This window comes from Thrips palmi, unplaced genomic scaffold (assembly GCF_012932325.1).
Source record: "Thrips palmi isolate BJ-2018 unplaced genomic scaffold, TpBJ-2018v1 HiC_scaffold_10, whole genome shotgun sequence".
Classification (NCBI taxonomy): Eukaryota; Metazoa; Arthropoda; class Insecta; order Thysanoptera; family Thripidae; genus Thrips; species Thrips palmi.
In genome coordinates, this window is record NW_023144621.1 from 11536041 (window position 1) to 11673049 (window position 137009).

General features: G+C 52.1%; 9 protein-coding genes and 1 non-coding gene across 21 annotated transcripts; 4 read left to right on the forward strand and 6 right to left on the reverse strand.

The window, feature by feature from the left end:
- Positions 1–1215: 1215 nt before the first annotated feature.
- LOC117638964 (receptor-type guanylate cyclase Gyc76C) lies at positions 1216–34278 on the reverse strand. Its single transcript, XM_034374213.1, has 23 exons — positions 34030–34278; positions 15683–15888; positions 15408–15611; positions 12655–12777; positions 12371–12551; positions 10662–10739; positions 10272–10357; positions 7448–7538; positions 6781–7049; positions 6492–6677; positions 6317–6421; positions 6163–6234; positions 5858–6086; positions 5697–5743; positions 5428–5579; positions 5202–5336; positions 4734–4846; positions 3954–4204; positions 3536–3680; positions 3336–3434; positions 2973–3139; positions 2363–2566; positions 1216–1335 (listed from the first exon to the last, which is right to left on the reverse strand). The coding sequence occupies exons 2-23, from the start codon at positions 15863–15865 to the stop codon at positions 1216–1218; spliced, it is 3240 nt and encodes a 1079-aa protein (XP_034230104.1). The 5' UTR covers positions 15866–15888; positions 34030–34278.
- Positions 34279–35053: 775 nt separating this feature from the next.
- On the reverse strand, positions 35054–37486 carry LOC117650850 (5-methylcytosine rRNA methyltransferase NSUN4). Its single transcript, XM_034394464.1, has 9 exons — positions 37282–37486; positions 37002–37181; positions 36651–36907; positions 36197–36534; positions 35982–36113; positions 35754–35908; positions 35561–35685; positions 35345–35482; positions 35054–35262 (listed from the first exon to the last, which is right to left on the reverse strand). The coding sequence occupies exons 1-9, from the start codon at positions 37405–37407 to the stop codon at positions 35094–35096; spliced, it is 1620 nt and encodes a 539-aa protein (XP_034250355.1). The 5' UTR covers positions 37408–37486; the 3' UTR covers positions 35054–35093.
- Positions 37487–37679: 193 nt separating this feature from the next.
- On the forward strand, positions 37680–44444 carry LOC117650833. Its single transcript, XM_034394438.1, has 8 exons — positions 37680–37765; positions 38111–38168; positions 38269–39587; positions 39671–40078; positions 40196–40526; positions 40699–40917; positions 41019–41244; positions 41327–44444. Exons 3-8 carry the CDS (start codon positions 38409–38411, stop codon positions 41385–41387), a joined length of 2424 nt encoding a protein of 807 aa, XP_034250329.1. The 5' UTR covers positions 37680–37765; positions 38111–38168; positions 38269–38408; the 3' UTR covers positions 41388–44444.
- Positions 44435–47881, reverse strand: LOC117650842 (zinc finger protein 197-like). Its single transcript, XM_034394451.1, has 6 exons — positions 47841–47881; positions 47534–47613; positions 47198–47444; positions 46881–47063; positions 46754–46794; positions 44435–46586 (listed from the first exon to the last, which is right to left on the reverse strand). The coding sequence occupies exons 3-6, from the start codon at positions 47342–47344 to the stop codon at positions 44837–44839; spliced, it is 2121 nt and encodes a 706-aa protein (XP_034250342.1). The 5' UTR covers positions 47345–47444; positions 47534–47613; positions 47841–47881; the 3' UTR covers positions 44435–44836.
- A 93-nt stretch (positions 47882–47974) lies between these two features.
- Positions 47975–51250, forward strand: LOC117650867 (probable actin-related protein 2/3 complex subunit 2). The gene is made up of 7 exons (XM_034394486.1): positions 47975–48147; positions 48620–48713; positions 48804–48903; positions 49020–49206; positions 49285–49505; positions 49593–49794; positions 49907–51250. The coding sequence occupies exons 1-7, from the start codon at positions 48074–48076 to the stop codon at positions 49932–49934; spliced, it is 906 nt and encodes a 301-aa protein (XP_034250377.1). The 5' UTR covers positions 47975–48073; the 3' UTR covers positions 49935–51250.
- Positions 51251–51793: 543 nt separating this feature from the next.
- On the reverse strand, positions 51794–53927 carry LOC117650876 (pyrroline-5-carboxylate reductase 3). Of its 5 annotated transcripts, none has more exons than XM_034394498.1 (8): positions 53778–53927; positions 53522–53629; positions 53341–53436; positions 53112–53263; positions 52957–53038; positions 52728–52888; positions 52429–52640; positions 51794–52349 (listed from the first exon to the last, which is right to left on the reverse strand). In XM_034394498.1, exons 2-8 carry the CDS (start codon positions 53622–53624, stop codon positions 52283–52285), a joined length of 873 nt encoding a protein of 290 aa, XP_034250389.1. In that variant the 5' UTR covers positions 53625–53629; positions 53778–53927; the 3' UTR covers positions 51794–52282. The 5 variants fall into 5 exon arrangements, with proteins under 5 accessions (XP_034250389.1, XP_034250426.1, XP_034250417.1 ...); XM_034394535.1 differs by having other exon boundaries at positions 52728–52867; positions 53778–53925; XM_034394526.1 differs by having other exon boundaries at positions 53791–53907.
- A 135-nt stretch (positions 53928–54062) lies between these two features.
- Positions 54063–58795, reverse strand: LOC117638968 (trypsin-1). The gene is made up of 7 exons (XM_034374223.1): positions 58691–58795; positions 56508–56649; positions 56262–56424; positions 55579–55787; positions 55252–55448; positions 55099–55159; positions 54063–54960 (listed from the first exon to the last, which is right to left on the reverse strand). Exons 1-7 carry the CDS (start codon positions 58793–58795, stop codon positions 54839–54841), a joined length of 999 nt encoding a protein of 332 aa, XP_034230114.1. The 3' UTR covers positions 54063–54838.
- Positions 58796–61954: 3159 nt separating this feature from the next.
- Trnai-aau lies at positions 61955–62028 on the forward strand. Its single transcript has one exon. It is a non-coding gene; the product is annotated as a tRNA-Ile (tRNA).
- Positions 62029–62479: 451 nt separating this feature from the next.
- On the forward strand, positions 62480–81141 carry LOC117654354 (pericentrin). 5 transcript variants are annotated; one of them, XM_034400947.1, is made up of 36 exons: positions 62480–62702; positions 63220–63360; positions 63442–63577; positions 63671–63810; positions 63904–64086; positions 64207–64299; positions 64374–64504; positions 64593–64794; positions 64888–71824; positions 71913–72073; positions 72152–72319; positions 72742–72798; positions 73099–73203; positions 73295–73441; positions 73558–73695; positions 73786–74289; positions 74378–74530; positions 74643–74765; positions 75157–75297; positions 75386–75520; positions 75665–76027; positions 76119–76262; positions 76350–77400; positions 77490–77599; positions 77677–77716; positions 77803–77854; positions 77946–78090; positions 78172–78276; positions 78383–78445; positions 78529–78690; positions 78773–78913; positions 78988–79266; positions 79342–79526; positions 79655–79782; positions 79857–79989; positions 80121–81141. In XM_034400947.1, the coding sequence occupies exons 1-36, from the start codon at positions 62661–62663 to the stop codon at positions 80230–80232; spliced, it is 13050 nt and encodes a 4349-aa protein (XP_034256838.1). In that variant the 5' UTR covers positions 62480–62660; the 3' UTR covers positions 80233–81141. The 5 variants fall into 5 exon arrangements, with proteins under 5 accessions (XP_034256838.1, XP_034256839.1, XP_034256841.1 ...); XM_034400948.1 differs by having other exon boundaries at positions 78386–78445; XM_034400950.1 differs by lacking the exon at positions 74643–74765.
- A 234-nt stretch (positions 81142–81375) lies between these two features.
- Positions 81376–109676, reverse strand: LOC117654355 (TOX high mobility group box family member 4-like). 4 transcript variants are annotated; one of them, XM_034400954.1, is made up of 11 exons: positions 109138–109676; positions 99426–99565; positions 85982–86170; positions 85779–85873; positions 85454–85694; positions 85244–85353; positions 84971–85106; positions 84795–84875; positions 84462–84701; positions 83930–84348; positions 81376–83821 (listed from the first exon to the last, which is right to left on the reverse strand). In XM_034400954.1, the coding sequence occupies exons 2-11, from the start codon at positions 99447–99449 to the stop codon at positions 83752–83754; spliced, it is 1605 nt and encodes a 534-aa protein (XP_034256845.1). In that variant the 5' UTR covers positions 99450–99565; positions 109138–109676; the 3' UTR covers positions 81376–83751. The 4 variants fall into 4 exon arrangements, with proteins under 4 accessions (XP_034256845.1, XP_034256844.1, XP_034256843.1 ...); XM_034400953.1 differs by lacking the exon at positions 99426–99565 and having other exon boundaries at positions 85454–85691; XM_034400952.1 differs by lacking the exon at positions 99426–99565.
- Positions 109677–137009: the final 27333 nt, after the last annotated feature.

The window sequence follows — 137009 nt, forward strand, 5'->3', positions numbered from 1 at the left end:
CGGTGACAAATGTCGTCGCGTCGTCTGCTAACCGTCACCCTGGGATTTATGTATTGTACCAAGTGTAACACGGCAGGAAAGAAAAATGTTAGCGCACCGCCTGATAACCACACCTGCATCTCGGTATAGTAGTCCGCCTCACACATACTTACACTCAAACACACACACAGACGCGCGCCCAGCTCCGACGCTATTTGACTCTACATTAAGCCCTCCTTCCCCCAGTCTTAACACTCTCACACACGCGAGTACACACACACACACGCATACGAGCCCCACAGACGCCGAGGAAGTGTATATTTTCACAGCCTACTTCACTTGACGCCCGGGCGGCCTGGCGGCCTGGCGGGCTGCGCCGTGTAGGTGTTGGTGGTGGCGTTTCCTCTGCAAGCATCGCGCGAACCGACAACAGCCACCGCACTAGTTGCCTTGCCTACTTACAGGGGCAAAGTGCGACTTTTGCCTATCTTTTAAGGGGTGAGGCCCCTCCCCTGGATCCGCAGCTCGGCACCATGGGCCTATGGCGCGCGTTCTAGAAATTGCTTCACGGATAGTTACACCTGGCTCCAGCACGCAGGGTGCAGGGCGGGTCGCCAAACTGCGATACGAGAGTTGTTTTCGACGCTCTGTCTGTCTCGCACCTTTACGGGACGCCCCGTGAGTGCGAGGGAAACGACTCTCGGAATCAGTGTGCAGGCCGACTGCGGCGTGAGGTTAGACTTACTCGACGGACTCGGCGAGAGGTTCGCGGCGTTCGCGGTTCAGACGCAAGGGGCCGTGCCGCAGGTATTCGCGGTGCTGATTGGTGTCGCTGGCTGTTGTGCTGTTGTTTGTGGGGACCGCCGCGCCGCGCCGCCTCGGGCCGCCTCTGGCCGCCTCGGGCTTCAGGTAGGTGCACACTGTATCTTATCACCATGCACAGCCACAGCGCCGCTAAATATGGACGGCGAGGCGGGCGCGGCGGGCGAGCCCCGCAGAGCACACAGGCCAACGGCGCGACGCGGCGACGCGGCCTGGGTAACAAACATTCTCGCCCTGGTTTGAGTCTTGCCGGGATGGGGTTTGGGCCTGGGCCCCCGCTCTTCCTTGGGAATGATCATGACAAAACGACGGCCTATAAAAGGGTATATCGCCAAATTCGGACAGTATAATTTTGTGATGTGGTCAGCACTCTTTCAATCTCGTCGCCGCTGTGGATGCGGGGCGTGGTGATGCTCAGTTTTCACCACTGTCTGGACGAAATAAAACACGAGGGTAGTTCTCGCAGGGGAATGTAATTACAGGCTTCGACACATATTCATATGACAGTAATACAATCACCTCACGTACTACATTCTAAGGCATGACTAGGAAAATAGCATATAGAACTGCGATGGAATTGTACAACAAGTTATGCTGAGAAGCACAGAGAGATCAATCGATTTCTTACACGATACAAAAATACTGCAAGTATTGTCAGTACAGAAAATGAACGTCATTGAGGGCAGTGAACGCTGTTTCGAATTCTACAATCAATTTAAATCCTTTTCATTGACATTTTAGTGAATCGGTTTTCAGAGAGAGGGGTAATTGAGTCTCGCTTCGAAAAGTACTAATCTAAATGAGCCCCCGCGGGGTGATTCCAGAGTCACGAGAGCGAACGTGGCCGTGGAAATCCGCATTACGACTCGACAATCTCCGGGTAAGATTTCTATCGCTTTCCACTAGAGTAACGCACAACAACGAGACGTCATGCGTATTGCGTACAAAAATTGAGGTTCATACAAAATTCACACTATTTTTCTCGCGCCACTCAAGGCCGCTCTAAGTCTGAGCGGAGATGGCGGTCAGACGGCCGTCTCCGGCTCCTCGGCCAGCCGCCAGGCCGCCAGGTGCTGCCCCACCGGGGGCCCCAGGAGGGGCTGCCGCGCGGGGTCCAGCGGCGACCCCAAGGGTGACCCCAGCCCTGCCGCGGCCGTGCCCCTAGGGTGTTGGCACTGCTGGCGGTGGAAGCAGCGGTGCTCCGCGCCCGGCGACGCCCCCGGAGACGCTCCCGGTGAGGTGCCCGGCGAAGTGGGGGCCGAACTTGCCACCCCAAGCAGCGACCTGGCGCCGCCCCCCCTGGGAGAGCCGCCCTCGCGACCGCCGCCCCCGCCGCCCCCGCCGCCCCGCCGGCGCCGCCGGCGCCGCCGCAAGACACGCTGGGCGGTGGGAAGAGCGAGGGCACGGAGCGAGAGGCCACTACGGCGGCGGAGAGCAGCGCCGGAACGCGCACGCGACTCTGGAGGCAGACACAAAACGACTCTGTGAATCAGTCTGCTGGACCTGGAGGCTGGTTTCCACCGCACTGCTCGAAGTCCAGCCCAGTCCACGCCTGCCTTACCTGGAATAGTTCGTGCCGCTGCGCGCTGAGCTGCTGCTGGGGCGTCGGCGGGCAGAGGAGGGGCGCCGGCAGCTGCAGGTGGTCGATGGCGGGGCACGACGCGCTCAGGTGGCTGGGGTCCACGATGACGCTCAGCATGCCGCCGTCGCCGCCCTCGGCGCCACCCGGCGACCCGGCGCCCACGAAGACCCGGCCGGGGGAACCCTGCCAAGAGGGGAGCAGATCGTTTGAACCGAGTGCGTCAGTCGCAGCGTCGCAGCGTCGCAGCCATAGGTCACGCCGATTCACCCACCGCGTTGTCCGCGATCGAGTCTAGCTGGTGGAACTGGTGCAGCGTGCCGGAAGAGGCGAAGCGGAGCCTCTTGGGCGACTCGAGGCTGGAGCAGCGTGTGAGCCCCGCGCCCAGGGGGTGGTGCAGCGGCAGCCCGGCCAGCCCGGCCAGCCCCACCCCCAGCGGCAGTGGCGGCGGGCACACGCCGCAGTGGCCGGCCACCACGGGGACCTTCTTGAGGGAGCTGCGCGGCGCCGCCACCCCCGCCACGCTGCACGGGCTGGCCGCGGGCCGCGGCCCGGACGCCGAGCAGCCAGCGTGTTCGCCCAGCAAGGCCGCCTTCCTGCCCTGGCGCGCCGCCCTGCGCTCCTCCGACTCCCCCAGCAGCCAGTACGTGCGCACGTCACCCTTGCCCTTGATGCGCACCAGGCCGCGGTCGGCCAGCTCGTAGCCGCCGATGCGCTGCAGCAGCGCCGCGCACTCGGCCGAGCAGTGGATCCGCAGCGCTGGAACGGAACGGAAAGAAAAGGCATTGTCAAGTCCCCTCCTCAGCGCGCCTGACAGCCCGGGGTGCGCAGCCCGTTGGACTGGCATGCGCGGGGCGGCAGCCGGTTGCCTACTTGCAGGGCGCTCTCCACTCGCCACGCAGCGCAGCGCAGTGCCCGCGCGGCCGCGGCCGACGGGTCAACCACATTCACTTACGCAGCCCGTTGGACTCCATGCGCGAGGCGGTGTTGACCGTGTCGCCAAAGAGGCAGTACCGGGGCATCTTGAGGCCCACCACGCCGGCACACACCGGCCCTGGAACGCATCAGAAGTTTAATCACTTTTCGACCAGCTTTGCGAGACTACCACTCCTCGTTTGAAGTTTGAAGCACGCGACATGTCGTCCTGCCCCTCACCCGAGTGGATTCCAATGCGAAGCTGCAGCGCGTCGCCGGGCCGGTGGCGGATACGGAACGTCTTGACGGCCTCCAGGAGCTGCAGCGACATGGACGCCACCTCGGCGGCGTGGGCGTCGCCGTTGCGCACCGGCAGGCCGGATACCTGCGGGCCAAGGTTCAAATCCTATCACTGTCGGAAGATTTTTCGTTTTACCTGATTTGGATGGTCGTTTTGCTGACTTTGGGGGGCCACTGCTACCTATCTTGTAGCCCCGCCTTTGACCGCTACGATTTTCAGACCAGTAACCTCACAAAGTTGGTCAAAAAGTGATTGAATCTCCTAAAGTAGTCGTTTTGCTGACTTTGGGCGAGCTGGTTACGCCTTGGCTCTTGGAGTCAGTCTGCTGGTACTGCAGCTCCGGACTCGTGGACTCACCACCATGTAGGCGTCGCCGATGGTCTCCACCTTGTAGACGTCGAAGTGGCCGATGGTGGAGTCGAAGCAGGTGTACAGGTCGTTGAGGAAGTCCACCACCTGCAGCGGCGTGCTCTGCGCCGACATGGCCGTGAAACCCACGATGTCGCTGAAGTAAATGGTGACGCTGTCGAAGCTCTCGGCCTGAACCTTCTGGCCGCGCTTCAGCTGGTCGGCCACGCAGCGCGGCAGCATCTCGTACAGCAGGGCCTCTGCGAACACAAGGCGAAGGGGAGCACTGCGACGCTACCCCGCGCAGCAGGGCCCGCGGCGCGCGGGGCAGGGAGTATCTGCGGCTCTGCGTCGCCAATATGCCGCGTCCCGACGCCCCCGCCACCCCACCACCCCGCCACCCTAAAAGACCGGCTGGCGCCGCGCCAGACGCCAGGGCCGCCAGGGCTCCACCGGCACGACGAGCTGCAAAAAGGCGTCTGGGCATCGAGACATCGAGACGCGCAGAGCGATGTCTCTACCTCGCAGCGCGGTGGGGGGGTGAATGGGTGAATGGGGATGGAAAAGGGTGGGGGGCGGGGCGTTCTTCACCCCCGGGACCGGCTAATCCGGCGGGAGTTGAGCTGGCCTTTGTCTGGAGTCGTAACTTGCTCGATGGGGTCACCAGCCAGCAGGCCAGCCAACCCAAACATATTTATTGACGGTTTCCGGTCAGTGATCTGACCGCCGTGGCTGCCGTGGCTAGACGTACTGGGGGCTCAGAGACAACGGGGAGCATGGCTGGCTTACCCGTCTTCCTTTTCTCCTGCTGCAGCTGGTCTGTGCGCTCGTCCACCAGGACCTCCAGGTTGTTGGCGTACTTCTCCATCATGGCTATCATGTTGTCGAAAATGTTTGGCTTCCTGCGAGAGATAACAATAACAGCGTCGTTTGAGGCAAGGAGGGTGCAGGAGTGGGTGGCGTGGCGGCGGCGGGCCGCTGCAAGAGAGGCGCTCTCTCGTGCCGCCGTCACGCTCCCCGCCCACAACAACCCCCTCGAGATGGAGGCGCCCCTCTCGGCCCCTCTCCACACATCGCGGAAGCGCGGCAGGACCAGTTATCAGCTCAAGTCCGCGCGCCATAACACTCACTCACTCACATCGCACGTACCATTTGCCGCGTTTGTCTGCCGGCCCTGCCGCGGAGGCGGACTTGCGGCCTGGATTCGGATTCAGATTCGCATTCGCTTGCCGTTCCGCTTTACTCGTTCATACTCACATGCCCTTCCGCAGGGGCCGCAGCCGCGCGCGCACCGCCTTGAGGTCGGGCCGCAGCTCCGGGTCCTCGGCCCAGCACTCCTGCAGGCACTCCCGCACGAAGTCGAAGCTGTTCTCCAGGCTGTCCAGGGGCGGCCTGAGCGGGAAACAAACGACGACAACTTTAGTCTTGTTCTGCAGTGTTTGGCAGCTCGGCGCGGCCGGGCGCGGCAGGATGGTGACTGCACCTGTACGGCGGCTGGCCGGGCTCTGGGTGCAGCACGCGGCGCAGGACCTCATCGACGGCCAGGGCGCAGTCGCCGTACGGCCCGTGGCGGCCCTGGATCTCGTACAGCACCACGCCGAACGCGAAGACGTCGCCCTTCTGCGAGCCGCGGGGGTCCACGCCGGCGCCCCCGGCACCGCCGCGGCCGCGGCCGCCGCCCATCACGTCCTTGGCGGCCACGCTTAGCAGGCCCATCTTCTGCGTCGTCGGTGACCCCGGCGGCGCCCACATGGCGGCCAGGGCGGCGCGGAGTAGCTCCGGGGCGCGGTACAGCAGCCCTGGACAACGACTTGGGTTCAGGTTCTGATTGAGGCCGGAGTACGTAGTGCCGGGGCGAGGCACAGGAGTGGATTCGAATCGAGCGCCGCCAGCGCCACCGCTTTTGAACCTACCGTCGCACTTGCACGGCGTGTCCTGGTCGTGGTTGTTGTTGGCGCGGTGCAGGTGGTGCAACTGCAGCTGCTGCAGCAGCGTGGCGCCACCCGCGTCGTCCGCGCCGCGCTTCAGCTCGTGCAGGCCGAAGTCGGCCACCTTGACGACCCAGCGCGAGTCCACCAGGCAGTTGGACGACTTGAGGTTGCCGTGGAAGCGCAGCGGGGAGTCGTGCAGGAATATCATCCCCTGGAACACACACACCTCACAACAAACTGAGTGAACTATCTACAAATTCCAGATGTTTTGGTGTTGCGTGTCGTACCCGCAAGATGTCTCCTACGAGAGAGGCGATGAACATGTTGTCCAGCTTGACGTCCTCGTTCTCCAGGATGTCCTGCAACCCACCGCAATGCGTGCATGAGGGAACCGAGAGACGGTGTCGAGCTCCCCGCCAAGGGCATGTTCGGCGTCGTTACCTTGAGGCTGCCGCGGGTGCAGTACTCCGTCACGATGCACACGTTGGGCGGGTCCACACACGCGCCTATGAACGCGTTCAGGTTGTCGTGTCGGAGGTCTCGCATCTGGAGGCAGAGTTTCTATCAACGTGAACCAGGCCTTCACATCAGCAGTATTTTATTCAGATCAACTCACCAGCTTGAGCTCCTTCTTGACGGCGCGCGTAATGTCGATGGAGGTCTTGCCCAGCTTCTTGACGGCCAGCACCCTGCCCCGGTACACTCCCACCGTGGTGTAGATGCACGAGTAGCGGAAGTCGGCGTCCGGGTTAGAGCTCAGCGACACCTGCGACGTGCGGAGCGGCGGCTGCGGCGAGTGGTTCTGTGACCAGAGGTTCAAAGGTTGAAATCGGACTGCAGGAAACCACTTTACCCGAGAGGCTAGGGAGTCACCCGACGGCAAGTAGACGTTAAGTTCAAAGCACCTGGTGTCCGTCGGGGGCGTCGGCCTGCTTGTCCTTGACGCGCTCCGCCTGCCCGTTGAGCTGCACGTGCCCGTTGGCCACGCCGTTGGCCGCGCCATTGGCGCCCGGCGTCGAGGCGTCGGCCATCTTGATCTCGCGGAAGTCCACCTTCCACAGCAGCGAGTCCAGCTCCTGCTCGTAGCGCCAGTTGCGGTACACCACCAGCCCCGCGATGAGCGTCAGCAGCAGCAGGCTGCCGGCCACGCCGCCCGCGATCTCGCCGGTGTGCCCTGCGACAGACGTGAGGCGTGGGACGCGGGTTCGAGTACCGGCGGGGGCGCCTCTTTTTTTCTCCGCCCCGTGCCGTCCGTGCCATCCGGGCCATGAGGCGGCAGCTGTGGCGAGCACCAGGCGCGGCCGGCCAGGGCGGCCAGGGCGGCCAGGGCGGCTAGGGTGGGCAAGCCCGGACGCTGGCCGGGGTGGACTGGCATACCAATGAGTGGCCGGCCCGGCCCGCCCTGGCCGCACCTTCAGCACGCGCAAAAATCAGAGTGGCCACCGAAAAACAGAGCTTGGTGGCGATCGCCATGGTCGTCAGGAATAGGACATGGTTTGCGGTAAGAAAGGGTCGAAGCCACCCTCCAAAGCAAACAGAAGCGAAAGCAGCGAAAGGTTTGGCAACACTCACGGATGCAGCGCTCCCCTCGGAAACCGCACACGGGCTCGGCGACGGGGGGCTGTCCGGCCGGCCACCACAGCTCCTCCTGCAGCCGCACCGTCTGCAGAAACGAACCAACAGCGTGAAGCACGCCAACAAGGCCTCAGTGCTTCGTCGCTCTGTCTCCCTCGGACACACAGGGGAAGACCCCGAGAGTGCGAGAGAGACAGAGCGACTGGTTGGAATCAGGCTGCATCACCAGGGTCACGGTCAGGGATGAGGGGTGAGGGGTTGTAGTAGGGGTATGCCCGGCCGCCTCCGCACGTCCCTCAGGCATTGTTTAGTTTATTGGTCGGAGAGCAGGATCACCGGCACCCCTCCCCTCCCCAGCCCCGTCCGAGTCGGTCCGAGTCTCCCTGCGATGCGCCACTGGAAGCAGCAGACTGATTACGAGAGTCGATTCCGTCGCTCTGCCTCTCTCGCACATAACAGGACGCCCCACGAGTGCGAGGGAGACGGAGCGACGAAAGCCCTGTGCGGAACCAGCGTGGCATAGCTTGCCAAAATGTATCTCTGGCGGAGCAGGCGCGGCGCGGATCGGGCGGGATTTCTTTAAGGAAAAGGATGTGGCAATTGTGCCATCAATTGGATTGGAGTCCGTCCCGCGACAGCTCGACATCCCCTCCGCGCCGCGCGGGCCGCGGTTCCCCACAGCGGCCCATCCGCCCCCGCGGGCAAGCCGGAGCGAGAGGGAGAGAGGGATGAAATCTTTCAATGTGGTGTCAAGCGCGCCGAGTGGCCCAGCTCTCCCGGAGGCTCACCGCGTCGCCGCGTCAGCACTCCGCGCACGCCGTGAGGGGACCGCCTCGCGTCCCTCGCGTCGCACCGTCTCTCTCGCACCCCGTACGGGCCGGCGCGAGCGGGCGGGAGGCCCCATGAGTGCGAGAGAGATAGAGCGACAGAGCGAGCCCGGCCGGCGGGCGGGCCGCCGCATTCCACGCAGGGATGAGGGGATACAGAGCTGTCGTAAAGCCCGGCAGGGGGGGGGGGGCTGCTTTCCTCCTCCAACCCTCCGATCGAACATGATGAAGGTTGTTGTCGCAACCTTCTTTCTCGGTGCTCGAAAAAAAAAAGAGGAACCGCCACCGCCCCCACACACACACTAACACCCACGCGCACGCACACACACACAAACTGGCCAACCGACAGGGAAAGGCGGAGTGTCTCCCTACTTTCGTGCAAATGAAAAATTTGCAAGACGCTCGTGGGTGTGACATTTGGACGCTTCTCACGGTCTCGTTCGGTCTGAGCGGTCGGGGCGGATCGAGAGGGGGGGGGGAGGGGGAGGAGGTTGGAGGCGTTGATGAGACTCGACCGACGTGATCGGAATCACGGGCCTGTCGTGCGCTGTTAAGGCCGACAGGTGCGGCACGGTCATCACACCGGAAAAAATAAAAATCCACTTTTTTGGTTCAGAGGATTGACAGTTTTGCTAGTCTGCAGCGAGGGGCTGAGTACAGTGTTACGGCGTATGTGGTGTTGGACTGTTGGATCCAGTGAGATGGGGATAGGGGAGGGGGAGCGCGATGCCTCCAGTCGGACGATAAGTCAAAGTGTCTCCGGGCAGTGCGGGGCGGGGCGGGGCGGGGCGGGGCGGGGCGGGGCGCTGCAGCAGGACAACAGCACATGTAAATCATGCCGCCCTCGCGAGCTGCGTGGAGGAGAAGAATGCATTTGCCGAAGAAAATGGAAAAGATGAAAACAAAAATGCGAAAATGTGATAAGGGTGAACGGGCGCGCTGGGGGAAATCGTGAAGTAGAACAGGGGCAGAGAGGAAAGAGGAACGAGGAGCCCCCGAAATTGAAAGAGCTACTCGTCCAGAGAGAGCTTTCGGGAAAGCGAGAGGAGAGGAAGCGCGCTGCCCCGCCGCGCCCGCTCCGCGCGACAAGACAAATGCGCCTGTGTGTTGGCGACACCTGTCCACCCTGCTCAACGCCATCGAGACACTTGTTTTTCACACTTGGCGTTTCGCGTTCGCTTCGCTGGCGGCGTGCTGCGCGTGCTGCGGGTGCTGCGTCCTCACCGGGAAGGCGGCGTCGCCCAGGTACTGGAAGCCCCCCACGGGGAACAGGCCGAACGCCCCCGTCAGGGTGGGGTGGGGCCGGCGCGCCAGCAGCGTGTAGTTGCCCTCGGCGTCGGCGTTGGTGTCCATGTGCACCAGGTACCTGCGGGGCAGGGCGGCCAAAGTCAGTGCCGGGAGCCCGCGCACGGCTCGGCGCCGACCCTCCGACGGCAAGCCGACAACGTGCTCGACGACGACAGGCGCGGATCCAGAGGGGGCAAAAGGACAATAGCCGTGCGAAAGCCGCCAAAACCGCAACAAGTTTGCCCCCAGCCGGATGTAGTATGAAAAAGTGCTTCTTTCCCTCCCCTAAGGACCGGGCTGGACCCCACGAGGGGCGGCGGCGCCGACCCCCCACGGCGCCGAACGTACTGCACGCCGCGGCCAAGCCTAGCCGACGAAGGCGGAAGCCCGTTTTCCCCGGGTGCGGTTTGGGCTCTCCCCTCTAAGGCCAGGGGCGGCGGCGGCGGAGGTCCCAGGGCGTCGTACCCCCGGGCAGCCGGCCTCGGGCCGGGACGGTGCGGGGGGCCTTGGCCAGCCTGGGGGGTTTCCGCTGGGCCCCCGCCGCACCCAGCGCGCCGCTGCCCGCGCGCCGCAAGGCCCGGGGGCGGCGGCGCCGTCGCGGAGCCCAGGGCCGACACCCGCGCCTGGAACTTCTTGTAGTGCTCGGGCGGCGCGGAGGGCCGCACGCCCAGGAAGTGGCGGAACGCGCGGTCCGCGGCGGCGTCCGGGGCGTCGCGCAGCAGGCCGCGCAGGTAGCGCTCCGCGTGGTCCGACGAGTACTCCTCCGCGTCCACGCCGACCACCCAGTACTCGCCTGCAAAGGGAAAAGGCACTTTACAGACTGTCAAAAAAGTTGGGTCGGATTGGTTAAAATCTGGTTTATTTCCTTTGAAAATATCTTGTTTTAGAATGAACGTTTTGAGAGTGGAAAACAAAGGTTGCTCAGAGATGTGAAGTCCTCAGTGCGCATTGGAACGAGGAATTCCATTTGTTTACACGATTGTTCTTCATTGTGACAGCCGGAGCGGGGGCGCGAACCCAGAACTCGCAGCTCGTAAGACATGCACTCAACCGACTGCGCCACCGACCATGTTGAAGCACTAAGATGCCGGCCTTACCATTGTCAAACAGGTGGAGGGACTCCATGGCCGCGAGGAAGCCGATGTGGTCATCTTGCCCCCCAAGGATGATGTAGACTAGAACACCAGGACGGAAGAAGACAACTTTGTGAATATAGCCCATCGAGCGGACGGGGAAAAGACGACGACGGGCCGAGAGGGTCGGGAACACAATGCGGTGGCTGCGCGCCGGATTAGAATTAGAATTGCGGGAAAGTGGAGGGAGAGGAACCGCGGGAAAAAGGGGGGGGGCGCGACTTCTACCCAAAGCGGTTTACCTTCCATTCAAAAATCCAATTTGTCCCTGAGTGAGCTCTCTGCACTCATGAACGTTATCCCGCACCGGAAGTGATCAGGCCGGAAGTAAAAGGGGGAGGGGGCGACCTTCCCCGCCGCTACCCTGCGTTAATCGAAAACCGGGAGAGAAATTGTCTCCGTGGCCCTTGGACCTTGTGGCGGCCGCCGTGATGCCGTGACGCCGTGACGCCCCCGAGGCCGCGGCGGGGGCGGGGATGGGACGCGCGAGAGAGACAGAAAACACGATATCGGAACGCGGCGGAGTGTCTCCGTGTCTCCGCTCGGCGGGGAGCTCTGGAATGGGGATCTGGGACGCAAGCAATTAACTTCTGACCCCCCGCAGCCCCGGCTTGGCTTTCGCCACCTCACGCCGCCACGCCCCTCCACGCCACGCCCCTCCACGCCACGCCACGCCTCGGCTTGGCAATTTCGGGCCGGGCCTTATTTCCTTGCCATCAGTAAACAGCTCTTCTTCACCTCCCCTTCTATCTAAGGACCGCCGTTTTTCGCGTCGCCGTCGTCGAGAGAGGCTTTGGCTCTCCTCTGCGGCAACTCGCTCCGTCCCGTCCACCAGGTGAGGGTGAGGGTGGCTCCCTTCCTCTCCGTTGAGCGGCAGCGCGGCAGGTGTCAGCTCAAAGTCGCGTCCCCCCGCCGGCAGATCCACCATACGCCCCACTCCGCCTGAGAGGGCGCAAGGTCGCCCGGGTCACGTGACCAGCCCTCCGCGCGAAAAAAAATATGAAGAAATAGGTGGGGTGAAGCGTCATTATGTCGTAAAATGGCGGCGACCCGGGCGGCCCTGCGTTTCGTACCTCGTAGACCTCGTACAGCGCCACACCTCGAATAAGCCGAGCAGCGCGGCCGGGCGCGTGGGCGTGGGCGGAGGTGTGACCCCACTTTACAGTATACGCCCGGCGACGCCCGGCGACGCCCGGCGAGAAATATAAGTTGGGGAATTTCGGATTGGCGCGGTGAAAAAGAAGACCTTGTTCCCACTGAGTTAGACCGAGGTGAAATTGCACTTCCCTTTCCGCCTCCGATAGGCTAGGCACTACGCACATTTGCCGCGGGACCCAACTTTTACCTCCAGCGGTGTGCCGGAGAAAAGGAGGGGGGGGGGTACAGTACATCCATCCTGCGCGGGGCCCGGCGGGGCGGGGCGGTGGGGGCTCGGAACGTTCATGAACGGAAAGTTTGGTTCCCCATTGCATCTTGTTTTTCTGGGCACGCCGCGCGGCGCGCCATCCCGGCGCGCTGCCGCCACGCCACGCCACGCCCCAGGACCCAGGTTAGCGTTATCCGACTGCGGGGGCGGCATGCCGCGGCGCCGCGGAGCAGTATCGCGATGGAGATAAATCGTGCCGGCGAGCAATTACGGTGTAGTGGAAGGTGTAGGGGTGGCGGGGGCTCACTTCGCGTGTCGCGGTGCGTGTCGCGCACGATGTCCAGGAACGGGTTCTCCGAGTAGCCGTGGTGGTAGGCGTCCTGCCACGCCGACCGCGCCGCCACGTGCACGCCGGCCGCGGCCAGCGCGCGCAGAATGGCCTCGGCCACGTGGTCGGTCACGTGGTCCGCCTGCGACACGAACGACACCTGCAACACGGAGCAAAAGCTGGAATGTCTCCACTGTAAAAGTATCCATCTTCCCCTTTCTCCATTATACTAAAGAAATGGGCACACAGGACGAAGGGCTCACGTGGGTCCAGTTGAACTCCCTGCACACGGCCGCCACGGACTTGGAGATCTGCGTGTCGGCCGGCCTGGTGCGGGCGAACGTCGGGTACTCCTTCTTGTCGGACGTCTCGTAGTTGGTGCAGTACTGCAAGCAGCGCGAAGCAGGGCGCGGACGTTACGGTGCTGGCCCCATTCAAGGCGGAGCCTCGATGCTCTGTCTCTCTCGCGGCGCCACGCGAGTGCGACAGAGACAGGGCGCGGGTCGGCGGAGGGCAAATCGGCGGGGAGTGCCTGGTCCGCCTGGTCCGCCTGGCCGGGGTGCTCCGTCACGGCACTCATCGAGAGGCGCGGCGCTGGCGGCAAGCGGCACCCAGCGGCACCCGCCACCGGACTCGCTGCAAACTTCCCGCCAACTTCATACAAAGGCCACCGCCCGCCATATTTTAGGTGGCCGCGCGACAGACGGAACGGCACGGAGAGGGGCGACGGAGAAAAAAGGTGACGGTGGAAAAAAGTGAGGGGGCGGGGGGACAACGCGGCCGCCAAAATAAATTCCACACATGTCGCTGCCGCGGCAGTAGTCTCTCCCCCGGCGGGGCGGCGCGGCGGCGAGGCGACGGCGTGAGTGAAAAGTCCAACTTCCCGCGCCGCGCCGTCTCGCCGTCCATTGGCGGGCGCAGCGCGGCTCCGGCAAAGCTCCGGCAAAGCTCTCGCGACGCGACTCGGGCGGGATTTATGATTGGGAGCGAAGCGGGCGGGGCGGCCGACGGGGCGATCGCGGCGAACCGGGTCGTAAGAAGTAGCGGTTCGGGCTGTTTTTAAGGGGAGTGCTTTGGCTGTGGCCGGGCCGGGCCGGGCCCCACCGGTACTATCGGTCGCTGCCGCGCCACTGTGATCAGACAAGGCGCCCCGCCCAGCGCGGCCGCGGCCACGCCGAGGGGTCGACAACTACCTCGAGCCGTGTACGAGGTAGTATATATTACCGGTAATATAAGTAATATAGGGTAATATAAGGTAATATACGGAAATAAAACAACGGTAATATATGATAAAAGAAGATGAGAACGTGACACAGTATCCTTGACTAAGGCTAAAATCAAGAGTTCTGGCTAGAATTTTGGTATTATGCAGACCTTACCCTCGTTTCATGACAGCGCCCCCTGTCAGATAAAAGGTATGCAACCCGATGCAACCTATCTGACAAAAGTATGGCGCGTAGCTTCATGTCAGATTGAACACGGACATCAAATCCGAATTTCTTCCTGTCGCAAGGAGAAGCCTAATAGCTTTAACACCTTGATACCAAGGTTCAGTACGGCAAGTTTAACGTTAGTTTAGGTTAGAAACAAGCAAATCACAGAAATATGTGGTAATATAGTGGTAATATAGAGGTAATATACGGTAATATAGGGTAATATACGGTAATATACGGTAATATAAGGTAATATAGAGGTAATATAAGCTCTGCGTACGAGGTAATATGGGAGTTGTCGACCCCTCGGGCCACGCCCACGCCAGTGTCCCCGCAAGAAGGGCCAACGCCGCGGCCCGCGGCTGAAGGTCCAGTTAGGCCCGGCCGGCTATACATTACCGCCATAACTCGCGAGGCCCGGCCGGTGCCGGCCAGTCCCGGCCAGTCCCGGCCGGGCCGAGTAATGCAGACAAAGCGACACAGCGGGAGAGCGAGGGAGCGAGAGAGCGCGACCAGCGTGCTCGGAGTTCACCGGGGTAATCAGGCGGGATTAAAACAAATCTCGGACAGACAAAAAAAAGATGCTTCCGGAAGGTAGTTTACCTGAGTAGTCGGCTTGGCCAATGACGGCGCGAATGCTACGCGAACGACGACGCGTGGCTCGCGGCTCGGCGATGTACTTAGCTGCTGGCTTGCCGGTGCCTTGCCGTTGGCCGGGGTGAAAGATTGCACTTTCTCCCTCACCACTTTATCTTCGCCCCACGCCACCCCTCCCCTCCTCACTAGAGTCATGACACGCTCGGCTGCGGCCCGTCCCCCTCCCCGTCCCCCTCCCCCTCTGCCCGCCGCCGCGCCTACGCGGCAGAGATTTGCCAACGCTTTGCCACTCACTCAGACCCACCACATTCTCATACTCGCGTGGTGTGCATAATGCCTCCCGTCCCCGGCCGCGCGCCTCGTCCGAAAATGGCCTCCTGTCTCTCTCTCTCTTTCTGCGGGGTGCGGTGGCGGCTCTCTCTGCGACAAAGAGAGTCCAGTTTGCCGTCCGACTGGTCCCTAGGGGCGGTGTCGGCTGAGATTAAATCCGCAGCCCAGTGGTAAGGGCCATCAGGCAACAACTCGCGGCGACAGGAAAAGTCAAATTTCAGTTTTATGGCTGGCCCGGAATTTTAGTGTAGAGGCCGCAGCCGCGCCGGGGCAGCCCGGGCGGGCGGGTTAATGGCGAAGGGCACCGGCCGTCGTGTCTGCATGGCCGTGGCCCGCACGCGGCCTTTTATGAGGGTGTCTCTCTCGCACTGGAGCGCGTTCTGTTTCGGTGCGAGAGAGATAGAGTGCGATATGCAGAACCGCGCTGCTGAATCTCGAAAGTAATTCCGTGGGCGGAGGGAGGGAGGCGTCGCGACAGCGCCACCGTCTCGTCTTGGTCGCACCGTCGCAGCGTCGCAGCGCGGAGCATGGCGCCTGCGGACAGCGGGGTAGGCCGCCCGCCACGCACGCGCGCGCAACGGGACTGCCGGCCGCCGTTCGCAGGCGCTCGGCCAGCAGCGCCAGCAGCGCCAGCAGAGAATTAGGGGCGTACTCACGTAGGAGATCATGGGCAGGTTGAAGGCAGCCGCCAGCTTGGCCTCGTGCACACACGTCTCCTGCGGCCCGATGAAGGCGCTCACGTTGCGCGTCCACAGCGCGGCCGTCTCCAGGATGCTGGTCACCTCCTCGCCGTACGTCTCGGACACTAGGAAGTCCAGGCTGTGTCCGCGCGAGCCCAGCAGCCCGTCAGGCGCGACCAGCTGCGGAGGAAGGACAACGTTAAATGCGACATGATTTTACAGTGTTTCAGGGACGACGGTCATGTACTCACCTCGTCCCTGGCGAGGGCGATGGCCCCCGAGATGGCGAGACCCGGCCGGTGGTAGCGGTGGTCGTAGGGCCGGCGGTCCGAGCCGGTGAGGTAGCCGACGAGGAGGTGCTCGCCCACGGCCAGGATGCCGACGTGCACCAGGGCCAGCAGGGCCGACAGGGCCACGGCCCCGGGCCCCGTCATCGCGTCACCCACCCGCCATGGAGCTGCAACAGCGAAGCGGTGCGTCAGCGCGTCGTCGTCGAGGTTCCTCGCAGGGGTCATGAACGTTACGGCGAGCAGGCAGGTTTACACCACGGAGCACCCTTGGGGGCGAGAGCAAACCGCAGCGCTTGGAGTGCGTGGGCGTAGCGTGGGACGCGCAGGGTCATCGGCGAGCCTGGCTCGGCCTGGCCGCCGCGGGGCGCGGCACGGCGGCGGCAGGCCGGGGTGCGGGGTGAAGGGTGGGGCCTCCCTGGTGGCGCTCACCTGCCAAAGGGCACCTGTTGCGCGGGGCGCCGTCGCCACCCACTCCTCGACGTCGACGCGCGCGGTGCCCTTTGACCCTTCACCTCACCTACTGTCCGTCTAGCATCGCCACCTCGGGGAATCCCCGGTGCAACCCGCGGCCCGCGGCCCACGCAGAGCAAGCACACAAGCAGGCTTCCACATGGCTGCAAACTCGGTGCCTTGCTCGGTGTTACCCGGCGCTATCATGCCATCCGAAAGGGCGGCGCGGGAGGGGGGAGGGGGGGGTGGCGCGCACCCCCCGCCGGCCAGTGATAATGGACGAATCTGATCCGGCGAGAGAGAAAGAGAGAGCCAGAGAGGGAGAGGCTGACATAAAATAAATAAAAGCTGCTGTGGGAATGAGCTGCGAGCTCTTTGGGCAGAGCGACTGGCCGGCACGTAACCGTTAGCTAGTTATCGACCCCCCACCCCTCCGTTTCCGGCCGAACCCGCACCGCGCTCCCTCTCCCTCGCTCTGCCCTGCTGGGCCGGGCGGCCGGGTGGATCTGGGTGCCTTGTGAGCACCCCGAGCAGCCCAGTGCACACCCCGAGCACGGCAGCGCGGCAGCGCGGCACGGCAAGGCTCGTATTAGTGGCACGCCAACCCTTACTTAGTCCAGTCCCCCCCCCCCTCTCCGGCCCGGTTATTTTATCTTAGAGCAAAACGCGGTTCGGTGGGTAATCTTCGCGGTGCGGCCGGGCCGTTGACCGCCGCGGTCGTGGCGTGGCGTCTCATTCCGAGCAAGTGGTGCTTTCGTCGGTCTGTCTCGCCCTCTTGCGGGGCGCTTCACGGGTGTGAGGGAGACAGAGCGACCTAAGTGCGGTTCGAAATCGGCTTGCAGGGCGACGAGGAATTTGTGTGTGTTGGAGCGGAGGCACGCCTTTCGGCTCTGACTGAAGAGGAGCCCTCCCCTCCGGCCTGGCGCTGCTGGCGCTGCTGCCCCGTGGCCTGGTCCGCCTGGCCGGAGAGCGAGCGGCGGCAGCGGGGCGGCGTGCACTGGGGCGCGGGCAGGGCAAGCTGGCCGGGCCGGCGTGGTCGGCGGTCGGACGCAGACGGATGGGCTGGGATGGGATGGGCCAGCTTGCCCAGCCTAGGAGACTGGACAGCGCCGAAAGGCCGAAACCACGGCTGTAATCGAATAACAAACAAATCTGATCGGAGAAGGGGAGGGGGAAGGGGGGCGCAAGCTGGGGCCCTGCCGCCGGGTTCTCGACGAGGTGCCCTCCGGCCGCCGCCCCGGACCGCCAGTGCCACAGCACTGTCAGGAAACAGCCGCGCCGCGCCACGTTCAAGGGTCGGCAGAAAGGCAGAGACTGGCGGGGCGGCACAGTGGCAGAAAATCGCCTTGATTTAGGGGTAAGATTTATTGCACGGCCGCGATGCCGCGATGCCGCGATCCCCTAGAGATGGCTGAGCCGATCGCCGCCGCCCCTTCTTATGTCTTCCTCGCCCTCGCCGCCCCGCAGGCCCCGCAGGCCTCGCCTTCGAAGCGCCATTGAGGGCAACATGCCTCCCCTGCCCCGCCCTCGCCATGGAACCACTAATTGGCACTCGGACCACGGGACGGACATAAACAGGCTGCAGTCGGGGCACCAGCAGGGGGGGAACCCGAGAAAAAAAATCAGTTGTGCCAGGATTCGAACCCGCACCACGGTGAGTCATAATAGACTTGCCTGACACGAGGTCAGGCCGTTATTCACCCTGCTGCCTCCGCGGGAGAGTGCGTGTGTGTGGGGGTGAGAGAGAGGGGGCGGGGACTGGGCGGCGATTATGTGGATGTCAGCTTGGGCTGTCAGCCAGTGGTATTCAGTTGAGTAAGACCGCGCGCGGTTCCTTCTCTTTCGACTCTCCTCCCTCCCTACCACAGTCAGCATCATTTCTCAGTTTCCTTTGCGTCCGCCGCCACACTGCTCGCTCCAAGATACCCCCACAGTGCACCCGTAAGGGGGTTATCGGTGACCCCACCCTGTCTGGCGCTCTGGCGGCGCCCGTGAGGTGGCGAGGCCGAGCGAGGCAGACGGGGGGAACGGCCTTGCGGATTCGCCGAATGCGGGCGGGGAACACGACGACCCCGTTCCCCTGGATCAGAACCTGCCGCCACCTGCCCCCCCCCCCCCCTCCGGCCCTGGCCCACATCCGGCATGCGGCGGCACACTACGGCACACACGGCACCGCCAGGGCACCGCCGGCGTGGATTGAACGCGATGCGGGGCGGGACCTGGGCTGTTCGTCATGGACAAAAAAAATAATAACAATAATAAAAATGAAAGTAAATCTGGCGTACGTGGACTGCATCGGCGCGCTATCTCTGCTGCGCCCGCCCCGCCACAACTGCCCCCTTCCGCCCTTCGCCCTTCCGCCTCGTTCCGACGCACCCGGGCCATCCATCAGCCGGACCTACAGCATCATCAGCACGCGTGCGCGCCACGCGCCGTGCCGTGCCGAGCCGCAGGGCATACCGCGACGTTGCGACCGACCGGCCAGCAGCCTGTTCGCAGCCTTTCCATCTTTCGCCACTTCATCTGGCTGCTGGCGGATTGCACGCACAGTGCAACACGCACGCACACACACACACGCACTCGCGATACCAAGGGCGAGATTTTATTTCGGACATGAATGCAGTACATCACTTTTCGGGCGTAAATGGCGTATCTGATAAACAACAACTTGTTTCACTCCCCGCACGGATCCCTCCCCTTCGCCCACCCCCCTCCTTTCTCTCTCTCACACACGCGCGCTCGCTCCAGCAGAGCTGAATGAGTGTCTCCTGCTCCGCGAAGTTTGGTGGCTTAGTTGTTGTTGCTGTTGTTGTTGGCGGCCGTGGCATCGAAGCTGATTGGTGTTGTTTGTCCAGAGAGTTTGACCAGAGAGAGTAGCCTATTAGGGTCTTCAGTGCGGAAGCTCCCCGCCGCAGTTGGTTCGGGCTAGCGGACTCTTAGGTGCGTTCTTCCGGTTGCTCTGGCCGCGTTCAGTGCGCCCGACTGAGTCGCCGACACTCGCAACCTAAAAAAACCTCTCAATAAACCACTCGCAGCAGCGCTACACGAGCGCGAAGAAAATAAAAAACAAACCAAAAACAAAAAGACGAAACAAACACAAACAAAAGCGAGGTCGGCGAGGTAGGGTGGCCAGGCCAGGGCGGCGGAAGGCTCGGAGGAGTTCGCTGTGCGAAACCGCCGGGGCAGAAAATGAATGTGTCGCGACACATGAGAGGCGCGGCTAGGGCGGAGTGAGGCGGCTGGAAGACCTGGAAGACGGGGGTGAGGAGCAGGAGCGAGAAGGACACAACGATGCACCGAGGCGCCTCGCAAAACAAAGCCGGAGTCCCGACGTTTTCAACGTCCAACTCCGACCGAGTGGGGGCGGGGGTTGATTTTTTTTGGGGGGCCCTTTTTTGACCTTGCCACCATTTTGGCCGATGGTTGCCATGTTGCCTACACTGCCACCTGCGCGTTCTCGAAGCTTCTCTCCTCGCATAAGCAGCTGTCAAAGCCAATCTTGCTGTCTCCGAAAGACGCGGCAACAGTAGGCAGGGAGACGCCTGCAGACTGCCTCCGAGGCCCCTACGTCACTCCGTCCCTCTCGCACCGATGCGGGACGCTCCGTGAGTGCGAGAGAGACAGAATCGGTCTGCAGGAGAGCGGGGCGAGGATCGCAAGCATGGCGATAAGTTTGTTTCCTGTCATCTTCTTTTCGCTTCCAGAAGTTTGGAGGGCGGCTGGCTGCCGGTGGTGGTGCACGGGCACGCCGCCGTGCCGAACAGCGCGTCCCTCTGTCTCGCTCGCACTCGCTCGCACTCGTGAGGCGCCCCGTCGGGGCGCGAGAGAGACAGAGGAAGAGCCTGCTGCCTGGTCCCGGTGACAGCGGGCCGCCTCGCCTAGCTTCGCGTAGCTTCGCCTCGAAACACCACGAAATGGGAAAACGGCGCCGGCCTCCCCGTCGGCCGCTGCCCTCGAGTGTCAGGGGGGCAAGGGGCCGGGCAGGGGCAGGGCAGGGGCAGGGCAGGGGCAGGGCAGGGGCAGGGCAGGAGCAGGCCACCGCACCCCACCCCGCGCCCCGCGCCCCGCGCCCCGTCGCCGACCTTGAATTTCAATGTACCGGAAGAGGGAACGAAAGGGAAGCCAGTCCGAATGGAATGGCTGACTAGCCGGCGCCGCGACAACGCCGGCAACGCCGACAACGACACTGGCATGTATGAGCCGGAACGACCCGGACATGCCGCCACGCGCCCCGCGTCGCCGCCGTGCACTCCCCACCCCCCACCCCACCCCCTCCCCCGACGCGTGCCAAGGACCACGCACGACTTGGCCACGAATTTTCGTCACGCAACTCCATGAGATTTCCGCACAAATTTCCGGGCGAGTTCGACTGGCGCGCGAGCGGGCCGGGCCGGGCCGGACGGCGCACTGTGACTGTGGCCGGCCGGGCGTTGGCCCTGGAAGCCTGGAAGCGAGCTGGAAGCCAAGGAAAGGGAGTCTTTCGCTTGCCAGGCAGCAGGCAGCCCCCGCAATCATGTAGAGAAGAATATATCACTTGACCTTGCCCGGGATTGAACCCCGTCCAATTTGGCGAAAGCCAAAGCATGGCCTGCGTGTGTGCGGAGGACCGCCGCTCTGGCACTGCCCCCAGCTCGGCCCGGAGCCACAGGCCCCGGGCCGGCGGGGTGGGGTGGGGACGAGTGTGGGGGCGGACCCTGGCTGGACCAGCGCCATGGACATGTGCATGTGTTGAAGGTAGGGACCGCCCGATCCGAGGGGGCAGAGAACCTGCCAGAATTTTAACTACATGCTAACAGCTCCTGATTGCGAGGCCGAGTCTTTTGGAGGGAAAATAACGGGAGAGGAGAGCGCTTTATTATTCTTTAACAGAAAGAAAAGCCTCATTGGTCTGACGGACCCTCTCCGCCAGCCATGGCTTCCACAGTCGCGACCGCAGGAAAGTCGTGAAAACAATAAAAGTGAATCGTTGCCGTGCTCGCTGCTCGCCGAAAACGGTGACCTGCGCCGCCTCGGTGGCGCCCCGCTCCGCCCCGCCCCGCCCCGCCCCGCCCCGCACGGGCCGCACAGTCGGGGGCGGCTCGACATTGGCCTCCGACTCCGAACGTGCCGAATTCATTAGGATTGGCCGTTCAGGCGGGCAGACGGGCAGGCGGGGGCGACGACGGGCTCAGCGTCCAGCAGGCTGATTCCCGAGGGTCGTTTCATCGCCCTGCTGCCTCTGTCGCACTCACGGGGCATCCCGGGGAGGGTGCGAGAGGGACAGACCCACGAAACGGTGTTCGGAACCAGCCTTGAGACAAGGTCGCAGTGCCATGGCGACGACGCGGTAAACGCTTTAACGCCGTCGGGGCGGGGCGGGTCGGGGCCGGGCGGGTCGGGGCCGGGCGGGGCGGGGCGCTCCTCATTAGTCACGTCCTGACAAGTCCTTTCTGAATGGCTCATCCGGGGCCACGTCCGCTGCCGCCACCCGCGGCTTGGTTAGGCAGGCTTCCGGGGGCGGCCAGGGCGGCGGCCAGGGCAGGCAGACGGACAGACACGCGGACGCCGACGCGGCGCGTTTCAATTTATCTAACGCCAGCCATTTCTGCGTCTAGCCGGCGCGGCGGGGCGGGCGGCGGCCCGGTCCGTAATATAATGCGCGACTTTTCTCTCTCTATCGCGGCGATAGGCTGGATAGGGATGGCGTCCCGCAGGGCCGCAGGGCCGCAGGGGCAGGGCCGAAGGGCCGGAGGGGCGACCCCGGGGAGAGAATGGAGGCGAAGCAGTGCGAAGGACACGCGGGGGGAGGGGGGAGGGGGCGGTGATCGCGACCGCGAAGATGAGTGGTTCGCGAATATTCCGAAGGTTAATGGAATATTGCAACCCGACGACACAGCTCTTCCAGCCGCACGGGGCGGGTTGCGGGTGCGGGTGGGGGAGTGCTGCGGGGCACTCGACAGCCTAGGCCGTGGATGAGGCAGGCCAGGGCCAGGTCCGTCCTTCTTAACTTCCTTAAGTTTGGCACGGGTCTGCCTGCGGCCTGCGGGGACGTGGCAGCGACGGCCGCCGCTACAGTGCCATGGAGACGAGGGGGAAGGGGGCCTCCTTTTCGCTGGTGGCAGTGAGCTGCGAGCGCGGCCGCCGAGGAAGTCGATGGGGGTAACTTGGAGACACTAAAAAGGGCGGCGGCGCGCGGGAACCAAGGGTATAACCAAGGGGAACCAAGGGGAACCAAGGGGAACCAAGGGGAACCCTCTGGCAGGCCGATAGTCATCCCGGTGACGTCAGCACGGCAGCATGGCGTCGAAGAGACACCGGGAGGGAGCGTCGAGCGTCATGCAAAAAACGGGTAATAAAAGGGAAATCCTGCGGGCGAGAAGCACCGCACGAACGAGCTATGGGGTACTTGCACTTCTTACGGCGGCCGCGAGGCACCGCGAGGTGGCGTCGTCATCGGCGTCCCGGGGATCGCTCCCATTTTCTCCCCCGACGGCGAGGACGAGGACGACGCGACCCCGGGATGAATGCCTGCCAGGCTGCCCCGCGCTGCCAGGCCAACGACAGCGTGCAGCGTGCCCGGCCGCCCCAACTTTCCATCGGCAAAACTGTCCAAAACGGGATAGTTAGCGAGCTCGCGCCGCTGATGCTGTCAGCCTGGCTGGGCCTCGCCTCGCGTGGGCTGAGGCAGGCTGAGGGCTGCAGCGGGGATTCCGGAGGGGAGTGTCCCCCAGGAGCGGGCCTACCCAGGCCTGCCAGTCTGGCCCGGTCTGGGTGCCCCGCATGGCCCTGAAGGCCTCCCCACGGCCTCTCCACCGGACCCCTCTTTGAGGAGGCTGTCGGCCGGGATATTGGCAGCTAAGCGCCACGATGGGCCCAGGGCACAGGCCCAGGGCACGGGCCCCTGAGGCTGCAACATGAGGCGCCCAGGCCCAGGCGTCCCGGCGCGCCCTGCGCCGAGGGTGGCCGAGGGTCGCACGGCCTGCAGTCCGCCACTGCCGCGTTCCTCCACGCAGCCCTTCCCTCCCATTGGCTGTGAGTCACCGAAGATGCTAGTCACATCCAGCGAGGGGAACATGACATAATAGGAGTTGTTTGTCGAGTTGTGGGGCGTCCGGATTTAATAAATGTGGTTTGGTCACTGGCGCGCGCGTGGCAGGCCTTGGGGCTTTGGGGCTTGGGAGTTGGCCTGGCCCGGGGTGGCGGTGGCAGGCTCAGGCCGGCGGGTACGGCTGTGACAAGGTCGTCCTCCGCCGCCTTTTTTCACCACTCCGAGCCGTGTTGGATATTGGTGCTGATCCGGCCGCTACAGCTCTGACGTCACGTCCCCATCTCGGCCGCCCCGGCCAAGGCGTCGCGACGCATTTTTCTGGAGGCGTCGCCGCGTCGCCGAGACTGGAGGCCGTTTGATGAGTGGCGTCCCACCGGGGGGATTAGAGCCATTCAGGGAGGAGCAGGGAAAAAACTATGACAAGCGCGAAATGTCTTCTGCAGAGTTTGCCAGACTGGTCGGTCATTCACAGGTCCATCCAATAGCCCCGCCAAACTGCGGAGACTCGCTCGCTCCAGGACCGTCGCTTACGTCTCTCTCTCCGCTCTCTTTCCTACTTGGTCCTTCAAAAACAGCGGCTGAATTTTTTTCTCGCGCATGACGCGGTGGAAACGCAATAAAGTGGCCTCTGAATAACATTAGCGGGGACATTCATTGTCCGCGCGGAGTGAGCAGCATTCACACCAAATTTCAATACGGCTCGAGCAAGCAGGGGGGAGGGGGCAGAGGGGCTTTGCAAACACACGGGCTGCGGAGAGTCACAGGCTGCCAGGCTGCCGGGCTGCCGGGCCGGGCCGGCCGGTCCATGTATCCCCGCTGCATTTACATACTACCCCCGGCGGCGCGGGGACGCCAGCCTCGCCGCCTCGCCGCCTCGCCGCGACTGAGCTGGATTAAATCGGCTCAGCGGCTCCACGTTCGGCCGGGCCGTCCCGAGGCCCGTCCCCACACGCGTCTGCAGACTCACTCCGAGAGCCGTCTCCGACGATCTGTCTCTCTCGCACTCGTGGAGCGCCCCGAGAGAGAGAGAGAGAGAGAGAGAGAGAGAGAGAGAGAGAGAGAGAGAGAGAGAGAGAGGGAGAGAGAGGGAGCGCGACGGGGTGCGTCTGCTGGCTGTGGCGTGCCTAGCGGGTGTCACAAAACGTCCCCCGCTTCCGGTCCCGCTGAACAGCGGTGGTTCGTGGTTCCGTCGCTCCGTCTCTCTCGCACTCAGGGGGCGCCCCGTCGAAATAACACTGCGCCTAATTGTACGGCCGGCAGATTACAGGCATCAGCCATTCCCAGCATTTGAATAACGAATAACGAAACGAACAACGGTGAGGTAATGGTCACCAGCGGTCGGCCGCAGCGATATGCATAAGCTTGTCCTTGCTGTGGCCGCCATTCCGAAAGGGGTAACTTTTGTCGCTCTGTCCCTCTCGCACTCGTGTGCCGTACCGTAGGGGTGCGACAGAGACGGAGCGACGAAGCCGGCTGTCGTACCGGCCGGATTTCAACCCGGCGGCAGCACCCCATCAAGGGTCGCAATTCGACAAACGAAACGACCAACACCCGCCGCCACCAAACGAACCTCCGGCGGCGACGCGCGGCGCGTAGGACGCCGTGGCCGCGGGGGTTAACGCGCGCGCCGATCCTCTTCCCGGAGGGAGCTGGTTCGAATCCCCTCCGCATTATTGTCTTTTTACCGCCACAAAACGACGCGGATCTCCACGACGACCCCGTCGCAGCGGACGTACCCCTGACTGCCGGCCCCGCCCCGCCCCGCCCCACGGGGGCCACGACAACGACGCAGCTGTTGAGGAAGTGGGGCAGGCAGGCAGGCAGGCAGGCAGGCAGCCACTGCAGCCAGCCGAGCGATTCCGCCGCCCGTACTCCTCGCCCTTTCTCTCTCGCACTCACCGTTCTAGCCCTAAGGGTGCGAGAGAGACAGAGCGAGGAGGGCGCGTGGAACGGCGGCGGCCGACGCGTTACTCCGCCTTTACGATTGACTGGCTCTCGCCGCTGCAGCCGTTGGCGCCGTTGGGCAAGGTCCACGGGGTCCACGGGGTCCACGACGATAAAGGGCGGGGCTTGGCCAGTGCAGCCAACACCAACTTGCCCAACAAATTACTTAAACCGTCCACCGTCCCGCCAGCGGACGCCAAGTCGGGCGCGGTGCTTGTCCGGCAAACATCCCACCGAACGGAACGGCGAACGGCAGAGCGGAAAGGGCTCGCCGAACGGACAAACGGTCCCGGACGACTTCCGCTGCAGCGCGACTCCGGACTCCGGACTCCGGACTCCAGACTCCTGACCACAGACAAAGACCACAGACTCCAGACTCCGTACTCCAGACTCCAGCGCAGCACCAGAAGGCCGGGCCGGGGAGGACATTAGGCCAAGCGGCCCTGACTGATGACCGCTGGAACAAAACGTCCGGCTGCAGATGCACTGTAAAAATATCCATACTTGGGTACTGAAATTGCTCAGAAAATAGGGCGCGGAAAAGTTACGCAACTTTTGTTCAGGTTCTCCGTAGTCTCCATCAGTAAGTAACCCCTGTAAACCGGTAGGGAAACCATGAACGGATCTTCCGTATAATTGGTGAATTAGCGGACGCTCCGGGTAAATTACTCACCAGATATTTTCGGAACGTTTTCTGTACTTTCTACCAGTGTGTGCGCGGCCCAGGAGGGCCCAGCGGCACCGCGAGCAGGCGAGGCAGGCGAGCCCTTCGCCCTGGGCGAGCCGCCCCCGCCGCCACCCCCACCCCGAGGGTCCAGGGACGGCGTCCTAGGCTTATCGCCCTCATTACATCATTCCGCCAAGAAAGAAAAGAATGCAGAGTAGGAGGGGCGAGGGGGTCGAGGGTTCCCCGGCCATACACGCGTCGGCGCTTCCGCGTACAAAGCCCGCCGCTGTTTCGGGGCTTTTCCGAGCTTTTCCGAGCTTTTCCGGCTCCATGGAAAGGAGCAGCAAGCAGCGATGCGCCGCCCGGTGCGCACAGCGCGCAACAGGGTTTTTAGTCGCTTTTTGTTTCACCCTGGCGTCCTATTTTATTTATTTGTTTATCCCTACCGCTCTCTTTCTTTCGATACGTTACTTCCTCCCGATACCCCAGTCCGGCCAGTTCGGCCAGCGCGGCAGGTCACGAACGGCGAACAAGGGCGGAACCGATAGCCCCCCCCCCCTTTCCATTTTTCTCCTCCCGACTGGCGCCACTGTTCACCCACCGTAACCGTTATTTCCCAGGAATAAAGCAGGAAAAATCCCCACTTAGGTTGAAGAAAAACATCCCCAGAAAATGAGAGAATTTTTAGATAAATTTTTCAGGAAAATTAGGGGAAGATTCCGGAAAGTCAGAAGAAACTGTCCAGGGCTTAAGAAAAAAAGTTGTCGCCTCTCTGCTCGGCGCCACCAAGGCGGCCGTACAGCGCATCGCCTCGCGGCACGTCCCCGGCATTAGGACGGCTAACCGGGGGTTGGCTTTAATCCGGGCGCCGCGCTGCAACAAACATGTATTCCTGCTCCGCGAGCGGCACGCTTTGCTGTAGAATACACACCAGTGTGAGTGCACCGTGCCTGGGCGTTTCTTTCGCTGCCAGGCGGAGAGACCCAAGGGCCGTGAAGGGGTCCGGGGAGGAGGTTTACTTGCTCGTTAGCTCACATGTGACGCCGAGGTTGGCGAGCCCGTCGTCGTGGACCCAACACCCCAGGCCACGGAGCACTGTGAGCGAGGGCTGCCTCTCCGCGTGTGTGTATTTTCCAGAAAATTAGCGACGAATCCGTGGTAGCGAGAGTGTGCGTCTGCATACGCTAAGCCGCGGCCCGTCGTGCGCTTGACGTTCTTAGAGCGCCGCGCGCGCTTCAAGAGCTCCAGTCTCATTTCCTGATGGCACAAGCTGCCGCTGCTGCGGCGCGTCTCGGGGTCGTCAGCCCACACGAGGGATGCCCCCCCCCCCTCCCCTCTCCAGCCACCCCCCGCGTCCGTCCGGTCCGCCACTACGCGATGGTGCGGAGCGAGCGCCGTCAGCCCGGCGGGTAGGCAACACAAGCAACACAACGCACGCGCGTCGGCGCGCTGCCTACCTCGCAGGCTGACGGCTGAAGGCTGCGCTGCGCGGCGCTCCCGCATCTGTCCGCCGCCAAGGGAAAGTCGCCTCGGTGCGCGCGAAAAAAAGAGGAGACAAACGAGAGTCAGGAAGGGAGGGGAACAGGGGGAGGGGGTAATTCACTCGGGCCTCGATAAACAGCTCTGTTGTCACAGGCCCCTCGAGTTTGGCTCGTTTCGCGGGCCGCTGGGCAGGCGTGCGTAGGGCGTGCGGCGCGCGGCGTGTCCGGTCCTTCCCTTCCATCCCCTTCCCGGCCGCGGATTCGTTCTTTCTTTCTTTCCCCGCAACAAAGCAGTGCGAAGTGCGAACCAAGAGGCCAGCGCAAGGGCCAGCAGCCTGCCGCCAGCCGGCCCGCACCACCAAGCCTGCGGCCTGCGGTTCCGAACGGGTCCAGCCAGAGCCGCCCCCGGCCCGGCAGCGAGCACCCAGCACCCCTCTCCCTCTCCCCTTCCTGACGACGCCTTGAGTGCAGCCCAGGGCTTGGCCCAGGGCTTGGCCCAGGGCTTGGCCCAGGGCTTGGCCCAGGGCTTGGCCCAGGGCTTGGCCCAGGGCGCAACTCTACGCCTACACACGCTGGCCGAGGCAGCATCGGCAGCGGGCTCATTCCGAACAGTGACTGTCTCTCTCACACTCACGGGGCGTTCCTCGGGAGTGCGAGAGAGACAGAGCGACGAGGCCGTGTTCGGCAAGCAGGCAGGGGGACGGCGGGACGAGTCATGAGGAGGACAAAGGGGGCGTCAGTCTTGACTTGACGCGTTTGGCGGGGCGGGGAGGCAAGGGGGGCGCCGGCGGCTTTCTCGGAAAGCGGGAGGCGGACTGCGAACGGAAATGTGGCCGATGAGCGGGTTCATGTCCCTGGGCCCTGGGCGCTGGGCAGCGTCCCTATACTGGCAACGAACAAAGCAGACATCTCCCCTCCAAAAAAAGTCAACAAAGCGCAACGACAGTCACAAACAAGAATGGCCAGAAGGTAGACAACGAGTGCTCCCACAGCCTGCACTCCGCACTGCACCTCCCTCCCACACCCCTTCCGCCTGGCTTACCCTCCACACGAAGACGTTAAAACCACCCCGGCGACGCCGCCTGCCGGCCTGCCCGCACTGGCCGGCCAACACCGCCAACACAGCCCCCTACCGGCCCTGCCCCCAAAGTGGGCCACTCTGCTTGGTTTCGTTTCCTGCCCCCTCCCAACCCTTCCCCACTCCAGGCTGCAGGGCCCGCTCCAGGACCCCCGGCTGATTCCAGAGGGGTGGGGGCATGCACCCCGCAGCGACAAAAGCAAAAGGCGGTCATGTGAGTGTGGTGAGTGTTCGGGTGGCGTGGCGGAGCGTGGCGGGGCGCGGCGTCGGGACGGGTAGCCCTCCTGAGTGGTTGCGGGCGAAAAACCCGACCCGCGACGAATGGGGGGAGGGGGCCGTGAAGGGGTACTGACCCGCTACACCACGCATCACTTACCCCCGACAAGGGCGGCGATGAAGACCATGAAGACCGCCCCCCCCCCGCCCCGCCCGCCCGCCCCGCCACGCCTCGCCACGCCCAGCCAGCAAGAGCAAGCCGTCAGGAACAACCGTTAGAAAGCGACTTACAGCGTGTAGCACACAACGCACTCCGACTCGCGGGCCGCTGCGCCGGTGCTTCTTCTGGGCCACAAAGTAAGTCACCGCCAGGCAGGCGGGTGGCGTCCCGGCGCAGTAACTCCCCCGACAACAGGTGTAAACGGGCGGGTAAGTAAATCGCCGTGAGCGGCGGGGCCGGGCGGGGCGGGGCGGCCGAGCAGCGGGGCGCACTTTGCGCAGCCCCCAACGCCCCCACCCCCTCCCCTGGAGAAGGACCGCCGCTGCGCGCGTGCACTTCTTACAAAGCGCCGCCGCCCTCCGCCGCCCGGCTGCCGACGGTAAAAGGAGCTCGCCAAAAAGCAAAAAGGAGCAGACATTTCCATTTTTATGCGGGAAACGCTGGGAAACGTCCGCCGGCTGCCATACGGACCACGGACTCGGACGCCGCTTGTCCAGATTGCGCGCATTGGGCAACAATGTGCAGAGCGCTCGGCCCGGCCCAGCCCGGCCCTGCCCTGCCGGCGCCGCGGACTGCAGGACGGGAAGGGCCGGGAAGGGCGGCGAGGGAGGCGGAGAGGACGAAGGACTGCGCGCATTTGGGTCATGAGGAGTTTGCCCACGGAGCATTCCACTCAGCCAGCTGACCTTCTTTGCGAGGGAAGAGGAAGAGGAAGGGCCGGCGAGGCGAGGCGAAGGACCTCGCCATGGAAATATTCCCGCATTTGTCAATGTGCGCTGTGTGCGCTGTGTGCGCTGTGTGCGCTCGCTGGGCGCTCGCTGGGTGCTCGCTGGGCGCGGCCCTTCTGATTATTGCTTTTCTTATTGTCTCACGATGACTCTCCATTCCATCCATCGTGACTCCGGCGCCCGCAGCGCGCAGCGCGCAGGGCCCCGCCTCGGCGCGTCGTGGCACCCAGTCGCCGCCAGTGATTCGGCCATTCATTTCTTGAATGAGCGCGGCGTGGACTGGCGGGGCGGGGCGGGGCGGGGGGGTGGGGCGGGGTGGGGCGGGGTGGGGCGGGGTGGGGCGGGGTGGGGCGGGGTGGGGCGGGGTGGGGCGGGGGGGCGTGGGCGGGGCGGGGCGGCGGGGCGCGGCCCCCTGCAGTGCGAGGACCACGGAGGGGCACCACACGGCTGCACTTTGTCACGATGCCAATTCGTGCACTCATAAAGCCTCAGCAGCCCAGCCCCGGTACTGTGAGATACCGACGGGACCCGCGAGCAGGGAGGGCAGGTCTGGTTAGGTTAGGTGCCGCAACTTGGCCGCGCCGGAAACCGGAAGGAAGCGCAGCTGTAATGAGACTGGGTCAGGCAGGCAGGCAGGCAGGCAGGCAGGCGCGGCCTCAAACCCGCATGGCGGCGAGGCGGCGAGGCGCGGTAAACCGTGATGTGATACTGATAACGTTAGGTGACGAACGCGGACCGGGGCGGGGCCCGATTCAGAACGGTGCTTTCATCGCTCTGTCTCTCTCGCACTCGTAGGGCGTCCCGTTGGGGTGCGAGGGAGACAGATCGACGACAGGACTGTGCGGACGGCGAAATCGGAATGATTGGAGGGGGCCAGCTCCGGAGCCTGCAGCCCCCGGCAGCCCCCCGCTCCAGGCCAAGCCAGGCCAGGTCCAGCGGGGTGGAGTAACGTGAGACGCAGACTCCAGTAACACACAACACCGCGGCGGGCGTATCCCGTTCCAGGGCGGCGGCCGGCGGGGCGGCCGGCGGGACGGCAGGACGGCGGCGGCAAGTCGAGACAGGGCTCGCGCCGCTCGCGCCGGCCGCGCCAGCCGAGGCAGGCCCTGCCTGCACGGTCAAAACGGTTCCTGGTTTTCCCAGGAACCCCCTGGAAATCACCTATGTCTTCGCCATAGGGCTCCTGGGAAAACCAGGTACCGTTTTTACCGTGTGGCCCTGCCCGCTCGCTGACTATACCCTTCTAACTTCAACGGCTTAGAAATTACTGGGGGAAAAATTCTCCGGTTCGTTCCAGCATGGCGCACACCCTGCGTTTCTCCGACACATCCAGGACTCCGCTCTCCAGCGGAGCGACTCCTGGAGAAGTGAGGCGCCCAGCCGCGGCGATGAATGCCTCTTGTTTAGTTCGGGGTCGAAGCCCCAGTCACTCCCGCTCTGCGTACACCACCTCACCTTTTGCCCATGCAAATTTAATTAAAAAATCCCCCCCTCCCCTTTGGGAAAAGAAGAACCTGAGATGTGAATAAGGCTAAGGACCTCCACCCTCTTTCCTAACTCCGCGCGAGTTTTCTCGTTTAATTGCGCGTAAAAAAAAGGGGGAGAGCATGACTCCCGCCGCCCGCGGGAGGATTCGCAGGTTCGCCACTCCTCTGCCCCACTTTTCCCCCTTGCTTACATCCCCCTACAGACTTCGTTTGAAAACAAACTGGCGGTACAGTAATGTTGTTTGCGTCGTTTGTATACCCCAGCCTATTCAGACTGCGTGCCGGTCTGTCTGTCTGCCTGCCTTTCTGTCTGCCTCAGGTAACTCGACTTGCACGCCCCACCAGGTGGGATTGTTTCAGATCGCTGTGAGCGGGGCGCGGAGCAAGGCCGGAATCGAGGAACTGTGTAACGAGTTTGCATTGTGGTGCCTTTCACGCCCTCCCCCTCTCCCCCATTCTGCCCCAAGGCCTCCTCGACACGACCAACACGACACACGGGACAGGTAAGCCCTTCGGCCCGTCGCCAACTGTTCGCCAAGTTGCGGGTTAATGGGGCAGTGGCCCTCGAGTGCCGCCCCGCCCCGCCCAGCCCCGGGCCCTGTGCGGTGCCTCCACTGCGACACGGCCGACTAGCGTGGCTTGACGAACAGATGCCGGAAACGGCACTCGGAACAACTCAATTCGCGACACCACCGCGAAAAACAGAAACTCAACACCCCTTACCCCTTGGCGCTAAGCGAGCCGCCTGAAAGGTAGGCAGAAAGACACACTTTGGACGACCCTGCATCCGCCAACGGAGCCAGCCGCCAGCCACAGTCGTGTGTTTGGACGAATGTGTACTGACCGGGGCACCCAGGCCCCAGGGCCCTCGCAGGCGGGGGAAGGAGCGGCGTGCGTCCTTTCCCCCTTCCACGCCCGCCCCGCCCCGCCATTGCCCGCTCTAGCCGGAGGCGATAAAGGCTCGGCACGGACTGTTTGGGTGTCGCTTTCGTTTGGCACACTCTCCCGGCGTGGCGCCCAGTGCCGCCCAGTGCCGCCCTGCCACTGCCAAGCCCCCCGGCGTGCCCCCTCCCCCTCCCCCCTGGGACTGTCTCTTCCGAAACGCCTCTCGAGTACTGCTACGTAATCCCCACCAGTCTCGCGGCACCTGGACACTCGCACTCACGCGCACGTCGCACACTCACACTCTCACAGACAGAGACATCATAACAGGCCGCCGGTTCGAATCCCGGCAAAGTGGCCCCAAAGACTTTCCAAAGCGACGGTTTGTTTTTTCCGCAAGGCTCTATTATAGGCCTCCAGTGACCCATACTTCGGGCGCCAGACTCCGAGCAGAGCCTAGGCGCCCGGCCCGGAGTCGGGTCAGCGTGGCGCGCTTCCAAGCGTCCGAGCCAGTCCTGCAAACTGATTCCGAGAGTCTCTGTCTCTCTCGCACTCAGGGGCGTCCCGCATAGGTGCGAGAGAGACGAAGCGACGAAAACGAAAGGCGTTTCCAGGGACATGTCGGCAGCGCTCCGCTTCCTTTTATGGGTCTGCACTGTAAAAATTCGTTGTTGCTTTATGACAAAACAAAGGATGACTGTCAGCCACACTTTTCGCAGTGTGGGCGTAACGCTGCGCCAAAAACGCACTCGGCCCCGCCATTTCGCAGTTCGGCAAAAGGGGAGAGGGGAAGCAAGAAAAGAAACCGCTTGTTGCAAACTCTAAACGAATTGTGGCGGCGCGTGCCGTCGTGTCCGATCTCGTTTAAGATATTGGACGTCTGGCGAGTCGAGTGGCGTGGCGTGGCGTGGCCTGCCAAGGCGGCCGGTCCTGAGTCCTGGCCTCAAAGTCGTTGTTATTATTGTGCGGCTGCAGGCTTTGCTTGCCTGGCTTGCCTTTGGCCTGACTGGACCTCGGGCTGGACCTCGGGCTGGACCGCCACCGGACCGGCCCTCTTCGCGTGTTGGCAAAAACTAAAAACTAAAAGCAAAAGCAAGAGCGACGCCGGAAAAGGAGGTTGGCGTGGCTGCCGTCCGGGGATTGCTCCAAGAGCAAGCGAGGTCCTGGCTGTCTCATCGTCTCATCGTCGGTAGTATGTCGAGGGCCACATTTCCGAAATGCCTACCAACAATGCCATGCCGACGGGCGGCAACAGTCGGCAGGAACTCCCCGGCAGGGCGGTCGCAAGCGTCACTGTTTTGACTTGCCCGCCGTGGACAGCGCGACGGGCCGCGGAAACGAATCCGACCGATAGGCAGGGAAGGCAAAGAGCCTCGGCCGGCCTAGGCGCCTAGGCGAGCGTAAAGCCTGCGCAGCCTGCGCCTTCGCAATCACCACCGACAGAGATAGCCGGGCGGGCACTGCTTTCGTCGTTGTCTCTCTCGCTCGCTTTCGGGACACCCCATGAGTGCATGAAAGACAGAGCGATGAGAGCGGTGCTCGGCACCAACCTGCAGGCCGCGCGGTGCGGGCCTGTCCCGTCCCGGCCCGTCCGAAACTCCAGAACGGGCGGCAACGCGGCGCCGTGTCCCACATGCCGAATCGTCTTGCTTGTTTCTCCAAGACGAGGACGAGGACGAGGCCGGAAGGTGGACATGAAGCACCTCGTCGACGGCCCGCGCCCCGCCCGCGCCCCGCCCGCGCCCCGCCCGTCGCAGTTTTCTCGCTCATTGACCCCACCAGGTGTCGCTCCGTCCCTTCGGGCCCTGTTCGGGCCCATCGCGCTGCCCCAACGCCCCACAGCCCCAAGGCGCAGGGCAGCAGGACCCGCGCGATTCATTACACTTACATCAGTTGCAAATGGACCGGACTGGGGCTCGGGGCTCTGGGGTGGACGGTGGACGAGCGGCACGGCGTTTGGTACACTCAGGGAGATAAAAAAAAGTCCAAATGATGTAAATATGACCGCAAAATGAATGATTTTTGTGAAAATTTAATCCGTTTTGTATCAAGATGACATTATTTGAAGTCGCTCCTGATCGTGTGCTGTTGGATGCCGCTATGCTCGGCTTATGCTGCTGCTACTCACCTCAGGTGACGGGGTAAAGATGCCTTCCAGCTCCGCGCTCCGTCGCGGTGGCCCGGTGGGGCTTCCCCGGTGAGACACGCCCTCACTCAGACCGGCGTCGCGACACCCCTTCAGCGCACCTCATCCACCGCACGCTGCACGCTGTACGCACAGGGCACGGCAGGCTCGAGACGATGAAGCAAGTGAACAAGTGCGCGGCGTGCGGCTCTGCTCCGGCCACGGCGCCGGCCACAGTGTGGTGGGGGTGGCGCTAGGTGGCGCCCACCGCCCCTGGCCGCCCTAGCCTCCCCGGCCTCCGAGCTCCAAGCCGGCTGTTGCTGCAGGGCCTGCAGGGCTGGGGGAGCGTGAGAGCGCGCGTAGCGTCCGCGTCCCCGTGCGTCGTGAGGCAGGCTGGCAGGCAGGCTGGCTGGCTTCGCAGATCTAACCCCCCCGGCGCCTCGACGCCGACTGGCCGGCCGGCTGCGGTGCGGCGGCGCGCCTCGCGGTGGAGCCCCCCGATGCCTCGATGCCGACGTGACGCGGAGCAGTGCGTGGTCGCAGAGAGAGACAGAGAGAGAAAGCGCCGCGCCCTGCAGGCGGAGCAGGCGGAGCGACCGCTAAGAACGGCAGTGGTTCGCGCCATTCTCTGCAGTGTGATTCCGAACATGCCTCGTCGCTCCGTCTCTCTCGCACTCCTACGCAACACGTGCCCGTGGGGAGTCCCTGAGTGGTCTTCAAGGCAGAAACAGAATAATCGTGGCTTCACCGCCGTCAAGCTCAAAGAGCTCCAAGGTTTCAACGCCTGCGAGGTAGGCCACTGGCCCGGCCCTCAACACACCGCTGCAGAGACGGTGGCCTACCTTGCCTCTGAAGCGAACCACTCGGATCATCTCCATCGGCCAGCAGGAGTTGCTTCAGTTGACATTCGTGCAATTTCAGGCATTGTCTCGCTCTCACTCAAAAGTTCCGAGCGACCGGCTGCAGACCGCTGCCGGCCTATTGGCGTTTTTTCAGGAGCCCTGTGACCAACGAAATGGAGCACGTCTTCAAAAGGCTATTTAAGAATTTATTTACTTTTTCTTTAACTATGATATGATCACATCATTGACTTTTGGTTCTATGTTTTTAACAATTTTACTGAAATAGAGGGGGCCACAATTGTTTGGTAGAAAAGGAACAACTAGATGACCATATTTTCCACTTGTAGTTATCTTCATAAAAGGCAACAGAGGCTCGAAGCCTTTGGACAAGTCCCTGGAATAAAAGTTACAATTAGGCGTTCTGTCTTAAAAATATTAAAACAGAAATTAATAATTAAGTACGGAATGACACTAACTTAATGGTAAAAGACATGCCAGAGCTAGTCCATAGATCCTCCAAGGCCTTCTGCACAACACCATCATTTTGAATGGGGGACATGGATTCAGTGACATAAACAACAGTACCACCTTCCTTTACCAGTTCAAGTGCTTTCCTGGAAAGTTAACAAGATTGATATTTCAAAGATCTTAAATTGTGATGTAGGAAATACCAAGAACATTACAAAGTTTACCTAAGGAATGCAGTTTGAACTTCTGGAATTTTGATCCTTTGCTTTACTCTTGCAGGATTAAACAAATTCTCTTCTTCTGAAGTAACTGCTTGCCTGTCTCTTGTGTTTGGCACTGACACAATTATCTGGAAAACAGAGGCTTAAAAACAACAATTTACCTTCATTTTTTTAATTGCTGAAAAAGGATTGTTACCTTGTTAAATTTCTCTTTCTCTTCCATTTCAAGTGGATGACAATCGGAAACGTGTATATTAGATTCCATTTCACCAGCATCATAGAAATAAGACTTCATAGTTCGCAGAAAATATTTAGCTCGGCCAGTATTGTCACAATTCATAATAAACAACCCTTCAAGAGAGAGGTTTTGCATAAAATATTTGCAAATAGCTGGAAATAATTTGGGTTTGACATTGCCACTTACCTGGTACTAAAGTCTGAGAGATAATGATGGGGATATCGAGGTTGAGCGATGTTAGGTCTAGCACCACATCTCCCTTCTTCACATCAAGGGCTAAAACAGGAGCAAGCGATCCCAGGCTAATAATGTGGTAATCTGGTAAAAAAAAATATTGTCAAAACATTTAAACAAAAATTATTAGCATTTTAAAAAAATTCATTATTGACACTATTACAAACCAAATACATCTGTTGATCCTTTCTGGGACAGCTGAAAAGCATCACAATTTCCCCTCTCATAAGCAAAAATATCAAGAAGATGAGGAAAATGAATATCATCTTCAGGTTCTATTTCAATGGGAGCTTCAGGGCTTTCTTTGTAATAGCTGTAGTGAGCTGACTCTGGAATATAATCATCCATGCCTTTCAATTTTGTTGCCGGCACAAAATCGTAGAGGGAAGCACTCATCTCAGAGGCTAAGGGCCCTGGTGCAATAAGACGACTTTTATCATAGTCAGCTGTTTTCAAAGTTTCTGACAAGGGTAAATCTTTTGTAGGGTCTTCAGACACTTTGAAACTGCAAGAATGCGATAAAACAAATATCATCACAAAATACTATCAGGATAGATTTGTGTCCATCCTAAAATGAAAAAGCAAAAAAGACAACTGTAATGAAAATTTAACCAAACATACTTATCATCATCGTCACTGGCTTTTTCCTCAAATTGTTTGCTTGCAGAATTTCTAGATATTTCACTACTTATTGAATGTAGAGGCTCTGGATAAATTTGATCTGAATCTGCTCTTTGCTGCCTCAATAGCATTTCTTCTATACTGCCCTCCACTTGATACACATCTTGAGAACCCATCAAAACTTCATCTGGAAACTTGTCTTTCACAATTTTCTGTTGTTCCTCAAATATTTCACGAATATTGTACGCTCCTTCATTCTGTAATGTTAATTATAATGGAGGACAGGATGAGAAGCGACCAGCACCAAAAGTTATGCGAAACATCAAAATAGAATTAGAATACTTGACCTACTTGCAAATCCTTTAATATTCTTTCTTTGTCACTAAAATTATTAACAACAACCCCTCTCTTCGGTGCAGAAAGCAATGCCACCCGTATAGATGGCCACTGTTCCTGAAAGAGACTACCATAAAAATCGTCAAAATGTGACAGAGCTTTCGTGGTGGACCTGTTTCTCTCCCTTTCTAGTTCCTGAAATAGGCCACACAAAAATAATTATAAGTAACGTTTTTAGAAGAAAACACGGGACTTAGAGTATGAGTATGAGGCGCAGGACCGGTGTGGAAACTACCTTATATGCATTGCTGGCCCATCGTTTTGAATTGTAGTAACAGAAATGTGAGCCCACCCTCTTCGTGCATGACACGAACTTATGACACAGCATTGTCATCCGAATTAAATGCATTTCTGCGAACATAAATATCAACTAAATTGTTGTTGTGTATGTCGTCTGCGTTGCGTTCATGTAAGTCGCCATTTTGTTTCAGCTTGACCAACTTGTAAGATAAATTAATTCTTGTCAAAATGAATTAAACAGTTCCAAACTAAGTTAAAAGAAACGGTTGAACATTGCCGATCAAAATTAAAATTAAAGAAATTCTTAGTTGCAGTTTATCCTTGTCAAATAACTTTCTTGCCACTTTGTAAACTCATGCTTCAGGTTGTGGCAAAAGTGCTGTGGAGGTAGTGATTTTGTAGCAGGCACGCATGCCGTCTGCTTGTTTGTCGTGGTTGTTAAGTTGTGCCCATCATTTTGGATTTTGGCTGCTGAAAAGGTTTGTCTTTGTTGAAAGTGATCTGTTTGGTTGGACATTTGCAGTAGTTGTCCAATCCAAAAGCTTCTACCCTAAGCTTATTTTTGTATTGATTTCGCTATGATTTTTGGATTATTGTGTGCTGGTAATATTCTGACAACCACAGTATCCCCATGATCCCTATTGCTCAATACTTTCAAGAAAGATGTATCAAATTTAAATTACCGCTTGAAATCGGATCGTGAAAACAGAAAATTTTCACATTGTGATTATTTTACTGTGCCCATTTGTTGAGTTAAAATTCAAGTTATTCGTTTAGCATTTATGATGTCTTGCTTTTAACATTTACTTATTCTACTTTGGCAGAGATAATTTACAAATGGAAAGTTCAGAAGAATCTATCTACCCTTGTCATAGCCAGTAGGTTCGTACTTATGTGTTTGATTAAAATTTCTATCAACTGTATTGCCTATTTCATTCCAATAGTGTTTTAACTTTTCTTGTTTCTTGCGATCACATTGCAGAGCATATGGTCTCCAGTGTATTTTGCTACCCACTACTCCATTATGAGAGTGAATTCCTATGACTTACTGAACTATAGCGTTTCAGAGTATCTTGGGTACAGTATGTCATCTAGCATCAGATCATCTCATTCTTGTTCCAAATGGATTACAAAAGCAACAGCTTCTCTCAACCCAGCTCGGATTTGAATCTGGAAACAGTTAGAGCATTGCACCAGACAGTTGTAGCGTTGCGGGCTGCTTTGGAGCAGTCTCGCTCTGAATTGTTTGAACTTAGAGTAAAAGTCCATTCAAGCTCCAATAATAAAGTGTATGCAGACACTATTGAGAAACTTGCATTGGAAAACCATATTTTGAGAGAACGAGTTTTGAGCTCAAACACAGATAAGACAATGGAAGATTTAAGCCAACCAAATGTTCCACATCTTGAGTCTACCGTAGAACAGCCATCAACCTCCCCTGATGCAGAAAATGACAAGAAAGTTGCATCCCCTCCCTCAGAATCGTCAAAGGAATCTGAAGAAGTAGCACCCTTGCATACACCATCAGATATCGTTCAACATGAGGATGCAGATCAAGATAAAATTGTTAATGATGACTTGACTGCTGCAGTTAGCCCACCCGTCATTGAAGAACTTGCCATGGAAGAAAAGGCCATAGATGAAGGATCCAATCTGTCTAATGAAATAAAACTTGAAGATGATGAAGTATCATTCCATAATGATGAGAACATCTCTGAACCATTGAATAAAACCAAACCAAACCAAGAATCTGATAATGAATCTGAGGAGCTAGATGATATTGAGCTTATATTTACCACAGAGGAAACTAAGGAATTAGGTGTAATGCAGGAGGATTTAGTATCAATAAGTGACACAGAAAACTGGGCCGCTTCAAATGGACAGACTCCTCTTCCCCTTACTGTTGAGAAAAGCACCCAATTCGACGAAGAAAACACTGGTCTACGGATGCCATGGACACACTCAGTAGTTGTCGAGACTGATATATCCAAATGTGGGATAATTGATGAGAATGAGGCTCCAACTACCAACAACATGAGGCGCAACACATTGCCAAGCCCAATGCCTTATAGACCAATAATTCACAAGGAACTGTTGTCAGCTTCCAAAAGTCCATCACACACTGTGAAATTTTCTGCATCCCGTAGTCCTCGGTCTAATATGTCTTCAGAATCAAAACGACTTCCTATGCGTCCTATCCTTATAGAACCAAATCGTTCTATTAAATGTGAATCTGCAGCTCAGACAGACATCACTGCTTTACCTTCTCATTGGAAGTCGGAGAGCTATTTAGCTCATAAGGTATGTGCAGTTGATGTTAGTAGTTTTTATTTGTTCCTTAGTAGTTCTGAACACAATTTAATAATATCCGCTTTGCTTTCAAGGTTTCTCACCAGTTCACAACATTACCATCAAAATTTACACTACCTACCAGGCAGTCGATGCAAAGTCGTCCTTCTCTGAAAATATGTGATCGAAATCAAGATGCTCGGAGAATCCTCCTCTCTGACATAAATTTTACCAGTATGGTGCCTGAGCTATCCCGCAGTGCTGACCACCTGGCTCTGGAATCTGGTGTTGTTGGTATTGGTGACTCAGGCAATATTGTGCCTACAGTAGCTGGGCTTTACCGCAACTTCCCAAGGGCTTTTTCTTACATGAAAAACCCAGACCTCATGGGGCCCTGCTTAGTATCTCCAGGTTATCAACATGCTCGAGAATATGGTCGTTTTCAATGGTCTCCATGTGACTGTGTTACCCCAGGCAAATGGGAGCACCCAACTCGGTATCAGGTACAATTACTTAAAGTTAAATGCAAGGCTAGCTAGAAAGTGAGATTGTAGAGTGTCTTCCTTTGTAGTTCACTCTGCTAAGTTTTTAGAACCTCACCTTATTTAATCTGATTACAGAGCTCTCATTCATCAGCAACCTCTCCTCAACCTCATGAAATAGATGTCAAACTTCGTCCTGATTTGAAACCTTCAACCTCATCACTTGATGTGTGCCGTCATGGGCATCTAATCCAGAGACCTATAACTTCTTCCTCTTGGCAGTCTGAACCAGCTTCTCCAACTCATTGCTTTCTTCACAGCAGAACCTGTAGTGTTCCTTTACCTACCTCACATGCACAATCTCGTTCCAAACTTGCTGGACTAGCTCTTTCAAGTGCTTTTCGATATTCCCCATCAAGCAGTTTTGGTTCTAATGTAAATCGATCACGCAGCAAGGTCTCATTTCAAGGTAAAGCCTAGGACAACCTTTTTTAAAATTATTGTTATGAATTGACTTAATTATTATGATGCATATCTGCATACTATTGCTAATTTTATGTAGTATCCTGACTCAATAGTACAACTAGCATTACTTACTGTCCTTTTGTGCATCCTTGCTTTTCTCTCTTTCTGTTATAAAGAAAATAGCCTTCGCAGACAAGGAAGAGGCGGTCAATCCCTACCCGATTTACGTATTGCTGAAGCACATGGCGATAGTGGTGATTCCACTGACTCTCTCATAGATGAAGCTGAAGATTACGTTCGGAGATCCATTGATTCAATTGTCACAGTAACAGATTCATCACGAATGAACAGACGTCGCATGGCACGCAGGCATTCTGATCCAGATCCCCTCAGAGGTTTGTGGAGCCCTAATTGCTCTTGTGGTCACCAAGTGCCCCTCCATATATCATGTGTAATCACTCATTTATTCCATGCTAATTTTTCTGCTGATTTTCAGAAATGGTTGCAACAAAGTCTGCTCAGCCTTATTTGCCAAAAGCTATAAATGATCTGAAACTAGACCATTTAGTGAAAGTTATCACTACCGATGGCAAAGTAACTGTTGGAAGAGTGCGTTATGTTGGTGCTGTCGCAGGACTCCCTGATCCACATGTTGGAGTGGAACTGACTTCAGGGACTGGCGATTCAGATGGTTCTTTCCGGGGACGACGTTACTTTGAATGGTAATTCACAAAATTCATTTCTAAGCAGGAAAGTACCATGCTATTAGCATTTCACTACATAAACAATGTATTTATTTTTCAGCAATCAGTCTTATTCTTTATTTGTGCCATTCAAGAAAGTAGTTATGGCCTGGAGGACTTAAAATATCACATCACATTATCCTTATCTTTCTCCTGTTTTGTCAAAAGCATAACGCTCCTGTTGAATGTTTGTGATGACTTTATTTATTATTTTATTTTTGTTATCAACTTTTGCTGAAAAAATGTTTTGTTTTGTGTACAAATATTATTTTTAAGTGTGTTAAGTTACTTTCTTGTTTGTTCCTCTTTTTTGTTATGTTTGCATTGATATTTCCATTTTGAGTTTTACTGTTGTCTGTTTGAGATTTTACCAAACACTGGTGTATCACATTCCTATATATTTTTTAATCCGTTTAACTGTTTTACCGTATTTATTTGAATCTAAGACTCACAGTTTTACTCCATTTTCAATCGGAGTACTACATGTTACTGACAAGACCATGTATTGCAGTGAAACCTTTTTATCAGAAACCTCAACAGTTTGCAAATTTTGATCTTTTCCTCTCTTTTGTAATTTGTGAATTGTGAAAAAAGCAATAGTGTTTGGGTGACCGTTAACATCACAACATTAATTTATGTCTAAATAATGACTTTCTGGTGACCATATCTTAAGCTTTTATTGGCAAGTCATTCTACGTGAAATAAGTAGTTGAAGTAGACTTGCTCCAAAAGATAGAGACTAAGTGTTTCCTTTTAGCAAACATGTTGTCAGTGTGCTTGCAGAACAAGCTGGTGTATGTCCCATAGTGGAATGGAGTGAAAATTTTGATTGGACTAGATTTCTTTAAAGTCCATTGGTGGTCATCTGACATAACAACATATGTGATATGGGAAACCCATAATACCTTTTTTGTTATGTTCAATGACCTGTAAGGTACTATGCATAAATAGGTACTGTCTAACTTGTGTAGACATGTGTTGAAGATAGCTTATCCAATATGAAATCGATAACGTAGCTCAGAATAAGGTGTATGGAGTTGAACTCTCTTAAAAAGGTATGCCAAATTGTGCATCTTTGTGATGGTGGTTGGACTATTTTTCTGAGTCTTGCCCATTGAGAAATTATATGCATTTCATTTATAAATATTTTTAGTCTTTGGGGACAATAAGGTCACAACTTGGCAACGTCATAAGTGAGTTCAACAGTCTTCATATGCACTCTCATATTTTTTTTCAAAAGCGAAAGGAGTATTTATGAGTATTTTATTGTCCTTTGTTAATTGCAGGGTACCTTGAATGAAGAGTCAGATGTATCAACTCTCTGTGGTTTTGATGATAAGCAACACATCCCTCCACTTTAGAATCAAGTCTTTATTGTGTAACCTAATGTTGTTTAGGATCTATATTATCTAAGCTTTGAAGTAGCCTGTTTGATTAACGTATAGTGTGACCTAATCACTTGGTCTCATTACCTGGAACTTTGATTTAAAAACAACTGACCCTATCACTTTAGCATATCATCTGCTCTCTTTCTTTTTCATTGATACTAGAGATTTCATAAACAAATTCCTATTTACTAAGTTTTTATCTTGTATCTTTTCATCATCTCTTTTCAGCAATCTGTCAGATTGCTGTGTAATGTTTTTCTTTTTCATTGAATCTCATGACCCCAGTCAGAAAATTTGTAAAAACTAGATTCCCGAAAATCCTTTCCATTTATTTGATTGGGGTGTGTGGACAATGAACAGTGTCCTTATCAGTTGATCTCTTATGTGATTGCTTTTAATGTTGTTATAATTTAACATGACTTATGATTCCATCAGTATTTTTAATTCTTCTTTAAAATGTTCAATTTTTTTTTTAAACATTTCAGTATTAATGTTTTCCAAACATCATCCTTGTAAGTTTGTTTCCCTGTTTTTATACTTGTTCTATTCTGGCCTTAAACTTGGTATTTTAGGCAGTCAACTTTATCTTCTATCCCAGAGAAAAAAGGCAAGCTAAGTTTTCTTTGCAGATTCAATCTATCAAGTGATTTCTAGGTACACTAATTTGTTTTTAAATATAAATATTCTTTTATAGATGTGTTAACCTGTTGCCTTGAAGATTAGGTGTTTTTCCCTAGTGGGGTCAATGAGGCTTAGCCATATTGTGGGTGTTGTCTAAATAATTATCAGCTTTCTTTGTAAAGATATTTGCTACAAGACAGCTGATAAGGGTTTGACACCACTTGAAAACTATCTGTACATTCTTGTGCATTGCTTGTCTCATTGTGCTGGAGAGCCCTGTTCAACCTTTTACAAACAAAAGTGCCTTTTCATTTAAAAAGGAAAAGAAAAAAAGAAGCATATCTGTCTTTAGATTATCTGTAAATTTGACTTTCTATGTGTGATTTGTGTTAAAATTATTTTCTAGTGCTTTAGGGGAAAGCTACATGTTATGTGAGACCATTTCCCAAGAGGCTTATGGATGTTTACCAGTTACTCCATGTTAACATTCGTGTTAATATGTCACTTGCTGCAGTGATGCTAAGATGTTACATTTAGAGTAAAAATGAGTGCTTTTCTTTGGCAGCCTTTTCAGTAGTACAAAATGCCAAAGCTACTCATATCAATGGGAGTGCCTTATTCAATACCTTAAAAAAGAGAAGACTTTTGTTGATAATGGTCTAATATAATATTCTGATAACTTACAATTTTAATGCTTACGCAACATACAACTTAAGTTGTTACCTACTCTGCCTTAAATTCTACTTATTGCCATGGCTGGTCTTTGCATTTATTATAATCCTGTATTGTGTGATTACCTTATTGTAATAACTTGCGCACATAATTTTAAATTGCACTATCTAGATTCAGAATTGATTCCTTTACTTAAAGCTCTATTTTATTTAAACATCTTGTTTTCATGCCGTAAAAATGTTCTAGTGTGATAGATCTTAATGCACCTTCATATTCATGCTTCGGAATTAGAGTCAACTGCTAGTGGACAGGTTTGGTAACATCTACATATTAATTACAAAAAGATCTTCAGATGTTGTATCCGGTTCAATAATTTTCTAGCAATATTCGTCGACTAGTGACCAATGAAAAGACCTGATCAATTTTGTTCCTAGGGTACTGACAAAACACTCAACCCTTGTTTCATGATTTCAATAAAGAAAAATATGCTTTGTTGAACTAACTTTTATGATACCTTTACCTTTTATTAGTAATGAGAGAACAAGCTAAAAGCAAGGGAAGTCTCAACATATTTCATTTGTTCTTGATCTTCCTTGCCAACATAATGGTGGACACACTTTACAGGACAGCAAAGTCGAGTATAGGGGAAATTTGTATATACAACAGATCTATCGGCTTCCAGCTACAAAAACTGACAGAACTTTAAAATTTGATAAGAAAAAAAAAGAGAAATATGTAGGTAGATGCCTATGACCAGCACACAAACAAACCAACCTACAAATATTAAATTTCCTGTGTACAAAATTTTAAAAACTCACAAATCCAATCACTAAAAATTTGTTAAAAATTACTTTTAATTACAATACATTAGCTCAAGAATCAGCTTCCTTTCACACATCATTTTGATTAGTCTCCAAATTTGGAGAAATTTTGGATTGCTCAAAATCATTGGAGGTTGAATTAAACTGGCACGGCACAGGCTCTACTATAGAGGCACCATCAGGTGGGAGTCTCTCCACAGGAGAATCCCCTTGCAAAGACCTGCTAGAATTAGAATCATTGCAATGACAATCATCTGAATCACTCAGTCCATTTTCAGAAGTTTCATCCGTCCTTTTCGCCGGGGAAGGTTCGTTTTCTACTTTAATCTGACTTTTTACATTGATGTTCTGATTTTCCACAGAGTCTCTATCACTCCGATTATGCACATCCTCTTCATCCAGTTCTACAGCATCGAAACCATTCTCAGTCGGAACCTTTCTTCTATGTTTGTGAGCAAAGTGTAATCTTTGACCCCTTGCAGACTTAAACACTTTGTCACATTCTGGGCATTTGTTATCACAAATGTGGCCGTCACCATCTATGAGTCCTTGCCCACAATCCAAGCAGCACTTGTTTAAATCATCCAATTGTTTCCCACAACAAGTATGCCTATTCAAGGCCTCTACATTTCGAAAGTCTTGATTGCATCCACTACAAGGAAAGCTCGTTTTAGCTTTGCTCACATGAGTAGCCAGATGAATTTTGTAATATTCTCTGGATCTACAGACAACATGACATCGTTCACACTTAACACTGAATTGTTCAGATGTATTTTCAGAACTGTTGACAACAGTGCTAGTAGAGGTGCTTCTCTTCTTTTTTCCGGTTTGACCTTTTCTTGACTTTTTGGGAGCCACACTCTCGTCATCTGATTGCTCCTCTGTGGCATGATGATACAAATGCAATACAAAACTATCCTCTTCATCAAATGCTTCATAGCAGATATTGCATGATAGTGGCTTCTTTGTAACAGGTGATGTCAAGTTGCCATTTTTCTCAAAATACTTCTTGATGGATGCTTGAGTAACAACATGGCAACGTTTATGGCTACTTAATGCTTTCTGGGAATCAAACACTTCACTACAAGAAGAACACCTGAACCTTCCATGTATTATTTTTTCATGGTCCAACAACATACGGTTACTCCGAAAGAGTTCGTGACATGTTATACATGAAAATGTGGTTGTTGAAGCACCATCTTCATCTTCATCCAAGAAAACTTTACTTTCGGACTCTGCTTTACAATCAGTTTCAGATTTAACAAAGAAGTTATGGTTATCTTTGGTATGAGTAGAGAGCATTACACTAGAGGCAAATCTTGCAGGACAACTGTTACACTTCCACCGGAGATGCTTCACATCACAATCAAGGGGAATAGAAATGTGAACAGCTTCATGGATTACTTTCTCCTGAAAAGAACTAAAATCCTTTTGGCAAAATCCACACTTGAGACACTTTTCCAAGTGGACATTCAAGCTGGCCTTGCTGCTAAATGATGACAGACAAAATACACAGTTCCACTGAGATGATTGGACTTGTCTTTTTCTTGATGCAGGTCCTGCTAATGGTGGATGTTTTGTTTTGGCTTTCTTCATGTTCTTTTCTGGACCTTCAAAACTTGTGCTGTCAGCACTGTTGTAAAATCGTTTGCGCTTCAAATCTTGATGAGTACTCGTTGATGCAGGATTTTCAAATTTTGTTGCTTCCATTGAGGAAGAAGGTTTAGGTGTGCTAGAGAAAGGAGATTCAAGGTTAGGGGGCCATTGATCATCTCCCATCAACTCCGTTTCAGATTTGACTCGTATTTTGGCCTCACTTCTGAAAGAAAACCAAGGTACACAACAAGAAGTAAATATCAAGCTAGTGAACAGATTATTTATGAAGTTATAAAAACTATCTTGCACTAAAAAAATTTATCACATGTTAACTGACAAGAAGTTAAATTATTGAGTACATGCAGTTCATAACAACAACAAAATTCTTACCGAGTTGAGGATGGCAGATTGGAAGGAAGATCCTGGTCACTCTGCAATCCAACAACAAATACAGTTAATGACAAGCAGCTTTTTTTTCTAAAAGGAGGAGATCTACAAGTATTTGTGATATGCTTACCATTTGAAGGTGGCCGGCTTTCAATAAGTACTCCTCAACATTTGGAACGTGTTTTAATGGAAGAAGATGAGACTTTATCCGTTCATATGAGTTCAAAGCCATGGTTCGGAATTCATATGCTTGATCTATTTTGTACAGACACTTATGACAAATTTTGGTGGGGAGTGGATCACCATCATAGGACTGCAAGCAAAAGCAAAGTAAAAATTTCAATGATTTTAGGAAACATGTTCATGAGCTAGTGATGTATAATTTGACCCACATCAGTTCTTGTGAGGCTAATGCCATCTTAAGAAAGCCCCGACCACAACACTCACTTTTAATTGAAGGCATGCCTCGATTTTGTGGCCAATCTGGCGATTAAGGCCTTCGCCATCAAATAGCGGAGCCATAATACCGTCGTCCAGGAGACACAACCTGCAGTGATTCCTCCAACTGGATATTATTTTTACGTCGAGAGCCATTGTCGCCGTGATCGGAAACGCTTGCTCACAAATAAACTGCCACAATTATTAAAATTTTCTTGGAAGCCTGATTAGTGAGTGACCTAATATAATATTTTACCTGGAAGGAAACACGTTTGATCATAAGTGACAAACCGGGCTGAGGAAATTGTATGCGGGAGAACACTTCCTTTAATGATAAGGACATACCGGGATCGCCGAATAAACAGGGCCACGATTAAATGCACTTAGATGCTCAACAATCGCCAACAATGATAGCTGCTGAATACCTGTCCGGGTCAATCAAAATAAAAAAATATTTGAGTTTGACAACAACAAGGCACAATGGAACTTTCTTGGGTTATGGGTGTGGTGGTGGTGGTGGCGGCGGCGGGGCGGAGGCGGTAACCCCCCCCTTTTTTTTGCTTGATTTCCCGCGGCTTTATAAATGGAAAAAGTGGGTGAGATAATGAATTTTCGTCTCCGTAACTGTTGCAAGGAGGCCAATTTTACCCACTCCGTCAAAACGACTTCAGTGATAGGGTGATTTAGCGACTTTAGAAACTCCCGCTTTTGAGCGAGCTTCCTGCAGATAACATTTCCTGCGCATAGATGTAGAAGCGTTGTTTGCACCACAAGGCAAGAAGAACAAGACAAGGAAGGATGAGTGGTGGGAGTGAGTGAGTTGTGTCAGCGGTCGACGGGACTCGCCCATTTATGTGCATTTGAAACCTATGTTTCACGATCAAAATGATACTTCTCGAGATCAATAATAGGATAGTCGAAGAAACCCTTTCACACAAAATTAAAAACGCTTTAGCAGGGTACGTACCAAGGGCTAGTGCCCATCACACTCTCCGTAAGTTCATGTGCCGAAAGGGTGGAGCTGCATGAAGTTGAGGCTAAGGCAGCTTTGACGTTTTTGTTTACGCCGTTCCCTGCTCTCAAATGTTAGCTGAGTGACTCGGGATGGACGTGGGCGTCCGTTCTTAATTTCCAGGGTTGGGGGGCCAGTTACACTGCCAGTCTACTACCTGTCTCCGTCTATTTCTGTGTACTTGGACCTCACTCAGATAAGGTGTTATTCATGCCAAGTTTGGTGTAGGTTAGGTTGGAACTTTTCGGCATTCTCTCTGTGCGATTTCATTCGAACTAAGTGAAACCTCTTCATATTATCTGCTGCTGAGATCTTACTTGATTCACGCATCTGACCATTTCCAGTTAAAATCTCGTTGCGTCTGGAAAATGATAACCTGTCGTCACTGTCATTCTAACCATTGCATTTCCCTTCGGCAGGAACAAGCCAGAATCAACCGAAATTCTTGCAGCTGACTTTGATGGCGTCCTTTTCCACATCACAAATGTTGGAGGTGATAAAAATAAAGTCAGGGTAAGATATTTGGTCATTCCTCTGCTTCAATTGATTCGAATCACAATGTAACATAATATCGCACACCCTTAATTTTTTTGCTTATTTTAGGTTAGTATTTCTCTCAAGTTCTACAAGCAACTCCAAGAGCATGGGGCTGATGAACTGCTGAAAAGAGAATATGGCTCTCTCTTAATTGACCCTGAAGATGGTTAGTGCCACTGTACACTTTCAATTTTATTTTTAGCTTTGGTAGCTCTTAATACTTCATCAAAGCAAAACGTTCATTGTTTTTCTCTCTGTTTTTTTTTTTCTTTTTTTTTTCAGGATACAATGTATCTGTTCTTGTGGATCTAGAAAATATTCCCCAAGATTGGGAGGAAATGGTGAAAAAGATTGGTCTTCTTAAAAGAAATTGTTTTGCCTCAGTATTTGAAAAATACTTTGAGTTTCAAGAACTAGGTGAAGAAGGCCATAAAAGAGCTGTTATCAATTACCGAAATGATGAAACAATGTAAGCCATACAAATTTCGTACCATAAATCTGCTAAACTCAAAGTGTGGTTTATGTAACTATTTCTTTCCTGTAATAGGTATGTGGAAGCCAAAGCAGACAGAGTGACTGTTGTATTCAGTACTATCTTTAAGGATAAGTCAGACGTTGTGATTGGCACAGTTTTTATGCAGGAGTTTAAAGAAGGTCGCAAGGCTAGCCACACAGCCCCTCAAGTATTATTCAGTCACCGGGAGCCTCCTATGGAACTTGCTAACTCTGGAGCTCGTGTAGGAGAGAATATTGGCTACATTACTTTTGGTGTGTACTGTAGCATTTATAATATTGCTGTGTTGTAGTCCATTTAGAATCGTCCCATTTATTTATCTTTTTCAATTTTATTTTCAGTTTTGTTTCCAAGGCACACTAACAGGACAACCAGAGATAACACAATTAATTTGATACACATGTTCAGAGATTACCTTCATTACCACATTAAATGCTCGAAAGCTTACATCCACTCTCGAATGAGGGCAAAGACTTCTGATTTCCTCAAAGTTCTGAACAGAGCTAGACCTGAGCCCAAAAATGTGGAAAAGAAGACTATAACGTAAGTTCATGTTCATGCAGATTTTATCCAAGTTTCTAACCATATTTGTTATCATTGTTTTATTGAACCACCCACAATTTTTCAAGACTTATTTCATCTTTCTTTGTTACAGGGGGCGAACATTTATTAGAAAAGAATAGACTAATGAAGACTTTTATTCTGTTCGTTGAATGGTGGAGATTCTGCGTATCGTCTTGCAGTGTTTACAGCTAGCTGTGATAGTAGCGCTCCCCGCACAAAGACCTGCCATATGAGACCATTCATCTGCATTTAAGGTGGCCTACACCTAGTTTGAGCTTTGTTTTTAATTAACATCTCCAAAACCCAGTTGTTATTACTATTATTATTATTATTATTAGCCTCAATATTATACATAGATTGTTATTTGGACTATTATTTCTTATTTAGTACTGTACATGATGTCTTCTGTTCATAACTTTATACATACCCAAACTGTGAACTACACGCTAAAGATGGCGTTAAGCACTAGCATTTCGCCTCTATACAGTGTGACTTTGTTCCCCAGTAGTAATCTTTAAATCAAGTGTGATTGTTATTGCCGTGGGTCATTTTTATCAAGTCTGTTTAGTAAACCCGGATTCTTGAACCTACTTTGTCAATCATGTCAACATGCTATTCCATATGCATTCATGAAAATATTTATGACTGGTCACTTTCCCCTTGCATTCTTCTATGTTTCAGAACAGTTTTGTGACGTTAGGTTATAGTTGGTCTATTTTTGTACTATAGTGAACACTATGTATTGTGTCAATATTTACTTATTCTGACCTCCCCATGTTTGCAATCCTTAGATAAATTCCCATAGTTGTGTTCATGCAATTAGGCACTTTCTTAAGCCAGGATGAAAATGATTTCTGTAAACCAATCACTTTTTAATTTTAAAGCTTTTTTTTCTTACTTGCATTATTTGAGCTTAACTTTTTGTATTATTTGTAGTTATTGACTTTCTCCTAGTCTAATTCTTCTTCCTTTTTTTTTTTGTTAATGTTAATACTATTCATTTCAAATACTTCTGCCTCAAATATTCTGAGCAATTTGCCTCTATGCAGCATCAACTTTGTTTCATTAAAGGCAAAGATCTTTTTTACCTTTTTTTAAAGTTATTAAATCAAGTTTGTGCTTAGAGTGATTATCATCTGGCCCTATGACATTGTGTGTACATATGTGTACATGTTTATATAGAAAGGGTTAGATTAAATTTGTTAAATGTGATTGATCATTTACTAATGATTCTTGTGGTCTTGTTCTTTTACACCTATTATGCCTACTTTTCATAGTGAAAACTATGTTCCAGGGCTTCACTAACACATTTCCAATGTGAATTACTCGGTGACTCACAATTTAATCATGCTGGTCTTTGTCGGCCCCTTGGCAAAGTACCAAAAAAAAATGTCTTCCTGTACGTTTTTTTTTAAATGTTGACATTTTAATTGAACTCAGATTCTCATTTATTATTGCCTTTTCTATTTGTTGTATTTTGATTGGCTCTTTATTTTCATCATATCAGAAGGTACTTAAGGATTTGTTTGATGTTGCTTTTCTTTTCAGCGAGGAGAAATACATTTGGGTGCAATTTCCTTGTACAATATTGCCAAGTAGTGCGGCATCAAAAGTTAGTTTCTATTAATTTGAATATGTTGTGAACTCAGGAAGTATTCAAACATTCCCTTTCTGGAGCTCTCCAAATCTCTCTCTCTCTCTCTTTTTGTGTTTTTTTTTTCTTTTTTATTATTTTTTTAAGAAAGAGGTTTTGTTGGAAGTGAGGGAGCCCCAGGAGATGGATGCTTAATGAACTGATCCAGATAAACAATGCTCAAACATTATGTAAACTTAATTAGTGGTCTTTTGTCAGGGCAATTACTTGCATATTTTAAGACGCAATAAAGAGAGATTGTTATTGAAAGAAAATCTGTTAGGGATGGCTTGCATCTGTTGAGGCAAGTTACAGTAAAAATAAATAAGTAAAATGAGAAAAAGCTGTTGGAAACTCATTGAACTGTAGAAGTTTATTGGGAGCACTCGCCTTCCAGTTGTCACAATTTTACAGTTTTTACAAATTGAGGAAGAGCTAAGTGTCGGGAGCAGCCTTCACCAACTCTACTTACATGTTACAAAATATCACATTTTTAGCCTCGTTGAGAGGATCTTTGAGTTTTAAATAAATACAATGGAATATATCAGCTGGTAATAATCACGAGATTCATTGCACACAACAAACTTAAAACAAAAGAAATATATACATGTCTTGTAAAAATCAGATCTAAAAAAGCAGTCAATAACAAAATCCACAGCAGGGGAAATATGCAGATGACTCAGACTGACTGAAACTGTTTTGTGGATATTTTCTAGAACTATCAGGGTCTCGGAATGTTTGTTTAAAATAGAAAATCAGATCCACACAATCTTGCCCTACTGCAACTATATACGTACTTCAGCTGGCAAACTTATTAGGTTACTTGATAGTAATTCACTTGCGCTTCCCAAGCTCTATACTTCTCAAGGTTGAAGCTTCTACTGCTGCCATCATTGCAGACCTGTAAGGGTGAATTAAAGGGAATTTAAACACGATTGATAAAGATGGGATCCATAATACATCACTTCATTTTAATTTACCTTATAGCACACTTCTCAAGAGCTTGAACACCTGCTATGGTGCTGCCACCCGGTGAACATACTTCATCTTTAAGCTGCCCAGGATGCTGTCCTGTCTTTAAAACCATCTGAGCAGCACCCAACATAGTCTGTGCCGCTAGTTGTTGAGCCATTTCTCTAGGTACTCCCATATTGACACCACCATCAGCAATTGCTTCAATCATCATGTACATCTAAATAAACACCAACACCATAAAGCTGCGAAATTTTTCAAAAGAAAAGGTGTAAGGTTGTTGATGTTTGGAAATTTCTATACTTACAAATGCAGGTCCACATCCAGCAATGACACCTGCACCACTCATCATACTCTCCTTAATCTCAAGACACAGTCCAAGCTCTGAGAGCAACCCTTTGACAATTTCAGTATCTCTATCAACTGACGTGCATCCGCCACAAAAGACTGCAAAACAAAACAAAAACTCTTCTATTTTAATAAAAACTAAAATTTTAAAAAATCAGGAGGATAAAAATTACTGATGTAAAATGTACCTGAGCATCCTGCTCCCACACGAAGAGGAGTATTGGGCATAACTCTCACAACTCTAGAGGAAGGCACTAGTGTGGAAAGAGCCTGTAACATCGCCAGAGAAATGTTATGTCCTGTTAATGTAATGAAACCATGCAAGTTTTTGGATAAATTTTACCTCTTCCAGAGCTGTTGAAGAAATCCCAGCAATGACAGACACAAACAGACGTGGGATTTTATCAAGAGTTGGTGTGATTGCACTCAGTGCTTCATTCAAATACTGTGGTTTGACAGCTAAGAATATGGTTTTACAATTTTTCACAATGTCATCTGTAATGAAATAAGGGATAATAATCTTCAGCACAAAATTTCCGCAGTATCCCCATATAAATACTAAACGGCAGTACCATTCCGATGAGTTACGTTCATTCCTTTCTCTTTCCAACTTCTCAAATTTCTCTCCGATGGAGCAGAAGCATAGATATCACCAGGCATAATTAAGCCTGCAAAGCATTCACGTTACATTAAATTGATTGAAGAGCAAATACAAATTAATATTGAACAACGGCTTTTAAAAGCTATTATTACCTTGTTTCACAAGACCATCAGCTATAGCCTGTGCCATTTGACCTGCACCAATAAATCCTAAAGTGCTCTCTCTAAGGTATTTCTGTATTGTCATTCGATCCATAGTGACTGCGCAGCAAAAGAAATGTTTATTTTAATTAACATCTTCAAGCAGACAGCCCGAGCAGAAGGTTTTGTCATACGTCACGTGTAATGGTTGTGAAATTTAGCTTGATCTAGTAAAACAGCACAAAATGCATTGTGTGTTTGACCATACTTGAAATAGTTACTGCGTTTACAGATGGTGCAATCAACTTAAATCTTTAGTTGAGCAGGGAGCAGGACGCAGGTACTAGCCGCCAGGACACCGATGCGATGAAAATTCTTTCTGCATGCAAAGGTTGGCTACCCTGCGTTGTCTTTTGTTTTGTGTTGTGTTGTGTGGTGGTGGTGGTGGCCAAGCTGACGAGGAAGCGGATCGAGGGAGGGAAGTCGCAAGTCACACAGCGCGCGCATCCTTTTGAACCTCAACTTCGGACCAAATTATCAAATGGGGCGTGGAATGGATGAACTATTGTCAGGGGGTACAGTAAGGAGAGAATTTATTTGCAAAATTTGAAACATTGCAGTCTTTTAAAGCTGCAGTGAAATCGCCGCATGACCAGAGTACCCACACGCTCCTTATAGGACGCTGATCGAAAGTTACTGAGCATAGTATTAATTCCATATCGTCGTTTGTTAGGAATGCCCCACATTTCTTGTCTTTATTCAATCGGCGGCGAAATATAACGCAACCGTACACCGTATGTCCATTGGCTTTGTACAAAGTGCATTACACTGATATTCTTATAAATTATTGGTAAACTTAGCTATATTACAATAAATTAATTAATATTAAAAAGTACATGTACACATAAGTTAAATAATTACAAAACATTTACACGCGTAACGTTATCATCACAAGAACTGGTCTGAAAATGGTAACTTACCCTTAACTGAATTACAAGCTAAAAAATGTCTATTTTTTTGAAAAAGTTTTGTAGACCTTAACTCGATAAAATAAACAAAAACGAATCAGGATTTGTAGGGGCAGAAATACAAACATGTCTCGTCGTCTTCTTCCTCTCGTTCATGACATCAATTTCCATGCTTAACTCTTGAGATCAAAACAACAACAGTTATTTTTTACCACCTTACCAGGGTGAGTTCGTAGGTATGAGAAAAATCACAGGGCCCATAATAACATTTCGTTTTACGACCTTTGTTTGTCTGATTCCGTGCATTGCATGGTTACGTTTCGACTTAAGCCACGCAGTGGTAAGTTCCACAAGCACGCGATCATCTCACACACACACACGAGTCCCTCATGTTGGTCTTCACCCAGTCCAGGTAGCGGGTGACGCGAGTGTACACCCCCGGGTATCCCGGCCGGCCGCAGCCCACCCCCCACGACACGATACCTGAAACAGTCAAACATGCCGAGAGCACAGAAAATAAGTGAAGAGGGCCTTGACAAAAAGAGAAGAAGAACGCCCCAGGTGGCTGGTATTCGAACCCCGGGCAGCAGGACAGTCGAGGAACTGTACTGCTTTACGTACCGACTACTTGATTCCTGCCATCTTCGCCCGTGCCCACGATCAGTGGCCCTCCACTGTCCCCCTGGGGAGCAGAAAAGGGGAAAACGCCTTGAGTACATACTGAGTAGGCCTGGTGCGCCACCCACACCCCATTCACTTCTGGGAGTAGCATACCTGGCACGAGTCCTGGGTGCCCTTGCCGGCGCACATCATGTTGGGGGTGATCCTGGAGGCGCGGTACTTGGAGGCACGACACTCGGCCAGCGTCAGTATGGGCACCTGCACCTCCTGGATGACGGCGGGCAGCTGGCCGCCTTCCTCCGTGCGGCCCCAGCCCACCACCGTGCCCGCCATCCCGGCCGGGTCCAAGCCTGTCAAGCAGTAAGATCGCTGGTTCAAGTACCGACCAGAGCACAGCCTGCCGCCGTAGAGGTTTCCGAAGCTCTACAAACTGGCACACTGTTGAGTTTGTAGAGAGTGGGCGACGGCCAGGATACGTACCGGGCTGCGGCAGGCACACAGGCCGGATGCGCTTGGTGAACTCGACGGGCTTCCGCAGCTTCAGCAGGGCGATGTCGTGGTTGTACGAGTTGACGTCGAAGTTCCGGTGGCGGATGACTAGAGACACGGCCCGCATGATGGCCGGGGCGTCCGACGTCACGTACTGGTCGTGGTCGCCCAGGATCACACGGATCTTGGACCTCTTCAACCTGTCTCGACAAGAAGACACTCATGTAGTACGTGGTCAGTGACAACTGCTTTTGGAGGAGAGATTCAGTCAGCCCCGCCCCGCTTTCCGCAAGGTCACATGATCTATACAGTGCACAAGCAAGCACGTAGGGTACACAATTCCCCTCCGTTCAATCAAGTCTATCTCTATTTGTGACCGTACGCTCAAACCTCTCTTATTTTCGGACTGAAAATAAAAGCACGGCTGTTCGTCCACGCGCCGCACGAGAGTTCTTTCTTCTCCTCACGATTTCCCTTGGGGTTTGGCACAGTGGGTTGGCGTTGCCACCAGTGTGCCGGAATTCCGTGGCGGTTCCGGCCGGGAGGTTCGAGGCTTATGGGAATAAAAAGTCGACATTTTGCGAAACTCGTTCTTTGCAGATTCGGAACAGTTGCCTCCGTCGGCGGAACGTTCCGTGAGTGCGAGAGAGACGGACGCGGTGCCTTGTCTTTACCTCCGGACGCAGTGCGCCGCCGTAAGGACGTAGTCGCCGTTGAGCAGAGAGCCGCCGCAGTGGAACTGGCCGTCGTACACCAGGCGCACCACCCAGGGGTAGCGGTTCACGCCAGTGGGCCTGCCGCCCACGATCCGGATCTCCTGGTTGATGATCCCGCAGTCTGGCGGCAACAACAACATGAATGAAGAAACAGAAACAAAACCAAAGACGCGCTTGGGAAGCGACGGCTGAAAGGACACTCACTGCAGTTGCACGACCCGCTGGTCTCGCGCTCGTCCTCGAAGTCCCCGAAGAAGATGTCGTCGAAGAGCAGCCTGGAACTGTTGGCCCGCGTTCGCCGGAACTGGCGGCCCGCGCTGCCAACCTCGTTGCTCCGCGAGTCCACCTGCAGGGCGCCGCGAGGGAGTTGGGATTAGCACAAACAGCAGACGTGGGAATTCCCTCCTTGAGTGCCCCCCCCCCCCGGCCGGGCCTTGACCCCCGCACCCCGCGGCCCCCGCATCCCGCGGCCCCCGCATCGTGTGGCATCGCGGCCTGGCCGCCGTGTCGCGGCGTCTTTCGAGCGACGCGACGCCGCGAAAGCAGGTGGGGTGCAGCGCGGTCGCGCGCCACTTTGTCAAGGACGCCGTTTGATGCAACGGTGCCGTCACAATGCTCGCTCGCCCCGCGCCGCAGCGCGCCGCCCCGACTGACAGGTGGGCGCGTAAAGGACGTGTACGTAAAGGACGTGCGTAAAGGACGTACGAAAAGGACGTAACGTAAGTAATGCCATTGGCGCCGCTCTCTGGAGACCGGCTGCCTCGGCCCGCCTGTCCCTCTGGATGCAGTAGGACGCAGAACCGGTGCGAGTGCTGGCAAGTGCGGGCGGGCCAGGGCCAGGCGAAGGGGGAAAGGGGCAGGGCACGCGCCCAGACTGCCCCGGACGCCCCGGACCTCTCCGCGCTGCTGTAACACCGTTTGCTTCCACTGCCGATGGGTGAAATCGTATGGGACTTGACTTTCTATTAAAGCATAACTCTGTCAACGCGTCGCCGGCGGCGGCGGCCGCACCGCGCCACACGTACGTGCTTATTGGGTGTTGTAGTGTTGTAGGTGTGGCGCAATGCACGGGAATCCGAGGGAGGCTGTCGTCCAGCCCGGGGGCGGGGCGGGGTAAGGTCATATGGAAGATTGCGCAGACCTATCTTCCATATGACCTTAGGGCGGGGTGGGGCAGTGCGGGTCATGACCACTCCAAGTGCCCGTCGCGCGCGCGCGCAGCGGTGCAGGCACGCGCCGCCGAATATACCGCGCAAATTTCTCCCAATCATGGCATTGTTTTCGCGCAAGACAATAATGAGACTCTCCCTCGGTCGAGGCACCCTCACCGCCCATCCATCTATCCAACCAACCGTCCGGCGCGAGCGCGTCGCCGACGATCAGTTCGATTGTCTTGTCTTGCGAACGTCTCACGTTTCGGCCCGCGCATGACGCGCGCAATGTTCAACGCGCATGCCGGCCCAGTGATTTCTCTCGTCGGTCTCGATGCTCTTCGAGTCAATCGAGTCGCCGAACGCGACAACGCGACCGGGCAACCAGGAAGTTGTGCTCGGAATGCGATTGGTCAGGCTGGGGCACTTGTCGCTTACCGGGCAGTCACTCAGGTCCAGCGGGCTGATTCCGAACACTGGTTTCGTCGCTCCGTCTCTCTCGCACTCGTGGAGCGGACCGTGGGTGTAGGAGTGCGCGAGCGACAGAGCGACAAAACACTGCTGAATCGCCGCACAGGTAGGCGGCCGATCAGACCGAGTGATTGACACACGACGGCGGGCGGCGCGGCGCGGGCTTTCCACTCCGCCATGGCGCGGGCCGCCGTCAGTGCTTCGACACGGCGCCGACACGGCGCGTAACATTCATCGCGCATCACGCATCACGCCGTCCGCTGGGTCCGCCGGGTCCGCCGGGTCCGTCAGGTTACGGCGAGCCCGTCGTAACTTTCATTATCACTGACACACACGCGGGCTGGGCTGCACGCGCGCCCCGCCCGGCCCCGCCTATCCGCCCCTCCCACTTGACGCACTTGGTGGCGGCGTGGCGGCCTGGCGGCTTGGCGGCGGCGGGCCGCGGCTACCTTTCCCGGACACGGAGGCGTCGCGGCGCCTCGGAGCGTGGACACACAATTAGCACTAGCACGTGTTGCACACAGCATGAAGCATGAAGCATGGAGCATGAAGATGGCACCACCTTCTCCGAGCCGGGCTGCGCCGCGCGCCGCGCACCATGATGATGCAGGTGTTCCAGCCGGAACGACGGCGGGGCGTAAGCGGGACATTAGCGGGGCGTCAGCGGCGCGGGCCTCTGTCCTTGCAGCACTGGAGGCACTTACTCGGCACAACACCCGCGAGGTTCGGCAAACCGGCGCCGCGCGTGATCGCCCTACTACGAACCTGCCACGCCGACGCGTTGTACTGGGGCAGGGCGTCGACGGCGAGGTCCCTGAGCAGCAGCAGCACGGTGGCCCAGGCCAGCGCCGACCCCAGTCGCTCCTCCATGCTGCGCGCTGCGCGGCGCTGTCCCTCTTCGCGGCGAAGCAGGTCGCGTGGCACTTCCTGAGGGCGGCGACTCGCCGCGAGGTGCAGTCCAGTCACACCCCGTTCACTTATCGCTGCATGGCGGCGCGCGCACTCCGACCGCGACGTTGGCGTCCCAGAGGTCCAGGCGGGCCCAGGACGGCGAGCGGCACGCGGCGACGGGCGCGGACGGCGCGGACGCGGACGCGGACGGCGGCTGTCCCGGCGCGGTGGGCGTCTCGGCGCGCGGCACTCGGCCGATTACGGCAGGAAGGCGCCAAGGCGGTGTGGGGCCAAACCGCTCCAACGCGGCGTGGCGGCCGCACCGGCGTGGCGGGGCGGGGTGGGGCGTAGGGCCCAGTCTGGACGCGAGGGGCGGGGCGACGGCAGGGGGCAGGGCGGAGACGGGGGGACTTTCACTGGCTGGGGCAGGCAGCCGCGGCCCCGCCGGCCACACCACGATAAGCGCAACGACGCCCCTCCAAGCGTGCCTCCAGCGTGCCTCCAGCGTGCCTCCAGCCACCCCTTTACCCACCCGACAGCTGAGCGCGGCGCCAAGCCCCCTCCCCCCTCTCTGGGCCGTGGGATCCACGGAAGAGGGGAACATCCCGGCGACCTGGGCAAGGTGAGTCTCGGCGAGGCCAAGGCCCATCCTAGGGCCATGTCCTCCTCAAGTACGCCCACGCCGGCACCGTCCACGAGTCTGGGAGGACCCCGAGGCAGCGGGCAGGAACACAAATGCCTAGCCCCCCACCCTCCATACTTCCGGCCAATAATGGCTACCCGAGGCGTGGGCGTGCTGCTTTGAAGAGATCTTGGGCTCCTTAGTATTTACCCATCGTGGCATGTATCACAATGAAAAACTTTTGGACCATGACTCGATCGGATAGAGTAACAAGTGCACTAGTCTCTTTCAGAGATTCAAACAAATCCAGCCTTGAGCCTTAAAACCAAAGTCCGGAAGGGTCCGAAAGAAGAGTTCGAGCCATCGTCACTACAGCGAGGACAAAAAGGGTTGACCTTCCCGAGGGCCAAGGGCCAAGGTCGCCCCTCCCCCTCCCCTCGCGCAAGGCCGCCGTCCCGTTGTCCCGCTGCCGTTCCCGAAAGCCTCGCAATCCCGCCGCACTCCACTCCGCACTGCTGCACCGAACCGGCGCCGGCGGCACGCGCTCCTTACGCAACTCGCCGCGGCGCCGCCGTGGACGCGGCGTTCCGCGGCGGTCGTGCGGCGGCACCCTCTCCGCCGTGTTCCTGCTGGTTCCTCGGCCGTCGGTACGTCTCTCTCGCACTCACGGGACGTCCCGTATTGGTGCGAGAGAGACAGTCTCCTGCACTGCCCGCACTGCGCCGCGCCGTCCGAGTGCACCTTCTCGGCACGCGGAGCACGCGGAGCACGCGGTGGCGGTATGTATTTACGCACCGCCGTCGGCGCCGTGGTCCGCGGCGCGCTGCCCGGCCGGCCGGCAGTGGCCCGGCCCTCCACCGTGGCGGCCATGGCCAGCCATGGCCGGGTCGTTAAAGGGGTGGGGGTTATTAGGCGGTAAGACTTTCACCTCTCGTCCACGCAGTCCACGCAGTCCACGCACGGGCCATTTGCAGCACTTTTCGGAGGTCGTGAAGCAAGTCTTTTCCGCGACGTCGCCGCTGTCGGCGGTGGCAGTATGGCGGCAGCGGTCCGGATTCCTCGCCGGCGATAACTATTAGGGCCGATGGGCCGTAAAGCGATTTCGAGGGCACTTCCAGGCGGCGCCACTGGCTGGCATGGCCGACTGATGTGTTGGGACTTCCCTGGCGAGTCCCAAAGCGGAGCGCGGAGCAACGGCGGAGCCCGACGGGGGAAAGCAGCAGAAATCCCCCCTCGAGCCCCGCCTGCTCCGCGCTCCGCCCCTGGCGCCCGTGGCCGCCACGCCATGCCGCCGTGCCGCGCGGCTTGGCGTGCATATTGCGTGTTGTTGCGCGATTCGGGAAGCAGAATATCAGCCATGCAGTGTCCTTCCCTTTCTCCAGAGAAACCGACGCGGGGCGGGGCGGGGGGCGGACGGCTTGGGGCACCGGGGTGGGCACCAAGCCCGCGGCTGCGTCCGCCTCGCCGTCGCCGTCACCGCCGCGTCGGGTGTCCCTGTCTCGTCTGTTCCGGGAGATCTGGAGCGGCCTGGACCTGGAGCCGCTCCAGACGCGGCCAGTCCAGTCCGGAGTCCAGCCAGGCCGTCCAGACGGGCCGAGCCGATCCCGCCGAGCGGCGACTTGTCGCGGGCAGTTGTTGCCGCCGCCGCCAAACCCATTGGCGGACAAGCAGGACAAGCAACACAAGCAGGACGCGGTCCACTCTGCCGCCCCTCTCCTTCCGTTTCTTCTTTCGTTCCCGTGTCCTGCAAGCCTGGGGAAGGATGCGAGGGACGGGCCGCTTTGAGCGCCGGGCACGCCGGGCGGCGAGGCTGCTCGACGGGCACCTCTGACCCCCGCCTTGTTTGGGAGTGCACCCGGTCCGGCAGTCCGGCTCGCGGAGGCGCAATGCGTCGAGTTGGGCGCGAAGAAGACGGGACAAGGATGGAAGAAAGCACGCGGGCCGAGAGTGAAAGTGGTGGAAGAGAGCAAAATGTGCGGGAGACCTTGGCGCGGCCATGACGACGGGACGACGGGCGTGGTGCGACGCTCTGGCTACTGAAGGGCTCTAGCCATGGCACACCATGGTGCTGGGAAAGGAAGAACGACTTGGTTTGCTCATCTAGGGCTCGTGGTCAGGCACCCGCCGTGCTATGCGACCCCTCCAGAAGCCAGAAAGCTCATTTCGACGACCGGCTTGAGGCAGCACCGTGCGACCAAGAGTTCGGCCCGACGCTGAGCGTGGTGCATGGAGAACTTTGGGACGTACGGTAAGCCACCGCGTTCTCTCCAGTTTCTTAGCTGCCAGTCTCTCGTTCACTCCCAGAGACTCCCCTAGTCGCCTTTCAGATGTCAGGACGAGTCTGACCACTCCGGATAAGCTGTGTCGAAGCACACAGGACACACTGGCAATACCCCGTTCACCGCAGACTCTCGTTACAGCGCGGGGGTATCGACGCTCTAGCATGTCGCTCCCGCCGTGTCTACCCCACGGCAGTAGAGTCTTGTGTTAGAGTCTCTGTCTACTCAGTGTTCGTCGGCCCATTAGCTCAGTTGGTTAGAGCGTCGTGCTAATAACGCGAAGGTCGTGGGTTCGATCCCCCCATGGGCCACTCTTTTTCGTCGATTACGGGTGAGTGCGCAGTGAGCCTGAATGGTGGTTAAGTACTTGCCTAATTAGTGATTATTGTTTGACCACTCCGCTAAATGTGAATCTTAAGTAAAACTGCGGTGCTTAGGGAAGTCCCGTTTACACGCGGGGAGGAAAGTGAATGTTTCAACAGCCTTTCATGAATGAAACTGAGAACATTAGTTCATTTAATTTCTTACTCGATTCTATAAAATGTAGTGATTTCATCTGTACGTTTTTCCGAAGGATGTTTTGTCGTTATAGGGATCACTATAATCTTCACAATAGTAGCATTCTCTTGTATTACCTCTCATCTTATTTTTAATCATTATTCAAGATCGGATGCAAAGACATATGACATAAATTTTCTTTTAGGACGGTATTAAGCAACCGCAACCGCAAACGACTTTCCGCCTCTTTCCGCGGGAAACTAACTACCATTCTGTTGGCTACACTGTACAACGGTTTCCGTGTTGAAAAACAGACCCACTGTCAACAAACCCCGAGTTGAAATTGAACCACGCTCTTGATTCTCGCTGCACGCGTTGAATCATGAATGAAACGATCATTTCAATGGTTTCCCTAGACGTGCTTGTGCCTTAAAATTTCGTTGCTATGGAAGATCAAGACCCCGTTGCGAAGGTTGGGGTGGGAAAGGTATTTGGTGTCGATCCCAGCATTTGTACTCAAATTTGTTCCTTGTATCGTTTATAATCTCTTGGTATACAACGTGACACGATTAACTTATGTGCCTGAACTTTGTGTATTGCTCATTTCTCATCATTTTTCGTGCTATAGCTGATGGGCTTGAGACCATTATTTCTGCTCTCCGAAATCTATTTATAGGTTGGGTTCATTCACCAACTTTGTTTTCCGGCCGGTGTCATCTTCAGGCCTATGTGTCTTTGGCAGTTAATGTTAAGACACCTTTTGAAAATGTTGTGAACAATAATTATTTCCTCCCACTGAGGGCCTCAGCTGTGGAAACATGACATATGTTCATGCGCTTAGGCCCATACCTTGATTTTGGTGCTGTCAGTGTGCTTAGATGTGGATATTGTATTGTCTAATGTGTTCCTGACATACAACTTAGTTTTTGTTTCAATAACCTTGAAACATTATTTAATCATAAAATATTGTCTTAAACTTATAATCCCTTTTCTGCCTCCACTAGGCTGGGTCAAATGTGCAACAAAAACACGGGATTAGGCTCGAAAAGAGTAATACTGGCAAAAGAACTGAAACTAAGAGGGTATCAAATGATACTATGGAAACTATGTACCCTTCATCCTCATCATATACAACTGCCGAAGAGGTATATTTCCTTTCGAGCAAATGTGTAACCATTTTATCACTGCACTCATTACTGCTAGCTGATGACACAAATCATTTTCAGGGCCCTACATCAAATCACAACCACATCCAGATCTCTAATGGCATTCAATCAGCCTCCAAAGCTGTGAGCATGGATGAGAAATATTCTGTGACAGAGCTTTGTTCCCGTATCAGCCACCTGGAAGACTTACTTGCCGGTAAGAGTTTGATAAGTGTCCCATTCAATATTTTGAAGTGGGGATGAGCTGAAATATTTTTGACATGCTTAAGATTCTTATTTGTTTTTGTAGGGAAAGAAGCTGCCCTCATAGCAGTCACTCAGGAATTGGATGCCATAAAGGAAATGAGTTGCATTGATGCTTCTATTGGTCCACTTGCATCTGGATTTGATGTTGACTTTAAGGCCTCCATTGCTGAGTACAATAGAAAGGTTGGTGTTTGCTATGAGACCCATCATATCTCAAATTTTCTTTTATGTTACTGTTAAAACGTATAATGAGTGGTGATAACTTTTATTGAACAGCTTCAAGAGCATGCTGCAGCCTTGTGTCAAAGAGACGAAATGATACAGAAGCTTGCCATGTCATTGAAACAAAGCGTAAGAGACAGAGAGGAGCTGAAGAATGAGGCAGGTCGTCTCACAGAGCAGGTGCACACTCTCCAGTCTCAACTACATGCTGTTGGGCAGCAAGTGCAGCAGCCCCAGGTACTTAATAAAATTTTAATAAATAATGGATATCTATTCATAATAAAACAACTACAGAAATGACAGGTTAAAAGCAAGAAACTGCTGAAATCTAAAACTTTGTGTGTTTCTCTCTGATAGTCTAAACTCCTAGAGGCTCTACAAGAAAAAGATGCCCTGCTACTGAAAAAGTCAACAGAATTAACCCAGTGCAAAGCTCAGTCTTCTAAAGAGGTAAGCCCTTAAAATAGTTTTTAAGAATATTCCTCAATTTAAAGGACTCTTAATTCAACACATCTGTTTAACAGGTTCAATTTTTAATGAGCTCATTGGAGGCGCTTCAACAGCGTGCTGCTAGGAGTGCATCTGCTCCGCCACCTGCTATCCCTAATAAAGATGAATTATCAATAAAACTCTCAAAAGAGTTGAAAGATTTAAGGTAATATCCGAACCTACACAGGAAATTAATGTTTGCATTTTCAGTATGTCAATTACTATGTTATAAAGAAAACGTTTTCTGCTTACAGTGAGCGTTATGAAACTGACAAAACTCAGCTTACAGGGCAACTTGTTGAAGCACGCCGAATTGAGTCTCTCCTCAGATCACAGTTAACTGCTGCTCAGAATGAGTGTGAAAAGCTGAACCTGGACATCTCAAGCTTGAAACTTGCTCATGACACTCAGTTATCTGCTCATGAGGGAGCATATTTCTCCCAGAGTGCCCATGAGGTAGACACACTTTGTTTATTGTTATTCATTTTTAACCTGCTGTAACTTTTCAAACATGTTTTCTACTGGTTTTCTACTCTATTCGTGTTCCAGGAACAACTGAATCAAAAGCGAGATGATAGAGAAAAGAGAATTATTGAATTAGAAAATGAAGTTGAATCACTTCAATTGCTTCTGAATGAGAAAAGTTTAGAATGTGCAAGACAGGGAGACAAAATTGAGCGGCTCCAAGCTCAAGCTCTCGACTATACTGCTGAAATAACAACCTATCACCAAACCCTTGAACAGTACAAGAAACAAATTGATGAACGACAGATGAAATGTTCTGAGGATTTGGCTCGCAAAGATGCAAATCATCGTGCTGAAATTGCACTCTTGAATGGTCGCATATCTGAACTTCAAGAAGCGCATTCTCGTCAGCTTCACAGTATGCACCAAGACCTAAATAGGATGAAACAGAAACAGATGGAAGAACTAGCAACAATGCAACTATCCCATGAAAATGAAGTGAATACTAGCAAAAGAGATGCTGAAAGATTCCGAACTGAATTAAGAGAGAAAAACAGCTTATTAGTCCTCCAGGAACAGCAGCTCAGTGAAGAAAAGAAATGGAGTAGGTCATACAGCCAGAAGGTCGAGGAACTGGGTGAACAGCTGAATCGAGAAGAACATAATAATGAAAAATATAGAGGAAAGGTAGAGTCCCTTGAGCAACAACTTCAAGAGATTGACCAGGCATGTACTTTATATCAACCCCAGATTGAAATGTTGCACCAACAGTTAAAAGATGAACGTCAGAAATGCACCAACCTAATGAAGCAACTAGAAGATGTTCAGAAACAATTGAAGGTGGAGCAGGAGAGATGTAAAGCATACAGTGCCAGTGTAGATACGGCCAATACTAACATTAGGGATCTGGAAAGGAAAAATGCAGAGATCAAAAGCCAAGCTTCAAAGCTTGACCAAAATGCAAAACAGAGAATTGTAATGGAAGAACAGAAAAATGCAACTCTTGAAGTAGAAATTGTGAAACTAAGAGAGTTCCTTAAAGGAGAACAAAATAGAAATACTTCATATCAAAGTGAATTTGAAGCCTTAAACCAGAAAATCAAAAACTACACAGCTCTCGATGAAAATTATAAAGAGGTGCTTTTGTCATTAGAAAACGAAAGAGCTGTGGCCTCTAGGTACCTCTGTGAAATAGATGCACTTCATCAACAACTTGAAGATCAAAATCTTAAATTCACTAGTGATAAAGAAAAGTTAGAGCTTCAGATTCAAGCAAATCAAACTTCCTTGGACCAATCTGAAAAGAAAACAGAGGACCTAAAAAGGCAGCTGCTTGCTCTGCAACAGAGTCATTTGGAGGAAAAGTGGGACTTGGAAAAGCAAGTGAATGATTTATTGCAATCAGCAGAGCAATGCAAATGCCTCAAGAAGCACACAGAAAGTCTAAATGAGATAGTAACCCATTCTCTTGATGCAGAAAGTCAGGCCAAAGAGCATCCTAAGGTTTCTTATGAACAATTGTGTGCTTTGGAGGAAAAGCTAAAATTGCTCTCTGATGCTAACACACACCTGACAGAAGAAAGAGAACGGTCAGAAATGGAATTGAATGAAGTGAAAGAGCTGTATGCCACTTCTAAAGAAAACTTTGATAAAATGTCAAATGACTTAAAGACGGAGTTGGCAAGAAAAGAAACTGACATTGTTAAACTACAGGCACAGCACAATGAAACTTTACTGCAAAGGAAAGTTGCGAATGAACAACTTAATGAACTTGTGTCTGTCAAAGCTCAGTTAGAAAGGGAGCTTATTTCTGTTAAAGAAAATTATAGTAAAGAAGTATCAACGTTGAGTTGCAGGGTACTTGAACTAGAGAATAAATTGAAAGCCACTAACGAAAATGTGGGTGAAAACACCATAAAATGTCTTGTTAAAAAATGTCATGCGGACATTTCATTCTTACGGTCTCTGTGTGCATCGAATAAACGTGAGCAAGATACTTCTTGGGTGGATAAAGCCACTAATTCCATGCAATTGTTGAAAGGTGACTTTAATTGTGACTCAGTGGAAATCACTGGGCTTATGGCTCTTGATAACCTTTTGGACCACTGTGAAAGATATTCCAGTGAACAGAGGATGGGAATATGCCCAAGTGAAAGTCCAGTTGAACAACTGTACAAGTCGCTTCTCACTGTAGAAAAGCTCAAAATAGAATTAAACAGACAAAAGACACAGATTGATAATTTAAAACGGGAATGTAATCATTTGCCATCTTCAAATGTAGATTCCAATTTGTCACAAGCTGGGTCTCAACACCCCTCAAAAAAGGTGTCTAAAATTGTGTCATGTTGGGTTGAACAATGTAGGGATTTAGAGAAAATTAATGAACAACTGAAATGTGATGTGTGTGAATTACAAGTAAAACTTAAGGAAGCAGAAACCAAAATGTCTGTAAGTGAGCAAATTGCTAAGAAAACATCTATCAGTGTTTCTGGAGATAAATGCAGTTGTGAGATAAAATATCAGGAAGAAAGAAATCTTCTCAATAACTCTATTGAGGCCTTGCAAAACGAACTCCATGACAAAGAACTGAGCTATGAAGAGAAAATGAAGAGTATAATTGAAAAGAGCAAAGACCCAAATCAGTCGTCTAAAGGCCTCTCCAATTTGATCAATGAATTTTCATCAAAGGGTAAAGAAATTATCCGACTGCAAAATGAGCTTAAGAAGAGCCAGCGACATTGTCAAGTTCTTTTGTGCGAGAAAAGACATTTGGAAGGACAGGTTGAGAAAACACTATTTGCTTTAGATGAATCTTGGCAAACTTGTAAATCTCTTGAGGCAGACCTGTATAAGGTCTTGAAGGACAAAAGCATTTTTCAGTCAAGACTTATGCGCCTTGAAACACTCAACAAAAACGTCAACAAGAAAGAAGTCTCTTCAAATGAAATGGTTTGGCAGCTCATTGAAGAACTTTCAGCAGCAGCTGCACATGACCAGAGACCCACCGAGGTACTGCAGGATAACAATCAAAGAGTTACAGCTATAGAAAAAATAGAATCTCTAAAAAAAATAATTAACAAGATGAATTCTGACTGTGAATCACTGCTTGTGAATCTTCAAAAGAAAAATGACAAAGCTGCTGCTCTTAGCTATCTTCAATCTGAAGCTTTAGGACTTCGAAGAGTGCAAGCTGCATTGCTTGAAATTGAACAAACCATATTGAATAGGTGTGGACCTGCTATTCAATTGCATGTGGACCTACTGAAACAACAACTTCAAGAGAAACAAGTTAATTATCAAGATATGTGTGAGACTCACTACTCTTTGGAGGCTGAAATGAGAGAAATGGAGGAATGTTTCCAGCAGAAAGAAGAGCGTTTGCAAGGGGAACTGAGTAAACATAAGGCTACTGCTAAATATTGGCAGATGAAAGCTCAATCTAGTGATGCTCAGCTTTCTACCTTACGTCTGATAGAGCAAAGTCATCACGAAAGCTTCTCAGAAATACTTGTAGAAGTAGACTCAATGTATACTCAGGCATTGAGTATATTGAATGAAGAAGTAGAAAGAACAGCAGCAATTAGAGAGGCAAAAGTAAGAGCAGAAATGTCAGAAAAATTTGCCTCTGCGGAAAAGAAATACATGCAACGATTTGATGATCTTAGTAAACAAATTAAATCTGAAAGCAATGTGAAGGCCCTGCAACTGTGTCATGAGCAGGAAATAGAGGCAGTACTTGCTAAGTGTGAATATGTTCGGTACAAAGACATTCATAAGCTGCAGGAGACATCTTGCTCGTTTTTGAAGCATCCCCTTCTTACTAAAATTGATGCATCTGCTAGTGAACTATCATATTTATTGATGAAACACAACCTGTCCTTGCAGTACAAGTTGTGTCTGGAAAGGGTATCATCTTCTTTGCAAGGTGAATTGGAAAAAGAATTTACTTATTTAGAAGAGAAGATAGGTAGTTCTTCTACAAATGATTGCCCAGATTTGAGTTCGACTGCACCTATTTTGTATGATGAAACTTGCCTCAGTAGTTTAGAGCAACTTGTCTTAAAATGTAACGAAATGTCTGAAAAATTACTCGAAATGCAGACAGAAGGTTTGCAATCCTTGTTGTCTACTTTTAAAGAGCACCATGAAGTTATAGTTGGAAAATTCAGAAGTATGACAAATGAACTTAACTCACTTTGTGATATTAAGAATATTCAAGAAGAGTTGGCTAAAGTTAAGGAAGAGCATCAACTGGCTCTTGAAAGCTTGTGTGCAAGTCATAAGGCTGAGGTGTGTCGTCTTCGAGTGCTGTCTGAACAGAATGACATTGATTCTTCAGAGACAAATGAGACAGCTTTGAACGTACTTCGAAGAGAGTTAGAAGAAAAACATAAAAAACAAATGGAAGAACTGCGAACATACTTTGAACAGAAGTGTGCAGATTTTGAAAAGCATTATTCGGAAGAAGTGTTTAGTCAACATAGTAGGAAACTTTCTGACTGCAGTTCTGCTTCTGAGTCAGAGTTGGTTTCTGAAATGTATTATGCAGGGCCTGGATCTTCTTCTTGCACCGGTGCTGCAACTACACCCCATTTTTGTGACATGCTGGGAGAATGCAGTTTCAAAGAACTTGAAGAGAATACCAGAGCAGTTGACTTAGAGAAGCTTTTTGTTGATAATAGGGAGCAAATAGAGACCATGCGGTTGGCTTTGGAGAGTCGTCATCAAGGAGAATTAGAGGCCCAGAAAGAACTTTATGAAGCAAAAGTGGAAGAATTGCTACAAAATATGAATGAGAGTCATTCACTGGAACTGAAATTGCAAAGTAAACGTTTAAATGAGATGCAAGATCTAGAGAAGTCACTAACTATTAAACTCTCTGCAGCTGAAAAAGAAATTTTGCTGTTGAAAGAACAAATATCATCCTTTGGAAAACCAGAAGTGCTTGAGCAACTCGATGTCAAAATAAGTGAGCCACAGAAGGATGTTCACAGAACCTTACATGAACTTGAAGCGGAATTGCAATCAATGTCAAATACTCTAAAGCGGAAAGAGTCTGAAAGTTCTGCCCAGATTGCCTCACTGAAGATAAAATTAAGACAAAATCTTGAAGTGACATCAAAACTTGAAAAAGATATGTCGAACCTTCGGTCCAAGTATGACTCAGAGGCTCAATCCCTCTCAGCTGTAATTAATGACAAAATCAAGACTATTGAGGAACTGAATCTTAAGATCCATGAACTATCTTCGAAGCTTCTGGAAAGTGACTCTCTTCGGAAACAATTTGAAAGTGAACTAAAGAGTACGTGCACTCAAATGCAAAATGACTTTGACAGTATTCTCAGAGAAAAGAATGAAGAGTATAATAGTAAAGTAAACAGATTGCAATCAGAATTGGAGAAGAAGCATCTTGCAGATATTCAAAAGGAGGCCCTTGAAAATGAACACATTTTGACAGAAAAAGTTAACAACTTGGTTGAGGAAAAGAAGAGATTGCTGGAAGCGGAGTATTCTGAATATTTGGAATTTGTTAAAAAGTGTGCAGATGACACAAAGATGAAATTAATACAGCATCATGAGGAGGAAAAAAGACAACTCTGTGAGAATCATAAAAAAGAGATAATTGAACTTAGTAAATCACAGCAAACTAATCACATTTCGGAAAGCAAAATTGCAGCATCACAGAGTAGTTTGCAAGTTACACTCTGCAATGAGGGCTTGATCAAAGAGTCTGCTCTTAGTAATTGTTTGCAGGAGTTGCTGAAATTATCTTCTGAAATGCCTTTAAACCAGCAGCAGCATCTGGAAAAAATAATTTTGAAGTTATGTCGGGAAGAAGTAATTCATCAACAAAAATTGCACCAAGAGTTAGAATCCAGACTTGAAAGTGTCCAGAAAGACTGTGAAAGACGCTTCCATTTGCAACTGGAAGAAGCAAGAGCTGACATTGTCAAGGCTCTTGAGCAGCAAATTCAACAACTTCTGGATGACAGTACTGATACTATGGATAAACCAGTTGAACTTCAACAATTAGAAAAGAAATTTGCTCATAAATACCAGCAGAAACTGACTGACATGCAAAACGAATATGAAGCCAAAGTCTCTGTGCTTTTATCCAAACATGCAGCACAATTATCTGCTGCCAGGAACAAGAATCAGAAGAATAATGGGATTACATCTGAAGATTTGGAAAACTTATACAAGGAGAGAGATTGCCTGCGAAATGTTGCCGCGACTTTGCGTGATGTTGTGGCTGAACTTGTTAGATATTTCTTGTCATGGGAGGATGATTTTAATAACACTTTAATGGATGAACTTGCTAAACTAGAGTCGGTAAAAGACAATGATATTCTGTCAATTACCAACCAGGATGATAGTATCATTTTAGAACAGTCACACAATGTGTCGGAAAGAGATTCTACTGCTAGTGATGATGAAATACCTGTCATTGTTGCTACCCCTGCTAAAGGAAGAGAGCCCTCTTCTTTTGTAAAACGAGTTCATTTCGCGCCAGATGTTTCTGGAATTCTATCTCTCCTTGATGATGGCTCATTACTTGATGGTGTTGGCCTAAACTGTAGCATCCGAGATGCATCATTGAATTTTCAAGAAGAACTTGATCGCTGCTTGGCCCGACTTCGGAGCGACTCTGCAGCGTTATATGCCTTGTCCAAACCAGCTTTGTCTAGTGTTGTGCCCAAACAGCAGTGCGTGCCTTTGCCTTCTGAAGATGAGGCCACAGAAAAGCTCTCTGAAAAATTGTCCGAAGCCCTGCATCGTGCTGAACAGCTTCAGAGAGAAAATGAGGGACTTCAAAGTCAGATTTATACTTTACAAGAGGAACACAAAATGTCTGTTGATGAACTAGAGGCCATACGTGAGCGCCTTACTAATTTTGAACAAGAGGCCCGGCATCAAGCAGAGCTAGTGGCTGAGGGCTACGGAGAAGGGGAAAGGTCAATTACTTGCGATGTTCCAAGCAGCCCGCGTGCTACCACTGTTGGAGAACTCCAAAGCAAAGGTAGTTTTGTCAATAAATTTTAGAAACTACTGAAACTTGCCCTGTACTTTTTAATTGAGTCATGTTAAATTTTTTCATATTGGTTTAGCACGAGCACTTCTATTGGGAGAAAGCAATGTTGAAGAGGGGTCTGGAGTTGTTTCTCCTAACACAAGCCAGCTTTTGCCCCATGTTGTAGAGGAGCTGTGCAGAGACTGGGAGCGCTTGGCTGAAGATTCGAAACACAAACAAGAGGACCTCCAGCAACAAGTAAGTTCTCTTCTATTAGCATTTTCATAAAAAATAAAAGCATTTCTTTAAAATATTTTTTTTCCGCTGATATACAAGGTTGAAGCAGCGGACAAACAATTACGTGCCTCAAGAACCTTTATGGACGAACAAGCAGCTGAAAGGGAGCAAGAACGAGACGAATTTGTCCAAGAAATCACGCGATTGCAAGAATTACTGCGAGACAAAGATCGCGATCGAACTTCTCATCAACATATGAATCACGAGGTACACTTAGATATTTCATTTTGTTTATTTTTTTCCTTTCACACAAGGTTTAGCTACTGTCTCTATTTTGAGACATTCTTTCTTCTCCAAGCAATTTCAACTAACTGGCACCAAACATACTAGCACCTTGGGAGTATGAATGACTGTAAACCCACAGTGGGGAAGGCATGAAACATAACGAGGCTGAGGCCTGTAATCCAACTGCATGTTTCAAAGTAATTCTTGACGGGCATATTTCATCAATTCTGGATCTCAAAACCATTTTTCTGCGAGCTTTGCTGCACTTGTAAGCAGGGCTATTTCTCAATCGCAACACTGGAAATTTCCTTTATTTCTTAGCTTGTTAAGGTTCTTTCATTTTGAAATTTGAGAGGTTTTATTTATTGCCGCCTAAGACAAACTATACTTTTATGCACCTACAGTCTACTGATCTGAGTTGCATGCACCTGAAGCACCTAGGCCTAAGCACATCTGTCTCCGTGAGTGTCATAAAATTTCGTGTCTTTCTTGTTTTAATTTGTTGTAGCTTTATTGTTTAAACTGCTGGTGTTCTAGCTTTCCTTATAGTAGTTTTGTATTTTAATTTTAATACTGTGCATACTTTTTTGTTTTTAAATTCTTGAGTTTATTCGCGGGCAATCCATTAAATATATTTCCCATCTGCTGGTCTTTGCATGAATTGTTTCAGTATTTGTGATGGAATGTTTAGTCTATCATCTTGTACCTGTTTATCAAACTTGCCCTTTACATTTTGTAATATTTGTTCTTGTTTTACATAGGTTGAAACTTTGGAAAATCAACTTAAAGAGACTCAATTAACATTACAAGAAGCACGAGAAAAACTTGAAAAGCTCCAGGCAGAGCATAAACAAGCAGTTGAGAAGGTGACATTTCATGTGTTTTTAGTGCTTTTATTAAAAAAATGGGTTTGTAGTGTCTTATTGAATCTTTCCCTTCCATCTGTTACTTTTGAAGATATGGACCTTACGAGATATAATCAGTGATTTGGAAGTGCAAGTTGCTTCGAAAGCAGAAGAAGCTGCTTCCGTGTCTGCCCAAAATGCCGCCCTCCAACAAATGGTGGAACAGCAAGGTCGCACTCAGTTAGAACTTGCTCAAGAAGTATGTCATTTTTTCTCTAGTAATAGTGTGTCTTAATGACCTTCTGACTGTAGTGGCTCTAAAGTGCCCAATCTTATGTTCTTTTATTTAATTCAAATTTCAATTTTTACTTTCAGATGGAAGAAATCCAGTTGTGTTCAAACAATGGAAAACTTGCAGAACAAATTTCTCAGTTAGAAGAACAGCTTAAGAAGCATCAAATGCTGGCTGATCAGTTAGGTGATCCTAATGTCATTGAACATATGAAAAACCAGGTATGTCCAGAATGTATTATTTTTAGTCTATTCCTTTATCTGTAATTACACTGCTTAACAGTCATGAAACTAAGCCTTCCCTATTTTCAGCTCCGAGATTTAGGCATGTCATTAGAGCTGCACACTCGAGAATTGGAATGTGCGAATGCTTCCAATGCCTTACCTGCCAGTCCATGCTTAAGCTCACCTTCAGAGGATGTTTCAATTCGTGAAACATTGTGGGCCATGCGGTGTGCCAACGAAAATAAAGATGGTTCTCACAGTGCAGATCCCTGTCTAGCCTTACCTCTTTATGAGGTTTCCGTTGTAATGGAACAGTGGCAAAAACATGCAAGAGCTGATGATGCTATTTTAAAGAAGATCCGTGAGATAGATGTGCATGTGGATGACATGCACGCTGAGAAAGATGCACTAGTTTCCCGACTTCAAGAGCAAATGCAACTGTCATCATCTCTTCAATCAAAATTGGACGAATATAGATGTAAATCTGATGTCAAACTATCTCAAGCCACAACTGAAATGCAAAGCCAGATTGAGGATCTAAGAGTTGAAATTCACAATTATGATGAGACGCTTGAATCTAGAGAAAAGCAGGTTTGTACTATCTGAATTACTATACTAATAGTCATTTTTATTTTTGTAAAATTGAGTTACATTGGAAGTACTATGTTGTATTTTGCAGATAGAAAATTTGAGAATGTCTCTTCTTCGGGCAGAAAATGAACTGCGGACAAGAGATGCCGAAATAAGGAAAAGTGCAGAAGCAGAGCGCAACATAGCTGCTCAGTTGCAGTTGCAAGTCTCAAAACTAAGTGCAGATAAGAATAAACTTGAGGTGAGCCATAGCTTGTGTTGTGTTGTGTTTTTTTTTGTTTTTTTTTGAGCATGTCGTTTTTAACATATTAGTGTTTCTGTTTGTTCTAATCTTCTCGATTTTTGTATGCCAGGCAATGCTTTCAGAAAAAAATGCTATGCATGTTAGCTTACCTGCACTAGTTGAATCTATGCTTGTAGACAAAAATGATGACATTGACAGATTAGAAAGACAAGTGCAGCATCTTTCTAAACAGGTAATGTGTTGCTATTTTAACTTAATGTTCCATTTTGCATTTGACAGGCGATGTAACACATGTTTCTTTTCTAAAATAATTATGAATCACGTGTTTCTTAAATCATCTTGTGTCAGTTCTTGAAAGGTCAATCTAGAAGGCTCTTTTTTTGTTGGAGACATTGTTACCTTGCGATTCCCCACCTAGGTTGGGTGTCAAATTTTCAAAGGCATCTTGATTGATTGACTGACTGATTCTTCTCAGTGGATTTTTGCGTACTCTTTTCTTGTAGGATTGATCTTGTATTCTACAGTCTTAGATGTTTACCACTTTCATTTGCTTTTGTGCACATCACTACGCTTTCTTTTCTCGTGATATTGCTTTGTTTTCATAGATTTATTGTTGTTTTCAGATGGAATTAAGTAGTCATTATGTTGCAACACCTAGCACCACATTAGAATTTGAATACTCTGAGTCAGAGAAAGTACGTGCACATGTTGAACTGTCACCTGTTTTGCATCTTAGAAGAAGTGTCAACTTGTCGCCAATTAATGTATGTGTCAGCCCTATTATTGTCATTTGGTTGCCATTGTCTATCAATAGTTTCAGGAAAATTACAAATTCTAATCAATGTTGTACAGGAAAGCGTGTGTCGCCAAAGTGATGTCCACCCAGATGAGATTTCTGTCCCATTTGGAGCACAGCAAATGTCCTTGGAAAACAATAATCCTGAAATAGAAGTCAGTCTGAAGCCTATACCCATAGAGGAGGAAATGGTAGGTTCAATTCCTGCAAAAGACATCGACAGTGTTTGCGTTGTTGTTCCATAAGTTTTTGCTCTTAAAGAACATACTGAAAAACTGTTAGGTACACACAGGGAAAAAATAGTCCGAGATTTCTCATTCTTTTATTGTTTTCAGATACATTCACAGCAAAACCCAAGCAATGAAAGTATATCAGAAATTCTTAGCTCTTCTGCTGATACTTTCAATACTTCAAGTCTCTCTAGTTGTGAGAAAAGAGTTGCAACTCTTGAGGAGGAATTAGAAGAGAAGAACAAGCTCATTGCTAATTATGAGCAACAGATTCAGGAGAACGCAGCGATACTTTCTGAAATGGAGCAGAAATGTAAAGGCTTGGAGGATTGTGAGAAAAAGTTGCTGGATATGGTCAATTTAGAAAAAGAACTGTCAACAGTCAAAACAGAATTGGCAAAAACTCGCTTAGAATTATCAGATAAAATTCAGCAATCTGATGTTCAGTCAACTCAAAAACCCACTGAGGTTTGTTCATGAAACTACTCATGTGATTTTTTAGGGTAACATATCACAATCATTACTACATTGTCACTGCACTGTCATATTCATTTTACAGCTTGAGGCAAAAGAATCTGAGATTCAGCGACTTAAAGATGAAGTTGGTGCTACTCAAACCATTCTGGCAAATTTGCAACGGAAAGTTCAAGAAGCTAAGCAAATAGCTAGATCTCCTAATCGTTCCTCTCCAGAAAAGAACCAGGTAAGTTAAATTTTCCAAAGATACGGTACTATCTTAAACACTAAACAAACTGCAATACTTTTGATTCCTTTCTTGGTGCTTCTTCAGGCCTTACAAGCTGTGCAGAATGAACTTGAAACAGCAAAACAGGAAATTGTCGAGTTGAAAGATTTATGCACATCAATCCGATCAGAAGTTGAAGGAGAGTTTCTTCAGAAGCAGGCTCAATTTGAAATTGTGCTTAATCGTGAACAGCAGGCTAAGAAGTCACTTCTAGAAACTTTAGACAAGATGCAGAAAGAAAAGAACGAGCTAGAGCAAGAGACCAACAAGACAATTCTAATCAAATTAGAGAAAGAACTCAAGGAGACAAAAGATAAATTAACAGAGATATATGAAGATAATGCTAAACTGCAAACAGAACTGAGCCAGGTTAATATGGAGTGTGTCACTCTGAAACAACAGCTAAGCACTCCCATCAGAGAGGCAACTTCGCTTGCCCATAAATTGGAGTCAGAAAAGAAATTTTCAGATACTCTGAAGGAAGAGCTTTTGTTATTCAAAACTAAAGCCAGTTCTTTGGATGAGGAATGTCAATCCCTGAAAGAGCAAACTAAGGTCCTTCAGGAAATGTTAGACTCAGGAAAGAAGAATTCTCAAATAACCAGTGAGAATGAAATACTTTTGAAAGATATTTCCCATTTGAAAACAGAAATTGAGTCACTGCTTCAGGAGCTTAAGGGCTACAAAGACATAATTGATGAACTTTCGCACAGAAATGCTGTCTTGACAGAAGAAAATACTGATGTAGGGAAAGAGCTATCAGATATGAAGCAAATTATCATTGACTTGCGTGGAGAAAAAACTTCGAGGGATGAAACTCAGAGAGAGCTGCAGTCCAAACTACACGAATTGAATGAATTAAAAATTCAGAAAGATAAATATATGAAGGAGCTCTTCTCATTGAGACAAGGACTGAATAACATTCACTCTGACACCAATGATTTATCTGGATTAACTTCGGAAGATCATGCCATTTTACACAACCTTCAGAAATTATTGTTCACCAGAAAACATAGGGGAGAGGGAGATGGCCCGTGGAACAGGTTGTCTTTTACAGAGACTGACATTCATGAGATTCAGCCGGCAAATTCTCCAGGTTTGTATTTTTGTGTTAATATAAAGAATAATTATTAATATACCTGTGACCGATATTTCATCAGACTTTATTCTCCTTTTACACTCTAGAATCTGAGTTGCTTGATGATCTCACGGATTTAGTTCAGCATGAAGTTGATGTATCAGTGCAACTGGATCAATCTTTACTCCAAACAATAAACCCTCACAAAAAAGAAGAGGTATTTGTCTTGTGCTCTACTTATTAAATTTGACTTATTAGGAGTAGGTTTGTTACATAAATTTTATTTTGTTATAGGTGTCAGTGGCTGAGAAAATGGAAAAGCAAGCTGATCAAGGTGAAAAATTTAAACATTTGTTACTGTATTTTGCTTTCTTTGCTCTTTGTAAACTAACTTTTAATTATCTTGAATTACAATTGCAGCGGTATTTGGCAGAAGTCAAGATGCACGTGAGATTCAAAGCCAGAAAGTTAGGTATGAGATTATTATTGTTATTTCTTTCATGGAAGGTTTAAGTTGACACTGGACCAAAAAATAGACTGAAAGTTTTGTTTTCTGAATACAGAGAAACTGAAGCACAGGATAAGATTTCTCAGCTGGAGAAGGAATTGTACCACATGCAATCTTCAGTCAATTTATTACATGCTAAACTTGAAGCCGAGCGAGCACAATACTGCACATTGCAGCAACAGGACTGTGTCCTGATAGAGGTGAATCACAGTTTCAATCAAATTATGGCTTCCATGTCAATTTGATATGGATAATTCATACTTTCCTTCATTTTGATTTAGCAAATGCGGGTGAAACTTTCTGAAGCTCTTGATGGTCAAGCCAGGTTACAGATGCAATTACAATCTGAAAAAAGCAAACAGCATTGTTTGTTTAAGGACACCAACGTTAGTAATTCAAAATACTGTTTTTACAACGTTTCGTTTTTTCTGTTTGGAAAGTTGGGTAGAGGAATGGATATCTAACATTTTTTTACTTTCTTATGTTGTATAGCAGGTTTCAAATCAATCATCTAAGCCTCTATCTGACAAAAATAGTGACGAACTTCAAGAACAAGTAAGTATTGTGAACCTCTGCTCTGTGTCCTCTGCTGCACAGCCAATATACTGACATTGAATATTTTTTATTGTCTTTTATAGCTGAATGCAGCTAAATCAGAGCTGGCAAGACTTCAGTTAGAGAAAGATGCATCAGAAAGGCAGATAAAGAGGTTGCTAGAAGCTGAAATTCAATGGAGTCGTAGAAGAGCTCTTACGGAAGAAAAGCATAGGCGTCGTATTGATCAATTACAATCTTTACATGTAAGAATTTGCTGGTGTAGTCTTTCTTTCTCATTTCTCGCTACTTCTCAGTACTGAACCATTACTTTTTTTCTCTGCGTAGGCTGAAACGCAACAAGAATGTTTGATGTTACGGCAAGAACTGTCAGCTTTAAATCAAAAGCTCCAGGTCGCTCAAGAGGAATCTGCAAAGGATTTAGATGCCCAGCTGAAAAATCATACGCCTTTTGTAGAGAGACTCAAGGTAAAATCCGCAACCTTATACTTTGTTAGTATTTAACATAATTTTATTCATTTCATTTATCATTTTTGTTGAAGAATATGAACGCCTTCCTTGAAGAACACATTGAAGAAAATGTGAGGATGGCAAATGAAATGGAAAAGTTGATAGATGAGCATAGAAAGTTACGAAGCCGTATTGCTCAGCTAGAAGGTCAACTTGCTGATAAGAGAAGTAATGAAAGTTTTGAAGCAGCCAATGCCAGATTTGCTGCTGAAAGAGCTGGGTGGGAGGCAGAACAAAAAGCGTTGCTTCATGCATTGAATGAAGCAAAACAAAAGCAACTACTGCTTCCCGATTCTGATGTTGAAGAGAGAGTGAGTAAAATTTTTCTGTTTTATAGCGTGTTTCACAATCTATCATAATAATTAATTGGAACCTCTTGAATACAGGTGAGTCATTTGTTTGGGCGCTACCTGCGTATGCAGAGCTACCGAAAAGCCTTGGTGTGGCAGAAGCGGTATCTTCTCTCAGTGATATCTGGACTAAATGAATCAAAAACATTGGCAGCTTCACATTTAACCTCTTTTGGTGGAAAAGCGAAGGAAAAGACTAGTACATCTCGTCAAAAATTCAGGTAAGGATAGTCTAATTCTACTTATAGTTACTCACTACCATAAAAGCTGCTTTAATGGAAAGCGTCTTGGCCTAAGGATTGATTTAAGCTGGTGTTCCATCACAAACTCAAAATATGTGTTTTTGCAGATCTGCTGTACTGGTGATAATTGCTCTTCAGCGTATGAGATTTATGGTTGAGAGGTGGCTTCGTGGGAAGCGTATTGGCTGCGGAGTTGTTGTCCAGCAAACTCTTTCTCAATACACTTTCACATCAGGTATTTTTTTACTGCTTTCATTCTAATGAGGCTCGCTGAGGAAGGGAAATTCTCATTTATTTGTTCCATTGTAGGTAAACAGCCTACTTTTGCTGGAACTCGGGTTCCTACAGATGAAATGCGCAGTGGGCTATCACAGTCACCTCCTACCTTAGAAAGACCAAGACAGTCACGTTCTCAGCCTTCAGAACATCCCCAACTTCCAAGGTGTGTTGCATTCTTTTATTAATTTTGTGCTCTGTGTACACTTTTTTGAGTTCAAAATTGTTTCTTACTGTATTAAATGTGGTTCTTAGGTACCTAATTTGGTTATTTGACTAATGTTTATACTTTTGCAGATTTTCAATGACGAATAGAGGCTATGGATCAAGTACTCTTTCAGAGTGTGTTACAAATTTCCATTTGGTTCAACAGCGCTTTGACGCCCTCTTATCAAATCCACCTAAATAGTAAAAATATTTGCAAATTTGAGTTTTTTGTTGCCTAATCCAATGCTGTTTGTCACAGTGCATATTACATTAAAACTACTGATATAATGCCAACATGATATTGAGGCTAGTCACTTCATGCCATTTGTTTGTAGAAATTCACATTTTTTATTAGTAGTATTATTTTACATGAGTATTTTTCATTTTGCAAACATTGTTATGAACATTTGTCAGGCAAATTGGTTATTTGTCAACTTTCTAATTATAAGTGATGATGGGACAATTTTCTCCTTAACGTGGAGGTGGAAAGAGGAAATTGCAGTTGTTAAGGGGCTGCAATCAATTGTGATACTGAAATTTAATAGAGTTGAAGGTTATACCAGTACGTGTTCAAGAACCTTCTTGAACTTTGTTTGATATGTCCTTTCTTTCTATTTGTTTTGTAGTATTATTTATTACTAAAATAATAATTTTTGTGTGTGTGCCTTCTGTTTTTGACAGCAACTTATTATTTTTTAAACTACTGTATTCACATTAAGACTGCAATTTTGTTTAGATACTGGCAAGCATAGGCTGCATTGTGATGAAAATAGTGTACCTGTAGCGTATTGTGCGTACATGATTGTCAAACATTTTACTGTCCACAAAATGAAGATTCCAAATTAAAGTGTGGCCAAGAACAAACCATGTTAGGTTTTCATTCTTGGTTTGTCTTTTTAAGTTGGAGATCATGTAGAAACGTTATTTCATTGAGATAAGCCACTTTTTGTTGTCATGTTTTTAATTTGTATGAAATAAGTTTATGGTTGTAGCTATTAGATGTGAAACACTCCACATTTGGGACACTCGCATGCTGAGTTATTGTATTAGTTTATTTTTTTGAACTCTCTTGGACGTTTTAATAAAGAAGTGTGAACTGACTTACTTAGAAGTACTGGTTTTTATTTCTACTAGTCCTATCCTCGCAATTCCCATTATCTAAATCCTTCTGCTTAGTGCGGCTAGAATAACATATGAGGAGTGTACTCCTCTGTGCCTGCCTCAAAGGCTCAAGTTACCACGACCCACCAAAGTTGTCTGTGGGCGTGGAGTTAAGAGTTCTAAATCCATGGTGTGGGGAAATGGGTACAGCACCCCATGTTATTTGTTAAGAAAGCAAATGAGATTTTTGTTTTCATTATTTAATAATTAGGAATACATAAAGGGAGAGTGAGAGTCTGGACAGAAACTTTAACATCCATCATCACAGCTCCTCAAGAGTAACATAACATCTGTACATTGTATGATCTTCACAATGAGATTATAAATGGCATCAATATTTTATACTTACAACAAATAAAACTCTTTTAAAAAGTTTCACACAGCAAATTTGAATTTGAAGAGAGGACTCAATTTAAATATTTGGTCACAAATAAAAAGTGATTACCAACAAGCTATGCTTGCCTGAGGGTATAACAGACATCAAAAGAAGTTTCACAAAGAAGGAAAAAAAAAAAAAAAACAAGATGGAAACACATTACCATTGATGGTAAACAGGTACCCACATAAATATGTACAAACAAGAACAAACAAAAAGGTTCGGAACAACATTGTACCTAACTTAAAAATGATACAAATAAACAAGTAACCAAGTTCAATCAGTTTGTTTTAAATACACCTAAAATCAGATGGATATAACTCGCTTTGGCGCAATGATCCAATCAATGAAAACTAATTAAGATGATCCTGATGGATAAACAAGGAGTGAAAATGGTAAAGTCAATGATAATTCAAATGCGTGCAGTGGATTTACTGAACCGGTTGGAGTGATACAACATCAATTCCAAAACCCACAACCTACTTTAAAACAAACCTTCACCTCATCGAAATTTGTTACTTGAAAATGAGCAATTAAGTGGAATTTGACAGTATTTGGGGTGGTACAGTGAGAGAAAGCTACTATGGAGATTATGTACAATGCCTGAGAAAAGAGCAAGGCTACAACAATCTAGTCTAAGATAAAATGAAATATTTGGATTAATTTTGGTTTCTTCTCACAATCTGACAAGAGCTGATTCACTTTCATAGAATCAATAGTAAATAAGATAAAAAGTTTCTTTTTCTCCAACAAAGAATAAAATTAAAAAATGTACAACATAAAAAGAGGAAGAAAATCACATCTTGTACTTTACAAAAGTATGTTTGAGTATAAACATGGGTATAAATTACTTCTTGGTCCAGTAAAGGGCTAATATATACTTTATTTTAATATTGAACCTTCTAGCAGTTTTCAATTTTTTAAATACTATTCTGTACAAAACAAGTCCACATGCACGTGAGCGGACCAACAAACCCACTCCTCCTTGTCCTTCTGTCTGACCGTCAGTCTGTCAAGTCTGTCCAACTTTCTAGCAAAATTTGAATCAAGTTCTTCCAATGCAATAAAAGAGGGGCAGCTATTTATTTTAGCACAATAATGTTGCACCTGGCATTTGATATGATATTACAAAAATAGCCCTTAAGACAGACTTTACTATGGCTTTAAAACGAAACAAAGAGAACAATAAGCTGGCATGACCAGCATTAATTATCTTGTTTCTTGGGTGTTATGGCATGGTCTAAATTCAAAATATGAAGACCAACTAACACATTTCATAAAGAAACTAGGAATATTTTCTAAAGGTACAACAATGATTTTTAAACACATTTTCACTTCTAATACATTTATTAAGCTAAATTTAGCAACAGAAATTTAACTTTTGTTGCTGCTCTGTGGACATAAAGGGCATTTTAACAACATGCAGAACAAAGAATAATGCAGATAAACTCGCAATTAACAGCAACATTTTAACATGAGCTGGTAAGCTATCCATTACCACAATCAAGATAATTTTCTTTTAGATTACATTAATAATAAATGGAATAATAATGTACACATAATTCTCATATTTTGGAATACTTAAACTGGGGAGGGAGGAGGGAGGGAGAAAAAAATTAACAAGTAAAGGACAGCCTACAAATTCATCTAAACTGCATAAAAAGTGAATTTAATCATACATACACATTACTCTGCTCATGTACCACCTAGTAATACTTAAATTTGTAGGAGAAAATTAAATGATTAACATTAAAGTTGAGACTCCACTTTAACCTTCTCAAACCTACATATTTTTTTCAGCTGCAGCAAACACGCCAACTAAGTATACATTCACAGAGGTGAGATGTCTACTACTAGAAGATGTGAAATTACAGAAAGTGTGAAATTTAAGTGTTAGGTTTCATTCACAACCACTCATTCTTTCTGATCAGTATCTCGCCACCCTCTTGTAGATGTGTAGTAAGAAAACAATTTCCATGGACAAAAAACAGCTGAAGCAGACGATGTCCATCAGAGATGCAACCACAACCATTTAGGTCTACCCTGAATTCATCTGCTTGTCTTCATCACAGCATGAACTCTACCCATTAAGGAGAGCGTTTCAAAGGGAAGCAGACAGTTTCAGGGCGTTGGCTATGTGGGTCTATTGGTCTGGTCCATGAGTCCTCAGTGACCAAACCAGTCTTACTTCACAGTTGAATAAGTTTGTGGTTGAGGATTCTGATTAGATGCTACCCATGAACTGAATACATCCCTGCGAAAGAAAAAAAAACATATAAATAAATTATATAAATTATGTATAAATTACTTCCTTGAGATAAGCTTCCAAAACCAAGTCATCAGCAAAAGAAATGTAACTTACCGACAATGGCTCACAACACACTCATTGCTGCAGTATTCATCCTCCCACTCACTGTTAGGAACAGCAACATTTGGACAACCGTGTCGGATGCACGTAGCTCTGTTTTGTTGATCTTGAGGTGCTGCAGGATCACAGGGTTGTTGAAGGTGTTGAGATTGAGGAGGCTGTGTAGGGGGTTGCTGCGAAGGGGGTTGTTGCTGTTGGGGAGGTGAGTGCTGTTGAGGCGATGGCTGCGGGCTAAGATGTTGGGGAGGGTGCTGCAGTTGCTGCAATTGGGGCTGCACATGCTGGGATGAGTGAGGGGGCATGGGCGGCAAGGGTTGAAGTTGTAGCGTTTGCTGAGGGGGCTGCTGCATGTAACCAACAGGACTCAGCTGCCCCATGTGGCCCATCGGCCCCATTGGTGAGCCCATCATTCCCTGCAGAGAGAATGAAATATAAAAATCAAACAGGTGTCATACATCAGCAAATGCACTCAAGTGCACTGCAAAATCATTGCTAAATTAACAGAACTGTAAGGAAAGTTACTCACTGATTGAGGTGGGGGCTGTTGTCTAGGTGAGTGCTGCTGTTGAGGGGAACCATTACTTTGTTTGTTCATTCCAACCATTTGATGCTGTTGAGGGGATGCCATAGGAGGTGATGACATTTGAGGGGCTGGTGGAGAATATCCAGTATATCCACCAGAGCTAGGGGGGCCACCATATCCTTGAGGTGGGTGGGATGGGTATCCACCACCATACACATTATTACTTTCTTGATCATTAGGTCCCTGCAAGGCAGCAGACAATACAATGTTAGTCACTCAACAACTAAGTAAGTGAGTACAAAAACTACATAAGAAACAAAAGAAAAAAAGTTCTACCTTGGACAAAAGACTAGCGCGGTAGGCTGCCAATGCTTTTAAGTAATCTTTTTTGGCGGCTTCTGTTCTTTTTTTGTAAACCTGTAACCAACAACAGCAGAGTTAGAAATGTTGTAAATAAAAAATGACAGACTAGCCTATTTAAGAGCTTTAAAGAGAGAAGCAATTGCCCTTACATTTTTGCTATCTGTATCCAATGCATCCCACATTGATGCAACTATTTTTGATACCTCTCCAAAGCTAGCATTAGGATTTGACAGTTTGATAGCTGCTTGCGTGTCTCTGAAGAACAAGGCATAAGCTGAAACAGGCCTGAAAAAGGAAAAAGAAACACAATGTTACTCAGACAGCTCACTAAACACAATTAACCAACAAACCACAAGAAAACAACAACAAAAACTTAAATAATATAAATTTGATCAAGTTCATAATACTGTGTACACACTCACTTTTGTGGTTCATTCGGGTCTCTCTTTTTCTTCTTTTTCTGAACTTTTGGCTTCTTTTGAAGTTTAGACTGGTCTACAGGCTCAGGGGATGGTCGCTTCACACCACCCATCTAGACAAGTAGAAATTATCCATTAACATGCAACTCAATAAGATGAAATGCTAACAATAAGTATGGGGAAGGCAGTTAGAATATAGTTTACTTTACTAACCATGGCAGCACTATCATCGCTATCTTCACTGGTAGTTGTGTTTGGTGGACTGTGCCCTGGAGCAGGAGCCGGCCGCCCATACTGCGGCACACCCTGCATGCCTGGCATCTGACCGGGCACGGGACCTACAGAGTGATTCATCAGCATCTGGTGGTGGTGCTGTTGCTGCTGTTGAAGCATTAACATCTGTCCGTCTTGACCAGGTATGTATCCCGCTTGGGGGCTTACATAAGAGGGACTGCTGGAAAAAGAAACAGTACATAGATTAACCTTCAGTGTACATACAAGTGAGAATTGCATCAATATGTTTACAATGATTACAAACCTAACACTGAGGCCCATTTGATGATCACTAGGGCCAGTGAGATACAGTGGCTGCTGGTACGAGGCATGCTCCTGTAATGACAGGCCATCGTTCATCTATTGAAAACAAAAAGAGCTGTGATTAGGACTAATACCAAGAGAAAGCAGGGCACTTTGGAGAAATGGCAGGAGACAAAATATCGTAAGCCTTGGGAAATCACATACCTGATGTTGGTATGACATGTTGGGATGACCAGGCTGGTGCGGACTATGAGCACCACCAGGTGGACCGCTATGTTGGCCTAAGGGTTGGCCGTGTCCAAGTTGGCTATGGGGTTGGCCGTGGTGACCTCCGTGGGGGTTGATGGGTGGGATATCAAACTCCTCGTCACCAAAACTAGGCGTATGAAACGTCTGAAACAGAGAAACAAAAGAAGAAAATTAATATTATGAAACTTCAAAACACATCCTGTCACAAAAGACGCAGAGGTCAAAGTAATGACCAGCTGGGAAGAATATATTGCCATACGCTTGCGGCAAAATTCAGAAGGTTTAGGAAAATACTCAACGCCTGCAAAGGAACGACAAAAATTAAACTAACCACCAGGGGTTGAAAAGCTGTACGTAAACATAACCTTAAAATTAACTACGGCGTACTAAATTGTTTAACAGTTAGGACACGATCAAGAAAAGTTGGATTGGTAGTACAAATCGTGAGTTACATATGACCACAAGTGACTATCAAAACATGATAAAACAACTCCAAAGTGATATTTTGAGAGAAATTGTGCCGGTACTCTTTACGAACGGGAGACGGGGACTCGCACCTGAGATTGGGAGGTTGGTATTTCAAGGTCTAACCAAAGCGAACGTCTCAACTACGCATGTGCGTGTTCGTGGCACTGCAAACTATGAAACAGACAAACGGATAAACGTTGCCGGTTCCGAGAGGGATCGAAATAACTGAAATATTCACGTCACGCGAAGGTGCCGCCAGCCATGTTTTCAAACAGTCACGGCCTTGTAGAGTTGTCGTCGTCGTTCGTCTCTTGTCAGCACTTCTCGCGCGCTGCTTTCGAAAGCGTGCAAAAGTAGCACGATCTCCTCGTGCCCAGCGGACTGTTTCCGAGAGTCGTTTAGGTCGCGCTGTCTCTCTCGTACTCTTGGGGCGTCCCGCATAGGCCAGAGGCAGAGCGACCAAAGCTGAAGAGGGTCACGTGGGGTTCAGCGTTTGCAGAGTTGCACTGCCACTGTTTTCTTTTCTTTTTTTCGCGGGGGCACGGGAACAAAGAGCAGCCATCCGGGTACATCCCCCCCCCCCAATTCGAACAAAGGGGATTCTTCCCCTCAACCCAGCCTCCCACCCTCCGGTGCAAGTGGTCGCTCCCCAAAGTCAACCGCTCGCAGCTCTGAGGAGTCGTGAAACATTCATCTAAAAAATGTCTTAGAGAAAACCGCGCTTTGGTGCGAATCCTCGTGCGAATCCCCGAGCATGGTCTCTAAGTCGGTCGGGGCCATATACAACACATGTGGGGCCGCAGGGAACAGATGGCAGATGGGCGCGCAGGTATCGGGTTAGTATCGCTTGATTTCAGAGGGGGAGGGGGGCGGGCGCCAGACCCGCCTCTTATGCCCCGAGGGCTCAGGCTAGCCCGGGCCGGCCGAGCCACGCGCCAGCTCAAGCCACGCGTGCTGAGACAGCATCCGGCATCATGCCTCATCATCGGCCAGCAGGCTCATTCCGCACATATCTCTCGCACTCGTGGCGCGTCCCGTAAGGGTGCGAGAGAGACAGGGCGACGAGCCCACTGCACTGCAGGTGCAGGTGGAGGGCGGCCTGAGGGCGGAGGGGACCATCCGAAATTGCTTCATTGTCCTGCTGGCCCATCGTGTCCTTGTCTCAGAAGAGCAGATCGTCGCTCTGTCTCTCTCCGCCTCACGCGGTGTCCCATGAGTGCGACAGAGACGGGCCGAATTTTGGCGAGCACTGTGGAGCCGCTAAACGAGCCAACGTCGCCACGCAAGACAGAGACACAGCGTCACTCCGGGCAATAAAGCAGCGAGATAAGGGCAGCATGTGAAACGGCGACGGACGGGCGGACAGAGACAGACAGACAGACAGACGGACAGACGGACGAAGGGCTCAATGACCCTTCCAATTCTCTTCCTCTCTCCTTTACGTCCATCTTCTGTCCGCCTCTCTCCCCCTTCCGCCGTTCGTTCCGTGTTTATCCATCCATCTAAATTTCCATTCATCGGCCACTTGGCTGACAGCCGTAATGCATTACTGCCCCGCACTGCCCCGCACCCCTTCCGTGAGTGATGTCCTTACATTCAAGATGATATCGAAAACACATCCCAGGGAAAATGGGACGGATGAAATTGGATGAGGAAGGGAACGACGAGGGAGTGAGGAAATGGCTGCGACGATATGCAGTGTCGCTGAAATCCAAACACCAGCGCGGAGAACAGGTAGTCAAAACAGCAAAAATCGGGGCAAAATCGCACCGAAGTATGTCAAAAACGCCCATTTTGAAGTCGTGTTGACATCGTTTGGACTTTTCTGTTCTCCCTGGTTCGAGATTTGGAGACCGGCAGAATGGGGGGAAGTGGAAACCTAGTGGAAACGGAACGAGGCAGAACGAGGGCGCGGCCGGTCGGCGTGGCCGCAGCGTGGCTGGGGGAAACGTCGGAGGGGAGGGGGAAGGGGAGGAATAATCAAATCACTCGATACGTCGTAATGATATCCCAGAATAATAGCCAATTGTGTAGGCAAGCAATCAAGAAGTCGGCAGAGTCGTTGGCCTAGGAGAGATTGCCTAAGCGAAAATGGCGGCCCGATGCGGTCGTATCCGGTCGTATCCACGACGACCATCCTCCTGTCCAAAGTGGCGCGACCGATTGGCCTGCATTTTGGCGGTCGGACGTGATTCGACCCAGTGTTTGGAGTGACCCATTGGCCCCGAGATAACCGCCTGAAAGGTAGGCAAAACTTTTGCTCCTCCCTCAGGTCGGTTCTGGTTCCGCCACTGGCGACTTACAGCTGGGCGGTGCACCTGAACACCGGTACTGCTGCCTGCTCGCCCTGCTGCAGAACACAAAGGCTTCCAACAACGACCAACAACCCCTCGCCGCAGTCCGCGACTCCGCGCCGCGTTTGCGTAAACACACATTCAAGTGAATAATTATTCATACAAACGCTTTCGTCGTTCTGTTTTCATTCCCAACATTTTTCCCCGCCGCTCCACTCCCGCCCTTTGCAAATACTAGCGGACGAGACGAGGAACACGGAGAGGGAGAGAGAGAGAGAGAGAGAGAGAGAGAGAGAGAGAGAGAGAGAGAGAGAGAGAGAGAGAGAGAGAGAGACAGACAGAGAGAGAGAGAGAGAGAGGGAGAAGGGAGAGAGAAGCTGATAGAGGGCGCGGGACGGATAGATAGAGAGTTGAAACCGAAAATATCCTTCAGCAAAGGGTAGGGAGCAAGCTAGGACGAGCTAGGAAGCACATGGCGGGGGCGTCCGGGACGCTGCGTCCCTTGGGTGTCGTGGAGGGCTTTGAGTCCAACACGCTATCTGGCGGGGATCGGGGCCACCGGGGCCACCAGGGCCACCAACACACCGACTCTCCGAATGGTCCCCGCAGTCGCCGTGCACGTCGTGTGCACGTCCCGGTGGATGCCATCATGCACACAGTGCAGTGCACACACGGGGCTTTGCACACTCCTTTGCACGCAGCCGGAATAAGTGCTTTGCAATAATCCGCTTGTGCGCCGCCGCGCCGCTACACCGTTCACGACTCGTTTTGTTTTCGTCCGGCCGACGGCGCGCAAAAAGGGCGGGAACCGCATGCCGTGCGAGCCATGCGGCGCGGGAAAACGCGGCAACGGAGCGGCGCGCCGCCGGGATTCGAACCCAAGCCGTCGGCCGTTCCTCGAGCTTCTCCGGCTTGACGTCGCACTGCGTCGCACGTCCAAACAATTCGGCGACATGAGGCCGTACGCTGTGTGCGCCCCGCGCTGTATAATAGAGGGAATCAATACTCCCCAATCTCCCCTTCAGAGGCCCTCTCGGCCCTCTCGGTGCCTCTGCCCTGCTCTGCCCTTTACCCTTCATCTCGCCTCTATTTTACTTCCCCACCCTCCGAGAAAGGTCGTCCCCACCACCCACACCATTTCACCAGTTTCATGCATGTTTATACTTCCTCCCCTCCCACAACCCCTCTCCATAAACTTTCAACCCCCTTTTCGTTCCGATTCCACCACATTGCCCAAACCCTCATGTGTGTGTATAAGTCTGTGTGCATAGCGCCGCGGCTGTGTGTTATCCAGACCGGAGCGATGGTTAACTCAACACATTTGAACGCACGACCCTCTACCGACGCAGTTCTACCAGTCGGGATCCTGGGACCGCCGCCGTCATCCTGGACCTCCTGTCCCCCCCCCCCCCCAATTTCGACCACCTGGACACCCCCTCCTCCAAAAGACTTCTGCGCAGCCCTTGCGCGCGCTTTTATGGCAATTTATTTATGTATTCCGCTCTTTGAATGGATCCTCTGTCTCTCCCACCGCACGTCTCAACCGTCTTATCCCCCCCCCCTCTTTCTTTCGCGGCCCCACCCCTTCGTTTGCTTTTATCTCTCACGTTACCCTCCTTATATATTTCCAAACAAAGAGTTCCACTCCTTTGCTCAAATTGAAAAACCGAGTTCGCGTCGTCGTGAGAGAGAGAAAGAGAGAGAGGGAGGCTAGCCCTCTTGATATGGAATTTTTAATGTCGAAGGCACACGGGTGGAATGGCCTGGAAATCGACAGATCGAATTCAAATTAAAGCGGGGTACAAACGGGAAATCCTTTATTGGCTTTCGAGGAATAATTCAGGCCCCGCGCGATATGTAAGATTTCCCCCCCCCTCTCGATCTGCCAGTCAGGCTTGATATCGCAAGGCCTGCGAACTTTGATTGCGAACAAGCAATTCTTGTACGAACTTCAATTATCTCCCCGGAGACAGGAAATCTTACAAGGTCGTCGGCGACGCGAACACCACCCCGGCACCTCAGCCTCGTCTGCGTCGTCGATTTCGTCGCTCCGTCTCTCTCGCACCGATACGGGACGCCCTATGAGTGCGAGAGAGACGGAGAGATGAAAACGACTTCTGCTGCGGCAGGCGGGCACTCCTTGCGGAAGCCACCCTCAACCGGGGACACCCCCTCTTTGCCAAGACAGAGAGGAATCGAGAGAGAGAGAAGAATGGTTTCGCCTTCGGCTTTGGCCGCGTTTCTTACAGTGCTCCTCCCTTGTCCTGGCGGTGTCCTGGCAGTGTCCTGACCCACCCCTCGCGGCTCCGCGTGCTTTGCTGCGTTGCGCGGCGGGGCGGTCCGGGGCTGTCCGGGGCGGTCAACGGCCTTTCAAAGCACTTTCAGAGCAAGGGAGGGGTCGCTTACATGTCGAACAGCGCCCTGCTAATCATATCCCTTTGGTTTTACCTTGAGAGCTTCATTAGTACCGGTTGGCGAGGTATCCCCCTCCCTCCACCACCACGTCGGAGTAGTACCTCGGGCAGTTCGTTACAACACAAGATAATCTCCGTCATGGCCAAAGTTTTCCCCTTATATTCAAACGGCGCGATAGGCCTTTAGGCAAGAAAGTCGGCTTGATGGCAAAATTGGCCGAATAAACATCGGGATTTCTGGAAATAACTCGGGAGAAGGGCGGCGTGAAGACGGCCCGGGGGGGGGGGGGGGGGGGCAGGAACCTGAAACGCCGGCGTTGCCCAATCCGAGAGTCGTTCTCGTCGCTCTGTCTCCCTAGCACTCATGGGGCGCCCCGTATGGGTGCGAGAGAGACAGGGCGACGAAAACGACTCTCAGAATCAGTCTGCCGGGCGGGCAGTGCAGTGCTGCCATGCAACCCGATACTTATCCCTAAGCCCCAGTTGGGGAGACGAGCGCCAATCCCTGATTTACCTTCAAGATCCCTTATTCCCCTTCTCTCGATCCCACGTACGCGAGTCAAATAATTAATACTCCTTAAATGGAGCGAAAGAAAAGAGAGTAAAAAGCCTGCCGGGTCGCTCTCTCAGTCCGACGATTTCACTCGCTATACACAATTTCCAATTCTATTTAAAAATCGTGTTTTTTCCCAGTGCGTTTTTTTCTTTTAAGTCAGAAGGGCGGTATAATAGATTCTCCCGGCTGCCAGGGCGTACACCGTACAGTACACACCACCACGCAGCACAGGGTGTCTGTCAAATCAATCACCTGCCATCGGGAGCCTCGTTGGGCCTCGTCGGGCCTCGCGACGTAAATTATGTGACTGACGGAACGGGGCCGTTTCATCCACGGCGCTGAAATTTCAGCACCGCCTTGTTGCAGCTCTGCACTTGAATCTCGCCGAAAGGACCACCGCCTTCTACGCGCGGAAATGCCCCCCCCCCCCTTCCAACTCCCATTCCCCCTCGCTGTTGCCAACGAAACAGCGAGCTTCGTCCCATTTACCTTTTGCTCAAATGTCAAACCCAATTGTTTTTATATCCGCGTACAATACTGCCAAAGCCAATACCGCCCCCTCTCCGGTCCCCACTCTTTTTCTTCCCACGAGAACACAGACAAAGTCAGAAACGGCCGTGTGGGCGAAATGGACTGTAATCCAATGACGACTCCATAAGGGGGAAAGGGGGGGGGGAGTGTCCCTTTGTTTACAATGAGGAAAAGATATAAGCTCCAAAGCGACGGAGAGAGAGAAACGACGAAACGGAGGGAGAGACAGAATAACACACGATTGGAAAAAGGGAGAGAAAAGGGGGGGGGAGGCCATGAGTAATGAGGGAAGTAAAAAAATAAATTAAGAAGGAAACGAAAATAAAACGAAACGAAACATAATAGTATGAGAGGAGAGAAAATGGAAAAGCGAGGAAAGGGGGAGGGGAGGGGGGTCCAAAGAAGGATAAAAGGGAAGCGAGAGAACCCAGAAAGCAAAACAGGTGGAGGCGTGGGCGACGCCGCGGTTTGAAGCTCGCAGTGCTCACTCATGTCTTCCACCCACGAAAGCTCAAGACTTATCATTAGTCATACCCTGTCACGAGAAGTACGAACGGGACATTTGACGCTTGGGGTCGGTGGGACTGTCAAAACAGTCATCCCTTAAAATTTATGCCAGAAACGTGACGTCACGGGACGTTTCAAGTTTATATTTTTCATTTCTAAGCGCATTAGAAATGAGGTATGTGTGAGAAGCACAGTCAGCGTGCAAACAATTGTATTCTTGGCAGTACACAATGCCTCTTGACGGCTGTTGGACTGAAGGTCAAAGCGCGTTCGAGCGAATCCCCCTCCACGGCCCCCTCCCCCTCCTTGTGACTTTTGAAAGGCATCCTGGTTCCACCACTGCCAGGCAAAGCATGCTGTAGTGCGTTTGCCATCACTATTCCATTCGTCACATTTATTACCCCCCCCTCCTCGTTGTCCTTCACACAAGTAATGCTAGCATTAATCATCATCAGCGTCATCACCATTATAACAGGCAAGTCAAATTGTCCCAGATATCGTCGTTACTGCCGCAGTCACCAAGCTCCATTATCTTTCGCCATTGTCATGAGCACAAATTGTCATCATCCGTCACCAAAAAAAAAGAGCGCAAAAAATAATTGAGCAACATTCCATGCGGCGTCTGTAGCAAATTCCGAAATGTGTGACTGTTTCAACACTTTGGCATGATCCAAGGTTACAATCGTGTTTCCACATCAGTCCCACGGGCAAAGAATGAGGGGAAAGAGAGGGGGGGGGGGCAGGGGGAGGGAGTAAACACTCTTGTACAATTTAGAGGCTATTCAAAGCAATCTTGCCAACAACGGAATAATGGAAAACGCCGTCGTGGAGCAGGCTATAAAAAGCAAATGCTGGAATATAAGAAGTTGCTCTAGCACAGCGTCGTCGAATACGTTTTCTACACATGCAAAAACCGATCGACAAAAAAGCAACATGTCTTTATACCGCCACAAAAGACTCGAACGGGACTCAATGAAATCAGAACAAAGACGTCGCCGGGTGGGGGAAAATTTTCAACTTGGAGCGTCCGGCCAGCAAAAGGGGGTCCAGCAGATTTACGTCGGTTGAAAGTAGAACGGGTTTTCTCTCACGAACTATCTCGTTAGGTTGGTTCTTTTTTTTCGCCCCGGGGCCATCAGCACCATCATCTCCATCTCCGCAGACATGATTTTTGTTTTCTGTCCCATTTCGGAGCCACTGCTGAAGTGCCAGCACACTGCGGCCAACGAAGGCTAGAAGGCGCACTTGCTGTCATTTCATTGGCCCATCATGTTCCGGCCGTGAGTGGCGGGCAAAGTGTCGCAGTGCCGCTACACGGTGACTCACGCGACACCTGTGCAGGAAGTACGTCATTGCGACACTGACAAAAATTAAATAAATAAAAAAGTAAAAAAAAAAAACAGTTATTTAAACAGAATAAAATGTGGTTGGTCCGATGGACATCGCCACACTAATTATCGCCAAAGAAAGACAGTAATTATTATAAAGACCGGCATAGGACCGAGCAGTTTCAAAGCACTGCGACGAGAAAAAAAGCCTTCCGTGTGATTTGCATCCCGCGTAATCACACTCATCACAACGACGCGTGTATTTATCGACACCCCTCCGACATTTTTATTATTGCTGCCCAACTCCCACTTGATTAAAACCACCTCGTAATGAAGCAACAACAAAGCGGAAGGGACTTGGAAAAGCAAGTTCTTTTTTATTTTCATGGATTAGCGGTTTTGAACGACGTGGTGGACCAAAACCAGAAAGGGCTGTGAAAATAAAAAATAATGTTTTTTTTTGTAAGCCGCTAGGACCATGTTCGCTGCGCAGACAAAAACCAGAAAGTACGCTGGAAAAATACCCTTTACTTGTTGCGATAGCCTAAATAGCAAAAGGGCCCGAACCAGACAAAAATTCCTGAGAAAATAAGATAAAAATTCGAAAAGTTTTTTTTCTTGTTTTGGCAGGATGGTTGCCCTTGGACAAGGCCACGCCAAAGCGCCAGAGCGAGCACGGCGTGGCCTGGCGTGGCCTAGACCATGGCGGCGTGGACCTCGTGCTTCGCCACGCGCCGCGGAGGCCATGGAGGCCACGCGGTCCCTGTCCCCTCTACTCCCTTGCTGCGCCTAGCGCCGCCTTGCGCAGACTACTACACTGCACGCCACGGCGCCCCGGCCATTGAACGCCAGTGACCCCGGAAGCAGTGGGACATAGTTCGAGCATACGGCACCAGGGCCACGGCGGCCACGGCAGCCACGCTGGGCCGCTGGGCTCGACGCATCCGCGAGTCCTTCCCTGCAGACCGATTCCGAGAGTCGTTTTCGTCGCTCTGCCTCTCTTGCACCTCTAGGCGACCCCCGATGAGCGCGAGAGAGACAGCGATGAAAACGACTCTCGGGACCAGTTTGCCAGTACAAAGCACTCGATGCTTCTGTTTCCATGGCCAGCACCACTAGGAAACGAAACGAACGAAAGAGAAAACCAAACCGGGGAGTTCCCACCTTTGCGCCCGGGCCGGGCCGGGCCTTGGACGCACGCAGTAACAAGGGCGACGTGTGAAAAATATTAACATATTATCTCCTCACCCCTTTTCTTTGTCGAAAGCAGTGAGAACGAATGAGAAAGAAACGGGCTGTGGAAGAAACGCGTTATATTTTTTTTCCTTTCATGCTTTTTATTCCCCCTCTCCTCTCGCCGAGCGGTAGAAATCGTTCCGTCGAGTGTAACAAACACTGTCGAAAGAAACGGCCGCGAGCAAGTCCAAATTAACGACGGCGAAGACGGATTCCCGGAAGTTGGCGTTCTCAGAGACGGGCATGCGAGTGGCAGTGCACCGGCAGAGCACTGGCAGCCATATTCATGACGAGCCATTCGTACTCCGTACAGTACCGCGAACTGCCCACTCCGCTCCACTGCTTGTGATGGGCCGAATTTAAAGCCGTGACTGGAGCCTCGAGTCGAGTGAGGCTGCAATAGGAGACCGGACCGGAACTCGGCCGGAATTCGGTCGGAAAGTCGGGACAAAATCCAGAATCGCAAAGTGCGCGTCACGGTCAGGGTGTCAAAGTGTGCGCGGGTCAGGTGAGGCCCGTCACTTGCGTTCCTGCGTCTCTGCGGCGTTGCCGGACTGACTGTTCCCAGGTCATAAATTCGTCCCCCTTCACCATAAAACATAGGGCGTATACGGCGAACAAAAAAATAAAGACAGTTGGAAAGGGGGGGGGAAGGTATGATAAGGAATAAAAAGAGGAGTTACGGCGACGCATTAAAAAGTACAACCACACTTGCGGCTCTCCACTCTCCGCTTCCCGGTTTGCTTCGTTTATGACCAATTTATCTGCACTGCTGCCTCCCACGCATCAGCAAATTGTCATATTGTCACTGGAGCACCGATTCCTTTTCGCAAGGCTCCTTTGGAACGCCTTGGAGAAGCAGAGCGAAAATATGCCAACTCAGAGAGAGAGAGAGAGAGAGAGAGAGAGAGAGAGAGAGAGAGAGAGAGAGAGAGAGAGAGAGAGAGAGAGAGAGAGAGAGAGAGGAAGGGAGGCGCTGCTCGACACGGCGAGGCTTTGCGCGGGAATTTAACGAAGGGCTCAACTCGGCGACATAATTGAGTGGGCCAGCCAGCAGAGCGATTCCGAATAGCAGTGCTTCTCTGTCGCACTCGCGGGGCGTCCCGGGGCGTCCCGTGGGGCCGCGAGGGAGACAGAGTTCGGAGTGAGCCAGTGCAGCAGAGCGTTTTCCGCGCCGATACGCCTGTTTCTGTTTCCGGGCGGCGCCAGGGCCGAGGCGCCAGCGTTTTGAAACGACTTGCGCAACAGATTGGGCCTCAAAGAGTCGCTGGGCAAGCCTCTGAGCAAGCCTTAGCCTTCCTGTGGCCGTGCGAAAAAAACAAACAAAGCTTCTAAAATAGGAAAGACCCGTTAGATAACAAGGACGGTTGGACGACCGTTGCCGTGATGAAATCCGAGACGCATTAACATGAGTACTTGAAGCCGCGCCCGAAGCCCGGCAGGGCGGGCAGGGCAAGGAAAAAACAGGTGCAGGTAAAGTTTGAACGACACAGCCAGGCAGGACAGAGAACAGGCCGTGCGATCCAATTTGTAAGTCAGATGACTGTTATACAAGCAAGGCGGCGAAGAAAGGATTGGACGGGGGTGGAGACAAGAGAGGGACAGAGACAGAGGGAAAGAAAGAGAGGGAAAAAAGGAGAAGCGTGGAGAGGATCCGAAGAGAAGGCACAAAACAACGCGAGCCAAGCCGCTGTGTCCGCGGATTCGAACAACTTCGATACGAGAAAGAGATACTTGAAATTAACGACAGGGGGGCGGGGCGGCAGGGGACCGCGGGGGAGAGGGGAGGGGGCGGTGCCGCGGCTTCTAGTGTTTCCCAACCTTGGACGCCCCCCCCCCCCGGTCCTTGCGGGGTGAGTGACCTCCCAGCCAGATATTGACACCAGTTTACAACGGCGAGGCGACATCGTAGGCAACATCGCAGGCAACATCGTAAGCAACATCGCAGGCAACATCGTAAGCAACATCGCAGGCAACACTTCCCTTCCTCACTTTTACATTAGTGAATTATTTATAGAGGCGTTTTGTGTTATTGTTCTTGTTATTTTCCTCTTCCCCGTATTCTCCGTTCCACGCCGAGAAGGGGAAGTGTTGCGCCCTTTTTGTGCCACTTCTTTCGGCCCTTCCTTCCACACGTTTTTTTATCTCCCCCTCTTTCTCGCTCTTCTCCTCAATTTTCGTTGCCGCCTTATCGCCGTCTGCCTCTGCCCCGCGTTCTCGTCTTTCGAGGTAGTTGGTCAAAGCCAGTGAGGCAGAAAGGCGGACGGAGCGAGAAAGAAACAGAAAGAACAGAGAGGAGGAAGTATGGCTCAAAGACGGACGGGCGGACGGACGGACAGAGTATGGAGGCGGACGGGCAGCACACTTATAACTCCTGTCTCACTCCCACACCCCTCACACGCACGCAATCACACACAGACACACAGGGGCACGCAAGCGCGCGCGCGCGCACACACACACACACACATGCACACGCAGTGTGTCCGCATTCCCCAACTCAATCTCTCTGCCCCCATCTTATTATTATTACTATCATCATCAAACACAAAACTCCCTTGCCCCTGCCCGTTCGGCCTCCCTCCCCCTTTTCGGCAGTTTTTCCCTTTCGCCCTTCTGGTGTGGTGGAGCCACCCTCCTCGGCGCCCACCTGACACACGCAGAGCCACGTGGTTTGTACAGTGTGCCGGACCCAGGAGGGCTTCAGATTCTTATTCCGAAATGGCAAAACTGCGTTGGCGTCGAGTGTGGGCAGCATGCGAGGGAGTGAGAGAGGGGGGGGGAGAGGGAGAGAGAGAGAGGCACTTACCCGAGGGGGGCAGGCGTAAGCGCGCTGCATCTCCAAGCCCCAAAGTGCCCATTCAGCACTGCTGCCAACTTTCTCCCGACGTCATCGCATCGCTTTGCTTCGCTTTGCTTTCATTAGAGAGCCTCACGGAGAGGAGCAGGGCTGCCAACCACTGCCCGTGATTCGAGTTTCTGACTGAAAAAGCGCCAGCAAACCTTGCCAATCGCTCCGCCGCCAAGTCACCACTCGGTGCCATCCCAGGCGCGTCGCGGAGACAATGCCCTGCAAATTTATGTCCAGGAGGCTGGATTTTTAATTCGGACGCCACAAAAGACTGGGGAGATGCGCACGTACGACGTACATATAGTGCGAGGCCAGAAAGAGAAAGGAGAGCGGGGAGGGAGGCGGAGGGAGAGGGACAGAGACAGCTCCAAGGTCGTAAATTCAACTTGATGGCGCGCTGTAAACTTTCCGTGGCACGTCCTCCATGATTTGGAGAGCTGTCTCTCTCTCTGACTCTCTACAGGAAAGAGGGCCACGGAACGGACGGGGCGCTCGGAGCTGTCAGGAAAGAGGCCAGTGGAGAGGACAAGAGAGAGGACACTAGATAACATCGTGGTTCATCTTGTGAGATAAGCGCCCCTCACACACACGAACACACACACACGAACACACACACACACACACACACGCACAGCAAGTATCGTTTGCCCGGCTGGCCCCGCCCACCTGTCGTCGGGACGGCCTTGCCAGCAGCCTTGCCAACCGGAGCCGCCCCGAGCCCCCGGATCCCACGTCGCCCGGAGCGGCCACCCAGCCGTCGCCCGGAGACGAGGCGGGCTGCACTGCGGGCCAGTCTCATTAGGACCCCGGGCACCTTAGGGCCACTGGCCAGTGTACCACCGCACCGGCTGCCTCGTTCGTACAGTGTACATACTGCACGCGCGGCCCGCCGTGCCCACACAGGCAGTGTCTAGGAGTCCCGTAAGACATTCCTCAAAGTGCGCTAATTCCGGCCGGGCCAAGTCTCGCGTGGAGTTTCACTCCGGCGCGCATTTAGGCCTCACGCTGGCAGGGGCGGATCCAGAGACGGTTCGGAGGGGGTGGGGAAATGTCGCAAAAGCTTCCAACCGGGCAAAGCACGACTTGTTGCCTACCTTTCAGGCCGCGCCTGCTCCCTGGCGATCCCCAGCATCAGCACGCCACACGTACAAACACACAGACACACAAACACACACAGGGGTGGGCAAACCAGTCGCCTCACCGGCACGCTTACTTACAGTGCTTTCGTACCCCTGCTGCATCTTTAGCTCTAGGCGCGCGCGTCTCTACGGCGAGGTAGTGAAGTAGTGACTCGAAGGACTAGCAAGTGTGCGACTAGTATTCGGGGCGAGCGGGGCGGGGCTCAAGTCTAAGGCGCCTGCAACGAAAACAAGAGCATGAGCACGGCAGAGCCAGGCAGAGCCAGGCAGAGCGCCCCCTGGCCGGGAGACGTCGTGACGCCGTGGGGAGGGGGAGGGGGTGGCGCGTGGTGGAAACGGGGACAGCAACTCGCATGGCGTGGCGTACCGCACGCGTACTACTCCGCACGCCGCGCGCCGACAGGCGTTTCGTTTCGTTTCGTCTCCATGGCGCCAGAGTAGTCAAGCAGTCATGCTGCGCCAGCAGGTTGGCGCTGCCCCGCGCCGCCCCGCGCCGCCCCGCGCCGCCCGCCCGGTGCGTCGACGCGACCAAAGTCCGCGGGCAGAGGCGGGAGGTGGGCTGCCCTGAGTCAATAGCCAGTTTGTCAAAACAGGGCGACGAGGCCCACGGGCCCGCTGCAACTGACACGGCACTTAGAGGGGGAGAGAGAGAGAGAGAGAGAGAGAGAGAGAGAGAGAGAGAGAGAGAGAGGGAGAGGGGGAGAGAGGGAGAGAGGGAGAGAGAAGGGGGAAGCGGCTGCATCACCGTCAAGCAATGTCAGGCACTGCCAGGCAATGCGAGAGGCCCTTTCAAGCAAAGCCTCACCTTCTCTTCTCCTTCCTGCGTGGCCTGCCCGGCCCTGCCTGGCACTGCCTGGCACTGCCTCCTGAAGTGCTCGAACCACAAACAGGACGCCACGCGGGCAACTCTATTTTCAGGGGAATTCAACAACACTTCCCCCTTCCTTCCTGCTGCCACTTCCCTATTTTTCCCTCTCATTCCGGCACTCACTCCAACATCAACACACGCGCGCGCGCGCATACACACACAAACACACACACACACACACACACACACACCACACACACGCAGTACAGTCATTCACACGATCAATAGCCTCGTCCCCAATCTCCCCCGACACCGCTAACGCACCGCTAACGCAACGCACAGCTTTCTCTGCGAGAGACTGTGAGAGACTCGAGACTCGTGTTCGCCCCGACACCACCACACTCTTCGTGTGCCTCTTGGACTGCTTTTGCACTGCTGGTTCGCACCCCGCGAACTGAGTGGCAGCAAGTTGGTTCCGCGCGGCGCTTCATCGCTCTGGACCTCTCGCAGCTCAAGCAGCCGAAGCCGCCTGAAAGGTGGGCCACTTTCGCGACTTGGCACCCCCCTGAACCCATCTCTGGATCCGCTCCTGGGTGCCACCGCAGTCAGAACACACTGGGTGCAGTGGGCGACCGCGAGTGCTACTGTACGCACCACTAGTTGCAGTGGCGTGGCTGCGGTGGCTGCGGGGGCTGCGGGGGCTGCGGGGGCGCCCCCTGCCGGACCATTCGCCGCATTGGCCGCCACGCCGTGCCGTTTAGTGGGCGCGGTATCGCGAGTCCGCGGAGTGCCGCCCCCGCGCCTCGCCGGCCGAGGGCCCCGACGACGGCCTCGAAGTGCACCTCGCCGTCGTCCATGGCTTGGTGGTGCTTCCTAGCGCACAGCCCAGACACACCGGAAAGCGATGAACCCAATCACTTCCCGTGGCGGTCAGCCAGCCAGCCAGCCAGCCAGCTAGCCAGCAAGCCGACACAGTGGCGAGAGGGAGGGCCCTCCCTGATTCCGAACAGTGCTGTCGTCGCTCTCTCTCGCACTCATGGAGCGGGCCGTAGGGGAGCAAGAGAGACTGTTGCCGGGTGCCACTGGGTGTTCCGCGCTCCACCTTCGCTCCTCGCTTCGCGCTTCGCCCCGAAAGGGGTAACGAAGAAAGGAACGCATTAAATAACTTCGCCAGTGGACGGGGAAACACGTTAAAAAATACAAAAAATAAAACGGATAGCGAAACAAAAAGTATAACAACAACAAAAACAGAAACAACAGTAAATGATGAAAAACGCGAGAGAGGAATGTCAGGCCTGCCACTTACTTCTCCTCCTTCTTCTCGGGGAAATAAAAGGAAAAATTAAACAAAAGGAAAGTTGACGCTGTCTCATTTCCAGAGCGAAAATACACGACGCACTGAATCAGTGGATGAGGACGTGGGGAGGGGAAAAGGGGAAAAGGGGGGGGGAATCTCTTGGTTTGCAACAAAGAAGACGGGAAGGAGGGGGAGCTAAGTCGCTCCCGGACGGCCCCGCTATGAGTTTAGCTTTGAGGTAAAGCCCCTGTAAAGGAGCGCAGACCTCCCCCCCCTCTCTCTCCTCTCTCCCTCGGTGCACATGCAGGGCAACGCAGTGATTGGCAGCAGGAAATGTAACGGGTCCGGCCTGCCCCGAAAGCCCTGAGACATTCTCCTCTCTCTCGGGGCATTACATGGTCGGGGCGCAGCGTGCGAGCAGCGTGCCCCACCCACCCACCGGCCGGCTGGCCGTGGCCGCCTCGGTGCCCGCACTGCCCAGCGCAGCCCTCGCCGGACTTGCAGACCCTGCACCTGTCGCATATTAGTGCCCCACCACCCGGGCGAAAGAAGTAGTTGATCCTCCGAGGCTGAAATAATCCCCACACATCTCCCTGGTTCTGCCTGAGCCGATGCCCCCTCTCCCCCCCATAACGGTTTCGCAAACTTGTTCATTATTCTGCACAGAGTTGGGGTGCGTGGCGCGGCGTGGCGTCCGCGGGACTCGTTCGGTATAACGAAGGACGCATGTGCATAAAAGTTGCGCAATATACGCCGCACGCATATACCACAACTCGTGGTGTTTTCAGAGTGTTTTTTTAAAGCTTGTTTTTTTTTGTGCCTTTATGTCGCCTTTGTTGGGATATGCGCATTTATTTGGCACGTTGTTGTCGATTCTGAAGCAAGGTGCCAGGCGGAAGTTTTTCATGGTTCAGCGGAAAAAAACGGGAGGCGAGCAGCGTTGTTAAGACCCGCCAACAGAGAAAAACAAACGCTGGAAAAAGAAACCAAATTTCAGAGTGGCTCTTCTTCCACCACGTTTTGTTTCGCTCCCTTCATGGCCGTTTGCAGAAGTGCTCCCGGCAGGAGAAGAATTGGAATGGAAAAAAATGGGGGGGATATGAAAAGAAAGAGGGAAAGATAACAGCGGCATGCGAAAACCGTCGAGAAAAAGGGAGAGACATAAAGGAAAGGTGGAAGCGGCGAAGGAGAGCTCGGGAGTGCCGTTCGCGATAAAGGAGGTTAGGTCTGTTGAGAAATGGTCACGTCAGCCTTTCGGCGATTGGCAAGGTGGCTCACTGGACAGTCAAGGGTTGGCTGGCCTGGAGTTTGCCTGGATCTGCCTGGAGCACTCACATGCCAATGAAATACACGCGAAGAAGAATTTCTCACGACCCCTTTCAGGCTTTGTTTATCCACCACGCTGCCGATTCACTTCTCCAGGTGAAACTCTCCACTCCCCCTTCCACCTCCCCCGTAGCGCGGACTGAGTCAGCAATATAAATGGGACAAACTTTTAATCGCGATTCAAGGATCAATAAATATGATAATATCCTTAGTTTTCGCATTACTCCGCGCAAGTCGTTTCGTAAAAGTTAATGTTTGGGAGATAGACATCGCAGCGCGCGGCCCACGAATGTCGGGAAGAGGAGAAGGAGAGATAGAAGGAGATAGAGACGAGAAGAGAGAGGGGAGGGAAGGGGGAGAGTAGGACAGCACTGGGGAGAGGTGGAAAGGGGAGGGGGGGGGAGGAGAACAATACGATCCTGGGAAATCACCGGGTACACCATAAAAACGTGGCTATCCCACCACCTAATCGACAATCAAAGGAGTGAGAAATAATCGTAAAAGAAACTTTAATTACACTACAATCGCCGTCCGAAATTCGTTTTCAAAATGACGGAACGAGAAGACTCTCTGTTCGTCAATCAAGGAAAAAAAGTTCCTTTCAAAAAACAAGTTTCGACAGCTAAAAAAAACGAGGCCAGAGAAATCGGCATGTAAGCGCTGGTCATTTATCCTGGCAGGGAATGAGTTTTGTTGTGACTGTCAAAACTAAGTGCCATGTGCGACTCTTGCATAGCAAAGTGTGCGTAAGGGGCGGAAGGGGACCACGGAAAAAGCAGCGACGAAAAAACGCCAACTTTGGCATACCATCCTGGCTTCGAAAAATAAAGGAAAGGGACGTGCGTCCCAGTTCCTCGCAGTGTGCCTGCTGCCTACTCAAGAAAAGCAATCTTCTTTTTGTTGAACTTTTCAATTTATTTTCCAGGACGGGCGTTCGTTGGCAGCCCTGTTTCGTCCGCCGGTTTCGTCCCAGGCTTACTCAACACTAACGCCTGTGTTCTTTTGTCAGACACAAAGGAAATTCTCAAAACTCTCGCCACACACTGAAAAAAATGGTTGGTTAGGCCAACCTGCAAATAGTTGGATAACGGGGTTGAGGTTGGTCCATCCAAGTCGGTTGGTTGGTCGAACCTTCTGCTGGATGGCAAGTCCATCCCCAGTTGGATAGAGTATCCAACTGGGGAGGGTAAGGTAGTTGGCTGCTGCGTCCAACTGGGTGGTTGGTGCAAGTATTCGGGTGGTTGCCACACCGACACCCCCCTCCCCCACGTCATGCCCTGTCCCCACCACACCCACGCGCGCCCGCCCGGCAGCCGCAGCATCTGCTCGTCCGCCGAGCCTCCAGCCGTCGCGTGGCGTGGTGGCCTAGTGGTTAGGCATGTGAGCTCTCACGAGCACGGCCTGGGTTCGAATCCCAGCACAAAAAGCCATTCGCCGCCGTCGAGGAAGGTGGCGAAGTGAGAGGAGCAGAGGAGGAGCATACGAAACGATGCGAAGGGAGGGGGAAGGAAAGCATACAAAGGGAAGATTGAAAAATTCATTTTTGCTATAATTTTTGGCTATGCAGTTGGGCGACGGATCCTCTTTTCGTGTGTCAACGAAGCCATCCGAGTTGATTGTAGCAACCAATGAGTTGGACGTGGCAACCAACTGACCTGGTTGTAGCAACCGACTCACCTCATCCATCTTAGTTGGACACCGCAGCCAACTAGTTGGATGTCCCAAATATAGCCTCCCGAGTTGGTCACCGTGTCCAACTATGAGGTTGACCCATCCAACTGTTTTTTTCAGTGCAGCCACATTGTTTTAACATTTACTTCTCGAGGAAATACTCTGACAAAAAATTTTAATTTTATAAATTTTTTTTGGAAATGGTTATGACATCCCTTGAGCCTGCTGGGTCCACCCAACCCATTACTTTTACGTAAACGGAGTGCGTTCTGGCGAACGTGGCAAGTGCTGCACACTATCGGTCCACAGCTGGGCCGCCCCCCTCCCTCCCGGCTGCCCCACTTTACCTTTATCTGCACATTATTCCGCCATTCCCCCAGTCCCCTTCTCCTTTCGGGCCTTTCGGGCTTCGCGGCAAAGCAATGCCACGGCGAGACGATCGTCCTGCAGAGTCGCGCCCTACAGTATATTCCGTTTTCGATTTACGTTCATCGACATTCATTGTTCCTCCCGAGATTATGAATGCAAATTATTGCGCGATGAGAGAGTGGGTAAGTGAGGGAGGGGGGGCAAAAAAGGGGGGGGGGCGTTCGGGGTCGCTGCTGACCACGAGGGCTTTTGCGACCGCTTGTGACCCCTATTGTGACCACCTGGCGACCGCGTGGCCGCGTGGCGTTCTGCGTCTTGACCCCCCCCCCCCGGCGTCGTTTCCCTGGGCAACCGACTGTCGCAACGACAAGCTCGGCATTGAGACCAGTAAGCTGAAAGGCTGCAAGGCTGAAAGAGGGGGGGGGGGGGGACGCCTCCGCAAGGAACCGCAAGGAACCGCAAAGGTTGCAGCAACAGCAGAGTTCCCTGGCGGGGAAAGAAGGTGCCGGAGAGCGGCTCGGGGTCAGCTCCCCGTTTCCCGGGTGATACCTCGGTGGAAAAGCCAATCCTGAAGCAGGCTGCCGCCCGGACGAGAAATAACGAAAGTAATACCGGTAATAACTTCATAACGTCGCTTGCAATATATCCGGCTGTGCGTTGCCTTGTGCGTTGCCGTCTGTCGTCCACGTGCTGCTGTTAATAATAATGAGACACCCGGGGGGATTGGAACGGGGGTGGAAAAGGGGGGGGGCTTTAATGGCAAAAACAAAGAAAACTCGAAAGGATGAGACCCTCGGCCCCGGCGGGGGATAAGAGGGCCGAGGTGGCCACCTGTGCCCTCCCAAGCCGTCGCCCACAAGAACAGGAACACCGAGAATGCCGAGTCTACGGCTGTCTGCGACCGAGTCTGCGACAGTCCGCGGCGGGGCGAGGCCGGCGAGGGCGCGAGGTCCACGTCGTCCGATCTCTATTTATAGACCACTTGCATCCATTTTCGGACTGTCTTTGTGAATGCTTACTATGCTGGCCGCCAGCAGGTGGCAATGGATATGGCATGCGTGGCCTAGGTTAGTTCCAGGTAAGGTAATGGGGTGCAACAGATGTTGCCTGGAGGCGGGTATCCCTCGGGGGTTCCTTGCCCCGCCCCGCCCCGCCACCCCCCATCCCGAAATCACTCTGTATCAGAGAGGATCTGAAGGTCAGCCTTTGCCGGGCTATCATCGCCAAGAAGAACAGATGGCCAGGTCGGTATTTCGTTCCAGCGACTGAGCCTGGGCCGGATAAAGGATAAAGAGGAAAACACTGCCAGGTCGCCTCGGCCGCCTCTCAGGTGAGCGTCTGTTCGGCAACGTCGCCTGCTTAGCAAACACCTCGATAAGACGAAAGGCGTGGGACACTGAGGGTGGGAGGGAGAAAGGAATGGGAGAGAGAGAGAATGAGAGAGAGAGAGAGAGAGAGAGAGAGAGAGAGAGAGAGAGAGAGAGAGAGAGAGAGAGAGGAGGGGATGTTTTACCGCGACTTCGATCGCAACATGCGGTGCAGAAATTCCACCGCCCTCTAGAAAAAACCGCGTCGCGAGCGAAACTTGTGTCGTGACCGACCACCCCGTCGTCCGCGGCCACCGCCACACATGAGTCGATATGTCAAGGCTTGCAAAGCGGTGTACAGTGTCCGTATCGATCAAACATCAAACAGCGTCAGAGAGCGCCTCACTGAAAGCGTCGAGCGTCACGGAGCGTCGAGCGTCACGGAGCGCCACAGAACGTCCAACCAAGCGTCCAACGCCACAGAGCGTCGAGGCGCGAGGCGAGGTCCAGGAGTACCGACGGGTGGCTTACCAGCGGCTACCCTCCTGGTCTTCCTGCACATGTGGCTGTAACGCCGTAACGAGTTTCCAAAAGCCGCTTTTTCCTTACTCAGCAGTGCTCAGCAGGGAACGGGCAAGAAAAGGGAAGCCCGAGGAGGAGCGGAACTGCTGACTCAGACGGACGGACGGACGGACAGGCAGGCAGACTCACACGTGAGCACGGCGATGAACACGGAAACCAAAGAGGCGCGTCACGTGAAGTGGGCTCTACAAGCTCTACGGCTGGCAAACAGCCGATAATAAATGGAGAGAGACGGTCGGCCTCACGTCGAATCGAATCGCAGGGAACGTCACGGCGCGTCACGGCGCGCACGGCGCGTCACGCCAAGGAACGTCACGGCAGGGCACATCGTGATTCAGCATAAATGTGCTCTCCTTTAACGACCGAATCTCACGGCATAGTGATTGCGATCAAAGAGGCAGGTACAATGAGACGCGGGGGCGGGAAACAGCAAAAAACAAAAACAGAGAGAGGGAGAGACAGAAAGCGACGTCAACTGCAGCTAACTCCCCATGACACCATCCCGGCGAGCGAAGGCCAAAGTGCGTCCGCCATGACACCGACAAAGTTTTCCCCCTCCCCTTCCCCATTTTTTTCAGCGCCCTTTCAGAACTTGTTTCTCATGGAAACGGCGGTAGGACTGTCCGTCCAAGTCTCCGCGGGGGTGGGGGGGGGGGGGGGGGGGGGGGGCCTCCATGGCACACACATGCGGGGGAGGGGGCGTCCGTGTGGCCCCACTTTCGCCCCATTTCGGCAAATCCGGCAAGCCCTTCCACCTGTCCTGTTTTCGCTTCGTCACGCCCCGCGCCACGCTCGTCACGCTCTCGTCACACTCTCTGCGAGTGGGTGAGGCATCGCCCCCCCATCGGCACCGGGCAACTTTTGCACACGTGCAGCTCCCCCAACCATCACACACACACACCGTAAAATAAAACAATAGTTTTTGAAAGCGCGCGGAGTAAATGAGGCTTGGTTTCTAGGAAAGACTCCGCAGGAAAAAAAGGAAGGCGAACAGTTATCACCGAACAAAGTGGTGACTGCTGGGGGGAAAGTTCCGTCCGAGGCGTCCAACGACGGTGTCGATAAGAACGGGGAGCCTGATTTATCAGAGTGATGTCCCCGGGCCGAGGCGGGGCGGCCGGGCTTGTGTCGTCACCCGTTTCGGAGATGACACCAAGATCGGCCGGCCGGAGTGTCGTCAGCGCCATCACCTCCGTCACCGCACTGTCAATCGAGTGCGTGAGTCGTCCGCAAAGAACAACTCGGCAAAAGCAGCAGCTGAGCGCCGGCCGCGTGCCGCGAGGTGGTGGGGGGTGGCGGTGTCCGGCCTGTTGCCCTGCACAGCCTGCGGGCCCACCGCCCCTTTTCGGGACCGCCGCCTCCAGCACGCCCCCAGCAGCCCCCGCCCCGCCTCCGCCCGCCCCCCGCCCCGCCCCCAGCACAGTAGCACCCAACCCTTGGCCGGGTCAGCAGCACCACCACGGATTCCGCACCCTTCCTGATGAAATATGCACGGTCATGAGGCCACAAATCAATTTGAAACAATACTTTATAGTGCGGGCAGATACCATTTTTCGATCAAAATATAAATTTGGGGAATAATGGCGTTGCTGTAACTACCTATTTAGATCCCTTTGTCTAGTGCATGAGGCAGCCACAACGACCACGTACTAGTGCTCCAGTGAGGTAGGCAACACGTCGGTCAGAGCTTGAACTAAACTAGCTGGGCCAGAGATTGGTGGTCTCAGAAAACCGCATATAGTCGTAACAGGAACCAAGGCTGTTGTGAGATCGAAAGAGTCGTGGTCAGGACCATGTTTCGGGAGAAGTAGGTTTTATCACCGAAATATGGGTGCCCATAAAACCAATGCCATCATGGCCCAAATTTTTGTCGCAGAAACTTCAAGTTTCAAGTTAGGGGTTCCAACTAGCAACTACACTCAAAGTAGGGGGATAAAGCCTTCCCTACCGAAACTTGTGTAATCAAGCACTCCTCGCTCAAAATATTTGTCACGACTATATGACTGTTTCTTTGACAGTGTTAGTACTATGGAAAGAGATACAGAACACAAGAATTTATTTTTAGTTGTCCATCGAAAGACGTACTCAAGTCGAGCCCAACTCACGCGAGGCAATCTTCCTAATCGTCCGACAAGTTTTGTCGTCCTCGCGGTCCCTGCCGGCCGGTCGATGCAAGCGAAACACTCGGCTGGCAGAGCGAGACTCTCTTTGCTTGGAATTCCCCCGCAGTCCGAGAGGAGAGCATGAGACTCTTTGAAAACGAGGTTCAAGCAGCAGAGTTTCGCAATGCATCATTTTCTTTTACTCATGGCACTTCAAGTTGGAGCGGCCTCTGAGCTCGGCACAGGCTAAGTCCCGGCCGGCAGGGAAGACCTCATCACAGGGGAAACCAGACTTGGGAAATGGGTGTGTAAAGTTCCAAGTTCTCACCTGATTTTGGTTCCGAGGAGGATATCCGTAATAAGGTCCCACTTTTTCACCGTACATGTAGTCTATTACGGCGGTTGACATTTCTTGAAAACACTCACACTCTCACAAACTGGACTCCACGCGACACGGGAGACACCAAAAACCATCCAACTAGCATCACTGACAACACAATCCACTTGCAGGCGGCGTAGAAACGGTATTCCAAGTCGGGGTATCCAGAGTAAAGCCTCTCTCAGGAGGGCTGTTGCACAATTCGACACAGTCGCACAACGCACACACGGGTTTCGCACCCCGGTGGCTTTCCAAGTGTTTTGACACTCGTACTGGCACCGGCACACTGGCACGTCACACACTGATGGTCACGAGGGCACCGGCTTTGCGCCAAATCCCTCCGGTTCACAAGAGCACTGTTGGTAAAATCCGTGTATCCAGTGGCAGCGAGTCGCCGACGAGAGCGACGCAACGAGGGAGCGCAAAGACGCGCGCGACGAACACACGTCTGGCGGGGAAGGCGGGCGCGCGAAGACTGAATAACCGAACTAGGCCAGCGGTCGGGCGGCACGAAGGCGGCGCGCCGAGCCGAAGCGCGCCCGAAGCCAGCCCGAGCGCCGCCGGGAACGGCCGAACCGACCCGAACGGCGGAGGAGCAACAGAACGGACGGGCGCGCGCGCTCCGAACTTGAAACTCGGGGACGAAAGAGGAAAACGATAATGCGAGCAAGAAAGAGGGAGAGGCAAAGAGAATTACTGTAGTTTATGTATGTATTTGAGTTTTCACTCGCCCCTCCCCCCGCCCTCCCTGTGTGTGTATGTGTGTTGGAGTGGGGATGTATAATAAAACTTCCCTTCTTTGGGTTGCGTCCGTCCCCCCGCTTCGTATCAAATCACAAGAAGTTAGCTCGATAGAAAGTCGACACTTTAAGAGCGGCCGGGAAAATGGTCGGGTTGGGTGTCGCCGCCAATTCCATCAGTTCGACTATCCGATTTGCGGGGAAGACCAACAGAGTGTCGAGTGTGTTTTGTGTCCATGCGTGAGAGTGTGAGTGTGTGTGTGGAGGGGGCTGTTATGTTCGACAGGTCGCCTACTTTCCGGGAGAAGCGGCGCCACACACGACGAAAGCCTCGTTTGTTCCCTGCTTTGCATATCAAGAGGCGTTGCATTATGGGTACTTCCAGGTGGCGGCGTTTTGAGGGCTGGAAAAAGGCGCACTTTTCTCCGCCGCCTTTGCTTTGCTGGAGACGCAGCGAAAAGGCGCTCGTGTGAGAATGGCGCCGACATCAAGCAGGAGGCGAATTTAACTGAAAGCATCCACTGAAGTAAACTCACTCGCAGAGAGAGGGTTTCAATTTATCGTCGCCCCATTTTTCCCCTCACAGTGCGCAGCCTTTTCCGGCCTAAGCAGCGCGGGGCCGGGCAGGCCGGGCAGGCAGAGGGCCACCCCGCGCGGATAAGAGACATTTCTCGTCTTTCCCGCGGAACAACAAACTGAATTACGGACGAAGGGAAAGAGATGCAGAGCGATCCCTTTCTTTTATGTAGTACCCTTCTGCCTTTGCCTCCGGCGACGCGAGCGCGCGCGCGTGTGTGTGTACGGGCTTTGGCTGTCACGAGGCGAATCACTTCCAAGCGACGTCACCGACCCACTCTTCGCGAGTCAATTAATTCGACGACAGTCCTGTTTGCATAGTTTTCTCTCGAAACAGCGCTGCTTCGCGCTGATCCGCGCTGCTCGACGCGAGGGCAGTGAGGCTAGAGGAGCCAGCCACCCACGCGCTCGCCCGCGCACTCGGGACATGAGAATGACATGCAGGTAAACGAACGGTAAATGACAAGCCAGCCGTCATCCTTTCCTAATCCTCGCGCGCGCGCGCGCCACCTTTCACCCTCCCCTTCTCTCTCCCTCCTTCTCTTTTACTCCTTTACGGACTTTGGAGGAATTCCTAAAGCTGGGAATGACTTTGCCGAGGAAAAGTTTTTGTTTGTGGTGCGCGACACACAACAGAAGCACTCGTTCCCCCCCCCCCCCCCCGCCCGGCCCCCGTTTCGCGTGTACCTGAATGAACGTTTCTGTAACCAGCGGAAAGTTTTTTGAAGTATCTCCAACACGAAAAAGAGAAAAAAGAAAAAGTTTAGATGGGTTCGCAAGTTATAATTTCCGTTTACCATGAAAACTTTATATGCGATTTTTCTCTCCCCACGGACGTTTCCAGAAAGAAGTTGACGGTGATGGAATCCAAAGTACTGACGGAACAAAATGAACGCAAAGTTGATTCCGCTCCGGTAGGGTTGGCCGTTTGATTGCAGGTCACGATGTGGAGCTGCGGGACGGACAGGGGAGATGGTGAGGCACTTCTGGGAGCCCGTCAAGCACAGCGCGGCATTGCGTTCGGGGGGGAAGGCCCTTCGGACCGCTGCAGCCACGCCACGCTGCGCCACGCTGCGCCACACCACGCACTGCCCAGCTGCGTCTAAAGTCGTCAATGCCGAGACTGGGTTTGTCAACACTGCGCATGCGCCACCCGACAAGATGGCCGCTCATAAACAAAACTCTACGCCACGCAGGCAGACAGACAGACAGACAGGCAGACCGACAGTCAGACGGACAGAAACGGACCCTAAAACATGTCCGAGCATAAAGACAGTCAAGTAGAGCTGTAAGGTAAGAGGCGTCGTTACCCGACTGAGGAACGAAGAGCACAGTAGCTCCATGGCGTGTCGAGTGGTGTGTGTGTGTGTGTGTGTGCGTGAGCTTCCTACATGCTGTTGCCCAAAGTTATTTCCTGTCCAGGGACTTCCCTGCTGGTCGCAATGGCCATCTTATCGGCCTTATCTGCAGGCGCGAACACACACACACACACACACACACCCACACACACACAAACACACAATGTGGCAGCACCACGCGTTCCAAAAAAAAACAAAAAACGATCCGGAGTAAGCTCATTTCTCTCCCCATTTGTGTCCCAAGCCTCAAACTAAACTGGAATCCCATTATGGAATGTCAGACACGATAAGAATCACGGGCGCGGCATTGAAATTTCAGCATTCCCGACATGCCGGTTCAACCGGCAACCCGCGGCCCTTGCCCAAAGCAGCGCAGGATGCTTTTGGGACTGCAAATCTTGAAACGGGGGTTCGAATCCCCAACACGGCTGCTGCTGTCCCGCATTGTTTTCACTAATGCTTTCTCAGATTAATTGTCTGTCAAATGGTGAACGTTATTTCGATTCTGGCTGTGCTTATACACGCGGGGCGTGGCGAGTGCGGCGCAGCGTGGGGTGGTAGGTTTACTCCGGGAATCTGGCACGCAGCAAGGCAGGGCAACGACGGAGCAACGCGGCACGCAAGCTCTCAATTTCCGTCCGAATTTATTATCAGATCCATCTCTTTACTCTCCACGTATGAGAAATAGCGCGGGCCTTTCTCTGTGTGCCAGCGGCAAACGCGCAGCAACTACGCCCAGGGTTAAAGAGAATTTATGTCTTTGGAGTTCTTTTCGGATCATTATGAACGCTACAACGGCGCTCTGCCAACCGTTTCCTGCGGCTTATTTGCACAAAAAAACCAGCGAAATCGTAATTTTCGCCTGGAGGCCGTCGTTGCCTGCCGGCAAGTCCCGACGCGGCAGTACGTTATCATCAATTTTGAAGTGAACACTCCAATTTGCAGTGCATAGCGCCACCGGGGCTTGAGCCGGCCATGCCGAGTTATCCCAGCAGACTGAGAGTTGTTTTCGTCGCGTTGTCTCTCTCGCACCCGTGCGGGGCGCCTACGAGTGCGAGAGAGACAGAGCGACGAAAACCACTTTTAGAATCAGTCCACTGCTTGCTGCACGTGAAGAAACGGAATGGATGGCAACAATGGGGCCCAATGGGGCCCAATGGGACCCCCACCACCCCAACCCCAGAGCCCAGAACCATTTCCTCTGTCTCTGTCCGCCCCACCTGCCTCTCCCTTCTCTCTCGCGACTCAAATGGGGAGCATTATTCCGGGATTTGATTGATAACCCGCGACCCTTTCACGTGTATAGCGGTGTGACGCGGTGCCCTTCTTTCGGACTGAAGGGCAAAAAGGGCCAAAAAAGTCAAAAGGGCCAGAAAGGTCAAAAGGAGTTGCCAGCACAATTTAGATTTTGACCAAATTTGCACTCTCATATTCCCATACGAGCCCCATGTGTGAGAGACAGGTCGACGAAACCACTGCACTGGACTGCCGGTCTGCGGGCCGGGCCTAGTCCGTGGCCCATTTGACCGGCCGGTTCGAATCAGCGCGCCGCGTCTTGGCGAGACTCTCACGCTCTAGAGACAAGCCGAACGGACGGACGGCCAATAAAACAGACCCCGCTGCCCCGTCTGCCCCGTCCACGACGGAACGTCCGAATTTTGATTGGGAGGTAAAGCAACGCGCGACAGCTTTACTGTCGGTAAATTACCAGAAGTTAGATAATAATGTGGAACGGCCCAGTGGACAGTCCTTTTGGACAGTCCTTTTGGACAATCCTTTTGGACAGTCCTTTTGGACAGTCCTTTTGGACAGTCCTTTTGGACAGTCCTTTTGGACAGTCCTTTTGGACAGTCCTTTTGGACAGTCCTTTTGGACAGTCCTTTTGGACGGTCCTTTTGGACGGTCCTTTTGGACAGTCCTTTTGGACAGTCCTTTTGGACAGTCCTTTTGGACGGTCCTTTTGGACAGTCCTTTTGGACAGTCCTTTTGGACAGTCCTTTTGGACGGTCCTTTTGGACAGTCCTTTTGGACAGTCCTTTTGGACAGTCCTTTTGGACAGTCCTTTTGGAACAGCCAAGCCATGTGGCGGACAGAGGGGCCGAGAAGGGCACATGCAAGGATTACACTGTCTGCGACGCTCCGCGACGGTTTGCGAGGCCGGAGATAGAGTCAATTCCAGGCGATTATACCTGGAAACTGTCATTACTTGTTCCAGGAAGCGGTGGTTGTGTGGTTGCCACGACGTCAGGGAGAAGAGGGAGGGGGAAGGGCTCGAGAGGAGGATGAGGTTCGAGAAAGGAGGTCGCCTCGCGGCCATTATACGACTGGTGTTGCCATCGGGACGCCGACGACGACGTCGTGGAGGACATCGGCCCGGCCGGGCTGGCAGGACTGGCAGCCAGGCAGGCTGGCGGGGGTGGCTGTGTGCGCTGCGAATCTCGCAGTGGCCGGCAGTCATGAGCCGGCCTACCCCACCATACCATGCGCCTCCGGACCACACCCGGGCCTACCCCACTCTCCCTCTCTCGGAGTGTGTGGGAGTGAGTGGAGCATTGTGCCCCGTTGCCTACCTGCCAGGACTATCTCTCTCCCCCGCACGTCTCACTCTGTTTACCAAGTCCGCAGCCAATCAGAGCAGAGAGCCGCCACCCCGTCCGCCCGCCACCCCTGCTTCACTTCTCCGCGTATTTGCCGACGCAAATGGATTCATACGGAGGGCTGATCGCGCTGCACTATAACGCCGTATTGATAGTGCGCTGTGATCCCCTGCATGGGGAAGGGGGGGGGGGGAATTTGAAAGGTAGATAAACGGAACTAGCGGCGGAATGCACGGGGCACACAAACCACCTGACTGTGCGCGCGCGCGGGTGTGTGTGTGTGTGTGTGTGTGTGTTTGTGTGGATACGCGAGTGAGTGTGTGGAAGTGAGGGGGTGGAAAAGCTCATATTGAAGTGGGATGGGGAGGAAGGAGAACTCGCAAGGCCATAAAGAGAGCAATAACGATAAAGGGGAAGGGAAGAGCAGGGGGGTAGTGATATGTTACAACTTTGAATCCATGGAAAAAATACAGAGACGAAAAAGAAGAAACAGATGAGGAATAAAACACACGCGGGGGAGGATATGGCGAGCGTTAAAAAGGGCTACGGTGAATATAGGGCTGCCAGCCTGCCAAGTTCCGTGTGTGTGTGTGTGTGTGTGTGTGTGTGTGTGTGCTCCAAACGCCTTCCAATGTAGGACGTCGCCCAAGGAAGCGAGCTGACTGTAGGCCTTCGTGCAAGGTACAAGCTACCCCTCTAAATTGAACAGTGGACGCTGTGTGACCGGAAAACCTAGCCGGGCGGGGTTAGGTTCTTTTGCCCCATTTGACGCCCGTCGGTCGGGCCGCCGCAAGTCTGCGGGTCCCAATGGCCGGAATGCCGAATCTGTGCGACGCGTGTGGGGCGTGCGTGGCCTGTTCGCAGGGTGCTCTCGGCGAATGGGAGTACTTGGCCCGGAGTGCTGGCTACGCTGCAGTTCCATTTTCCTCGGCACAATACAGCACGCTTCTTGCCAACCTGAAGGCCGGGCCCGGTCGGTCGATGCGCGACCTGCCCCGCCGGCCTCTGCATCATGTTACGATTTGAAATATGTGCCGCCCCATCGTCCTGGAGAAAGGCGGGGGAGGGGGCAGCGGGGGCAGCTTTTCGTCCCAAACAATTTCCTGAGTGCTCAGTACAGGAACTGCGGGCCGGGCCGGGTCGGGCGGGGTCGCAACTTGTATGTATGCGCGGCACTTTTTGTCAGTGAGGAGACAAAACTTCGGTGAAGAGAGAGATCGATGTCGTGCTGACGTCAGGCATCACGTGGGAACGGGGGCGGGCCGGCCCGGCCGGGCGAGCTGACTTTACCAGAAAACACTGACAATCAAACAGTCTTCATCGATACCATATTTTCCAACTTCAAAATCCCCGGAAAAGACCCAACATTGGCTCTGCGCACGCTATCACTCGAACCGAAAAAAATGACCACAAGGCAACCTACACCTCGGCTGTGTATGTCCGTGTGCGTGAGTAGAGTAGGTGCTCGCCGTCGAGGTTCAGTTACTGACCACTGACCACACCTCGACGGACCGCGGTCGAATCCGTAAATCGATCCATTTCGAGTTCTCGGCTAATCCTCCTCCAGGACAGGCAACGCTACACTGCAACTTTGATAGAAGGAACGTTTGTTTCACATACGCGCGGAAAAAAGGGGTACTGCTCATTGCCACTAAATCAGGAAGGCGGTGCGCGCGCGCTTTTTGAAATTGCGTTGGCGGTAAATCACGCATCCGCCACCTACCCGTAACATCTTCCGCACAGACATGTAATACCGCCAATTTATGGCCTTTATGGCTGCAAGTTTTCTCAATAAACGTGTTTCCGCGGTAGGTCCTGGCTGTGGGTCCTGCTCGTGTGGGTCCTGCCTGGCGTAGTGGCGGTGCGCGGGTGCCGCGCCGTGTCCTCCTACGGGCCAACTTTCAAGGTTGCCGCTCGTTTTCCATACAGCCAGGTATGAGAAATCGCACCGGGCGCCCACTGCGGGCAGGCGGACAGGCCGACAGGCGGACAGACAGACTCGGACTGCTTCTAAAGAGCTCGGCAGCGCAGCGCGGCAGTCGCGGCAGTACACCAGGATTTGAGCCGTTGCCGTCGTTGCCTCGATGATAGTTGCAATGAGCTCCTCTTTATCCGGGAGCGCATCGGCTCTAAAGCGACTCGGGTTCGTTGCTCGCCAACCGGGACAAGGACCTCTCTCTCTCTCTCTCTCTCTCTCTCTCTCTCTCTCTCTCTCTCTCTCTCTCTCTCCCTCCCTCCCTCTCTCTCTCTCTCCCTCTCTCTCTCTCTCCACGCCGTATGTTTCAAATCGTCGAAAGGCGGCCCGACAGGAAACTGCGTCTTTTGGAGATTACACCCGGTACCTCGCGAGCTCGAAAACTTGCTCACGGCTCGCGAAGAAGTCGCGACGACCGGCCATTGTGCGATGCAGCCGGAGTCGGTTTCGGCCTGTCTCTCTCGCACTGATGCGGCTTGCCGCAGGCGATCGAGAGAGACAGAGAGAGACGATGCGGCCCGCTCACTGCACTGTCGGAGCCATTTGTATTCAGCAAATTCGGGCCATCCCATTCTGTCTCATTACCCGCCAATTCATTATTTCGCCCTTTCTGGGGCTCAAGCGCGAGAAACGGCGAGAAACGGGCATTCACATGGAGAGAGGGAAACACACGGAGAAATAGAGGGAGGAGGAAGGAAAAGTATTCTTCTTTGTAGTGTGTGCGCAGTGCGTGCGCGCGCGGATAACGAAAAACAACGCGGAACGAGATTGAATTAGAAGACACATAATTTGCATGATAATGTTTAGCCATGGGAGGGACAGGCGTCGTCTTTGTTGGTCTGAATGTTAATGCAATCTGGCGGCAATTAAAATGAGCTCTAATAATTTGTAGGATGTGATGCCACGCCAAGCCACGTCGGCCTCGAGGCGAAACTCTGCGACCTCGACCACGCGTCCAGCCGCGACCAGGGCCATGGGCAGAGCAGGGCGAAGCAGGGCCGTCTAGAGCTGACAGCAGGAGGGATGGCGCGCGGAGAGACACACACAAAAAGGAAAAAAAAAATCAATGAATACAACACGCTCTAACGGAAGTGAACAAGGCCCTTGGAAAGGACGGGCGAGAGGGGAGGGGAGCCATGACAGTTACAAAATGGCAGCGTCCTGTCACGAGAATTTCCCTGAGTAGTGCTGCAGCGTGGCACACAAAGCCTGTGTAAAGTAAGTGACGTGAATCAGCACGCGGTGGGGAATTTGGAGGGAAAATTCGCTTATCTCGTTTATCGAGCCTCGAAACCGCTGGCGTGGCGTAGCACCTCGGCCAGACACGCTCATGCATAGTCACTTGCCACAAATTTCGAGAACACATGTTTTCAAAGGCGGAGCGAAACAAGCGAATCGAGGTGGGAAGAGACGGCTAGCTTAGCAAGCAGCACGGCTAGGCAGCACAGGCAGAAAGTGCACAAAACTCACAGCTTTCTCTTTTATCCTGGAGGCCTTCTTCTCTTTCTCTCTCTCCTTCTCCTCCGCTGTACGTTTGTCTTCCTCCCCCTTCCTCCTTCCCCTCCCTGCATACCATTACAGCCTCTGTAACGAAAACGCTTCGAGGAACGGCTGGGAACAACACTGTCCGTGACAACCTTGTCATCCATTTCGCTCAAAACGTGACGACTTTCCTCCCCTGGCAACAGTGTTGCCACAACTCCGAAGGCAAAATCCCTCGCCGCTGTTGCCTACATCAGCCTGTCCGCTCGGCACATTCCCTTGAAAGAGTTGGCAGAACTGGCAAGAGAAAAGACCGGGGGGGGGGGGGGCTAAGAAGGAGCAGGGCTAAGGGAGCGGTACGTGTGCACTCCGTAACTTTGTTGGCCCTATATGGAAACGCCACACATCTAATGGCTTTAGAGGCGAAATTAGGGTGGTCGCGCCATAAAAGTAAGGAACTGTGCGAGAGAGATATGGAGGGGAGCGCGTGAGAGGGAGCAGGAAGAGGAGAAGGGGGGGGGGAATGGTTTCATTTGTGAAGTGCCGCAGAGGTCTTTAGAATGGTGAAGTTTCTAAAGTTAATTAAGTTTTCATGAGAGATGATCTTGCCAGTATTTGAACACAGCAACGGCGCCACGGGCACGCCTTGGCGTGCCACGCTCGCCTCAAACCAGTGCGGGGCTCTCACCTTTGCCGGGCCGGGGTTCAAATCCCGGCCGGGTGCGAACGTCCCCCACTTCTTTCCAAAGGCGCAGCAGGTTGCAAACGATGCCCCAACATGTCTGGCCGTGCGCTGCTGCCGCTGCTGCCGCTGCTGCTCTGCGCGGCCGCCATTAGGATTCTGCCGTTCGACTCGACTCCCCCACATTCTGTTGTTCCCGTCGTTTACTTGTCCGCCACGTCCGCGAACGACGCGGCCCGCGACTTGAGCGATGTCTAGGCGAAACTCTACTCGCGCCTTGAAAGGCGGCACCGCGACGCACCGCCTGTCACTGCGCGCGCGTGTGTGACTGTGCTAGGCTGCGCGACCCGTCACAACGCGGGTCACAGTCACAGCCGGGTCACGGGAACAGAAAGTCGCAGGGGTAAGAGATCCGCGAGACTTTCTTAGCGGCACTCTGGGATCCACACGGAAAAACACACTCACACTCACACTCTTTCACACACACACACACATACACACACACACAAACACGCGCGCGCGCGCGTGCATATTCTTTGCGGAGATCAAGTTTTACAGACTCGGAAAGGAAACGGAACACCATGAGAGCTCCTCCGCGGCTTACGTGAGCGCCCCGCCCCGCCCTGCCCCGCCCTGCCCCGGCCGATGGAGCCGGCGAAATTCCGCTAAATGTGGCCCGCGAGAGTGATTATGTTACACGCGGCAACACCGGCTGCGTGGCTCGGCAGAGTCCGCGGGGCGGGGGAGGCGAACTGCCATGCCCGCCTGCCTTTTAAATCGACTCTGCCGACAAGTCTCGCCCCTGCCGTCAACTTTTTGATGCCAGCCGGATTTTATCCGGATACATACTATCGGGCAGAAACACCAGTCGGACTTTTTCAAACTCCGCGCTCGCGCACCTCACGCTTGTTGGCGGCTTTTTCGAAAGCGCGGCGTAGAGTTGGGGTTGGGACATAAGTCACACGGCTGGGGTGAAAAAGAGGGCCGTTCCATCGTTACATAATACATGGACACACTCTAGAAGAAAAAGGAGCCGGCACTACCGACAGTAGCGCTGTGCTGCGCGGACCGACTTGTAAGCTCTTGGCGCGCTTTAGTTTCACGACGCGCTACATTAGCTCCGAATGGAGAGGGTAATAAGGCAGATGCGCACAACGCACAATCGCTTCCATTACCAACATAATCGTAATGCGAATGTTCACCTTGCAGCGCACCTTGGCAACACTGTCATGCGACCTCAATGAGAATATCTGTGTTGTTTATGTCCACAGGCCTTCTCATCAGCTGATCGACCAGTCACACGGGTGTGTTGTCCCTCCCAGCGAATAGCAGGCGGTGATCTTGCCAAGTCCTCTGACTATCTAATCTAATCGGCTAGAGCCGTGAACACACATACCTTCCTGAGGCAGAGTTCTTCCAAGCGAAAACAACTTTGTCCCGGCGGCACTTAATGTGACTGACGACGTACAATAGTGCCAAAGGTGAAGTGCGGCTCGGCGTATGAGTGATCGCCTGCGGGTCGTTTGGTTTGAAATTGGTCGCAATTTTCATACCGGAAGGCTAAATTTTCAGACAAGCAGTCTGAAACAAGTCTGAAAAATAGATTCAGACCACCAAGTCTGACAAAAGTGGTCTGAATTTTCAGATTTTTTTTAACAGTGTATAAAGATACTCGCCCGGCCTTGGCAGACAGAGTACCGATTTAGTTCCAACAGGACAAAGTCAAACGCGTCAGAAAAAAAAGTACAAGAAGAAACTAAGCCGAAGCATGACGATGATGACAGGTAAACACCTCGACTATCGCTTAGGCTGCGAGGAGTAGGCAGGTGTCCTCTTCAAATCCCCACTTGCTTCTGACTTGCAAAATGATATATCCAGCGACTCCAGACTAAGCGGTCCTTTGCATGCCATTTCAACCGTGCTTAATGCGCATTTATTCAGCCGGAGGGCCAGAGGGGGCAGAGGACATAACGGTAGGTATCCGGACGCCGAGGGACTCTTAGGACTTTACGTAAAACTGTTGCCGACAGAATGCTCGGTGCCACACCACTGCAAACTACGATCGCAGATAGGCCACCCTCATAACGTAGCTCACGGTGTCACTGCGATGCAGCGATGCCGATCAGGAGGGCTAAATCAGTCGATTTAGAACAAAGGTGAACGGCCGCCCCCGCCAGCAGCCGGCTGCAGCCACCCCGAGAAGCCCTCGGACTTTGGGCGCAACATAATGCAATCTTATCTGCAATTGCATGCGGCGTCGCTCGGCTCGGCCAGTTCGATGTCACGTGATATAACGGCTTGCACCACCTTTACGGCAAATACTGTTTTTCATCCCAACGACCGCGCCCGTCGCCAAAGTGGCTGTTTGCAGTACAGCACGGCACATTTCACTTATCCGTGTTCCCAGAACTTGCTTATATGGCACCGTTTCTGCGCAGCCCGGCGCAGCCCCACAAGTCAGCCGAGATAGCTGATCGTGTCACTTGCGGAGCGCAGGCCAGTGCTTTACTAACGGACAGGCGAACGGACGGAAGGACAGACGGACAAACGGAGAGGTGAGCGGCTGTTGGATGGTACCCAAAGAATGCGATTAATCGGTGGACCCGATTCCTCCCAAAACACCACCGGCACTATGGCGGACGGCTCCGTGTTTCTCAGAAACTGCAATGGCAGTGTGTCGGAAGTTATGCAATTAGCCGCACTGCAAGTAGGCCATGCAGTGCAGCGCGCGGACCGGCACTGTCAGGTGCTAAAATCCCGAGCTGGGCTAATCGAGAGCATGCTTCCCCTCCAGGACCTTCCAGGACCTTCCAGGACTTCCAGGATGCACGCCCTTTTTAATTGCTGCGGGGAGAAAGGCGGGGCGACCGCCGCGATGCAGGGGAAACGAATCGATGCGAATCGACGCGTCACTCGCACGGTGGCGCACGGTGGCGCACGGTGGCGGATCCAGAGCCAGGGAGGGGCAAAGTAGCACGTTTGGCCTGCACTGGGGCAAAGCGTGGCCTTTTGCCTACTTTTCAGGTTGCTATCTAGGCGCCAGAAATAAGAGGGGGAGGGGCAATTGTCCTTGTGCTGCCCCAATGGATCCGTGCCTGTTATTGGTCCGTCTGCGATTCGAGCTGCGGACAAAGCTGTATTGAGGTAAGTAGGTCCGAATCGCGGCGAGCGGGGGGCTGAGGGGTCGCGTAGCGGGGGGCGGGACCGCAAAACAATCTCTAGGAAATGAAATGTTTCAAGCACGGAGCCCCACGGAGTCCCCGGACCGACAGATAAGAGCAGAAGTGAAGTTCACAACTTGGTTCGTTCCAATCGTGGAAACTGATAAGGAACATCGCGGCTTACAAGTTTCCCTGACAGTTTGACGGGGCGGTGCAGGGGGCAGGGGGCGGTCGGGGACGTTGTAAGGCAGGGCGCCGCCGTCAGCGCTTCTCCCAGCACGCGTTTGCAAATTCCCTATTTCACCGGGCAGGTGTACTGCGGGCTGCAGGGCCAAAAGCACACACTGCATTCTTACGGACTTTGTACATAGTAGACGACCCACGCCTACACGACACGTCCCACACTTGGGTTGGCAGGCAGTGTGTCGCGTCCTGCCGGGCACAGGCCCGTACCGCGCCTAACTTGTGGTCGAAACGGCAGGTTGAAGCGAAACAGAGTGTGGGTGCTGTGCCCTGCCCCGGCACATGACACCCCTTCCACTGGAGCCGAACGCCCTGGCCAGAGCTGGCCGGGCTTACTGCGCAATTAAATTAGCAATAATTCATTACAGGAATGGCTCTCGCATGGAAATGAGTGTTATCTGTGTCCGCAGCGTCCGCGGCAGTGTCACAGGAACGGTATTTCGTATTTGCAGCTAGTTTCAGCTCTGCCGCGCAAAAAGGGCATGGTGCGCGTGCGGTCTGTTCCGGTACACGCCAAAAACGTTTTTTGTTTTCCTAAATCATTGTGAGATCGGTAGAGCTGTGTGTTCAGTCGAAACCGCTGGCCCCCAGGATGACCCACTATACGCACCACACCGAAACACGGCGCGTGTAGCCCCTAGCCCCTAGAGCGTGACAAAACTTGAAACTTGAATGTACCAACCTTGCATGTCACGCGTGGCCTTTCGGTGCCGGCTCTCCACGCGGCGGCAGATTTTCTCGGCAACTTGTTTTTCTTCGACGCGCGACGCAAAAACGAACGAAGGTGGTAAATTTGCTCTTTCGTCCACCGCGTTGCCGTCGAGGTGACAGCCATTGATGAGCTGCGCAGAGAGAGAGAGAGAGAGAGAGAGAGAGAGAGAGAGAGAGAGAGAGAGAGAGAGAGAGAGAGAGAGAGAGAGAGAGAGAGAGAGAGAGAGAGAGGCCACGAGAAGCACGACTCAATCCATCTCGCTCGAATTAACCCGATTAGGGGGAGGGGGTGTGCCGAGAGTGATGAGGCGAAATAAAGTCGGACTAATAACTGTTTTCAATTACTGCGTATTTCGCTGTGCGTCGCGGCTCGAGGCAGAAAAGTAATGACACGTTTGGGTATCAGAGACACCAGCACGTCGCGGACTTGATGAAAAGCAATCTGCAGAGCAAGTCCGGACTTTCACCAGGCCAGCTGAAGGCTTGGCTGAAGGCTTGGCTGAAGACTGAATGAATGGAAGAAGAAGCCGTTTTCCACACCGCCCCCAAAACCCAAAACCGATGGGCGCATTTTCCCCGATATTCACTGCCCTGCCACCCGTCGCTCTGCCTCTCTTGCACCTCCACGGGACGGCCCGTGAGTGCAAGAGAGACCGAGCACTGTCCGGAATCAGGCTGCAGGAGGAGGCTTTGTCGCGGATGCGTCCGTGCACTTGGCTCCACGTCGTTCACGCTCTGCTTCGCCCTCCCCACAATGCCCCTGTTGGGGCCCGCCGGCCCGCCGGGGCCTCAAGTGGCATTTTGACGAAAAGAACGCTCTCTATCGCGTCAACGGGCTGCGCGCTCCAAAAGCCAAAACGCGCTGCCGCTCGGCGCGGCTCGGCGCGCTCCGCCAAGCAAAACGTTCCCTATTTGTCGCGTTTAAATGCCAGGCGCACACCTCGGCTCGGTTTCGAGCTGCATTTACGAACGGACGCGAAGGGCAGCGCGAAGCTGCTGGAGGGAAGGAGGCCAAATGCCGACGGAGGTGGGGGAAGGAAAAGAGAGGGGGCGGAGGGGGGCGGAGGGAGCGGGGAGGAGGTGGAGATAATGACCAGAAATTGTCTGTAATGGTGCTGCAGCAATTGAGAGAATAATGCTCCGCTTGGAAACGATAGCCAACACAAGATATCGCACAGGAAGTCAGAGTGAGTGCTGTGAGAGCGATGTGAGTGCTGGCGAGTGCTGAGCAATGGGAGCAGTGAGCGACGGATTTGAGCCTCGGCTAGCCGCATCTAGCTTCGGCATGGAAACTCGCATGCGAGCTCCCAACTTGCATGGCTCGGCCTGTAAATCCTGTTCGAAATGCTTGGCTGCCTTATTTTCCCAGCTTCGAGAAGTGAAAACGGGGCCGCGTGTGGAATCATTGCTCTCCCCGCTTTACAATCGGGGAATACTCTCTCTCCCTCCTTCTCACTCTCTCACGCGCCGGAACGCGCAGCGCGCTCTTTCCCGCCATTCTTAAACCCTTTCCGATGCGATTACTATCATGCAAATTGCATAATTAAATTATTTTATTTTTCAAAAATGAGGACATTTGTCTTTTTTCCTGTGCTGTCTCTGCCAGGCAGTGACTGGCCTGTATTTTCGTGTGAGGAAGGCAAATACCAGAAGGGCCGAGAGAGAGAGAGAGAGAGAGAGAGAGAGAGAGAGAGAGAGAGAGAGAGAGAGAGAGAGAGAGAGAGAGAGAGAGAGAGAGAGAGAGAGAGAGAGAGCCTCGGCTAGGTTGGGCCTGCCATGCCATTCCAGGTCCTCGTGCAGTGCACGACGCAATGCACGCCACTTCAGTACAGCCGCGCAACCGGGTCCAATTTTCACATCGCGAACTTCAGAGCTCCGTGTGAAGCTGGATCGCACCAAAAAGCCATCGTGCCTGAAAGTGTCGATTGGAGCGCGTCGTCCAGTGGGAAAGCAGGAAGTAACCACCTCCTAGTGCCATTTCCCTCCGGGGGCTCATGTAGCGCTGGACACAATCGCACAGCGCATTCCGAGTCTGCACTGCAAAACAAAGCGGGTCACTTACACAAAACAAAGGGGCCCCGAATGAAAAAAGCGGCCACACATCGCGGGGCCAAGTGGAGCGACGAAAATGCCATGCCGCAAAGAGCAAAGAGCATTCCGTGGGGCGATATAAAGCCTTCCAAAGTGCGCCCCCGCCCCCCACCCGCCACATAGCGCATATAACCAAAGTTGCTTTTCAACTTTACGCCGTTTCGCCGCGGCCACCGGAATTGCAGTTGGCGTCGGAGTTTTGCGCGCCAAGTAGTACGAAGTAGTACGTACCGATGATGGCTCTCGCTCCCCCCTCTCCCTCCCTCCGTGATGCATCGGGACCGGATTCATCAAAGTCCCGGGACGTATCTCCGCGTGCATATCCCTTTGACTCCCATATTGGAGTTTGGGTGTCGGACCGTGCCCCCCCCCCTTTCCCCCTCCCACGCCTTTTCAGGCCGAGCAGTTTCTGGTGCTGCAACTTGAATCGGGGGCAGTACAGGCAGGACGCAATTTCAGCAAAGGCTTCTATTGAAAATGGCCGAGCCATTACGCGGACCATAATGGCACACCGCACCAAAGCTTATTTCTCGGACGGAATCGACAAATCCACTTCTCGGGAGAAAATGGTGGCAAGCCAAAGGCAGGCCAGGCCAAAGGCGGGGCCCCTCTTTACCCTGCTTTTCTACTGTGATGGTTTCGGTATAAATTGCTCGGACAGGACACCGCCGCGAGAGGCCGCCGCTTGCAGTTCAAGTTTGCCAGCGAGGCGCGTGTCGGCAGTGTACGCCGGAGAGCTTCATGAAGATTTGACAAAGACGTTAGCAATGGCATATTGATGGCAGTATTGATGGCACCGAGGCGGGGCGCGGCGGGGCGGGGCGGGGCGGGGCGGAACGGACAATACCCAGCCCTAATACTCTCTGCACCTATTGCTCGTAAAAGTCGATTCGTTCTCGCGATATTTGCTCTGTTCTTTGTCGAGGCAGCGTTGCCAGCACGACTATAACCGGGAATTCGCTGTCCGACCGTCCGTCCGTCCGTCCGCCCCGCGGCCCCCTCCCCCCTCTCCGAACGACTCTCGAAAGGCGTTGCCGGGGCTAATCTCTGCTAGTCACACAATTATCAAGACATCACTGATGGCGTAGATGGTGTGGCACAGCGGCAGTAGGCCCGCGGGCCCGGCCGCCAGGCACCGCCAGGCCTGCAACTCGGTGTGCCAATGGAAAGCTGCAAGCTAATTTGCTCGGCAGCGTTCTTCGCCGTGTCGCAAAGGCCTGCCAAAAGCCCACTTGGCAGTCTTTTCACCGAAATGCACAAAACGCAGCGCTTCGCCGGGCTTCGCCGGGCCTCGCTCGCTCCACTCGCGACGTCTGGACAAAGCCCCGCACTGCACGTGTTGCGCAAAGGCTGCTAAATGAAGTAATCCCTCGGCGCCTAGAGCCCCCCTCGCACAGTGGGCTAGAAGACCAGCGCAGGCGGCCGAAACTCTAGACGCGTTTTGAGCTCCACAGTCGCGAAACAGTGTGACCCCACCAATGGGTTGCTCTTCGAACGAGGAATTCATTGGTAGGGTGACACGCTCGGTTCGAGTTCTGTTTAGCGGCTCTGGAGCGCAAAACGCATCAAGAGTTTTGGCCGCCCGCGCTGGTCTTGGCCCACCGTGGCTCGGTCCGCGCTGCACTTCCGCGGCGCCGAAACTTATTGCGAAACTGAAACGAAATGCGCATATAAATATCCTGGCGATTCGAGTTTATACGCGGCCAGTGATGTATCTTTAAGATTTTCCCCCCAGCGCGCTGACACTGGATTATGTTCCATTATGTATTCCGAGAAAACGTTGTTTCACGAAACATGAACGTATAAGAGGGGCGGCGAATAATGTGCGAAGAGCCGAACAAAAGAAATTATCATTTGGCGAGGACTAGCAGGCGATGCAGGTCACTTTGACAGTCGGATTTAAATCATATTACCGGAGCCTTCTTGCTCTGCTTCGCTCTGCTTGCCAACAGACGTTCCGCACGCGAAGGGCTTGCAGTGCAGGCACTTGCAGGGCCACCGCGAGGCACCAGAAAAAAAGAAAGAGAAACATGGTTCGATTCCAATTCGAACCCCCACGGCAGGAAATTCACATCACAACGAAAGTTATGAGTCACAGCGAGAGCATCGGCCCGCAGGCCTGCACTCGCAGTGCACTCGCAGTGCACTCGCAGTGCACTCGCAGTGCACTCGCATCCCCGATTCTGGCGGAAAATGCTATTGGCAAGGCGGCCAACCGCCAAGGTTAGTCCGTTCCGACTCGGCCATTGCAGATTATCCTTCCGATTTTAATCTTTGCCAGTGTATTTATATGGCGCCATTCCGAGGGGCTTTACTGCCAAGGCTACCGTGCACCGTTTTCTACAGGATGGCTGTGTGAAAAGGCAGACCGGGCCTTCTTTGCTGTCTTTACTGCAGCGGGCAGGCTGGCAGGCAGCCGTGCGGGTAGGCAGCCCGGCCGCACGCGTGCAGGCGGGTCGCCTACCTCGCAGGCGGACACGTCTCTCCTTAAGAGCGACAGCAAGCAGGACTCGCACCGAACTCGTGACGGTGCCACGGGCCTCCCAGGGCAAACCTAGGGGCTAAGCGTTTGGGACCAGCGTGCGTTCGTTTCGAGTCCTGTTTGCGGACGTCAAAAATCGAGGAGAGTTCTTGACCTGGTTGGGAAGATCTTCAGGCCGACACTTGACTTGAAAGGCTGGACCACAACTGATCTTGCGTGCAGTGTTTGCACCGGAGCCTTTTCGGTTCCACATAAGTGCGACTGAGTGCGCACATACCTTCCAAACTAACCATTCATCCATTTTCTGGTGACGCCAAACGGGACGGCGCGGCCGAACTGCGCGCTATGAAACATATAAATATTCGCCCCTAATGGTGAACGTCACGTTATGCGGAACGAGGCCGGCATTTATTTTATTCGGAATAACAATGGGACGCGCCCCTCCCCTCCACCCTTTTGAGCGGCGCTCGAAAACGAGGAAGGTAATGCAGAAGGGCTCATGAAATTTCAAATAAACGCGCCGACATTCTTTTCATACTTGCTGAAAAGGAAAACAGTCCTCGCTGCGAAACCAGGGCAGAGAGACAAAAGCAGAGAGGGGGGGGGGGCCTCCGAGTCGCCGGTCGTGATAAGGTTGCCATCTGCCAATGGTCCCCGACGGTCCCCGAGCAGCGCGATGGTTGTGCACATGGTTGCCATGGTAGCAGGCATTACCCAGCATTGCCCATTTGGGATCAGGGCTCCGCTTTGCTTGCAAATACGTCCCCATTGCTGCCTGCCTGCCAGGGCTTGCCACCCTCAGCGTTCGGCGGGCCGCAGGTACCCGTAAGGCTGCGCAGACACTGCAAGGCACCCACGGGGCCACTGGGCGTGGAGCGTGGGGTCGCACCCCCTCCCCCCGCGTCGCTTTACTTTTTAACGGAGGGGTATTAAAACGCAACGACAGCGCGACACAACATGGAGTAAAATGTCAACGAGAAGATTAAAGCGGTGCTCAGAAAAAGCAAGAGCATGGCAGCTAATCATCCGCGTGTCTTGGAAAGGTCGGTGCCCCGGGGGCGGCCGGGGCCTCGGGGGAGGGGGCTCACACGGAAAGCGATCGCACTTGGTGTTTCCGCCAAACAACTGAACGACAAAAAAGGAGGAAGAATTGTGAGAGAGAAATAAGAGGAGTTTGCCAGCCACTGTCGAACAGGACGGAGAATGGTGGGTATTTGAGCAGCCTTGCCAGGCATGCCGTGGGGCCGTGGCCCGGCCGTCCCTTGAATGGCTCTAGCTGGGCATCACGAAGCCACCATCAACTCTGGCCCACAACAATTGCAGCACCCAGATGAAAGAATGGTTATCAATCGTGCTGTCGTGGAGGGGAAAGGAGGATAGAGAGGAGAATTCAAGGGGAACTGAAAAAAAGGACACAGCGCCCAGCAGCTGGACAAACAACAAAGCACCTTAAAAAAAAAACAAGAGAGAAGGATGATTTTAGTCTTCTTTCTGAGAACGCCGCGCATCCTCGAATTTTCCTGCTCAGAATTAAAAGACGTTTTGCGTGCTACCTTGAGGTGAAGGATACACTGTCAAACCAAGTGTGGAAAACTCCCCACTTCTTGGCGCGGAGTGATTCTCCACACTTGGACGTGTTGAAGTTCGCAGTCTCCACACTTGGAGTTTGGAGTAGTTCACAGAACCCCTATCTCTTGGCATGGTGCAACGGTGGAGAACTTCACACTTGAATTGTGGAGATTGCAAAGTCCGCACTCCCAAGAAGTGCAGCGACCGCAAATTCTACACCTCCGCATTTCAAATATGGAGTTGTTGGTTTGGCAGTGATGGCTGCACTGCACCCTCGCGTCTGGTCGCGTTCACGTAGTTCACGTAGTTCGCGTCCTTGGTGGCCAGCGCAGCCAGCGCCTTCGTCCTCCCTCCCCCCTCCTCCTCCAACGCCGCTCCGTCCGCGAGGAGCGGCAACACTGGAGGGAAAGGGGAAGGGGAGGTGGAGGGGGGTCTCCTCGAGGAACAGGTGCGCGAGTAGGGAAGCACCACTAGTCGCGCCTTGCAGCTTTCGGTCAAGCGAGAAACAACTTGAAGGCACATCGACACATCGCACGCCTTTTCCGATCTCGGTTCTGATTGGCTGGCGCGCTTCGCCCATCCACTAGTGCGTCGGTCGCGTCTCGGCGCAGTTACAGTGTGAAAAAGTGCAAAAAGAGGGGAGATGGTGTAGCGAGGGAATGGAGAGCATCGTTCCAACGACCGCGGAATGCAATAGGTTTGCCTACTTTCAGGCGGTAATGACAGAAATTGGCTGGGAAATCAGCTTAAAAACGGGGACGAGGGAGTTCCGACTTTTGGAAAACGTGTTTGGAGCGGGGAACGGCTCGTGCTACGCAAGAGGAGAAATTCCGGGCAAGTTGACGACCTGGACCGAGGCCGCTATAGCCCGCTAGCGAAGTCACTGCCGTCCAGCTCCGCAGCTCCGCAATGCTCCACACTCCGCACTTTGCAATTTTGATGGCGACGGCTGGCACTCTATGCATGGTATGCACCGCCGCTGAACTCGTTGGCTATGCCATGGCATAACCATGAAATCAATGAACCATTCGATTCATCGATCTCCTTTCGTATGCCTTTCATAATTAAGACAGAATAAGCCCTGCTAATGGTCACCGCCGCTGCCACGCCACGACACTGCCAACAAAATGATTATCTTTTCCGTCTGAAAACGCGCCACACGCGACTCCCCTATTACCGGCCGACTTTTTCAATTTTTTTTCCCGGAACAACATCTGTCATCCGCAGTGCCAAATCACACACGTGCGAGAGCGAGTTTGTGTGTGTGTGTGCGTGTGTGTACACGGGCGTTGAGTTGTGCTGTTGCCATTCCGGCGTTAATGATCAGCAATTCCGCCGACCCTCTCCAGTCGTGAATTATCCGCTGCATTGTTGGCAGTGCTCTACTGACTCCCCTCATTATAAAGAGAAAACGACGCGGACTCATTTTCAGGAATAGTGATCCATGCAACAAACTAGCGCTCGCTCGTAAAGCAGGCCATCACCTTTATAAAACAAAAAGAAAAATGGAGGCACCAAGTCGCGAGGGACTTAAATTGTAAAATACGGGGCATGTGCCCATGTCCTGCTTTGACTTTTGACCTTGCTATTTTTAGAAGCGAAATGCCAAGGACGGGTGCCGGGGAGTCGAATCGCCGCTGACAGCTGACTTGGCCCACTTGGACGCATTCAATTTATCTGCAATGTTTGGGTCAACCTCGCCGCGATCAGGTCGCGTACGCTAAAAAAACAACCTTACGAAGCATTTTCAGCATATGTAAGGTACAAACACGAGCTACGTTTGTTCGCAAGGCGTGGAATAGTTTGCAAAGTTTTGCGAGTGAGCGACCATCCCGGGTCCAGCGGGCCCACTCCGAACGCGGTGCCTCGGTCGCTCTGCCTCTCTCGCAGTACACGGAGCGAACCATGAGTGCGCGAGAGACAGAGTGTGCCTCCAGAGGGCCGCAGCACTAGCAGCAGGTGTTCCAATTACGACGTTGCGATTCCCGAGCAGTGCATCGCCGGTCGTTACACGAAAGGCGCATTTTAGAGACAGCGCCTGACAAAACAAAGCGCAGCAGTATGCCACGCCGCCACGCGCACGAGCCAGCTGGCAGACGTCCTGCAGACTCATCCCGAGAGGCGTCGTCGTCGCTCTGTCCCTCTCGCACCCATGCGGGACGCCCCACGAGTGCGAGAGAGACAGAGCGACTCTCGGAATCGGTCTCTGCAGGTCCCGTAAGCTGCGAGGGAAGCCCCAAGCCCCCCGGCGAATCGTGGCGCACGGACGCGCATGCGTGTTACGGGAGCCACGCCGTTAACACGTCTAACAGGCCAAGCAGGAGAAGCAGGCCCTGGGCGAGCCAAGCCAGGCCTGTCCGGGGGCCTGCCCTTGAACAGCCCCAGCCACGCCCTCGGGCGTGGGAAGTCGGTAGCCGAGGAGGTAGAGAGGCAGGTCACCGCTTGATCTTGCTGACCCGGGCTCAACTACAAGAGCCGGACTCGCTGAAAACGGCCGGCCGTTCATTTGACAAACAAGCGTGATTGTTAGGAGTCCTCCTTGGTCTCGGTTAAGTCGTTGCCCTCTTCTTGTAAATTTAAATTCAAATTAGAATTTTAAAGAACGGAGGCGACCCGTGATCGGCCGCGGTACTCTACTCTTTGAAAAATCACGCCGCACACGGTAAATAATTGTTTTTAAAACACCCTCCCGCTCGGCTCATGCAAAATGTGGCAGTTATCTCTAATGGAAACTGGTCCCCCACTTTGGCCAGTTAGCATTAAGGGACGACGGGTAGGCACTGCAGGCCGGGCAGGCAGGCCTCTAGCTCGCCTTTGGGACGAGTATTTACGAGCGCACATCGACGTTTGCATTTACAACACTCTATGTTAATCGGTGTGTCAGCTGCTGATTTCCATGAGAGAAAGGGGAGGGGAGTGAGAGAGACAAGTTCACCTTCGTCGGTGCGTTGCAAAGCCGGCACAAACAAATGACATGAAGAAACCTCGGTGGAAAGTGCCGGACCAGCTCTCTAAAATGCAGAGGTACACTGCGAAAGCTTTGGCTCTGGTTTCGCGACGGGAGGAGGGTGTGCCTGTAAACGGTATGAAAGTTACGAGTGTTATGCATAGGATAATCAGAAATTGCATTTTAAAATTCAATTGCCCTATGCATAACGCTTGTTTACGAGATGGAGATATCGCGGGAAGGGAAAAATAAGAAACGGTCCGAAAATACCTCGGCCCAAATTCAAAAGTTTCCCCTCCGCGGCAGATAGCTCACGGCGAGGCTTGTATCCGAGAGTTCTAGTTTCTTTAAAAATGCAGGAAAGGCTGCTTCCCGGCGATAAGCACACGGGCCCCGAATGAGGCCGACTTTGGCCGCCTTCCGCGATGGAATGGTTTCTGCTCTGATAAAACACAAGGCAGTGGGGCGCGGAGCGGCGGGGAGTGGTGGGGGAGAGGTGGCCGTACAAATCATGCATGCTTTAATTGCACTTCGCAAATGTTGGATGTATTCTCGAGGCGAAATTCACGGCTTGCTTTCAAATTAATCACGGCGAGGGGAAGGAAGCCACACCTGCGGGTCTGGCGCGCTCTCTCCTGCTGCTTCTTCTTCCGTGCACTATATTTTCCCCTTTTTTTCTTTTTCACTTTGTTTTACGTCTGCAATCAAAATGACCATCAGGACGATACGGCTTATAAAACACGCAAAGCGGTGCTGGATGGCCGGATCTTTATATCGATAGTTTGCAGTCAACACCCTTCTTTTTCTGTACACCTTTTTTTGGGGCGTGCCATTTGTGCCTTTCCGTTGACGCTATTTGAGACGAACGGTGCGACCTAAAAAGGAACAGAGAAAGGAAGAAGACGGAGAGAACCCATCTGTCTGTCAGTGCACGCGGAATCCGTTCTCGGCGTGGGAGTTTGATCACAAGGACGAGAATTAGGAGGGGCACAAAAACACACCGAGTGGGGGTGAGGGGAGGGGGGGCAATACATCTCCAGGAAAATGAGTGAGATGAGGGCCGAGGGGGGCGAGGAGGACCACCCACAGGCACTTGCCCGGTAGCAGTGGGCACAGTGTAGCACACACCGAGGCCGGGCCCCTCCGTCACCGTGCCACTTTTTGGCCAGTCGTAAAGGAAAGTGTACCTCTGGGCCCGCGGGTTGCGGGGCGGTGCGGGGGGCACTGACAATGTAACGCATGCACAATTGCACGTCTCCATGATTTACATACACTTGGCCGGGGTAATGGGCTGCTCATGGTGAGGCCCCCGGGGCCCCGGGGCCCTGGCCGCCAGGGCGTGGAGACAATGCCATCATTTCGTCAGCGACGCGGCGGAAAACGGGACCGTCAGGGCATTCTGACACTTTTCGGTTCAACAGCATCAATATGGACGCAGTCGGGAATAAGTGATCCAATTTGTTTCGGACAAACTAACAAACAGTGTTATGAATATGGATCGGCCGGCCTCCAATCCTTGGGAAAAGCAGCCGCCACAAAAGCGGGCGCGGCGCGTCAAATACTCGCTTCAAAACACTGCAGCCAGATCGAATCCTTTCACGCCGTACAATACAATTCGGCATTTCGCTCGATACACTGGAATGGGGCCCTTGTGCGCCTTTGTTGCCAACGCGAACGACGCACAGGTGAGCCAGAGCGCAAGAAGTATAGAGACTGCTCTGCCTTTATTTTAATGCTTCCGTCGTTTCAAGTCAGCTCTAGCCCTTCCCCGCGGGCCTCGGCCAGCCTCGGGCCTCGGGGGAGCTATTACGACAGAGCGACCATTACAGGCGACTGCTATGGTCGCGCCCAACAATAAAGTTCCACTTTCAAATTGAAACTTTAATGTTTTTGAATTCCTAATGGCATTCCTTCTCTTCTTTCACAATGACTCTGTCTCAAAACTTTCATGCATTCCGAGCAAGGCAGAACAAGGACAGGGTAGACTCCGAGGGGGACTGACTCCGTTCGGCCGTATGTATTATTCTGAAATGATTAAAGCCAGGCGTGTCCAATTGACGTTAAGTAATAACTTTTCTTCCCCGATTACAGCTGTTCGGGCCCAAATGTCGGAGGCCATAACTCAAGGCATTGTCAGGCACAACTCTGGGTAATTGCCCGAGCTGATTGCGCTCATTGCCTATGCACGTCCTTCCAGGGCTTCCAGGCCTTCCAGTACATGTCCACTTTTTACCTGTTTGCTCCCAGCTCTTTATTAATTAGCCCTGACGTCTTCACTCCCCAACAGGTTCCCCCGATCAGTGCGAGCGAGTCGGTCAGGCCCCCTCCCCTCCCCACCGATGGTACTCGATGACATTATTAGCGGCCACTCCGCCGGCCACTTAGAACCACTTCGAGACATGACGATGTCCCCTTCAGAAATTCGCCTGGAGAGATCCAAAAATCACATTGGAATTCGAATACACAAGGCTCGAAGTCGGAGCCATTGTTATGTAAGTCCAACCTTTGAGCGGCAGGTGGATTTTGAAAAACTAGCATGTTCAGAACCAAATTTGAATGTGTGCTTAGTCTGTCAGAAAACCGGGGTGTTGATCTGAAACTAAGAGTGTAGCGTCGTGGCACAGCGAGCGGCCAACAGCTGACCGTAGCCTAGCCGTACCGCGCGGCCGTCGTACAGCCTGGCCGAAGGCCCTGGCGGCGTGGTCGCGGCGTGGCAGGCCCGGCAGGCGGGACTGGCTCCCCGACCCTAAACTTGGCCCTGAAGACTCACTCCTTGGCGTGCGCGGCGTGTGGCGCGGCGTGAGGCGTGGCGGCGGACCAAATCCATGACCGAGACCAACGAGGGTAGGTCGGGGCGACACCCGTGCTGCCTTGCCACCGTGCCACGCAGTCGTGTGCACGCGCCGTGTGGCCACGTGCGCTGTCCTTTGCCTCATGAAAAACCTCAACACCGCAGTCGATGATAGCAGTGACTCTAAGCACAAATGTTCATAGAATGTGCTCTTCTGGCTCTGGCATTCCAGAAGGATTCGACAACAGGCTGAAAATGCCATGACGTGCACAATCGCATCACATGGTTTTGATTTGGGGATCCGGCACTGCAACACTGTCCCTCATCTAAATCTGGCTACGGCCGATCAACATCGTTAAAAACAGCTTACAGAGCACTTGCCTACTGTCCCCGCTTCACGTGTTTTGTCGGGATAATGCTCCGTGCAGTAGTACGCAAAAAGCCAGGCACGACTCTGCGCAGAGGAAGTGTAAAAAACAGCGTAATTACTCATCTCTCAGGGAGGAAAAAAAAGAAAACAGGTGGAATAAAGGCTGGCAAGCCTATCGCAGTTTCCATTTCCTGCTTCGCAGCAACAGTAGTTACTCCGATAGTCTTCCCACGCGAGTCTGCTGCTGCCAGGCCTGCCAGCCGGAGTGGCAGAGGTGGGGCGCTCCGCAGTGATATGTAGCATTCTGCGATTCCCATGCCTAATGCCTGATCCCATTGAAAACGAGCGAAATCAATTTATTCGCGCAGCTTTTCCTGCCAATATAACAATTATTTTATTTCCCCGCGCAACCAGCGGAGCGGTCCTGGATTAGCGGGGCGCGACACTGCTAGTTTGTCCCATCGCAATGCATCGCAGTACAGCCCGCAGTGTACACTTGTATTTATTTTCCGTTATTTGACGCCGCGTTTTCTCTTCGCCTAGAGAAGCCAAGACAGAGAGGTGGCACTCTCTCCCCTCTTTGCCATCCTCGAATCGTTATAGGCTGTACAAACATCGCATTAAGCCCAACGTGGAATGATTGTGAGGAAGACTGAGAATAAAATATGAGAAGATGAATAGGACCTTGTGTAATAAATAATACAGGACGGCGCCTTGTTACGATACGCATCGGGGAAGGGCTTATTCAGAAGGGCTGTCAGTGCCGAGGATGAAGAGAATAAGAGACGCGCAGCTCTATACGGTGCATGAAGAACCCCGCTAACCTAACCTTCCCTGACATTTCACCAAAGCGTGCACCGCTAAAAAAGAAATGCGCCCCATGAACAAACCGTAGGAATGCTAGCCGTCGCCTCGGCCGTGTTTGCTCGAGGAAAAGCCTTGGTGGGACGCCAGGCAGGATGTCAATTCCAGGCAGCAAACATTGATGATTTGCGGCCACGAGTTGGCCATGTCATGCCAGGGAAACAAAACACGGAGGTTTGCGGTGGCTGGAGAGACCGCCTTCTTCGCGGAGCCGATTAAGGTCAAACTGCTGCAAAATAGACGAGTTCCGTGCTAGTGCGATGAATAAAGCACAGCGTCCCCTTTTATTTTCTCATCGAACATTTTCAATTCAAGATGTGGCGAGGTCGCGTGCGTCCAACAGGGGTCACGGCCCGGCAAGGCCACTACGCCCTGCCACCGCGCAGCACCGCGCAGCACCGCGCAGCGAGCGGAAGACGCCAAGAGGAACTCTGTTGGAAATATTCCTCAGCTCAGGACTTTGTGGAGGGAGATTTGAATAGGACCCTGTGGTGGAACTTCCCCCTTTCCTCTCCCACACAGCCGCAAACAGCACTCACAATCACACACACGCACACGCACACACACACTCCCACAAACGCACGCACAAACACACAGAGTGATGCCGTTAGCTGTCAGTCAAAGTCACTTTCGGCACTTGGAACTCGGCTCCTCTGTCATAGGCCATTTCTCTCTTTCGGGAAAAAGGGGGCCAAACGAGGCAAGGGAAAGAGACTGATTCTGACGCGCTCAGAGCCAGAAAACACAGCCTCGGCAACCAACTGTTTAATTGGTTTTCTGCTAAAAGTTGGCCACTTTTAAAATATTGACTCCAAACTTCATGTGAAAGTTGAATGAAACATTTTTATAATGCGCATCAAGTTTTCACAACAGCTTAACGAAATACTCAGCATTTGTTTGTAGGAGGTGGCTGCCACGCAAAAATAGCGGGGGACCGCGCCTAACATCCTCCGCGGGGTTTAAATGTTCATATTTCTTTTGAGATACTACTCCACGTGCATCTAGTCGTTGCACTTACGCCCTGCTCCAAATGAACACGTAGCCTGGAAGGGAGGTGGAGGGGGAAAGAGAGTGGCAGTTGGAGATGGGAATAGGGCGATAAGATGGAGGGAGAGAGAAACGCAGAGGACACGAAGAGAAATGAAAGGGGGAGAAACAGAACAGTCGATCGTTTTTGTGTGG

What these genes read in the sequence shown, in the direction of transcription:
- LOC117638964 (XM_034374213.1), bottom strand. Translation starts at nt 15,865, where the DNA reads ATGACGGGGCCCGGGGCCGTGGCCCTGTCGGCCCTGCTGGCCCTGGTG. An exon ending in CACGCCGTGCAAGTGCGACG is followed by an intron (nt 5,744 to 5,857) that starts GTAGGTTCAAAA and finishes GTCGTTGTCCAG; the next exon opens with GGCTGCTGTACCGCGCCCCG. An exon ending in AGCGGCACGAACTATTCCAG is followed by an intron (nt 1,336 to 2,362) that starts GTAAGGCAGGCG and finishes GTCATGCCTTAG; the next exon opens with AATGTAGTACGTGAGGTGAT.
- LOC117650850 (XM_034394464.1), bottom strand. Translation starts at nt 37,407, where the DNA reads ATGTTCGCAGAAATGCATTTAATTCGGATGACAATGCTGTGTCATAAG. An exon ending in GGGCCAGCAATGCATATAAG is followed by an intron (nt 37,182 to 37,281) that starts GTAGTTTCCACA and finishes GGCCTATTTCAG; the next exon opens with GAACTAGAAAGGGAGAGAAA. An exon ending in GAATATTAAAGGATTTGCAA is followed by an intron (nt 36,908 to 37,001) that starts GTAGGTCAAGTA and finishes TTAACATTACAG; the next exon opens with AATGAAGGAGCGTACAATAT.
- LOC117650833 (XM_034394438.1), top strand. Translation starts at nt 38,409, where the DNA reads ATGGATTACAAAAGCAACAGCTTCTCTCAACCCAGCTCGGATTTGAAT. An exon ending in AGCACCCAACTCGGTATCAG is followed by an intron (nt 40,079 to 40,195) that starts GTACAATTACTT and finishes ATCTGATTACAG; the next exon opens with AGCTCTCATTCATCAGCAAC. An exon ending in TGATCCAGATCCCCTCAGAG is followed by an intron (nt 40,918 to 41,018) that starts GTTTGTGGAGCC and finishes GCTGATTTTCAG; the next exon opens with AAATGGTTGCAACAAAGTCT.
- LOC117650842 (XM_034394451.1), bottom strand. Translation starts at nt 47,344, where the DNA reads ATGGCTCTCGACGTAAAAATAATATCCAGTTGGAGGAATCACTGCAGG. An exon ending in AGGCATGCCTTCAATTAAAA is followed by an intron (nt 47,064 to 47,197) that starts GTGAGTGTTGTG and finishes TTTTGCTTGCAG; the next exon opens with TCCTATGATGGTGATCCACT. An exon ending in AATCTGCCATCCTCAACTCG is followed by an intron (nt 46,587 to 46,753) that starts GTAAGAATTTTG and finishes GTTTTCTTTCAG; the next exon opens with AAGTGAGGCCAAAATACGAG.
- LOC117650867 (XM_034394486.1), top strand. Translation starts at nt 48,074, where the DNA reads ATGATACTTCTCGAGATCAATAATAGGATAGTCGAAGAAACCCTTTCA. An exon ending in GTGATAAAAATAAAGTCAGG is followed by an intron (nt 48,714 to 48,803) that starts GTAAGATATTTG and finishes TGCTTATTTTAG; the next exon opens with GTTAGTATTTCTCTCAAGTT. An exon ending in TATTGGCTACATTACTTTTG is followed by an intron (nt 49,506 to 49,592) that starts GTGTGTACTGTA and finishes TTTTATTTTCAG; the next exon opens with TTTTGTTTCCAAGGCACACT.
- LOC117650876 (XM_034394498.1), bottom strand. Translation starts at nt 53,624, where the DNA reads ATGGATCGAATGACAATACAGAAATACCTTAGAGAGAGCACTTTAGGA. An exon ending in TGTGGGAGCAGGATGCTCAG is followed by an intron (nt 52,889 to 52,956) that starts GTACATTTTACA and finishes TTAAAATAGAAG; the next exon opens with AGTTTTTGTTTTGTTTTGCA. An exon ending in CTTGAGAAGTGTGCTATAAG is followed by an intron (nt 52,350 to 52,428) that starts GTAAATTAAAAT and finishes TCACCCTTACAG; the next exon opens with GTCTGCAATGATGGCAGCAG.
- LOC117638968 (XM_034374223.1), bottom strand. Translation starts at nt 58,795, where the DNA reads ATGGAGGAGCGACTGGGGTCGGCGCTGGCCTGGGCCACCGTGCTGCTG. An exon ending in GCACCCAGGACTCGTGCCAG is followed by an intron (nt 55,160 to 55,251) that starts GTATGCTACTCC and finishes TCTGCTCCCCAG; the next exon opens with GGGGACAGTGGAGGGCCACT. An exon ending in TGGCAGGAATCAAGTAGTCG is followed by an intron (nt 54,961 to 55,098) that starts GTACGTAAAGCA and finishes TGACTGTTTCAG; the next exon opens with GTATCGTGTCGTGGGGGGTG.
- LOC117654354 (XM_034400947.1), top strand. Translation starts at nt 62,661, where the DNA reads ATGGAAGATCAAGACCCCGTTGCGAAGGTTGGGGTGGGAAAG. An exon ending in CCTGGAAGACTTACTTGCCG is followed by an intron (nt 63,578 to 63,670) that starts GTAAGAGTTTGA and finishes TTGTTTTTGTAG; the next exon opens with GGAAAGAAGCTGCCCTCATA. An exon ending in ACATCTCGTCAAAAATTCAG is followed by an intron (nt 79,527 to 79,654) that starts GTAAGGATAGTC and finishes GTGTTTTTGCAG; the next exon opens with ATCTGCTGTACTGGTGATAA.
- LOC117654355 (XM_034400952.1), bottom strand. Translation starts at nt 109,218, where the DNA reads ATGTCAACCGCCGTAATAGACTACATGTACGGTGAAAAAGTGGGACCT. An exon ending in ACATGTCATACCAACATCAG is followed by an intron (nt 85,874 to 85,981) that starts GTATGTGATTTC and finishes TGTTTTCAATAG; the next exon opens with ATGAACGATGGCCTGTCATT. An exon ending in GACCCGAATGAACCACAAAA is followed by an intron (nt 85,107 to 85,243) that starts GTGAGTGTGTAC and finishes TTCCTTTTTCAG; the next exon opens with GCCTGTTTCAGCTTATGCCT.